General features: G+C 45.5%; 1 protein-coding gene across 3 annotated transcripts; it reads left to right on the forward strand.

Annotated features, from left to right (window-relative positions):
• The first annotated feature begins 3,887 nt into the window (after positions 1–3,887).
• tp63 (tumor protein p63) lies at positions 3,888–91,759 on the forward strand. 3 transcript variants are annotated; one of them, XM_041182697.1, is made up of 13 exons: positions 3,888–4,042; positions 21,952–22,059; positions 30,577–30,828; positions 65,937–66,123; positions 67,053–67,168; positions 67,705–67,814; positions 68,552–68,688; positions 69,554–69,639; positions 70,583–70,707; positions 83,792–83,940; positions 84,923–85,064; positions 87,946–88,039; positions 89,183–91,759. In XM_041182697.1, exons 1-13 carry the CDS (start codon positions 4,001–4,003, stop codon positions 89,477–89,479), a joined length of 1,845 nt encoding a protein of 614 aa, XP_041038631.1. In that variant the 5' UTR covers positions 3,888–4,000; the 3' UTR covers positions 89,480–91,759. The 3 variants fall into 3 exon arrangements, with proteins under 3 accessions (XP_041038631.1, XP_041038633.1, XP_041038632.1); XM_041182699.1 differs by having other exon boundaries at positions 84,923–85,071; positions 89,183–89,322; XM_041182698.1 differs by lacking the exon at positions 21,952–22,059 and having other exon boundaries at positions 3,892–4,042.
• Positions 91,760–144,179: the final 52,420 nt, after the last annotated feature.

Below are 144,179 nucleotides of genomic sequence, written 5' to 3' on the forward strand. Positions count from 1 at the left end.
AGGATCTGACCAAGTGTTATGTTTTCAGTCACTCAGAGTCCAATGGATAAAATGCTGCCAAGGTACATACAGGAGCAGCTCAGTGGAAAAAAACCTGGACATTACTAAGAACTTTAAATCAAACTGTACTGTTGCATTTGTGACAATTTAAGTAAATATTGGCACCCCTGTTATTGCATTGGATAAAAGATCCCGTCAGACACACATTATGGTTTCTTAACTTTCAGCAAAAGAGCACTAATAATAGAATGTGCAAATGGTCAACTCGGACCACTGGAAAGCTGGGAATAGTAGCATTTCATCCTGACTGAGAAAACTGGAGTCTGGTACACTGTCATTCACTGGGTTAGGCGATGAGACTCTGGTATACTTTAATACTCTGGGTTTGGTGGCTGAGAGTCTGATGCACTGTCCCTCACTGGGTTAGTTGGGTGTGAGTCCAGGACACAGCCCCTGACTGGATTAGGCGGGTAAGAGTCCAGTACATTGTTCTTCACTGGGTTAGGTGGATATGAGTCCTGTGCACTATCCCTCACTGGGTTAGGTGGGTAACAGCCCAGTACACTGTCCCACACTGGGTTAGGTGGGTAAGTGTCCAGTACACTGTTCCTCACTGGGTTAGGTGGGTATGAGTCCGGTACACTGTCTCACACTGGGCTAGGCGGGTAAGGGTCTGGTGCACAGCTTCACACTGGGTTCAGTGGATAAGTTTTCTGTACACTGTCCCTTACTGGGTTAGGTGGGTAGAAATCTAGTGCACTGTCCGTCACTGGATTAGGCAGATGAGGGTCTGGTACACTGTCACTCACTGGGTTAGGCAGCACCTTCTAAACCCACAACCGTGACCATCTAAAAGTACAAGGGCTGTAGGCACATGGGAACACCACCACCAAGTCACTCATCATCCTGACTTGGAAATGTATCGCTGTTCCTTCACTGTCACTGGGTCAAAATCCTGGAACTCCCTCCCTTACAGCATTGTGGGTGTACCTACACCACATGGACTGCAGCGGTTCAAGAAGGCAGCTCACCACCACCTTCTCAAGAGCAACTAGGGATGGGCAATAAATGCTGGCCCAGCCAGCGAAGCCCACATCCTGTAAATGAATAAAAGAGAGTCCAGTTCACTGTCCCTCACTGGGTTAGGTAGGTAAAAATCTGGTGTTCCTTACTGATTGGATGTGAGCCCAGGACCCTGGCCTCTGAATTAATATACCTCATAGAGGGCTAGATGAGGTAGAGAGGCGCTGGGTTTGATTTCTTGTCTGTGCTGAGTTGGCTGATCAGATGTAGAATACTAGTAGTGCTGACTTCACTACCCTTGAGCTAGGGTGGGGTGATTCACCATTCTATTACCTTCAATTAAACTCCTTTAATTGAAGGGAATCTTGCACAAGCTTTGCCAGTGGCTTAGTCCATGAGCGTTTGGTCCAGTATGATACTGGAACTATACAGGTCAGAAGGATCCAGCTTCCATAGTGGGCTTTGCTAACATTGCATATCCTGATCTTTGTCTAGGCAACTGCTAGCAAATGCAGGGTACCTGAGCATTCAGTCTATCAGGAGAGAATGGTTATGTCACAAATTTTTGCACACCTGGAACAATACACATTTTGCTTTCCATATCTAAGGATTGACATACCTGCCTTGGAGGCGATACAGTGAAGATTCAGTATATAGAGGGGATGAGAGGCAAAGTAAATAGGGCCTGTACTGTCTGGAGTTTAGCAGAATATGAGGTGATCTCATTGAAACATGAGAGATTCTGAAGCAGTTTGGCAGGGTAGACACTGAAAGGTTGTTACCCCTGGCTAGGGAATCTAGAACACGGGGGCACAGTCTCAGGGTAGGAGGACATCGTTTAGGACTGAGATGAGGAAAAAATTCTTCACTCAAAAGATAATGAACCTTTGGTATTTTCTGTCCCAGAGGATTGTGGAAGCTCCATCTTTGAGTATATTTAAGGCTGAGATTGACACGTTTTTGATCTCTCAGGGAATCAAGGGATATGGGGGAGTGGAAAGGAAAATAGAGTTAAGGCAGATGATCAGCCATGATTGTACTGAATGGGGCAGTGTCGTCTCAGCAGACTATGTGACCTACTCCTGTTCCTATATCTTGTGTTCCCATGTAAACAAATGGGGCAAGAGGTTCCAGCACCAGCTTTAAGCTACAGGGCTGCATAAAGCAGCTCCTAGCAATTAACCCTCTTTATACTGTGTATGCTGTTTGCTGCCCCCCTCCCAACTCAGTTTTGTTAAGACTACAGCTGAACTGGATTGTTTCCAAGTGGATCAAATGGAATATAGATTTCTATTTGTACCAGAGAGTAACTGATTCTGGGATCTTGCTGTGTGTAAAGTTAACTACCAAGTTTGCCTGCCTTACAGTTACATCTTAATTAATTGTTTTAGAACCTCTGAGATGTTTCTGTGACACAAGGTAGGATGTTATTAAAGACGGGCCTGTATTTATCTCAACCTTTTATCATTGGACTTCGCTGAGTAAGTTGGAAATTGTAACCCACTTGTCTTTACCCTTCACTCACATTTCCAGTTGGCTTTAACCAACCTTACAGATGGCTTCCTGTCTTCAGAAGCAGATTTGAATAACTTAGCCTTTACCCTGCTTCCCTTTTCCCTCCATTCCATTCTGTTTGCCTGCACGCCAATATCATAACTGAGTTAAAAGATTTACCAGTTGAGTCGGAGGGGTGGGGGGGGGGGTGTGGAGAGAGGTTCACCCTCCACCCTCGTCCTCCTTACTCCATCGTTCAGCCCTCCATTGACCTCTGCACCATATTATATTGTGTCCTGTACAATCTAGCTCCTGTTTTTGATTTTGGAATCAGTGTTGCTGCCAGATCCACACATGAGTAGTGAATGGATTTGAATTCGAGCTGGGAAAGGACCACAGTTAGGGTGTAATTATGTAAGCTGCAGAGCTGGGGCCTGATTCTCAAACTCTGGACGTTTGCAGTGCCTGAAGATGAGAACCGTTTATCATGCTAATTGTGCATAGGAAGCCAGTGCAATTCAATAAAAATGAATTGACAGGGGGGATAGTGGTGAAATATAAAGAAATCCTTCCCAAGATATTAATATGTTAAACATTTTAGAAAAAGATGATGCAGGGAAGGGGTTAATCTATGCATATAGATGAATTTCAGTTGAGGGGATTGTTGGTTTAAGTGACCTCACATTGTTGCAGGTCTTTTCCTTTTTTTACCTGGCTGCGTAGCAATAGCTATACACGTATATTGCTCCTTAATTGTGCCCCTGTCTACTTTACAGCTCTAACAAGGTTTACAATAAGGATCTTGAGTGCAAGCTTTGGTAAATGTACGAAGTGTCTGGAGTAGGATAGGGAGCAAAGGTCAGTGTGCTGTTATTGTTGTGTCAATTAGCTAGTCGATTGTATAGAGGCGGGAGGCGAGACGGGAAGGCACACTGCTACAAAGTGGGCAGCTGTGATTTTGCAAATTCGCAACTTGCTCTGATCTTCTCTATTTATTTTCTAATCTCTCTTCTCCCATTGACCCCCCCGCCCCCCCCACCCCTGCTGCCCCAGTTAAAGTAATAGAAAGACAGTGAAATATCCTAAAACCAACTTGAGACTAAGTGAGAGGCAAGTTTCCAGGTATGTTCTGAGCTACAGATTGCTTCATATTCATGAAGAGAAAGAGAAAGTTTGGGAAAGGTAGGAAGTAAGAAATATAATTGTAGGGGAGAGGCTGACATGTAGATTAGCTGCGAGAGGATTCAATTGGTGTTGAGTTTAAAAGTTTCAGGTGGAACTTTGGGAAAGATTGGCTGGCAGCTGGTGTGGAGATCCCACCCCTTTGCACTTACCTGTTCAGCAAGGTCTGGATATAAGAGAATCTGCTTTTAAAAAAACAGACACACACACACTCAATCTGAGGTAAAACTCCCACCAAAAACATAGCATAAACCTGGAGCCAGGAGACGGGACAGCAGTGCTCATCAACATTGCTGCAAACATGCTGTACTTAGAGAATGCAGCACAGTCACAGTACAGTGAGGTAAGTGAATCAGAAACTCTGCGAAGCTCACACCCACTTCTATAGGTTCTGTTCAAATTGGATCCCAATATGATTTGTTCAGTCGTTCAGACATACAGTTTCCAAATGTAATCATATTAATTAAATTTCCAAACTTTTAAACGATTATGTAGTAATATTTGTATAACTCAATTTGGTTAAGGGCTACTTTTCTGTATTAAATCTCAGCTGACACTGTCATTTGTGACATCTTGAAAATCACATCCAAGTTCAAAATAAGCTTTTGTTAAGGATGGCAACTTTACAAAATGTTATTAAATCATTTATTGAATTATCTCTATCAAACCGCTGAGATAGCTGACAGAATTTGCTGAAGTTTTGAAATGTTGTGATTGTAATGGGGGGGTTGACATTAAAAATCTTAAACTTTAGAGATTCTATCTAGCCTTTGGATATTGGGCTGTGAAAAACTTGACCTTCCTATTTATGTTGGAAACTATCAATTTCTGGGAGCTATTATTGTCTTGAAGAGAGTTTTGTTTAAGTACCTTTTTATTTTGTGATGGCAAGTGATGAGGGACAGTGGATAAGAATCAGTGTGCTCTCCAATATGTCATAGTTTTCCAAACTGCACTGTCAGTAACTCTGACTGTACAAACTGATATAGACAAAGTATGGATTGGGTCTTGCAAACTCCTTGAGGTTGATTGAAAGCATTCACTAAGTTTGGTCATAAGTGTGACAAGACAGACGAGCTAGAAGTCTCCTATTTAGAGGGTAAAGAAACTTTTTAAGAGTGTGGGTTAACCTTTTTTAATGCAGGACTCACCTTAGGTAAAAATTCTGCTCTTTTGAAAGAGTGTTGCTCAGTAATAAGTTCTGCTCTTTGACTGAAACAAAAAAAAATGCCAAATCCCAAGCCTAGGATGTGAGTTCAGCTGCCAACAGATCGGAGTCTCAGTATGACAAATTCAGGTCCTTGAACGTGACTTCAAACTCAGACACTTCTTATTTTACCTAGTTTTTTTGGCAAGGTGGGAGCTGATCAAAAGGAGTAGGCAAGGGCACAAACCTTCAGAACTGGAATTCTCAATATAAATCTGCACCATCCATTTCTGCAAACTTTCAGTCCCATAACCTGCTTTTGTCAAGTTCTGCCCGTCTTTCTCATTCTCTTCAAATGCTCAAACTTTGGATTTGGATTGTCAAATCTGTACAAGGCTTTTAAAAGAATGATCTAAATTTTTCTATGGCTATTTACCAGAACTCTCAAATGTAGCTGTTTGCTCAATGGAAGATAACTGCCTGAAACATATGATGTTTAAAGGTGACAGAATGAACACTTGTTGAGGTTAACAGGAACATCTCTACAATGCACACACATCACAAATTTTCTAAAACGAATGAAGAATCCTTGAGTTAAGCAGTGATTTGTGTATCCCTATATTTTCCTAATTTCCTAATCCCACCTTGTAACATACAAAGCTTGCGAATATAGTCTACTGACAATTCAATGTTGTTAACATGCTTACTGAATTACTAATTATCATATAATTTAAATTAAGTGATGTAAATAACACAGCAAAATGGGAATCTGATGCTAAAAAACTCATGGATTTTTTTTAGATATAACTGTTTATGTAATAAAAATAATGCAGAACCCCTATATTACTAAAAGCGTTACTGTGCAAGGAAAACTTTCTAACAGGATCTCATGTATCCCTATAACTAACCTTAACAGCGCCTAAGATGTAAAGTAGTTTTTTCCAAATACCATAAATCATCTGAAGCTTGGGAAAGATTTCTCAGCTAAACTTAAGCTAGCAATGTGATCTGACAAGAAAATGTCAAATCAGCAAACATTAATTTACAAAATACTATCACAAGAATTGACAGGCAGCTGTTTGACGTAGGAGCACATTTTGAAAGGGTCCTCCAGCATTGCAGAGATTCAGCGTCTGAATGGCATTTTGCTGTGGTTGAGACCCAGATCTTATTTTTACTCCATTTTGCATAAAATCAGATTTATCATTTAGGTTATCTTTTCATAACAATCTGAAAATGTAAATGAGTTAATGATTTACTCATCCTTGATGGGACGCAGATTGTTTAGTATTTTATGAATACATTGCTCCAGTCTGTGTGAACTAAGTGAGACAAGCAAGAAATCTCTACAAACTGGAACACTTTGGAGAAACCGCTTCAATCAGTTTAAATAGCAGTTGTGCTGCATCATTAGATGTAAAGCCTAGTTCTGAAACTTGCAGACAGCAGTAAAGGCAACATATAATCACCCGCTGGTGGAATGTCAGCGAACACTACTTCACCAGTGATTCCCCCAAACTATTGCGCGTTTTGCGGGGAGTCGTCTACTGCATGGATTGAGTCTTCCATCAAACCAGAACCTGGGTGCTCTGGTGTACCCTGAATTTTCACCACATCAGCAGCTACAAACTATTTTGATCACCAACTGAGCGAGGTTTTGAGTATTTTACATAATTGCAGTGTTCAATCAGGCTAAAGAGAACAAAGTTAAAACCTTCACTGTTGTTGCATGTTGCTGTCCTTTAATGTTGATCAAAGAACTGTCATAGCCAAGAGAAGTAATTTATGGGGGTTTAAAAATTCCTCATCTGTCCACTGTCTCTTGACAGTTCTCCCGGGAATGTAATGGAAAACTTGTCAGTCCTATTGACATTTCTGATTTCAGAACTGGGTAAAACTAGGCCCTTCTACATACTTCACTTGTCAATCTAGTTATAGTGAGTGAGCCTGCATTATTAATAAAAAAAACAGTAAATGCTGGAAATGCTCAGCAGATCTGGCAGCAAAAATGAAGAGAGGAACAGAGCTAAATGGTGGAATTTAATGTTCTGCCTTGTGGCAAGTTCGGAGGGGGGGGGGGGCATTTAATTGGACGGCAGGGTCGCAGGTAGGAACCCTGTTGCCTCCCTGCTGTGAATAGGTTAAGCTTGTGAGGGCAAGGCCTGTGAACGATCTACCTGTCCTGCTGCCAATTGAGGCTCTATGTGGGCAATTAATGCCTGCTTAAAGGCCTCATTCTGCCACCATTGCTATTCAGTCAGCAGTGGTCAATGCAGTTGCCATGCAGAGAACCCAAAAAACAAATACTGGCAGTGATGCTTGCTGGCTTCTCAATGGGATGGGGGCTGTGGGAGAGGTCCCACATTCAAAGGCACTCTGCCTGATCGAGGAATCTGACATTGGGAAAGGGATCCCAGCTTGGGGCCACTTCCCTGTCCTTGCTACAAACCCCCATCCTGTGCCTTAGTTCACCTATGAACTGAGTCCCTCGGTAATCCTGGGCCTCTGGTGGTTACATTGCCAGCAGCCATCACCAATCCCCAATGACACTGCCTGCAATTTACAGCTGCCGGCCTCTGGTTGTGCCAGCAGCTCTCGGTTGGTTGGGGAAGGGGGCGGGGGGGAGGAGTTCCTCCCCTGGGGTTCATGATCGTGGGGAAAGCCCACCACTGGCTACTTAAGGGCCTGAGAGGCACTTCATTAAACAGACCTTCCCAAAAGGTGGCGCCTTGGGTCTCCCACCCCATGACCCATGTCAACCCAATTAAAAACCATCAAAGATTTCAGGTCAGTGACCTGTGTTATTGATGGCTGAGTTACATAAAGTTAGTCATTTTTAAATTTGCTTTTAATATTGATGGTATTAAGGGGAGATGGCGGCACAGTTTTTATTCATTCACGGGATGTGGGTGTCGCTGGCTGGCCCAGCATTTATTGCCCATCCCTAGTTGCCTTTGAGAAGGTACTGGTGAGATGCCTTCTTGAACTGCTGCATGTGCTGTAGGTACACCCACAGTGCTGTTAGAGAGGAAGTTCCAGGATTTTGACCCAGTGACAGTGAAGGAACGGCGATATGTTTCCAAGAGAAGATGGTGAGTGACTTGGAGGGGAAATTCCAGGTGGTGGTGTTCCCATCTATCTGCTGCCCTTGTCCTTCTGGATGGTAGTGGTCATGGGAATCACATGTAGGCCAGACCAGCTGGACAAGTAATCCAGAGGCCCAGGTGATTGCTCTAGGGACATGAATTCAATTTTTTTTTTTTAGGAACTTCCTAACAGCACCTTGGGTGTACCTACACCACGTGGACTGCAGCGGTTCAAGAAGGCAGCTCACTACCACCTTCTCAAGGGTGATTAGGGATGGGCAATAAATGCTGGCCTAGCCAGCAACGCCCATATCTCATGAATGAATAAAAGCAAATCCCTCCATGACAGCTGGTGGAATTTAAATTCAATTACTAAATCTAGAATTGAAAGCTGGTCTCAGTAATGGTGACCATGACAACTACTATGAATTGTTGCAAAAACCTATATGGTTCATTAATGTCCTTTAGGGAAGGAAATCTACTGCTCTTACCTGGCCTGGCCTATATGTGACTCCACAGAAATGTGATTGCCTCTTAACTACCCTCTGAAATGGCCGAAAACCACTCAGTTCAAGGGCAATTAGGGATGGGCAACGAATGCTGGTCTTGCCGGTACTGTCCCCATCCCATGAAAGAATGAAGAAATTGGGGGATAGTGGTGGCGGGGGCGGGGTATGTTATTTCGTGGCTGGATGAGCTATGGAAAGAGGGCAGGTTGATCCACATTACTCTGGTGCATTTCCCAGTGGCCCATTTGGGGGGCTATTGGGTGAGGCTTAAAGCAGATGGCCTGTCTATGTTCTTTTTGATCAAGGGCTCAGAGCAGCTGGAGAGAGCTAACACTTTATAAATAAGGATAGCTTTTTAATCTTTCGTGAGATCACTTGATTCTCAGGAACACTTTTGTTTGAGGGGTGTGGCTCCTAAACTCACTTGGATCTTGTAGAGTGTACGTAAAAACTATTACAGGTGATTTTAATTAAGTTATTGGACAAGACTTTGTGTATGACCTTTTTAAATTGTAAAATAATTAAATATATGGTGTAAATTGGAAATTATTGTTGCTGTGCTTTACATTCCAAAGCCCTGATCATAAAGAAGATCTGTTGCTTCGAAAGTTGCTTCGGCCATTGAGGTTTTAATGCTTTTGTCAGGCTAAAATTTTTAAAACAATTTTCTGACACTGATCTAACCCTGGGTCTATATCTGCTTCCTCTGGCTCCAAATAAGCAGGCTCCAAAGTTTGGATACCCCACTGCATGATGCACAAAATCTTTAGTACAAAACAAGACAAGATCTATTAACATCAGAGCCTAGGACTCCTTGTCTAGTTTTGAAATAATTTCTGCTGTTTTTAATTGGCTTTCACTGTACCCACCTGAATGGTTTTCTTCAATCTTATAAAAATTTAGCTTTGACATTTTTCTTTGAAAAGTTGTTCTCTTGGTGAAGCAATGTTTCCATTTGTGGTGATAGTTTTTCCTGTTTAGTGCTGTGGCATCCCATTATCAGACTGTATGCTGAAGCATTCATGGCGAGCGAAGTTGGCTAGTCAGTTAATGCCACCCTGTTGTGAATGTGAAACAGCCAACAGGTTAACATTTCCAGTTGGCCTTGCACAATCTGCTCAGACCTGCGCTTTTTGACTTCACACCCCTGACTCAATATTCCCATTTTTAATGAGCCATACCACGTAGAATCTTTCTGTGGAAAAGGACAGTATTCACTCTGAGGTCATTGCAAAATGGTTCATCTTGAATGTTTCATTCGGGGATCTGCTCTCTGTTTGAGAGAGAGCTGGCTGATGTTGATAAATGCCTTGATCTTCCTTGTTGCTAGAATTCATTTTTCTAAGTAATTAGTTGGTGTTCCGATCTCAATTTCCTCCCTGACCCCACCCCATGCCCCAACCACCACCACCTGAAAAAAAAACATGGATATTGACCAATTGATTTACAGAAATTATTTAATGGTCTGAAAGACTTGTTCCCCATTAACTCGTTTGATCTGTAGTTTTAATTGGGCTGCACGTTTTGTGACTTTTGTTGGTGCTCAAAATACAACGTAACTCGCTGTGGTGTTAAATTTGCTAGAAAGTTTTGGCGTCCCTGCGGCATAAGAACCAGGCTCTGTTTTATAACTAATTATGCTGATTTTATGCTGAAACATTGCAAGCACAAATTTCCTTGATTGTTCCCTCTGCTGCTGACTTTTGGTCTGGAAGACTCCACTTGGCTTATTAAAGGAGCTTGGCCCCCGAAATATTAGAGAACCTGCATTTACTCCAGTTCTAAATGGTTAAAAATTCTCATGCAGCATTTTGGGTACAGCAGGACCTGAAGCAACATTTACCGGTATTTTATATCAAATTTTAAAATGTTTTGGGGAAAAAAAATCCTTACTAAGACCAGTAGTGTGTCTTCTCTCTCAGACTTTATTTTATGTCGCCAGAATTTCTTTACATTAAAATGGGAAAAGTTCCTACAGTTACATTTTCATCAGCCTGGTTTGATGGCTTCAAATTTTAAGATGAGGAAAAATGTTAGGAAGGTGGTATGTGCCCTCTCAGCTTTACCTGGGCCCCAATCTTGATGGACCACATAAAACACCATCAGGTCCTGTTCTTGGCTGCTCAAATTACTCCCCATTCCATGATCATCTTGGAAAGCAAAGATGACCCCAGTTTCTTTTCTCAAACCTTCTTAAGCCCCTTTCCACTCTCACCTCCAAAAGCAAGTATGAAGAATTCATAGGCTTCATTGTCACAAAGATTGTTTAGTTACATCTGCCATTAACCTACCTTCCTCTCGCCTACTGGACCAGACTTCCTTTAAGGTTCTTGCGTATGCTAACACTGAATTTGCATAACTTAATTCCAAACCCCACTCTTTGGACTCATCTTGTCTATGAGATCTGCCTTCTGCTCCCTCGACCCTAGTCCCATTAAACTACTGACCATGCACCCAACTTCCCTTCCTGCTCCCATGTTAACTGCTGCATATTGTTAATAGTTCTCTCTCTTCAGAGTGACATTGTGTGACACATTCCAAATCAATGCATATCTTTCCTGGAACTCCATGTTTGAATCCCTCTAATCAGGTTTCTGTCCCCACCACAGTACTGAAACAAATGACATCCTATGTGAGTGTAACAATGGTAAACTATCCCTCCTACTCCTTCTCAACCTGTCTGCAGCCACACCATCCTCTTCCATCATTGCTCCACTGTTTTTCAGCTAGGTGGGAATGCACTCTCCTGGTTTCATCCTTATCTAGCCAGTCATGACTAGAGAACCAATGCAGTGGCTTCTCCTCTTGCTCTTACATCTGGTGTCCTCCCTGGAGCTATTCTTGACCCCCCCCCCCCCTTATTTCTTATCTACATGCTGTGCCACTGGGAACATTATCTGAAGATACAGTATCAGTTTCCACTGACATTCAATGATGACACCCAAGTCTACCTCACCACCAGATTTTTTGACCCATTCACTGCTTGTCTGATGTTGAGTACTTAATGAGCAGAAATTCGCTCCAACTAAATGTTGGCCGGAATTTTCCAGCCCCTCTTGCGGAATCTTCCGGTCCTGCCGATGTGATTGGAGGTTTCAGTGGATCGCTGGCCCCACCAGGGGGAACCCACCACAGAGGTGCTGGGAAATTCCAGCCGTTGAACCATAGAATGGTTACAGCAGAGAAGGAGCTCCCATCATGTCCATGTTGGCTCTCTGCAAGAGCAGGTTAGCTAGTCCCACTCCCCCTTCCTTTCTCCTTGGCCCTGCAAATCTTTTCTTTTCAGATAATTATCCAATTCCCATTTGAAACTAATGCTTGAATCTGCCTCCACCACACTCGCAGGCGGTGCATTCCAAATCCTAACCACTTGCTGCATAAAAAAGTTTTTCCTCATGTTGCCTTTGGTTCTTTTGCTAATCACCTTAAATCGTCGTCCTCTCATTTAAGACCACCAATGTCAACAGTTCCTCCCTATCTACTCTGCCCAGACCGCTCATGATTTTGAACACCTGCATCAAATCTCCTCCCAACCTTCTCTGCTCTAAGGAGAACAACCCAGTTTCTTGAATCTTTCCACATAACTGAAGCCCCTCATCCCTGGAACCATTTTCATGATTTTTTTCTGTACCCTCTCTAGCACCTTGACATTCTTCCTAAAATTTGGTGCCAAGAATTGGACATAATACTACAGTTGAGGCTGGATGAGTGTTTTTTATAGGTTTATCATAACTTCCTTATTTTTGTACTCTCTGCCTTTGTTTAAAAACCCAAAATACCATATGCTTTATTAACTGCTTTCTCAACTGGCCCTGTCACCTTCAATGATTTGTGCACATGTACCCAGGTCCTTCTGCTCCTGCACCCCCTTTAGAATTGTACCCTTATATTTTATATTGCCTCTATGTACCCTTCCTTCCAAAATGAATCACATTACTTTCTCTGTATTAAATTTAATCAACCACATGCCTGCTCATTCCCTCAGACTTTCTATGTTGTCTTGAAGCTAATCACTATCTTCCTCACGGTTCACGCTACTTCCAAGCTGTGTGTCGTTTGCAATTTTTTAAATGGTGCCCTGCAATGCCAAGTCCAGGTTATTAAAAAAAAAGTCAAGAAAGGCAATGATACTGCACTGCTGACCCCCAGTGTATACCTTCCTCCAGTCCGCAAAACAACAGTTCATGACTACTGTTATCTGTCATTCAGCCAACTTGGTATCCATGCTGCCATTGCCCCTTTTATTCCATGGACTTTAATTTCATTAATAAGCCTGTTATATGGCACTTTATCAAATGTCTTTTGAAAGTCAGCATACGCCACATCGACTGCATTACCCTCATAACCCTCTTTGTTACTTAATTAAAAAACTGAAGCAAGTTAGTTGAAAGTGATTTGCCTTGAACAAATCTGTGCAGACTTACCTTACTTCATCCAAATTGCTCCATGTAAGTGTTAGTTTTATTCCGGATTATCATTTTTAAAAGCTTCCCCACCACTGAGGTTAAACTGTAGTTGCTGGGCTTATCCTTACAGCCTTTTTTGAAGAAGGTGTTTAACATTTGCAATTCTCCACTCCTCTGGCATCAATCGTGCACCTAAGGACGATTGGAAGATTATGGCCAACGCTTTTGCAGTTTCCACTCTTACTTCCCTCAATATTTTCTGCTGCCCTGGTGACTTAACAGCTTTAAGTTCAGCCAACCTTTCTAATGCATTCTTTTTAGCAATTCTTAACCTACCCAATGCCTCAACTACCTCCGTTTTCTCTATGACTTTGGCAGCATTGCCTTCTTTGATAAAGGCAGATGCAATGTACTTAGTACCTGAGCAATGCCTTCTGCCTCCATGTAAATGCCTTTTTTGATCTCTAATTGGCCCCCCCTCTTTTTACAATTTATATGATTGTTGTGGACTTTTAGATTCTCTTTAACTGTCAGTCTTTCCTCAGACTCTCTCTTTGCTTCTCTTATTTTCTTTCTCACTCCTGAACTTTCTACATTCAGCTAGTTCTCATTTGTATTATCAACTTGACATCTGTCTTTTTTGGCTTCATCTTACACTCCATCTCTTTTATCATCCTGGTAGCTCTGACTTATTTTGTCCTATCTTTCCATCTTGTGAGAATGAAGCTTGACTGTACCCGAACCGCCACCACCTTTTTAAAGGCATACATTTCATTACACTTTTTGCCTGCCAATCCTTGATTCCATTTACCTGGGACATTACATAATTATCCCACTGAAGATTGAAGTAAGGTATTTTTATTCTAGATTACTCCTTTTTCTTTTCCAAAAACTTATACTATGATCACTGTCTCTTAAATGTCCCCCTACTGTCATTTGATCCACCTGACCCACCCCACTCCCAAGAACCAGATCCAGCGATTCCACCTTCGTTGTTAGACTAGAAACATACTAATCGAGACAATTCTCCTGTACACAGTTCAAAAACTCTGTTCCCTCTCTGTCCTTTACACTATTACTATGCTTGTATTCCCATTTTCTACTCTACATAACTTGAGGTCACTCAAAATGCTACTGCCCACATCCTAACTTGCACTAAGTCCCATTCACCCATCATTCCTGTACCTGCAGGCCAACATTGGCTCCCAGTTATGTAACAACTCGATTTTAAAATTCTCATCTTTGTTTTCAAATCCCTCCATGCCTTCGTCCCTCTCCAGCTGCATAATCTCTTCCAACACTACAACCTGCTGAGATAGCTGCAGTCCCCCAATGCTGGCCTCTTGAACAACCCCAATTTTAATTGCTTTATCGTTGATGGCCATGTTTTCAGCTATGAAAACCCTGAACTCTGCATTCCCATCCTAAGTCTATCTGCCTCTGTGCCTCTTTTTAGACGCATCTTAAAACCTTCCTCTTTGACCAAGCCTTACGTCTTCTAATGTCGTTCAGTGTCAAATTCTGTTTGATAATGCTCCAGTGAAGCGCCTTGTCACATTGAAGTGCTATAAAAATATAAGTTGTTCTATGTTGATTTCCACTGTTTTTACACACACACCATTTTTACTTTCTGGAAATTTTAGCATAAGTTGCCACCAGGCATATTCAGCATGAATATCAGTGTAATTTCAATGTAATTACAATCCAGGAAATTCTGAGCCAATCCATTACACTCTAGAGACTCATTCAGTTTGCTATTTATATCAAGAGGCCTCTATAGACATGCTCTAATGAGATGCTCACCATGCTATGGATCACAGGATTTTTAATCATACCGAGTTCTAAATTGACATTCCTCCAAAAATATAAATCTGCAGTTGTTATGATCCAGTCGTTCTATGTAAATTCTCAAAGTGAATACACAACTCCTAATAGTTTCTATGTAATTAAAAGTAAATTGTAGGAACTGAAAGACCCCCTGTTAAGTCTGCACTGTGTTATTGTGTAAATTCTGCATGCGTGTAGGCTAATGAGATGATAAACTTTTAACTCACTGCAAGGGTATGGAGCAATTCTGTTAACGGACAGCCCTCACCTTCACAATTTTGCAACTGGATTACTAATATCTGTCCTCTGGATATTACCCCTTGGATACCTGGCAGCAGAATGTGTGGTATGAGCACTGATCATTTTCTAACCATACACCTTAAGTGGTTCTGATCTGTGGTGGTTAATGGCTGCTGTTATTTGATGTTTGCTGTTAACTGGATCTAACAAACCTGGATTTTAAAAAAAAAAGGTAAAGCTGAAAATGTTGGAAAGGTACACTGTGGGCCAATTGGAAACCCAGAAGCAAAGAGGGGTTCACGTTTGAGGTGGAATTCTTCATTGATAAGCTTTTGAAAATCAAAGATGTTTGATGATTACAAACCCCACATGTGATACCAGTTTATACAAGACATGATGTCAACACTGAAATATACTTTGTATATTACTGAGATGATATCATGACTGAGGAGGGACTGTGAATTGCAGGAGGAAGGAGCGGGAAATGTTGAAGGAACTTCACTAGTTTGTTCAGCAACCTGTGCATCAGGTTAGTTTCCCTTAAATTTACATTCAGTATCATTATTTTAATTATCTAATGTGTGGTATGAATAAAAGACTTGATGAGGTGTGGGCTGTGTCCCACCTATGGCATTAACTACGACACTTGACGTCTGAGTAACTAGTCTGTTGGTGGCCTCTTAAGTCATCACCCGCAGCTTTGCATCACATATCAATAGTCACTTTCTGATGCTATGACTGTAGCTGGGTGGTTTAGGTGACAGATTCTGTGGTAGAATATTTTTGTAAACCATGCTTCTACACATGTAAGTGTATCCTCTATCTGATATGTCCTGGAACAATGTACATCCCTCAACCAACATCACTTAAGAGAAAACATTGTTCATTTGTATCATTTCTGTTCTTGAGACCTTGCTGTGTGAAAATTGGCTGTTACAGTTTCCTATATTATAGCAGTGACTACACTTCAAAAGTACTGCATTGGCTGTAAAGCGTTTTAGGCCATCTGAGTTTGTAAGTGGTGTTCTATAAATGCAGATTCTTTTTTCTAGATAATTGGTTTGCTTTTACTCTCAGCCACCTTCTATCTTCCTCTTTGTTCTTGAAAATTGTGTCTTAGGCAGTATGAGCTGCAGGATTGAGTAAGAAAGTTCTTAGCACCATGAAATGTTCTAAGAACTTGAGCCTCCATTTTCTTTCAGTAAATATAATGGATCCCATATATATATAAATAATTGTGCTTTTCTAACTTTTCAAATGTTCAGAAATGCTCTGTACAATCTCAGCTTGACCTTTAGGAGTTATTTTGTTTTTGTAATCCTGGGTGTAAAGGTGTAGAATGATTCATAGGGCAGGTGGTTCAGCAGAAAAATGATCGTTATTCAGCCTGAGGCCACCTTGTTCGATACGTTGACTAAGTCTGTTTTATAGGCTGAAATGACTCTAGATGTTCCATTTTATTTCACGCTGTGTTAATACTTTTTTTTGGCATTTTACCCAGGAGTGTGCATTTCATAGTACACCAGTGATTGGTGGGATTTGTGTTTCTGACTGCTACTGTTGTAGTTGTGATGGAAGTGGTACAGGATATGCCAGAGTGATAACTGTTTGTGAGCTGATAAAGCCCTAGAATTGTTTTTGGAAAATACAAGACAGGTTATTTCAGCAGTGAACTTTAAACACAGCCCAGACAGTGGAACTTGGATTCTGGAAAGAAGAACAAGGGGCATCCAAGTGATTAGTCACTGCCAGCCATCGAGAAAAAGTTGAAAATGATCACTCACATCCCAGAGCTCAGGTTAGGAGAATTAATGGTGCAATGTCATGTTTATTATTGGGTTCACAATTCCAACTAAAGGACTCAAGTGCCCATAAAAAGCCTCACTAACATGGATTGGAGATATTTCAGCCCAATTTCTAATGAATGTTGATCTTTTAGACTCACCTACTTTGGCATTTCATGGGGTTAAAGGAACTCGTTACATGTGTAAAAATAATTACAAGGAATCAAAGCCAATGAGCCACACACCATTTTCATTATGATGACATGCAACACATGTGAAAGATTCCCATACCATTTGTGTCAATGCATCTTTTGTTTTTGAGATTTGGCAACGTTTTTTGTTATATTGGGTCTCAAATCAAGGTAATTTTGCTCCCTGTCTGGTCTATGCTGTATCTGGAAGTTAATGAAGTAAGCATTAGATGCTCAATTCTGCGCACTCAAACCCTTAAAAAACACAAATCCTGTCGCCAAGATAATGACTATAATCAGTGTAAAGCAAAAGTGCTTTTATATATAATTTTTAAAAATTCACCATAATACTAATTTGATTAAGCTTGTTAGGCATTGTGGTAATCTACTCAGATTACCTGAAATTCTGCTGAAGTATCTAATTGCAACCCACAAAGAGTTAAATTAATGAATATGGCCATTTTCATTTATATTTAAGACAGTGTCCAGTTAGACTGTGAACCTTGCCTCTGATCAAAAAGCACATACTAGAATCATAGACTATTACACAAAGGGGCCAATTGGGTCATCAACTCTTTGCAGGTGTTATTCTCCATCTGAGCCATTTAGTCTATCCGAGTCACCAGTTAGCTCTTCTTGGCTCTCAATATACCTAGTGCGTGTTGGACCTCCAGTAAAGTACTTCAGGTTGGATTCCTTGACAAGCTCATTTTTATTTAAACAGGCTTTACCTGTTCCTCTAGCCATGAAATGGATTAGAATATAAGAACAGAATCTTGTTTCTTGTTGGGATGGTCAGGTTAGCACTGAATTGAGAATTCTGATTTTACTTGAGTTAATATCCAGTTGAGTCCAATATTGACTGTGATTGTTCAAGGTAAGAATGCACATTTAGGATATCACTTGTCTCACTACAGCTACCACTCCAGATGGATTTGAGGGCACCTCGCATCCATCCACCTCATCCAAATGGTTAGTTCATGTGTGAATCCAGACAAATAGATGTTCATCCGTTGGCAGTACCAAGGCCAAGTTTGCTCCTGTCCTCCTTCAATCTAAATAAATGTGCACTTAGCGGAGATAGCAATCAGGAGCAAGAGCCCCAGCTGCTGATTTCACACCCACCTCACCCAAACCCCCAAACATACAACTCCTGGGGCAGGATTTTGCCCTTGGTGGGGGCGGGCAGGGACTGTCAGGCTGCCAACTGCTATCAGCTCCACACCGTGATTTCATGCGGGTAGGCCAATTATGGCCCACCCTGCATGGATCGCGAGCGCAGTGCTGAGCACTGCCTGTGAATCAAGGGGAGGAGAGAGAGCCGGGCCTAGCACACAGTTCCTGCATGCGTGCGAAAGAGCACGGAGCTGCCTCAGGGAGGTCAAAACGCTTTTATAAAAAATTAATCAAGACAGTAAAAAAAATTTAATAAAACGCCTTCTCATGTGAATCTCTCATGAGGTGGGACATTTTTAATTCCAAAATAAAGTTTTTATTTAATGTTTATTTGCTTCAGGAAACCTCACCCCACTTGTGGATGAGGTTTCCTAAAGGATGTAAAGGCCGCTCGGTCTTTTCACCTGCCCGCCAACCGTAAGGTTGGATGGGCAGTGTAGAATTGAATTTAATTAATTTGTTAATGGCTTTAATAGGCACGCGCCCACCGAATGAAATATTGCACAATGACGGCAGGACGCACGCCCAACATCACCACGTGTCATTTTACACTCGGGCATGTTGGGCACGCGTCCGCACGCCAAGCGTCAAATTCTGCCCCTGGTTTCAGAATACATACATTGGGCATGTTCTCACTGAAAAAGAGAGCTTCGAGATTACACGATTGTTTTTAGGGCACGATAAAGACTAGATAATGTTGACCTATTTCACTCTTTCAACCTGTCCAGAGTAATAGAACCAGAGGACAAAGCCTGTGTTTCAATGGGGTAAATTCAAAATTAATCTTTCAGTGAGTGAGTGGTCAAACTATGGTACAAATTCCCTTGGAAAGAATGGGAATAAATAGCATTGATTTACTCAAAGGCAATGTAGATAGCTTTATTTCAGAAAATATTTTGAAATCAAGTGTATGAATAATGGGAGACACGGCATATGGTGAGCATATCATGTTTGGAGGAACAGGTTTCTTTGGACCTCTGGTCCTAAAGCTCTTCACTGCTGGACCAGTTGTAGACACATTGTTATGATTTGTCAAAAACTTCATGAATGCTTTCATGCAATTATCAGGATGAGTAGAAGGTTTAGAGGAAATTAACATAGAGAGGAGATATTAGCGGGTTTAGTGACCTTAAAAGTGGATAAATCCGCAGGCCCAGATGAGATGTATCCCAGGCTGTTGAGGGAGGCAAGGGGCCCTGGCAGTAATTTTCAAATCCTTTATGGCCACAGGTGAGGTGCCAGAGGACTGGAGGATTGCTAACGTTGTCCCATTATTAAAAAATGGAGGAAGGGATAGACCAGGATATTACTGGCCAGCCAGTCTAACATTGGTGGTGGGGAAGTTGCTAGAAAAAATTCTGAAGCACTGAACATATCTACACTTGGAGAAACACGGATTAATCAGGGATAGTCATCGTGGATTTGTTAAGGGAAAGCCGTGTTTGACAAATGTTTTGAGGTGGTAAACAGGAGTGTTGATAAGGGTAATGCATTTGATGTGGTCTACATGAACTTTAGCAAGGCTTTTGATAAGGTCCCTCATGACAGACTGGTCAAGAAAATAAGAACCCATGGGATCCAAGGCAAAGTGGTGCATTGGATCCAAAATTGGCTGAGAGGTAGGAAGCAGAGGGTGATGGTAGAGGGATGTTTCTGTGACTGGAAGTCTGTTTCCAGTAGGGTTCTGTAGGGCTCGGTGCTGGGGCCCTTGCTGTTTGTGGTGTACATAAATGGTTTGGACTTAAACGTAGGGGGTATGATCAAGAAGTTCACAGATGACACGAAAATTGGTCGGGTGGCAAATAGGGGGGATAGCTGTAAACTGCAGGAGGGTATCACTGGTCATGTGGGCAGAGCAGTGGCAAATGGAATTCAACCCTGAAAATTGTGAGGTAATGCACTTGGGGAGGGCTAACAAGGCAAGGAATTCCTCTATGAATGGTAGGACCCTGGAAAGCACTGAAGATCAGAGGGACCTTGGTGTGCATATCCACAGATTCCTGAAGGTAGCAGGGCAGGTAGATAAGGTGGTAAAGAAGGCATATGGAATACTTGCCTTTATTAGCCAAGGTATAGAGTACAAGAGCAGAGAGGTTATGCTGGAACTGTATAAAATGCTGGTTAGGCCACAGCTGGAGTACTGTGAGCAGTTCTGGTCACCGCATTATAGGAAGGATTTGATTGCACTGGAGAGGATGCAGAGGAGATTTACCTCAACTCCCCTTGGTGCCTGGGCTGGAAGGTCTGAGCTGAGAGGCTGGGGTTATTTTCCTTGGGCCAGCGAAGGTTGAGAGGGGATCTGATAGAGGTGTATAAGATTATGAGGGACATAGATAGGGTGGATAGGGAGGCACTTTTACCATTAGTAGAGGGGTCAATAACCAGGGGCATAGATTTAAGGAAAGAGGTAGAAGGCTAAGAGGGGAGTTGAGGAGAAATTATTTCACCCAGAGGGTGGTGGTAGTCAGGAACTCACTGCCTGAAAGGGTGGTTGAGTCAGAAAGTCTCATAACATTTAAGAGGTATTTAGATATTCACGTGCATTGCCATAACCTCCAGGGCCTATGGGCCAAGCGCTGGAAAATGGGATTAGTGTAGCCAGATCTTTGTTGACCGGAGTGGCTATGATGGGCTGAATGGCCTCCTTCTGTGCTGTAAATGTCTGAGTCTATAAGGTGAGCTTACTGGTCCTTCTCTCATCCAGCAATCCCTACGTTCCTAAATTATTAACACTAATTGTGTTCCCACTGTGATGAGTTAACTTCTCACAGGGTATCAAGCTTGTGACCTTCCTACCCTGTATAGCTCAATGCCACACCATTTTAAGTTGCCCTTTCAGGTTTTGACAATGATTCTAGCATCAGCCAGTCCCTACACACTGACAGCTTCCTGACTTTTGTGCTGCTTTATAATTTGTTACAGGCAGTGCACATCTCCAGGTTGGTTTTAATCACTGCAGCTGCTACTGTCCCAAGGTAGGGCACTTCTCCCCATGGGACTTTTTGTCTATTAGCTGTAGACTGGCAGGAGTCACTTACTGGCTGCAGATAGCTCCAGGTGACCACAGAGCCTTAGGGATTAGAGCTTTGACCTAGCCTTTGAATTCTCTTATAACCATGATGTTGAGATCACTTTCTTATACCAAGTACAATATAATTTGGTTGATGGGTGTGAGAAATTTTAAGATTTGAATCTATTCAGTAATGCATGACACAATGCAGTTGCATTTAGTACATGAGGAGGAAGGTGTGTCACACTATTTAATCACTAAAGTAGTTTTAAAATTGCTGACATGCACATTACGCGTGCCTTTGGAGTTGGTGCAAATCAAGTCTTCTTTCAAAAAATAGGGCGTTAGTTCAGTGGTGGCTTTCTCTATGGGACCACCAACTGATCATTTAAAGCCCCACCTGTGGGTGACACTAGCATAGCAATACTGTTAGGCCTATAGACGATCTGTTCATGGCTCAATCTCCCTTGTCATGGAACATTATGAAACTTTGCTTGAATTACTCAATAAAAATATTAGTCTGCTTCTGAAGAAAAGTTGTTATTTGTTACTTCAGTTGTGGTCTTTATTTGCATTCAGGAAATCCTGACTTTGATTTCCATGTTTCAAGGAATTGCAATATAAAAGAATGAGTAAACCTCACTACGTAAAGGAGATCTGGCATGGAGATATCTGGAAAAGATGAGCCCTTGCCCTCTCCATGTTATTCAGCAAACTATTCATTCATTGCAAAAATTAGAAGAAGAATGTTGCATTTACAGAGCATGAATGATTCAAGTCCTGAATGTCCCAAAGCACTTCACAGCCTTGTCTCAAAGATATTAAGGAAAACTGATAGAACTGATGGAGAGAAACTATCTATTTCCTTTTTGCTAGTTGGGGAGTCCAGGACATAGGGAACCAGACCTTTCAGGAGGAATCACTTCAACGCACAAAGGATGGCAAAAGTTTGGAACGCCCTTCTGTAAATGGCAGTTCATGAAGGTCAGTTGCTAATTTTAAAACTGAGATTGTTAGACTTTTGATGGCCAAATTTGGCCAGGGATTTGGGCAAAGGTGAATGTTTGGAATTAGCCATGATCTCATTGAATGGCGGAAGAGGCTCAAGGGACCAAATGGCCTTTTCCTGTTGCTTTGTTCCTAAGTGGCAGTTAATTAATTTCATTCCACCTGAACGGATTGCTGATTAGAATTGAATGTGAACTGAGGGAATTTCTCTGGCTTGTGCCAAAGGGTGAATAGCGCTTGAGCACCAACCATAGAATAAATTCTAAGGGATATTTAGTGACAGGGATAATCTGCAAAAACCATATATAAATGCTTCATTACAAAGCTGTTCTTACAAATGAATCCAGTCATTAACAGAACTTGTGGTTGCAATCATTGTGAGGTCTGTTCTTTGGATCTCAACCCTTAGCAAATGATTCAAAAAGTACTCTTGACTTTTGAGCATGAGGTTCAGGAGGCTTTTGGTTCACAGTTTTTAAGTGGTCATTTTTCTGTTTTAGCTTTGTATTTGTAATTCTAGTTTCTTTGTCTGGACTGATGCCTGCAGCCAAATGTTGGGGCACGTTGCTGGCTCCCATTTCACCACCAATACTCCATGGGCCAGTTGCCAGCATTCCCCTCGTAAAGGATATTTCAGCATCAGCTCCGGTGAAGTAGCCACAAAGTAGTATTCAAACTGTCAGTCACTGTCTCAAAAAATGACGGTTTTCTGAATGAGAGATTTTTTTTTCTCCAAATTTAGTAAGAGATTTGGTTTAGGATCATGCTAGAAGCCTGGGTACATCTTCCATTTATGTTTGAGAGATTTGATCCTCAAACACTGGTTCCATGCCTCCTCCCTCCCCACTAAACAATTAATTGATTTTTAAATATTGTGTCCGTGGACAGCAAGGGGGAATGTAATCTTATCCTTCTCAAAAGATTTAATAGAATTCCTTGTAGCACCTGCAGTATATTCCATTAATTGTTTAGCTGTCAGATAACACGTGGCTCTGAAAGCGATAGCTGAGTTTTAATTAAGGATATGTGCAGCGCCCCCTCCCTTTCTAAAACTGACCCTTAACTTTGAAGAGCCACAACCCATTTAGTACCTCACTGCTGACTCTTCTTGGTAGATGGTACTTTCAAGGCACATTATCATCTTTAGGGTTGTTACGTTACCTGAAAGTTCACCACCTGCTGAGGTAATGCATAGGCGACAGCTGCACAGACACTTAAAGTTACGATGGCTGTAGACAGATTAATAGCTGTTTGGAGAGTGACTGGAGACAGCAGTCATCTGAGGAATGTGTGCATTGGAATGAACATGATGGTATTAAATGTTTACAGTATCTTGTTGAGATTTATTATGATTTTATTGGGGATTGGCCTAAGGAGTAACTTCATGGAAAACTGCGTAATAACTGTCTCAAGTTCAGCTACAGATTCTAGGGATAAAGTAAGTGAGGGTGGTGGAGATGGTGTTTGTAAGGAGTACATCCATGAAGGAAATGGATTTGGTATTGTAGCTTTTTGAAATACATCTACTTCCTGTTCTGAGGCGGAAATCATCACCTTCATTCTGCTAGCTATTTAAAGTCCACATAAGAGGTGCCCCTAACATTATTCTTTCTCCTTCCTTAAGCCACTCTATAAAACATTCCTGTTTGACCAAGCTTTTGGCCACCCATCCTATTAATCTCTTCATGTGTCTGTCACCGTGCCAAATATCTTTGATGTTTCTGTGAAGCACCCTTGAAAGTTTTACACTCAAGGCATTATTTAAATGCAAGTTATTGTTGTTTTATCTCATAACCGATGGAAATTTTAGGTAACCTCGGCTTCTCTCTCTGTTTACTGTGTATCCTTACTGTGCAGCTGCAGTGTCAATAATAAACCCATCACTCTTTTGTAGAAATTTGCATGTTTCACTGACACTTCAGGATATGGTCATAATCTACCCCCACAGTATTGACCGCAGAGCTTGTCACAGTGAAAATGTTCTAGTGTCAGCGCGCATTTATGGTTTGCAGGGTTGCATTAATCAGGCAACATTAACTGTGTTTAGGACTGCAGTAACCACTCAGTGACAATTTGTATTGGTATTGCTGTAAATGTTGCTAAATGATTTATACATTTTCCCTGCTCTGTTCTGCATTCAATGTCATGAACCTACAGCAGATTCATTCACTTACTGCGTTAGAAGCGGTCTGTGCATGAATTCTGTGCAGGGCATGCAGACCCTGTAGTTTAACAGGTGGAGCACAACCCTGTTCCTTTAAAAGTTTTGAATTGTAGTTAAAAATTGAGCTGGATTTATCTCTATCAGCTTTCAAACCTAAACTCAGAATTTTAGGTATTAATATTGTATCTTAGTCATATTGAAGCACCTCAATGTTTTGCATTACCTTTAGCAGCGCACTGACTGTTACAATGGCTGCAAAGTAGCCATCACTCAGTCTACACTGTTCATAGTAAAGAATCATGAGTGCGTCTCGCATAAATACAAAATGTGAACTAAAAAATGATGCTGTTTCAGGAACTTCAGAACAAAGTCTATGTTGACACTTATAGTGCAGTATTGAGGAAGTGCTGCACTATCAGAGGGTACTGCCTTTTGCCTGAAACATTAAACAGAGGTCCCTGCTCTCAGGTGGTCTTGAACGGTCACATGGCACTAATTTGAAGTAGAGCAGGGGAGTCGTTCCCAAAGTCCCGACCAATATTTATTCCTCAACCAACATCACTAAAACAGATTATCTGACTGTTATTGCATTGCTGTTTGTGGGAGCTTGCTGTGTGTAATTTGACTGCAGTAATTTCTGCATTACAACAGTAACTATCCCTCAAAAATACTTCATTGGCTGTAATACACTTAGGAGTATCTGGAGGTTGTGAAAGGTGCTATATAAATGTAAGCCTTTCATTCAACCATTAACCCTTTTAAATGAGTTAATCACTGTTCAAATAATAAAGGATAATTCCTCATCTTGTATATCTTTCTCACACCTTGGAGTACACTATAAGCCCCCACTATCAGCATCCTGAGGGTTATCAGTGACCAGAAACGGAACTGAACTGGCAATATAAATACTGTGGCTACAAGAGAAGGGCAGAGGCCAGGAATCCTGTGGTGAGTAGCTCACTCCCTGGCTCCCCAAAACAAGCCCACAAATCAGGAGTATGATGGAATACTCCCCACTTGCCTGGATGAGTGCAGCTTCATCAACACTCAAGAAGCTTGACACCATCCAGGATAAAGCAGCCCACTTGATTGGCACCCCTTCCACAAAAAATTCATTTTCACCACCACTGGCATACATTGGCAGCAGTGTGTACCATCTACAAGATGCACTGCAGCAACTCACCAAGTCTCCTTGGGTAGCACCTTCCAAACCCACGACTACAACCATCCAGAAGGACAAGGGCAGCAGATACATGGGAACACCACCACCTGCAAGAACCCATCCAAGCCACTCACCATCCTGACTTGGAAATATATTGCTGTTCCTTCACTGTTGCTGGGTCAGAATCCTGGAACTCCCTCCCTAACAGCACTGTGGATGTACCTACACCACATGGACTGCAGCGGTTCAAGTAGGCAGCTCACCACCACCTTCTCAAGGGCAATTAGGGATGGACAATAAATGCTGGGCTAGTCAGCGACACCCACATCCAATAAATAATTTTTTTAAAACTCATTCTATGACGATGTATGTATATAATTCAACTTAGCGTTGTTTATTTTTAATGAACTAAGCACAAAGGCGCTGACCATGTCCTTTACTTTATAGTGTCCATATTCTCCCTCACCAACTCTCTTTTAGCAACTTCACAGCTGTCTGCAGAGTAATTATCCCAAGCGTTGAGAGTTGATAAAGAAGTAGAACTAGAAACTAATGGAGTCCTGATTCTCACTCGTTTCCATGCAAGTAGGACTTTGTATAGAATATATTGTAGGCCAACTAGATGCAGCCAACAAATCTTTGTGACCATCTTGCAGGACAATGATACCAGCAGGAATTATTTTAACTTACATTTATTATAGTTTTAGAACTATATAACCTAAGAGTAATGCTAAAAATGAGACAAAAAAAAATTTTATAATCAAGCTTGCAAATTTCTAAAAGTAAACGTGTATTTCTGGAGAGCCTTTCAGGACCTCCCAAAGAACCTCACAGCCAGTAAACTGTTGTCACTGTTGTAATGTAGGAAACACTGGCCAATTTGCACACAGCCAGCTCCCACAGACAGTATTGTGATAATGAGAAGATGTTGGTTGAAGAAATAATATTGGTCAGGGCACTGGGGGAACCTTCCCTGCTGTGTTTCAAAAAAATCAGTGGGATCTTTTAATGGGGCCTCAGGTCATGTAACGTCTCATCTGAAAGTTCACGCCTCTGACAGTGAAGAACTCTCTCAGTATCGCACTGGAGTGTCTAAATTATGTTTGTGGAGTAGAATTTGTTCTACAACCGTGCCATGGACTTTAACCGATCCACTGCTCTAGATGCAGATTTTAAACTGAAAATCTTTTGCAATTTTTTGTGCATCCAATGTAGGCAAGTTAAATAATTATAAATTGGTTCAGATTTATGTGGTGAGCAATTAGTGAGTTGCTTCACACTAACTGCAATGTGCCACTGGCTTATTCTTCCAACTGCCAGTAAACTCCTGGATAGAATCAGCAATCTGCCTGGATGTACTTCTTTGTTTAGTCATTTCTTTAACACTTAGTGCATCAGTCAGCGTTTCTTGTCTCCAGAACTTGCTTGACTACACCAATAGTGTGCTGAACCTATGACGCAAACAGAAAGTCAGGGGACAGCACCTTCCAACAAACCTGCAACCTCTACCACCTAGAAGCACAAGGGCAGCAGATAAATGGGAACACCACCACCTGCAAGTTCCCTTCTCAAGTCACACGCTATCTTGACTTGGAAATATATCGCCGTTCCTTCACTGTCAGTGGGTCAAAATTTTGAAACTCCCTTTCTAACGGCTCTGTTGGTGTACCAACTACACATAGACTGCAGCGGTTCAAGGAGGCAGCTCATCACCCCCTTAAGGGCAGTTAGGGATGGGTAATAAATGCTGGCCTAGCCAGCGACACCCACATCTCGTGAGCGAAAAGTGTTTAACAGTTTTCATTTATGTTGCACCTTTAATGTAGGAACACCTTCCAAGGTGCTTCACAAAGGGGCAATCAGACTCAGTTGGACACTGAGCCAAAGGAAGAGATGTGGAGGAATGACTAAAAGCATGGCCAAAGAAATGGGTTTTAAGGAGGGTCTTAAAGATAGATCGAGGGAGAGAAATTTATGGAGGGAATTCCAGAGTGTTGGGTCCAGATAGCTAAAGGTATAGCCACCAATGGTGGGGCAAAGAGGTATGCAAGAAGCTAGAATTGGAGGAATGCAGGGTTCAGTCGGACGTTGGAGGGCTTGGGGAGGTTACAGGGTTAGGGAGGAACAAGGCCATGGTGGAATTTAAAAGTGAGATGAGTATTCTTATTTTGTGGGATCGAAAGCCAATGTAAGTCAGTAAGGGGAGGGGTGATGGATGAGTGGAAACTGGTAAGAAATAGGCTACAGACAGGAGAGTTTTGGATGAGCTAAAGTTTACAGAGGAGATTGTTGGACTAGTCAAAAAGTTAAATCTGGGGGTGGCAACGGTATGAATGAAGGTTTCAGCAGCAAATAAGTTTAAGGTAGGATGGAGGCGGGTAATATGGATATGGAACTGGGCGATCTGTGTAACAGAGTGGATACGGTATAATAATCTCAGCTCAGGATTTTGAGAATGCTGGACAGCCTGACTCAGCCTGAGACAGTGGCAGAGAGGTAGATGCAATTGGTGCTAACCAAAATTTCAGTCCTCTTTATGCTATAGTTATATTTTCACAAAAGAATTCAGTCTACACGCTGCAAAAAAAAAATGATTGCATCAAGTTAGGAATTCTTTGTTTAGATTCTCTTATCTGTAATTAATTTGCACCAAAGCCACTGATAGAGGGTGGAATTACAGTATGTGCTTAACTTGCACAAAATCTCTCAAAAGGCCGACTAGTCTTAAATATTATTGAGAAGCATTGTAAAAGCCAGGATATGTATGCATTCCTGGGAACGCTATAGTTGCACTGAAATAAACCAGTTTATTGGACAGGAATGTGTTCAATGTATATCAACAGTTAGAAAATTTGCAATATTGTAGTTCGATCGAGTTGTGAGCTGAAGAAGAAAGCAGCTGTTGCCAGACGGATTTCAACACTGCTGGAGCTTTCATTATCTGACTGACAAATTATCAGGGAAAATGAATTATATCACGGGCTACATAGTGAAGTAGCCTATCTCTGTAATTTAATCCTGTAGCACAGGATCATTGGGGTTAGTTAAACTGATTTACTGCAGCCTCTGAGATTGCTGTTAGGGGCAGCGCGGGTGCCATGAGGGTGGGAGGGGGCGACGCGGATGCTGCTGGGAGGGGAGGGGAGGGGGCGACGCAGTGGGGGCGGCACGTGGGGGTTGGAGGAGCGTTGTGGGGGGGGCAACACGGTTGTGGGTGGTGGCGGGTGAGGGGCAGGTGGGTGAGGGAGGCGAATGGCAGGGGTCGGGCGAGTGGTGGGGGGGGGCGGGTGAGCAGCGGTGGGGGGGCGGGGGTGAGCGGCGGTGGGGGGGTGAGCCGTGGTGCAGTGGCTGTTGGCCTTTGTAATAAGTTATAGTAATGAAACATATTAAGTATCAAATATAAGAATAATTGCAGAGTGTATATCAAATGTTCAGCTGCAGTGGGATTAAGCTTCAGTCTCCCTGTTTACACTGGCTTGGTTTGCTGTTTGTCAAGCTCTCTGTGCTTTGGCTTTTGGGGTGAGCGTGTTCTGCATGCTTCAATATAAAGGCTTAACATTCTTTCTACCTAAAGTGTGTGACCTGAGCGTGCTGTCCCTTTGCAGATTCTGCTGAGTGACTCTGCTGTTTGGCCCAGATGTGTTGTGTAGAAACCTGGCTGTCGAAAGTGCAAATATAGCAGAAGCTGCTCCTGTTATTATGCCTAACTCCATTGTACATCAATGGTGTTGTGTAATGTTATTGGACCAGTTATCCAAAGCATGAAATCATTATCCAAAGCATGAAATCATAATCCAGAGGACAGAGCTCAAATCCTCACAGCAGAAGTTTAAGAATTTGAAGTTTAGGTAAAAAGTTACTATGAAGTTTTTGACTGTTGTTAAAAACCCAACTGATGTTCCATTTAGGTAAAGAAACTTGCCCCCTTACCCATTCTGGGCCTATATGTGACTCCAATCGCACACTAAAGTGATTGAATCTTAACTTCCCTCTGAAGTGGTCTAGCAAAGCACTCAGCTGCATCAATCCAGCCAGTGAGACTGAGGATCAATCAAGGCACTCATTCTTTTGGAAGCAATACCGTCAATAAGAAAGCCAGCCATCAGTTATTGAATGGCATTGTGTCTCCGGTGGTGTGGGGACTGGGCGGGGGGGCAGGTGGTCAGGGATGGGGGTGCTGTCTCTCCTCCTCGGGGCTTGGGTGTGGTATGGTGTTGCAGGAGCAGTGCCCCTCCACTGGGAGAGGGAGGAGACAGCATCTCCTGCTAGGCTTGGGGCATGGGGGAAAGGACGGGAAGCTGGTGGGTTGGGGGTGGGGTGGGGGGGGGCGGCCTTTGCATTTACTGCTGCAGGTGAGAACATGAACTGTCTCCCCCTCTGGGCTGGGGAAAGTGGAGGAGTAAAAACAAGCTCTCTTGCTGGGAGGGGGAGGTAAAAGGGATTCAGGATGCAGTGTGTCAGGTTGGGGGGCGGCAGGAAGCAGATAGACTGAACCTTGTTTCTCCTGCTGGGGGGTGGGTGGAAGGGGATGGGGTAACAGCGTGTCTGCGTGAGGTGGGGAGAGCGAGGAAATGTAATGAACACATCCTGATTCAGCATCAGTAAGCTGAGTGTTTATGATCTGAGTAAATGTTGGATTCTGGGCAACATAGAAAATGGATTTGTTTCCTGTATGGTGAAGGAAATATCTTTGGTGAGCATTATAACAAGGAACGTTAGCAGTAGGTATATATCATTTGATCCTTTAAGAGTGCTTAGCCCTTCAATTAGATCATGGCTGATCTGGACCAGCAAGCACATAATTAAATATTTTTGGAATTGACACCTATAGGAGTGAAGTTATGATCAGTGCAATTCTTGGGACAGTTGTTTAACACAGTCATCTGTGCAATGCAATGATAAACAGTTCCGTGTAATTTCAAATACACAATTGTCTCAAGTTGGTCAGTCAATTCCATAAGTAAAAATTGAAGCCCTTTTATTGCTCGGTGATTTAGCAGTGACACATTAAGGTGATTAATTTTAAACATTGCAAAAATCTTTCAGCTTTAGTAAAGTAGCATATTGTACATAACTGGGGCAGTTGTTCAGCCCAAGCAATGTTTGAATTTTGCTGTTGTCAATGTTGCTAATTTTATTTTCATTTCTCTCCCCCTCTCCCCTTCAGCCTCAGTACACTAACCTGGGGCTCCTTAACAGTATGGAGCAGCAGATACAGAATGGATCTTCCTCCACCAGCCCCTATAACAACGATCACACCCCCAACGTTACAGCACCTTCACCATATGCTCAGCCCAGCTCCACTTTTGAAACCCTCTCTCCATCGCCAGCCATCCCCTCAAACACAGATTACCCGGGTCCACATGGCTTTGACGTTTCGTTCCAACAGTCCAGCACAGCAAAGTCTGCTACATGGACAGTAAGTTACCTCAACCAACATTGTCCTTAAAATGCACACTGCTTTCAATGATTATTGAAGAATGTGTTACTGCTGTTGTAGAACAAGCCCAGCTGTTCACTTAGTTCCAGTTAACGTGCTAGGCTTTGCCTAAAGAAAACTGTGCAATTCACTTAAAATATAAACAAAGAAGGAAGGGGCAGGGTGTGAGATGGGAAAGAGTGGGAAGACAGAGAGGGCTGGGTTGGGGTGGATCAGAGTGCGAAAGGAGAGAGAGGATGGGGCAGAGCGTAAGGGTGTGGGGTGGAGAGTAAGGGGTGAGGTTTGTGGGCAGAAAGCAAGGGAACTGGGTGGACAGAGTGAGGAGAAAGAGAACGGGGAGGTGGTGGTTTGGGATAGAGAGCAAGGGTGAGGAGGGTCAGGGAGCAAGGAGCGAGAGGGTGGGGATGGAGAGCAAGGGGGGAGAGGGACGGAGTAACTGAAGGGGTTAGGCACAGTGGAAAGCGAGGGGTGTATAGAAGGTGGAGATGGGGAGTTCTTCCTTTCCTTCCTTTGCCTCGAGAGTAGAGGTGTATCTATTCAATCTTGGAAGATTCATCAGCATTCAGATTTACAAAGCAGTGAGATTTGCCATAATTAGCAGAATAGGCAAACAGAACAGATTCAATTCAATATGGGAAAGTGTGAAACATTACATTTTTACAGAATAGGGATAATGACTCAATAGGAAAAGGATTGTGGAGGAACAGAAACCTAGAGGTTCAAATACATATTCTCAAAGTGAGAGTGCTGGAAGGTAAAGCCATAAAGAAAACAAATTTTGGGCTTGTAATTAGCAGTCTAGAAATCACGATAAAGAAAGAATGATTAATTGTACAAAACTAAAGCAAAATTATGCAGATGCTGAAAATCTGAAATAAAAGCAGAAAATGCTGGCAATACTTAGCAGGTCTGGCAGCATCTATGGAGAGAGAAACAAGAGTTAATATTTCTGGTTGATGATGGACTCTGATCAATTTGTATAAAACTGGGTTAAGCAATAATTTGAGGACTGTGTACATTTTTGAGTCCCATTATATAAAAAGCATTAAAACCATAGAGGCCTGACAAGTGTAGATTCACCAGGGTGATGCCAGGAATGGGAAACTATAGTTATGAGGAGAGACTTGACATGCTGGCACTATTCCCACTGGAGCAGAGATGGAAAAGGAGATTTAAGAGGTTTTTTGAAATAATGGAGTGTTTTGATGGTGAATAGGGGAAGATTTTCTTGTGGTTGGGAATCAGTGATGTGGGGGTCAGGGTTAAATATTTGAAAGTACAAAGCCTTAATATAAATGTGAGTACTGAAACCTTGTTTTGGGAAAAACTGTTGAATTGAATCACCCTTTCTGCCTTTACTTTGCTTCTTCACTTTATCCATATGATTTCATCCATAGTTGACTCGTCATGTCAAAGAGAATATTTTTTCTTTCTGTGCAGAATCAGTGCTTTTTTTAAATTCATTCATGGGATGTGGGCATCGCTGGCTAGGCTATCCCTAATTGCCCAGATTAGTTATGAAAAAAAACTTGAAAAATTGGGGCTTTTTTCATTAGAACTAAGAAAGTTAAGGGGAATCTTAAATGTAATTTTGAAAGGCTAATCATTGCTTCCATTAGATAGTGAATAGTTAACAAGGGAACACAGACTGAGATTCTTACTAGAAGAATGAAGTTGGAAGGACTATTTTCACGGAACATTGTTATACTATAGAATGCGTTATCACAAGAGGCTATTGGGCTGATACTGTTAACATCATTTGAAAGGGAATTGGGTGAGGATTGGAAATGGGTGAGGATTTGAGATGGACGACTATAAAAGGGTATAGGAAAAGACAGGGAAATGAGATAGGGTCGATTGTTCCAGTTGAAGAGCTAGCAGCAACACATGAACAATGGGTTGAGTGATCTATATTTGTGCTGTGATTTTATAAAATACACAGATTGAATTATTCTGATTAATGGGACTGAATGGCACCTTTTATGTATTTTGATTGTTGCTCAGTGGAGAGATTTCCTTTCCTGTGGTTTTTCTGTGTCAGCAGATGATACCTGATAGCTCTTATATTTTCTTACAAGTACTAAAGTTAGAGGACTATGTGATAGATCTATTGATTAGAATGCCTGGTAACACAGCCAAAGATAATTGATTGTGTCAGAACCTGTATGTAGTGTAACAGTGAACAGGAATGCTCTAAAGGAATAGTGTACTCTTTGTATCACAAGTGCATTAGTGCAGGATTTCATTTATTATATGTGGTCAATGTGACTTTGTGGTTAGGGCAGATTAGATGTTATATTTTAATAGGGTAAGGAGGCGTTCTGCTCACTTTTGTTGCCAGTTTTATGGAATCGAGATTGCTCATGGTGTGGAGTTGGATTACGCAAGAGTCAACACCAATAAACTTGCTTCCCACAGGGACCTCTCTTCAAGAGCAGTAATTGAAAAGTCATAAACATGGATTTTTGTTTCCTGGTCATTGCGCAGACCAGCATCTGCCTCTGGCAGCCTGTACTTAAACCACATGGCAGCAGGTGGCATAATGTTGACACCATTCATCCTGCTTGCTTGCTGCCGCAGTAATCTGGAATCTTGCTGCTGACAGCTCCAAGGCCAGGATTTTCCGGCCCCGACATGGGCAGGACCTGCCACGGGCGAGGTGGCGCCCCAACCAGCAGCCCATTGACTTGCAGTGGGAACGGAAGATCCCGGCGGTGGGTGGGTGCGGAAAATCCCGCTGTATAAGTAAATGCAGCACAGGTTGGCTAAGTCTGATGAACCGATGCTTGTAATGTGCTTTGACCATTAGCAGAGAGATGGGGCGCAGAGAAATGGGGCACAGCGAGGGCAAAATTAAAGTAGCTGATGACCTCCATTTTCCCCCTTTCATCTGCTGCTTTGTTCTGGTCTCCTTTGGACACCAGTTAATTAAGCAAGGTCTGTAAACACAACGCTATGCCAGAGTCATGTCGAGGGTCTAGGCTTAAGGGGGTTGGGTGCTGAGCCCATGCTCAGCGTGGATCCATGCATCATTGATGGTAAACCAGCTTTCATGGCCCAGGCAGCTGACTGGTTTGTCTGATTGAGTTTTGTTGCTGTTGCCTTGATGGTGGATTAAACAGAACATAGAGATCTGTTCATATCTGTGCCTCGAAAGATACCGGACTGTGATATTAAATTTCTTGCACGGGCCCTGAAGCTCACAGTTGCACCTTTGCTGTCTCAAAGGCAAATAGTTTGGACACGCATTGCACTACCTGACTTTAAGCAGCGACAGTGAGTTACCCCAAGAAAGTTTTAAATCTGTTGTATTATTGTGCTATGCTGGGTATCATTGGCTGTCCCGCTCCCCTCAGGAAGCCATGAGATCCTAGACTTTTACAGTTTTCATTCAAATATTTGATCAGGGAGCAAGATGTAGCATGCAGGAAACATCTGCTACCAGCCCATTCAACATGTGATGAGGCACAAACTTGTTTATGTCCAAAGACCTGTTGTGGCTTGTTTTCCAGATCAAATGGTTTTAAACATGAACCACAAAAGCTGTGATTCTATGGATTGCTCAGTATACTGGAATGTGCTGCATTTTTTTTTAAAAAAGCTCTTAAATGGAAATCAGAGCTGGAAATAAATTAAATATATATGACATGAAAAATATAAGTATATTTGTAGAGACAATGCAGGATACATACAGCTGGCTTGTGTGAACTTGGAAAAAGAAAATATATGAACATTTTGAGTGGAGACCTTTGTCAGCATTTGCGGTTTTCCTTTTTGGATCTGAACAAGGTTTGATTTAACTGGGTGAATTCCCATAATTCTTGCTTCTGCTTTCTCCAGTGTCCTTTTTAACACGCCATTTGGAAAAACGAACCCAGAAAATAATTAAACCTTAAATTGTTTTTCCAAATAACATCATTTGGGACTCATAACAGAATCAGTTCAGTTGACCTTAGTTAATTGTACAAGTGGAGGTGTGAAAGAAATCCCAGTTTGTGCTACTAACCAGAGACCAAAACTGTACACACTACTCCAGATTACTCTCACCAAGGCCCTGCAGCTGCAGTAAAACTTGCAGTTCTAAAGAACAGTCTTAATGGACTCAAAACATTAATTCCATTTCTCTCTCCACAGATCCTGCCAGACCTGCTGAGTTTTTCCAGCAGTTTGTTTTTATTTCAGATTTCCAGCATCTGTAGTATTTTGCTTTTATATCGATGAAGCATAGCTTCCCTTTTGAATTCCATTCCCCTTGCAATAAACGGCAATGTTCCATTTGCCTTCAGAAACACTGGCTGTACCTCCTCACTCATGCACCTAGCATCTAGAAACAGCAGTGCCTGTAACACTTTGTTGGGTCAAATGGAAATGGCCTTCTCACTGAGCCTTTTTCACATAAAAAGAAGCCTACATGGGTGAGGAAGTACAGCCAGTGTTTCTGAAGGCAAATGGAATGTTGCCGTTTATTGCAAGGGGAATGGAATTCAAAAGGGAAGCTTTGCTACATCGATATAAAAGCAAAATACTACAGATGCTAGAAATCTAAAATAAAAACAAAGTGCTGGAGATACTCAGCAGGTCTGGCAGGATCTGTGGAGAGAGAAATGGAATTAACGTTTTGAGTCCACTAAGACTATTCTTTAGAACTGCAAGTTTTACTACAGCTGCAGGGCCTTGGTGAGAGTAATCTGGAGTACTGTGTACAGTTTTAGTCTACTTGCTTGAAAACAAGATATAAGCAAAATACTGCAGATGCTGGAAACCTGAAACAAAAACAAAAATTGCTGGAAAAGCTCAGCAGGTCTGACAGCACCTGTGGAAAGGAAGACAGAGTTAACGTTTCGAGTCCGTATGACTCTTCATCTGAAAAAAGATATAATTGCTTTCGAAGCAGTTCAGAGAAGGCTCACTCGACTCATTCCTGGGATGAAGAGCTTACCCTATGCAAAAAGGTTGAACCGGTTGGGCCTGTACCCATTGGAGTTTAGAAGAATGAGAGGTGATCTTATAGAAATACATAAGATCCTGAGAGGACTTGATAGAATGGAGGGAGACTAAAATGGGGGGAACGCTGTTTAAGAATAAGAGGCCGCCATTTTAAAATGACGATTAGGAGAAATTTTTTCTCAGGGTTGTTTGGCTATGGAATTTCCTTCCCCAGAAAGCATTGGAGACTGGGTCATTGAATTTATTCGCAGAGTTAAACGGATTTTTGATGGTCAAGGGAATCAAGGGTTATGGGGAGCAGTCAGGAGAGTGAAGCTGAGACCACAATCAAATCAGTCATGATCTTTTCAAATGGTAGGGCAGGCTCAAAGGGTTGAATAGCCTACTGCTGCTCCTAAGGCTGATGTCCTGATGTTCCTAAGAAAGTAATGAAGAATCACAGGAGTTTGAGACTATTGGAGGTAGGTGGTGGCAAATTAACTTGAACTGCTTGGTTTAAAAAAAACTGCAAAATCATTTGCACATTATAAAAGCGTTTCTGATCTTACTGCATCTAGCACACAGGACAACGTCCATTGATGGAAAATCAGAATGCACAGGTGGGTCTTCTGCCTCTCATGTAAATATAGTCTGCATCAGCTGCAGCCTCGCTCACTTCGCGTTCCACTAGCTGTCACAGACTCAGACATTTATGGCCCCCAGTTGCACAGAAAATACTAAGATACTCGATAGCCTGCTGGCTGGAGCAGGGTGTAGTCGGCCTTGCTCTTTGAAAGCCTTACCTGGCATCAGTGACTGACTTCCTTATAGTGAAACAAGCTCATTACAGAAAATATTGTTTTAAAACTGGAAAATTGAACCTACACTTTGCTGTGTAGGCTGTGATTGAAGAATATGACGCATGTTCCAAAAAACACTGCACAGTGCAATGAAACATAGTCATCCTCCTTGCTGATGTCTAGAACATTCGATTGTAGCCCTTAACCTTGCCAAAACGAGATGCACTAGACCTTAGCCTAATATTGCTGAAGCCTGGTGCACCAGGTAAAAGGTAGTAATCTTTCATTTTAAGCTGTATCATTTTGAAGAATGCTACAGAAGGAGTTCATTCATCTGTTTGAGCCTGAACCAGACCCAACTACTCCACTAAAACTAGTTATTCTCATCCCACCTTCCTGATCTTGCTCCGCACTCTTCTAATATTTTCCTTTAAGAGCCCATCTAACAGTTTGGATGGGGCTTGCAAGGAGCATATCTTGGGAAATTCGGACTATCTAGCCTGTAGTTCTCTAGCTATATAGTTTCACTGGGCATCAGTAACTGCATAAGGTTTCCCCTTTGATCACCGCTCCCCTTTCACAGTGCTGGTTCATGGACGGACCCCTCGAATTGCCTTTTTAACAGTATAATGGTACATTCCATACCCTGAAACCTCACTGCCTTGGCAGAATTTTCTTAAAGTTTACAGTTTGTCACCTCCGGCATGCAGTACAGTGTCCCAATTTAAGAAATTAACTGTCTGGCATTGTACTGAGCGCACTGTCTTTCAGTGAAACTGGCCTTGATTCGAAGCGCTCAGAGGAAAATTTCCAGCTACAAGCCCTTCCATTTGAAAAGCAATCAGTGAAAAGGGTCTGTTATATCCAGCTTCAATTCCTTTAAAATATCTGAAGCAAATAGATGGCCTTTTCTTTTTGTTTTTGAAACACGTTCTCCTTGATTTTTTTTTCTACAATCAGCAGAATGTTGTCGTTCTGCAAGGTTAAAAGATGTGTAAATACTGCTTCAGTCAAAGTGATAATTTTTACTTTTTCCCCTTACCTATGCAAAATGGTGCTGTTTTTTCAGACATCAGGCAGGTGTGTGTTTTTTATAGAATGAAAGAAAGGCTCTTTCTACCTGACAGATGAAACAGATTTCAGAATTTGCAGGGGCATGACACTACTTGTAAGCTATGCAAGAGAGGCAAGACCAGAGGCGCCGAAGAGCCTGTTAACGCGTCCATTTGTGTTGCAACTTGCCTGTGTCTATCGCCCACAGCGTGAGTCTGGGTGAGGGAAGCCACCCCTGTTCCAAAAATCTACTTGATCAGACCTGCCCTGGCTGAGAAACTTTGAAGTAAACAGGAAAATTACTCACCGCAGTCATGTGGTTTACTGGAAGATTGTAGCTTTGATAATCCCGTAAACTTTCCAAGAGAAAACATATCTTTGCCCCGAGTGACATTTTCCTATGATTATGAATTGTGCAGCCAAACTGGGGTTGTCTTCCACAGGTGGGATTAAATGGGTTTCTTCGGGTGTGTTTGTTGGCGAGAGGGTGTGGGATCTGATCACTGGACATTACTGCCTTTACAAGATTTCTGTAAACCGTGCCCTTCAAGTTTTGGGAAGCACTCCCATGTTTGGAAGTCCTGAAGAATAAAAATTTTCTTTTGAACCTAGAAGGTTCTCATATTTCTGGTTTGACCAAGGATTAATATCTGGCATTATGCGGTTCAGCTGCAGTGCGGCAATATTCAAATGAGGCTGAGGAACCAGAAATACTGGAGCTACCATTGGCTATTATATGGCTGTTTTCGCTTTAGTGCACCTAAGTTGTTATTTTAAGTATTTAATTAGCCTCTACTTTTCCCATGTCATGTTCTATTTGCCACCCAAGTGGGCAAATGAATCTGTTCCCACGACCTAGCTAAATTCTGCTTTTGTAGTCAGTCAATGTGTTAGGCACTGAGGCAGCCTTTTTTAACCTTTGCTTTATCTCCCAAGCCTGGAACTTAATTGGTGCCTCCCCAAATAAAATGTCACAGGACCAACACACCAGGTCACATGAACCTGGAAGTGTACAGTATTGTTCAGGTGTCAGCCATGGCTCAGTGCAGCACACTCACTTCTGAATCAGAAGGCTGTGGGTTCAAACCCCACCCCAGAGACTTGAGCCCATATTCCAAGGCATGGATTCATAATCCACACCCAGTGCAGTGTTGAGTGAGTACTGCACCATTCTCTTAACCACCTCCAGCCCTACAATCTTCCCAACTATCTGTGCTCCTTCAATTCTGATTTCTTGCACGTCATCAGTTTTACATTGTTGCACCATTGGTGGCTCTACTTCCAGTCACTGAGGCCCCAGGATCTGGAATTCCCTCCCTAAACCTCTCCACTTCTCCCTCCACCATTTAGAAGTTCCTTAAAACCTATCTGTTTGAATAAACTTTGGTTACCTATCCTAATAACTCAATATCACCTTGTGTAGCTCAGTGTCAATTTTTGTTCACTAATACATCTGTGAAGTGCCTTGGGATGTTAAAGGTACTGTATAAATGCAAGTTGTTGTCGTACTGAGGAAGTGCTGCATTGTTAAAGGTGCCTTTTCCAGATGAGACATTAAACAGAGGCCTTTCTCAGGTGGATATAAAAAAAATCCAATGTATTATTCAAAGAGCAGAGGAGTTCTCCCCAGTCTCCTGGCCAATATTTATCCCTCAATCAACGCCTAAAACAGAATATCTGGTCATTATCACATTGTTGTTTGTGGGAGCTGCCTGTGTGCTGTTTCCTACATTATAACACTTCAATTACACTTTATTGACTGTAAAGCACTTTGGGACATCTCAGGGTCTGGAAAGCCTTGTTTGTCCCTGTATTGAAACCCCTGATTTATTTCCATTGGGGGTTTCTGTAACAAAGACCAAATTGGCAATGGTAGCTTACCGGTGAGTGGCAAGTTGAAAATCTACCCCATGTCTCCAGAAGAGGTGTAAATGAAATAATTCTTTCTTTTATATGGCACCTCATCATACCATTCAAAAACCTCACATTTTAATGATGGTCTAAGTACAATGATGTATATTGCATCAGCGAACCCAGCAGCTATTCTCCACCATTTGCATCCCACCAGTAGAAGTGAAATGAATAAATAAGCAGTTAATCTATTTTACTGGTGCTGGTTGAGGGAGAAATGTTGGCCAGGACACTGGGAGAGCTTCCCTGTACTACAGATTGAGGATCTTTGATTAGCATCTTGACAGGAGGATGGCACCTCCCGACAGTGCAGTGCTCCCTCGGCCCTGCTTCTCCAACAGCGCAGTGTTGTCTCGGTACTACGCTGCTGACAATGCGTGCTTCCTCGTTACTGCACAGAGATGTCAGCCTGGATATTTACCTGGGCCTTGCATGGGGCTTGAACCCACAACTTCCTGACTTTGAAGTAAGAGTGCTACCAATGTACAAAGTTGACATTTTCTCAACCATCATCATCAGAAGCAGATTATTTGGTTATTCATTGTTGAGGGTCATGTTATGAGCGCATTGCCTGTCACGTTAGCAGTGACTGCATCGTGGTGTGTCACTGTGTGCCAGAGGTTAGTGCATTCTGCGTTTTTTCCTTTATTGAGGTTAACTGCTGCAAATATCAGAAGAAATTTACAGCAAATAACAGGACTGTGCAGATAGATCGAGTGTGTGGAACCATTCTATTTCTATACTATTGAGGCAGCGAGTTTGCAAGATCTAGCTGCTAGTCACCCAGCGAGTAACCTACTTCTAAAACAACATGTGCAACCATTTGTGCATGTTCAGGATCGGACTCAGTTCAGACTCATCCATCAGTGCAGCTGGAGACTCAGTGATCACTGTAGAGAATTGCAGTGGAAGTACTTGTGTGTCTGTTGAGCCATGGAGCACGAGATAGTTTCAGCACTTCCATTAGGATGCTTTTTGACGTTTAGAAACCAACGTGTCAGGCCAAGGCCCACTGAAGTGTTAGTCTTGATTTTTGTGCTCAAGCCCTGGAAACAAAGGGTAATGGTCGATGGATGCCCTTGCGAGTGGAAAGTTGTCTCAAGTGGTGTTCCACAGGACTCGGTGTTGGGACCCTTGCTGTTTGTGTTATATATTAACGATTTGGATGTGAATGTGGAGGGGCAGGACGTGAATGTGGGGGGGCACGATTGGGAAATTTGCAGATGACACAAAGATTGGCCGAGTAGTGGATAGTGTAGAGGATAGCCATAATCTCCAAAGCGATATAGATGGGTTGGTGGAGTGGGCGGTAAAGTGGCAGATGGATTTTAACATAAAGAAGTGTGAGGTCATACATTTAGAGAGGTCAAACAGCTACAGGGATTACACAATAAATGGGAATATACTAAGAGGGGTAGATGAAGTGAGAGATCTTGGTGTACAAGTACACAAGTCCCTGAAGGCAGCAGTTCAAGTAGATAAGGTTGTAAAGAAGACATATGGAATGCTGTCCTTCATTGGCAGAGGTATAGAATATAAAAGTAAGGATATAATGTTGGAATTGTATAAAACACTGGTGAGGCCATAACTGGAGTTTTGTGTACAGCTTTGGTCACCACATTACAGGAAGGATGTAATAGCTCTGGAGAGAGTGCAGAGGAGGTTTACAAGAATGTTGATAGGGTTAGAAAAGTGTAGCTACGCGGAGAGATTGGATAGGTTGGCATTATTTTCCTTAGAACAAAGAAGGCTGAGAGGTGACTTGATGTGTACAAAATTATGAGGGGAATAGATAGAGTGGACAGGATAAAATTGTTTCCCTTGGTGGAGAATTCTAGAACCGGGGACATAGATTCAAGATAAGTGGCAGAAGGTGTAGAGTGGACATGAGGAAGAGCTTTTTTACAGAGTGGGTAGTGGGTGTCTGGAATTTGCTGCCCAAGTTGGTGGTAGAGGCAGAAATTCTAAACTTTTTTAAAAGGTACCTGGATCTGCACCTTAAGTGCTGTAAACTGCAGAGCTATGGGCCGGGTGCAGAAAGGTGGGATTAGAAAGGCCACCTGGGTGTCTTCGGGCTGGCATGGACAAGATGGCCGAATAGCCTCCTTCTGTGCTGTAACTTTTCTATGGTTCTATGGGAGAGCAACACTGGTATCAGGAAGGGGGCGATGAGAAAGTGAGCACAAAGTTTACAGGTAGCAACTTTAATGTGTTGAAAAAGATTAGGCAACTTCATTGATTTAAAAACTGGCTCCAAAAGCTGATTCTTAGCCAATGAAATGGGCCTCATTGTGAAGGATGATCTCATTGTGTCTGTGTTATGATTAATTCAGTGCTTGACATGTTTCTCTGTTGTCTGGCTGTCAACCATTAGGCATTCTCACCGACAGCTTCAGATAATTCACCTAGCCACATTGCTGATTGAAAGAAAGAATTTGCATTTATATTCTGCTTTTTATGTCATCTGGGTACCCCAAGGGGATTTACAGCCAATTATTCAGTATAGCCGCTGTTATCTCAGCAGACATGGCGTCCAATTTGCACACAGCAAGATCCCACAAACAACGAGATAAAGTACCAAAAATAAATCAGAAATTTCACAAGACTCAGCAGTTTATGTTAGCAACTATAGAGAGAGAAACAGAGTTAAGATTTCAGGTCTGTGACTGTTCATAAATGACCAATTGATTTGTTTTTAGTGATGTTGGCCAGGACACTGAGAGAACCACCCCATTCTTAGAATGTAGAGTGGGATCTTTCACATCATACAAACAGGCATAGTTTGTTTAATATCTCTTTTGAAAGATGAAACAGCAAAATTGTTGTTCCTCAATGCCTTTGGTGAGTATTAGAGTCAAACAGATCTGCATGTTTGATCTCTGGTTTGTGCTGAATTAACTCTTCTCAGCTATGTAGTAATAGTGATGCTACTAATGGCACTGTCTCAGGCTAGAGGGGGAAATGATCAGCTCAGATTCCTCTTCCAGCTCAGTATCCAGTGACAGCTACTGTTTGGGATTCAAGTGAGGACAGGAGTAGGCTCAACTGTGACTTGACCCACTGTCAAGAACCTTGAGGAAACAATATCAAGGTTCCCAAATGTATAATGGTTGCAGATGAGATACCAAGCATTGGAATTCAAACTCCAGGAAGAGCCAAGATGCTCCCAGAATGGGTACAGCACGGAATGAGTCTATTCGGCCCACCGAGTCTCTGTTGACTCTTTGTAAAACCCATTTAGCTCGTCCCACTTCCCTGCCCTATTGCCATAGGTCTGCCAATTCTTTTCTCTTCCATTATTTATTCAATCCCCCATTTGAAGGCCTCAAGTAAATTTGCCTCCACCACACACTCAGGCAGTACTTTCCAGATCCTAACCATTAGCTGCGTAAAAAAAGGTTTTCCTCTTGTCACCTTTTTGTCAATCAGCTTTAATCAGTGTTCTCTGCTTCTCAATCCTTCTGCCAATGGGAACAGTGGGCAGGATTTCCCAGCCCCACCTGCCTCAGGAATTGTCAATTGTCATGGGCGGGACAGAAAATTTGACGTACCAGCAAAAGGTCCATTGACTTGGGGCAGGAAATCTGCACACTCCATCTACTTTGTCCAGTTCCATGATTTTAAACACTTCTATCAAATCTCCTCTCAACCATCTCTCCTAGAAGCAGAACAACTCCAGCTTCTCCAATCTAGTTACATAACTGAACTCGCTGGAATCATTCTCATAAATCTTTTCTGCGCCGCCTTTAAAGTCTTTACATTCCTCCTGACGTTCACTATCCATTTGGGTTGAAGGCAAACTAGTGTTTTATAACTCAGGAGGAAATGGACAAAGCAAAGTCTAAGCAGCTGTTGCTGCTATTCAGCTCCTACAATGGAGCTGGAGTCCATAAACAAACTAACTCTTTGAATCATGGCATTTCAATCGTCAGTTGCTGTTGGTAAATTGGTCCACAGTCAGCTGGTGAATTTTTCTTGTATTCCTGTTGGAGTTGGGAGAGAATTCATACTCATTCCCTGACACCACCTCATGGACAGTGTCTGCACTACATTATTACAGACAGGTGTTTTCCTAGTGGATTGAAAACATATATATATATACATACAATTTCGAAGTTAAATATTGATATAAAAGTGTGAACAACATTATGATAACTAAAAGTGTGCCAGCAACAGGCTTTTGATAGTACAAGCAAGTGATAAATGATCTCTTGTGTGGTGAGCATAGGGACTGGAAGCCAATGTAGTCTTCAGGTTTAATGAAGTTACAGGGTGAGGTATTGACCTAGGGATGTGCACATTATTAAGCTCCTATTTTAAAAGTCATATCTTTATTTTAATATATTTCTGTTATAAATTCTTCCAATCATGTTTATAATGGAAAATGCCAATGTAAATTTATCACACTGCAATTACACTCCCATTCCAGTAGAGGTGCCACAGGCCTTTTACTTTCATAAGGCACCTTATGTACCATATCAGGCTCAGCTGATTTATGCATTGCTATTTTGCTGCTCCAATTGCCTATTTTCTTTGACACTTATAAACATGACCTACTAGTTAACCCAAATCATTTTTTTTACTGCCCCATCTATACCTGTAACGTAGTTTACTGACTTCTTGTGAAAACTTTTCAAAACTAACTTTTGTTTCCTTAACTTCTCCACTTAAGAAACTGCACTGCCTCTTTCCATAATGAGATCACTTTTTACTTTTTTCACTTCACATTTTAAAATCTAACTTTCATTGTTACATTAGACATTAATGTGTTTACCCAGGTAGTGAATTTTATTATCACCTATATCACCAGGCCTCCTCCTGTCTGGTCCTGCTTACAAAGTAAAGCATTGACATGCTTCATAATGAATCAAGGATTAACCTGAAACCAACGCTTTCAGATATCTGACTAAATGCTTAACTAGTCCTTTATGTGTAAACTTGTTGGCTTGAGACCCATTCTGTGACAGAAGTGGTCATCTCAAACATTTAAGAAACCTTTAATATTGGCAAATATAACTTTGCACCCTAACTAATTTTAAGGATAGTGTGCAGATTAAAGAAAAAAATTCACGTTAGAAGTTTTTTTTAGAAAAACAGAGTTAAATTTTTCCACATGGAACATCCTGCAGATACTTCCAGTTTCAACTGATAGCCATTCATTTCTAGAATAACCAGGCAAGCCTGTGAATGAAAGCTTGGCAATTGTCAAATTCCAATCTGCTTTTCTCCGTCAGTTTGGTCCAGATTCTACTATTTTAGTATCGGTGAGAAGTGAAACCCCTTGTCACTAACTGCAGGAGCAATGCAAGTGCAGTCTTTAAGATTCCTACAGGATCTGATAAAACCATATGATGACTTTTCACAATGACTTTTCATGTTTGCGGTATTCAGAGATTCTGTATAAAGAGTAGTGAACCCAGGGTTGTTAGTAAATCCAAGAGTTCGATCTGGCTGTAATGCTCAGCATTGTCACCATCTGTTTAGGCTGGACTGAAATGTGTTCGTTTTGAAAAATAGTATCAGGCTTTGTAATTATGAAATTCACGTATTGCTGGGAAAGTTCACCTTCTCACAGTTTTGGTTCCGAGCAGTGCCTGCATAAATGGGAATTTCCAGAGTTTTGATGAGCATTGCAAATTAAACTCCAGATAAAATCTGAAATCGAAGCGGGAGTGGCAATGTTATGGGTGGGTGGATCTGTTCATCAAATGCTGGCAGGCAGGCCAATTATTTCCAGAATTTAAAATCTTGGCAGGTAACCATGGTTATGTTGACTAAATTTGGTTAGTGATGAAGAAGGCAGCAGCCATTTGGTTCACGGACTTTACGGTTTCTATAAATTTCCACGTTTATAGCTGTAAATGGGAGCAGAAATTCTCCTCATTACTTAACCTAGCTGCCTAGAAATTCCTATCAATTTTATTGCTATCAAGCTTACCTGTTAAAAGGGCAGAGTTGTAGGGACAGGTCGGAGAAACCCAGACATCTCAGCCTTAATAGGTGCTGACTGACAGAACTGACTACAGGTATATAAGATAGTACATGGAATGGGAAAGGATAATCTGGACCACAACTTCAAAATAAACCAAGTAGACACGGTCAAAGTGGGAAAAGGAATTCAGGACAGATGTCTGCAAGTTCTTTACACAGAGTGATTAACATGGGAGAATGGAGGGAAAACACTGGAACACTGAAGAAACAGCTGGATGTTGCAAAGCGGGGGGATTGTCAGACCTGTCTAGATAGATGAAACTAGGGATAGCCAGATAGTCTTCCTTATCTGTGTTTAACTAGTGATGAGGAGCTTTTTTTTAAACAGAGCCCTTTTTCACCAACATAAAAAAGATCAGTGTTCCAGCATTTCATCAGAACAAGTGCTTAAACTATTCTCAGGATAGAATGGTGATGACTAATTCTTTGGAGGTACTGACACCTATTTTGCTCTGTGCCCCTACTATGTCAGCCAAATTATTTCACTTGGGAAGATGAGGTGCTGTTCCTCCAGTTTGCGTTGAGTTTCACTGGAAACATTGCAGCAGGCCAAGCTCAACGCAAACTGGAGGAACAGCACCTCATCTTCCGATTAGGCACTTTGCAGCCTTCTGGACAACATTGAATTCAACAACTTCAGATCATGAACTCTCTCCTCCATCCCCACCCCCTTTCCGATCCCCCTTTTCCCAATAATTTATATATTTTTTATATATTTTTCTTTTCCCACCTATTTCTATTATTTTTAAATGTATTTCCATTCATTGTTTTAACTCCACCTTTTAGCCCATTTCGATCCCTTCCCCCTACCCGTCCCCCACTAGGACTATCTGTCACTTGCTCGTCCTGTTTTCTACCCTTAATGTCACCATTAGCACATTCCACAGCTAATATCACCACCATCAACACCCCTTTGTCTTTTTGTCTGACATCTTTGGCAATCTCTTCTTTGCCTCCACCTATCACTGGCCCTCTATCCAGCTCTACCTGTCCCACCCCTTCAACCAGCTTATATTTCACCTCATTTCTATTTTTCCTTAGTTCTGATGAAGGGTCATACGGACTCGAAACGTTAACTGTGTTCCTCTCTGCAGATGCTGTCAGACCTGCTGAGTTTTTCCAGCTTTTTTTTTGTTTCAGATTTCCAGCATCTGCAGTATTTTGCTTTTATTTCACTTGGGATCTGGTTGTTAGTGTTTACATTCCCAAACTAATCCAAAGAATCTGAATTCTCCATGGCAGTTTGAGAATTTGAATTCTGCATACTGTAGATTGCAGTGTCTTTGAAATCTTCAAAGGTTTCCCAAAAATGGGGGTCAACTTATACACCGGATATAAAATATGAACCATCAGTGTGGGTGGTCACCATTTTGAAATGTGAAAGAAAACATAACACTGGTCATTCGTATTAAATTAATGGAGATAGTCATTTCGTAGTACAGAACTTGAGTATTGCTGGAAAAGATTTTTTTTGTCGAAGCTTTTCGTCTTGCTGAGCGCAGGGCAATTCGCGAGAATACCAAATGTAAAGAGAACAACAATTTATACTGCATGAGAAGAAAGTGCTGATTGATTGGCAAATGAACTCTGATTATTAAAGGCGTTGCCATGGAGAATGTACCAGTTGATGGTAACTGACAATTAACTGCCTAGTATTGTTAGGGCATTTAGGAATGGGCATTAAATGCTGGCCAAGCCAGCGCTGCCCATGTCCCATGAATGGATTAAAAAAAAACAGACAGCTTGACTCTGGTCAAGACGTTGCCCTGAGGAATGAGCCAGCAAATGGCTGTCACCTACTTTTGTTTAGCTGAAACAGGCGCAATGTGTGTCCATGTTCTTTCTGTCTGCAAAGATCAGGGCTCTGTGTATTAATATATGTGGCTTCCATTACACACATGCACCACATTGCAAGCCTGACAGTCTTAAATTAGTTGTCAACGTAATTCTTAGCACACTGAGGATTGTTTAGCAAATGTTGTCCTATGATGGAATAACACATCTAATGTTGGACCATGCTTTTTGAGTTTTGCAAGTACAGACTGGTTGGGTACAGACTGTACCCTGCCCATTGTGAACAGCGGAAGGGATGTGCCATTTGATACTATCCGCTGGCTTTTGTGATGTATGGCCTACATAGTTAGCATCACACTGGCACTGAAATTCATCTGCCACGTTATTCATTTGTGTGAAAGGCAGAACCTCTTTTTGGCTTGATGGCAGAATCCTATTAGTGGCTATTGCTACTACATAGTAGCAGCTTGCTTCACCTGTTGTTCAAATTTTTGAGATGCCTTACCCTTCCAGAGTAATCTAAGGTAGACTGGCATTTTTCAGAGCCGAACAATGCTTGGCAGTTAACTGTCAGTCACCATCAACTGGTGTATTCTCCATGGCAATGCCTCTACCAGTCTGAGTCCACTTGCTAACCAATCAGCACTCTCTTCTAATACAGTTTAAATTGTTGTTCCCTGAACATTTTGTACTCTTGTGAATTGTCCTGATGGATGCAAGACGAAAAGCTTCGACAAAAATAAGTCCCTCTTTTCAACAATACTCAAGTTAATGTAGCATGGTTTATTGAATGAACTAATTGTACAAAGATGCCTTTAACCACAAAGTTTTTTTAAAACCATCAAGTTCATTGTCTTTGGCATTTGCCACAAAATTTATCAAATTCATTCGAAGTTACTTTGGCTGTGGCATCATTGTAAGGATCCTACTCTGGATCAGATTTGGCATTTTCACTTGAGTCATTCCTCCAAAATAAATCATCTTCCACTCCATCCACTGAATTGGGTATTCCACATTTTTGAATGATCTGATGACACTTTGTGCACCAATAGCATCCCACAATTTAATAATGAAAGCGCACAAGCAGGTACATTTCCACTCTGAAGATTTTTCTCCATCAACTATCCACCTATTGCATTTGGCACATGTATGATCCTTGAATGGCCTGTTGAGACACACATCCAAAGGGTGAACTACATACATGAGATGCCCTGATGTAACTGCAGTGTGGGTTTTATTTCTTTGTTTGCACCTCTTGATCTCATCAGCTTTATGGGATCTGAGCATGTCCCACACTAATCAGCTGCATTCTTTACGTAGGCCACCGGAGATGCCCATTCCACACATTATCGATGCATAGGTTCATTCCATCCTCGTCCACCCAACTGTTGTAATGAATGCGCACAAAAACTCCAGGAAACTTGATGTCGGGCATGGTTTTGCTTTTGAAAATTACCTTCGGCTTTAATTTTGTTCCGTCGGCCATGCAGGCTATTACCACCATGTGTCTTGTCTCCTCATGTCCTGTAGTTTCCACTAGCACTGTTTTTGAACCTTTTGACTACGCAAAAGGCTGCTGGGCATATTGAAATTCTTGGGCTCTTCATCTGTGTTGCTGACGTGATATAATGGGTACTCATGCTTTTGCTGCTATCTGATGATGAATCACTGGAACCTGCCGGTTCTCTTGGTAGTCTCTGAGCAATTCTGGTCTCCTGACGCAACACTACACTTATCATTCCATAAGGCAGCTCTTGATAAGGTCGCACAGGAGATTAGTAAACAAAATTGGAGCACGTGGAATTGGCAGTAATATACTGGAATGGATTGAGAATTGGTCAACAGACAGAAAACAGAGTAGGAGTAAATGGGTCATTTTCAGGATAGCAGGCTGTGACTAGTGGAGTATTGCAAGGATCAGTGCTTGGGCCACAGCTGTTCACAATCTATATCAATGATTTGGGTCTGGGGACCAAATGTAATATTTCCAAATTTGTGGATGACATAAAACTAGATGGGAATGTGAGTTGAGAAGGATGCAAGGCAGTTTCAAGGGGACTGACAATCCCGTTGTTGGTGGGATTGGCTTTTGAGGAGAGATTGGATAGCCTAAGTGAGTGAGGTTGGATAGGCCAAGTGAGTGAGGTTGGACAATTGAAATGGAATATAATGTGAATAAGTGTGAAGTTATCCAGTTTAGTAGAAAAAAGCAAGAATGCAGACTATTTCTTTCATGGTGAGAGGTTGGGAAATGTTGATTTCCAAAGGGACGTGGGTGTTCTTGTTCATAAGTCATGAAAGCTAACATGCAGGTGCAGCAAGCAATTAGGAAGGTAGATGGTATGTTGGTCTTCATCGCAAGAGGATTTGAGTACAGGAGTAAAGACGTCTTGCTGCAATCATGTAGAAACGTGGTGAGACCACATCTGGGCACTGTGTATAGTTTTGGTCTCCTTACCTAAGGAAGGATACACTTGCCAGAGTGCTAGGGAGGTTCACCAGACTTGTTCCAGAGATGGTGGGACTGTCTTTTGAAGAGAGATTTGGGAAACTAGGCCTGTATTCTCTAGAGTTTCGAAGAACGAGAGGTGATTTCATTGAAACCTACAAAATACTTACAGGGCATGACATATGACTTTGAGCTAGAAAGCAGCTTTGTACATCATTCTTTTTGCTGGAGGACCCTTTTCTGTTCATCCCTCACCAGGCCATGCATGGTCTTTGTGGGCATGTCTTAAACCTCTGCATTTCATCTTCATAATACAGCTCTTATCGCCTGCTTAATGACATATCGACTTACAGTATAATGTAAGTAAAACATGGATTTCTGGGGTAGAAAAATTGAGACCAACTGCTAACGTGGGTATAGCATTTCATAGCTGAAAAGATGGGGGAGGTCAACTTAAACATGGAGGATATGCAAAAGCATGATTTTTGGTGGTTGAAATATGGGATCAACTTATACGCTGGATTACCACGATCCATGGTAAATAAATATGAAATTAAAAAGCTGTTGGATTTTTCTAAAATCCCAGCTGGTGCAGTAATGTCCTTTAAGGAGGGAAACTTGCTGTCCTTACCTGCTCTGGCCTATAAGTAACTCCATTCCCACATCAATATATACTCTTAACTGACCCCTGAAGTGACCACTCAAAGCCAGGAACAGAAGATTCAAGAAGGAAGCCCAGCACCACTTCCTCAGGGTAACTAGGGTGGGCAATCATGTTTTTTTTTGGTCAGATGAGATGTTAGTTGTGCATAAATTAAACCCCTTCAGGAAGGCTGTGTCTCTACAGTATGCACTCTGCAAAAGTACAAAGGTCACCAGCTCAGTTATATCTGTCGATCTCTTTATCACCCCCTTGCCCTCTCACCAGACCCACCCTCTCTTCCTCTGACTGTGATTTTGCCACCAACCCCATCTAGCTGTCTCCTGTATCTCAGCCTGAATCTGTTTCTCTGCCCCCCTACCTCTCTGCTCACAGCTCTGTTTCTCTGCTCCTCTGCCCTACCCAGTCTCTATGAATCCCACCACCCCACCATCACCGGCCTCTCTGTCCCCCCATCTCTCTGCTGCAACCCACCCTGCTGTCTTGCTGCCCCCCCCTTACTGTTTCGCTGACACTCCCTCTCCCCAGTTGTCTTGCTGCCCCTCTCCGGATCCCCATCTCTCTCTTTCCTTTCGGATCTCCCTCTCTGGATCTTCTCTCTTTCTTTTCTCTCTGTCTCTTTTTTTCTCTCTTTTTTCTCTCCTCTTTTCTCTCTCTCACTGTTTCACTCTGTCCTTCTCGCTCTCCTTTCTCTCACTTTCCTTCTCGCGCTCTCTCTTTCCTTCTCGCGCTCTCTCTTTCCTTCTCGCGCTCTCTCTTTCCTTCTCGCTCTCTCTCTTTCCTTCTCGCTCTCTCTCTTTCCTTCTCGCTCTCTCTCTTTCCTTCTTACTCTCTCTTTTTCCTTCCCGCTCTCTCTTTCCTTCTCGTTCTCTCTCTTTCCTTCTCATTCTCTCTCTTTCCTTCTCGTTCTCTCTCTTTCCTTCTCGCTCTCTCTCTTTCCTTCTCGCTCTCTCTCTTTCCTTCTCGCTCTTTCTCTTTCCTTCTCGCTCTCTCTCTTTCCTTCTCGCTCTCTCTCTTTCCTTCTCGCTCTCTCTCTTTCCCTCTCTCCCTCTCTCTCTTTCCCTCTCTCCCTCTCTCTCTTTCCTTTTCTCACTCGCTCTCTTTCCTTTTCTCGCTCGCTCTCTTTCCTTTTCTCGCTCTCTCTCTTTCCTTCTCTCGCTCTCTCTTTCCTTCTCTCGCTCTCTTTCTTTCCTTCTCTCTCTCTCTCTCTTTCCTTCTCGCTCTCTCTCTTTCCTTCTCTCGCTCTCTCTCTCTTTCCTTCTCTCGCTCTTTCCTTCTCTCGTTTTCTCTCTTTCCTTCTCTTGTTCTCTCCCATTCCTTCCCTCGCTCTCTCTCTTTCCTTCCCTCGCTCTCTCTCTTTCCTTCCCTCGCTCTCTCTCTTTCCTTCCCTCGCTCTCTCTCTTTCCTTCTCTCGCTCTCCCTCTTTCCTTCTCTCGCTCTCCCTCTTTCCTTCTCTCGCTCTCTCTCTTTCCTTCTCTCGCTCTCTCTCTTTCCTTTTCTCGCTCTCTCTCTTTCCTTTTCTCGCGCTCTCTTTCCTCTTCTCGCTCTCTCTCTTTCCTCTTCTCGCTCTCTCTCTTTCCTCTTCTCGCTCTCTCTCTTTCCTCTTCTCGCTCTCTCTCTTTCCTTCTCTCGGTCTCTCTCTCTTTCCTTCTCTCGGTCTCTCTCTCTTTCCTTCTCTCGGTCTCTCTCTCTTTCCTTCTCTCGCTCTCTCTCTTTCCTTCTCTCGCTCTCTCTCTTTCCTTCTCTCGCTCTCTCTTTCCTTCTCTCGCTCTCTCCTTCTCTCGCTCTCTCTTTCCTTCTCTCGCTCTCTTTCTTTCCTTCTCGCTCTCTCTCTTTCCTTCTCGCTCTCTTTCCTTCTCTCGCTCTCTCTCTTTCCTTCTCTCGCTCTCTCTCTCTTTCCTTCTCTCATTTTCTCTCTTTCCTTCTCTTGTTCTCTCCCATTCCTTCCCTCGCTCTCTCTTTCCTTCTCTCGCTCTCTCTCTTTCCTTCTCTCACTCTCCCTCTTTCCTTCTCTCGCTCTCTCTCTTTCCTTCTCTCACTCTCCCTCTTTCCTTCTCTCGCTCTCTCTCTTTCCTTTTCTCGCTCTCTCTCTTTCCTTTTCTCGCTCTCTCTCTTTCCTTCTCGCTCTCTCTCTTTCCTTCTCGCTCTCTCTCTTTCCTTCTCTCGCTCTCTCTCTTTCCTTCTCTCGCTCTCTCTCTTTCCTTCTCGCTCTCTCCTTTTCTCGCTCTCTTTCCTTTTCTCGCTCTCTTTCCTTTTCTCGCTCGCTCTCTTTCCTTTTCTCGCTCTCTCTCTTTCCTTCTCTCTCTCTCTCTTTCCTTCTCTCTCTCTCTTTCCTTCTCGCTCTCTCTCTTTCCTTCTCGCTCTCTCTTTCCTTCTCTCGCTCTCTCTCTTTCCTTCTCTCGCTCTCTCTCTTTCTCTCGCTCTCTCTCTCTTTCCTTCTCTCGTTTTCTCTCTTTCCTTCCCTCGCTCTCTCTCTTTCCTTCCCTCGCTCTCTCCCATTCCTTCTCTCGCTCTCTCCCATTCCTTCTCTCGCTCTCTCTCTTTCCTTCTCTCGCTCTCTCTCTTTCCTTCTCTCGCTCTCTCTCTTTCCTTCTCTCGCTCTCTCTTTCCTTCTCTCGCTCTCCCTCTTTCCTTTTCTCGCTCCCTCTCTTTCCTTCTCTCGCTCTCTCTCTTTCCTCTTCTCACTCTCTCTCTTTCCTTCTCTCGCTCTCTCTCTTTCCTTCTCTCGCTCTCCCTCTTTCCTTTTCTCGCTCTCTCTCTTTCCTTCTCGCTCTCTCTTTCCTTCTCTCGCTCTCTCTCTCTTTCTTTCCTTCTTTCGCTCTCTCTCTTTCCTCCTCTCGCTCTCTCTCTTTCCTCCTCTCGCTCTCTCTCTTTTTCCTTCTCTCTCTCTCCCTCTCTCTCTCTCGTTCTCTCTCTTTCTTTCTCTCTCTCTTAGCCTCCCCCCTCCCCCACCCCTATTCCTCTCCATCTAAACTAAATTACTTGCATTTTGCTGTAGGAAGCGTTTGGGTGGCTTCAGCATTCCTCAGTAAGTTTAGGAGCGTGGCTGGAACGTGGCCAAAACCTCAGGGTGAGGCATTGCCTGAAGCATGAGGTTTGTAGTGGCTGATGTGCAGTTCTGAACATCCCAGGCGGAGAGAGAAAAGTGTTAACCCTTTGTTACACTGAGTTCCTTTGCTGCATGACAGTGTCTCACGCAAATAAAATTTTATTTGAAAGGACTGACGAGCCCCTTTAAAGTTTTGAAGTTTTTAAAATTTTCTGGAACTATAAGCTTCCCCCCCGCCGCCTTACTCAGACACCTCCCCTGCCATCGGCAGCCCCCCCACCCCCCCGCCACCCCAATCCCGAGATTTAGCTCAAATAGCTCAGAGAGTGCAAGTCAGGAGGGGGAGAAGGAGTCAGCAGCTGCATTGGTGCTGTGAACCCTGTAATTGGGTGTATTTGAAACCCACCAGTTCTCTCTTCACTCTCTTCTCACAGTGACTTGATGATGTGAGGAGTTTTGTGGGATGGACCATGGATTGCGGTCCCACACCTGGCACAAATTCCCTGCACCGAATGGAACAGTGCGATCCCGCATCCCTGCACCCAATGGAACAGTGCAATCCCGCATCCCTGCACCCAATGGAACAGTGCGATCCCGCATCCAATGACACAGTGCGATCCAGCATCCCTGCACCCAATGGAACAGTGCGATCCCGCATCCAATGACACAGTGCGATCCCGCATCCCTGCACCCAATGGAACAGTACGATCCCGCATCCCTGCACCCAATGGAACGGTACGATCCTGCACCCAATGACACGGTACGATCCTGCACCCAATGACACGGTACGATTCTGCACCCAATGACACGGTGCGATCCTGCACCCAATGACACGGTACGATCCTGCACCCAATGACACGGTGCGATCCTGCACCCAATGACACGGTGCGATCCTGCACCCAATGACACGGTGCGATCCTGCACCCAATGACACGGTGCGATCCTGCACCCAATGACACGGTGCGATCCTGCACCCAATGACACGGTGCGATCCTGCACCCAATGACACGGTGCGATCCTGCACCCAATGACACGGTGCGATCCTGCACCCAATGACACGGTGCGATCCTGCACCCAATGACACGGTGCGATCCTGCACCCAATGACACGGTGCGATCCTGCACCCAATGACACGGTGCGATCCTGCACCCAATGACACGGTGCGATCCTGCACCCAATGACACGGTGCGATCCTGCACCCAATGACACGGTGCGATCCTGCACCCAATGACACGGTGCGATCGTGCACCCAATGACACGGTGCGATCCTGCACCCAATGACACGGTGCGATCCTGCACCCAATGACACGGTGCGATCCTGCACCCAATGACACGGTGCGATCCTGCACCCAATGACACGGTGCGATCCTGCACCCAATGGAACAATGCGATCCCTGCACCCAATGACACGGTGCGATCCTGCACCCAATGACACGGTGCGATCCTGCACCCAATGGAACAATGCGATCCTGCACCCAATGGAACAATGCGATCCCTGCACCCAATGACACGGTGCGATCCTGCACCCAATGACACGGTGCGATCCCGCATCCCTGCACCCAATGACACGGTGCGATCCTGCACCCAATGGAACAATGCGATCCCGCATCCCTGCACCCAATGGAACAATGCGATCCCGCATCCCTGCACCCAATGACACGGTGCGATCCTGCACCCAATGGAACAATGCGATCCCGCATCCCTGCACCCAATGGAACAGTGCGATCCTGCACCCAATGGAACAGTGCGATCCCGCATCCTTGCACCCAATGGAACAATGCGATCCCGCATCCCTGCACCCAATGGAACAGTGCGATCCCGCATGCTTGCACCCAATGACACGGTGCGATCCTGCACCCAATGACATGGTGCGATCCCGCATCCCTGCACCCATTGACACAGTGCGATCCTGCACCCAATAACATGATGCGATCCCGCATCCCTGCACCCAATGACACAGTGCGATCCTGCACCCAATGACATGATGCGATCCCGCATCCCTGCACCCAATGACATGGTGCGATGCTGCACCGAATGACACAGTGCGATCCTGCATCCCTGCACCCAATGACACGGTGCGATGCTGCACCCAATGACACAGTGCGATCCTGCATCTCTGCACCCAGTGGAACAGTGCGATCCCGCATCTCTCCATCCAACATAGAAACGTACATACAAGCATACGATTTAGGAGCAGAAATAGGCCACTCAGCCCCTCGAGCCTGCTCCACCATTCAATAAGTTCATGGCTGATCTGGTTGTGACCTCAACTCCACGTTCTTGTTTACTCCCAATAACCTTTCACCCCCTTGCTAATCAAGAAAATATCTAGCTCTGCCTTAAAAATATTCAAAGACTCTCCTTCCACCAGCTTTGAGGAAGAGTTCCAAAGACTCATGGCCCTCTGAGAGAGACAATTTTACCTCATCTCTGTCTTAAATGGGCGACCCCTTATTTTTAAACAGTGACCCCCTAGTTCTAGATTCTTCCGCAAGAGGAAACATCCTCTCCACATCTGCTCTGTCAAGACCCCTCAGGGTCTTATGTTTCAATCAAGTTGCCTCTTACTCTTCTAAACTCCAGTAGATATAAGTCTAACCTGTCCAACCTTTCCTCACAAGACAACCCGCCCATTCCTGCTACTCATCAGCAAACCTCTTAACTGCTTCCGACACATTTATATCCTTAAATAAGGAGACCAGTACTGAACACAATACTCCAGATGTGGTCTCACCAGTGCCCTGTATAACTGAAGTATAACCTCCCTACTTTTGTATTCATTTCTCCTCACAATAAACAATAACATTCTATTAGCTTTCCTAATTACCTACTGTACTTGCAGACATGCACTAGGACACCCAGATCCTTCTGCATCTCAGAGCTCTGCAATCCCCCAAAAGTTAGATAATATGCTTTTTCACTCTTCCTACCAGAATGGACGATTTCACATTATACTCCATTTGCCAGGCCTTTAGCCACTCACTTAACCTATCCATATCCCTTTGTAGCTTTCCTATGTCATCTTTGCAACTTACTTTCCTATCTATCTTTGTTCCATCAGTAAATTTATCAACCACACCTTCGGTCCCTTCATCCAATTCATTTATATACATTGTAAAAAGTTGAGGCCCCAGCTCTGATCCCTGTGGCACACCACTTGTTACATCTTGCCAACCAGAAAATTACCATTTATGGCTTTGCACTGTTTCCTGCTGCCTAACCAATCTTCTATCCATGCCAATGTGTTAACCCCTGTACCATGAGCTTTTATTTTATGCAATGATCTTTGATGTGGTACCTTATCAAATGCTTCGGCAAACCTAAATACAGTACATCCATCAGTTCCCCTTTATCCACAGCACATGTCACTTCTTCAAAGAAGTTGGTTAAATACAATTTCCCTTTCACTAAACCATGTTGACTCAGCCTGATCTCACTGAATTTTTCCAAGTGCCCTGATATAACAAATTTAATAATAGCTTTTAGCATTTTCCCTATGGCAGATGTTAACCTAATTGGCCTGTAATTTCCTGCTTTCTGTGTCCCTATTGAATAAGAGTTACATTTGCTATTTTCCAATCTAATGGAGCCTTCCCTGAATCTAGAGAATTTCGGAAAATTAAAACCAACTATCTCACTAGCCACTTCTTTTAAGACCCTAGGATGAGGTCCATCAGGACCTAGGGACTTTTCAGCCCACAGCTCCAACAATTTACTCAGTACCACTTCTCTGGTGATTGTAATTGACCGAAGTTCTTCCTTCCCTTCTGTTTCCTGATTTACGGATATTTCTGGGATGTTACTTGTATCCTCTATAGTGAAGACCGATGTAAAATATCTGTTCAATTCAGCTGCCATCTCCTTATTTTCCATTGTTAATTTCCCAGACTCACTTTCTATAGGACTAATGCTCACTTTGTTAACATTTTTCTTATTTAAATACCTATAGAAACTTACTATTTGCCTTTACCTTTCTAGCTAGTGTTCTCTCGTACTCTAATTCTTCCCTCTTCATTAATCTTTTAGTCGTTCTTTGCTGTTTTTATATTTTGTCCAATCTTCTGACGCCGCCCATTTTTGTAAAATTATACGCTTTTTCTTTAAGTTTGATACTATCTTTAACTATTTTAGTGAACCACAGATGGTGGATCCTACCTTTAGAAGTTTTAGTTCTCATTGGAATGTATCTATTCTGTGTATTCTGAAATATTCCCTTAAATGTCTGCTACTGCATCTCTACTGACCTATCCATACGTCTAATTTGCCAGTTCACTTTAGCTAGGCCTGCTTTCATGCCCTCATAATTGCCCTTACTTAAGTTTAAAATACTAGTCTTGGACGCACTCTTCTCTCCCTCAGACTAAATGTAAAATTCAGTCATATTGTGATCGCTGCTGCCTGGGGTTGCCTTCACTATGAGATCTTTCATTAATCCCATCAGGCCCAGTATAGCCTGATCTCTGCTTGGTGCCAGAATGTGCTGTTCTAAGAAACTACACTGAAAACATTATGAATGCCTCATCTAGGCTACTTTTGCCCATCTGATTTTTTCAGCCTATATGTAGATTAAAATCCCCATGATTATAACCATACCTTTCTGACAAACTCCGATAATTTGTTACTTTATTCCCTTTTACACCCAATGGCACAGTGTAATCCTGTATTCTTGCACCCAGTGGCACAGTGCAATCCTCCATCCAACTGTGCAGTGCAATCCCACATTTCTGCAGCCAATGGAGCAGCGTGACTCTTGACAACATGAGGAAGAAATGTTTTTATGCAGCGAAGGATTATGACTGGATATGTACTTCCTAAGAGTATGGTGGAGGCTAATTCAATTGAGGCATTCAAAAGGAAATTGGATCATCATCTGAAAAGGAAATGTGCAGGGTTATGGTGGGGGGGAAAAGGCACTGGGTGAATTTCTTCTGCAGAGAACCAGCACATATTCAATAGCAGAATGGCCTTCTCCTGTGCTGCTCCTATTGTATTATTATTCTATTATCCCTGCACCCAATGGCACATTGCGATCCTACATCCCTGCATCCAATGGCACATTGCGATCCTACGTCCCTACATCTAATGGCACATTGCGATCCTACGTCCCTGCATCCAATGGCACATTGCGATCCTGCGTCCCTGCATCCAATGGCAAATTGCGATCCTACGTCCCTACATCTAATGGCACATTGCGATCCTGCGTCCCTACATCTAATGGCACATTGCGATCCTACGTCCCTACATCTAATGGCACATTGCGATCCTATGTCCCTGCATCCAATGGCACATTGCGATCCTACGTCCCTACATCCAATGGCACATTGCGATCCTACGTCCCTACATCCAATGGCACATTGCGATCCTACGTCCCTACATCCAAAGGCACATTGCGATCCTACGTCCCTGCATCCAATGGCACATTGCGATCCTACGTCCCTACATCTAATGGCACATTGCGATGCTGCGTCCCTACATCCAAAGGCACATTGCGATCCTACGTCCCTACATCTAATGGCACGTTGCGATCCTGCGTCCCTACATCCAAAGGCACATTGCGATCCTACATCCCTGCATCCAATGGCACATTGCGATCCTACGTCCCTACATCTAATGGCACATTGCAATCCTGCGTCCCTACATCCAATGGCACATTGCGATCCTACTTCCCTACATCTAATGGCACATTGCGATCCTGCGTCCCTACATCCAAAGGCACATTGCGATCCTACGTCCCTACATCCAATGGCACATTGCGATCCTACGTCCCTACCTCTAATGGCACATTGCGATCCTACGTCCCTACATCCAATGGCACATTGCGATCCTATGTCCCTACATCCAATGGCACATTGCGATCCTACGTCCCTACATCCAATGGCACAGTACAATCCCACATTCCTGCACCCAATGGCACATTGCGATCCTGCGTCCCTGCGCCCAATGGCACAGTACGATCCCACATTCCTGCACCCAATGACACAGTGCGATCCCACATTCCTGCACCCAATGGTACAGTGCAATGATGCCCCTGAACATTTCTTTGCTCAGTGTTTCGAATCCATTCTGAGACTTGCTGACACTGTCATAGCCATCAGTGCAGGGTAAAGCACTGATGATATCAAACCCATCTAGTTCACTAATGCCCTTTAGGGAAGGAAATCTGCCATCCTTGCCTGGTCTGGCCTACATGTGACTCCAGACCCACAGCAATGTGGTTGACTCTTATCTGCCCTCTGAAATGGCCTAGCAAGCCACTTGGTTCAAGGGCAATTAGAGATGGGTAGCAAATGCTGGCCTTGCCAGCAACGCCCTCATCCCCTGAAAGAATACATTAAAACTTATGATAAAAGCAAAATACTGCGGAAATCTGAAACAAAAACAAAAATAGCTGGAAAAACTCAGCAGGTCTGACAACATCTGCGGGGAGGAACACAGTTGACGTTTCGAGTCCGTATGACTCTTCATCAGAACTAAGGAAATAGAGAAATGAGGTGAAATATAAGCTGGTAGAGGGGGGTGGGACAGGTAGAGCTAGATAGAGGGCCAGTGATAGGTGGAAGCAAAGAAGAGATTGCCAAAGATGTCATAGACAAAAGGACAAAGGGGTGTTGACGGTGGTGATATTAGCTAAGGAATGTGCCAATGGGGACATTAAGGGTAGCAAGTGGCAGATGGCCCTAGTGGGGTGGGGTGGGGGGGAAGGGCTCGAAATGGGCTAAAAGGTGGAGATAAAACAATAGATCGAAATAAATTTAAAAATAGGTGGGAAAAGAAAAATTTTTTTTTAAATTATAAATTATTGGAAAAAGGGGGATCGGAAAGGGGGTGGGGATGGAGGAAAGAGTTCATTAACTGAAGTTGTTGAACTCAATATTCAGTCCGGAAGGCTGTAAAGTGCCTAGTCGGAAGATGAGGTGCAGTTTCTCCAGTTTGCGTTGAGCTTCACTGGAACATTGCAGCAGGCCAAGGAAACCTATGACTTGTGTTTAAAAATGGGAATGTATTTTTGAAAATATTGAATTTGAGTAACATATTCAAATGCACAGAAGTTAATCCCACCCCCCCCATGGTAGAAGATTTTTCTCCAGAGGGTCCAGGCACCACCATGAACCCCCCCCTGCCCCGGGTTAATAAATAATCTGAAAACCGTTCATGCATCTGAGAATATGAAGTCTAGTTGTGCTCCAGCTCATAATTTTTAATGTTTTGCATTGCTGCAGCCACAGTAAAGAAAATGAGCACATGCTGTTTATGTTTCAATGTGTTTCTGGCTCTTCAAGCAGGACAAAATCTTTTCACAGATTGATTTACTCCTGAACCTAGATTCTAGCATAAAGTAGACATCATCCTGACCCCTGCAGTCTGCTTTCGTCAGTGATCAAACCCATTTGAAAATTTCTGCTGTCTGACTTAATTATTGTTTCCAATCAGGGATGATGGATTCTGAAAAATTGGGGTTGAAAGTATTAGCAGTTTGATGTGATCCAGATAGATTCACAAGGATGAACCTGAAGTGAATCCTATTCTGATTGATTCTGTGTATCATGGCACGACTAAACATTGGATCATTTACCTTTGGCAAGTGTTTCAAAAACCTGAATCCTGGGTTAGCTCTATCCTGGGCTAGTAAAAGGGGTAAAGTGAGACCTTCTAATCTGATTAGCAGCCTCTGTAACTTTGTTTTCCTTGCTGCAGACTATGTGTAAGTGGGATCGTTTTGCTGTGTGCAGCTGTCTGGGAGTGCAGTATTACCAGTGTTTAACAATTCTTGCCCTGCGGGTTTAGAGAATTACTGTGGCATCTGCATTAATTCTTTTGTGGTTGGTTTAATGGACATATCCTGTCGCGTGGATACTGACAAGTTAGCCGTGTCCAAGACCCACCTGTCTGATGTCAGCACCTGGGAGTGTCAGAGTGTTGCAGCTTTGAAGTAATTTATCGAGAGACTGACAGCTGGCAGCAGCTGGGAGTTCAGTGGAAAGGAGCTAAATGCTCTGAGGGCGTCTGATCCAACATCAGCACAATTGTCCAGGATTTTTTGTGAGAGAGACACACCTTGACTGGCGGCATATTGCGAAAGAAGGCAGGTGTTAGCTGACAGGAGTTGGCACACATACACATGCGCACAGGGAGAACTTGGAAGGAAATGCATTTTCCAAAGTCAAGAACGATTTTGGGGGTAGGCAGTGAAAGTGTGGAGGACTAAATTTGAAATGAATGTTTGAAAATTTAATGAGAAAAAAAAAAGGTGTGAGCACAGAGAAATAAAATGAATAGCTTTAGATAAATGTGAATAAGGAAAGAAGAGACTTGGATTTTTTTATATAGTGCCTTTCACAACCTCAGCTTGTCCCAAACTGCATTACAGTCAATGAAGTAATTTGTGTGTTATAATCACTGTTGTAATATAAGAAATGTTGCAACCACTTTGTGGCACAGCAAGGTCAGAATGACCAGATAATCTGCTTTACGATATTTATTGCAGGATAAATATTGGTCAGGACACTGAGAATAAATCCTCTGTTCTTCTTTGAAATAGTGTATTGTGATCTTTTGTGTCCACCGTAAGAAGCAAAACAGGGAATCGGTTTAACATCTCACCCAAAAGCCAGCACCTCTGACAGTACATCGCTCACGCAGTACTGCACTGGAGAAGTGTCAGCCTAGAATTTGTGCACAAGTCTTTAGAGTTGGGCTTGAACGCACTCATTCAGAAGCAAGAATGCTCACCATTGACCCACAGCTGACAGAGAATTCACCAAACGTGAATCTCCTGCTGGGGTGCAGGTCATTCTAGGGTCAGGAGGTTTTGCTGAGCCCTCAGGCTGGTTCAGTGTTGTACCATCCTGCTGTTCACAATGGAGCCAGATAGGAACAAGCAGAAGAATTTCCACTAATAACCAGCCTCACAGCCCAGAGAGAGGCTCTGCGTTTCAGGGGCTTCATACCGCTAATAAAAATCAGTGACTTTTTTTTAAAAATTCAGTTAATGCCATTAATTTCTCCTCGAAAGCACTGGTGTATTTTTAAAAAATGCTTAAACAAGACTAATCCTGGAGACTTCCCTTCATTTCCCACTTATCTTGAAATAAAGAGTAGAGGTATGTAACAGTTTATTTTAAGCTTTGACTAAGCAGGATCATTTCCTGGTTATACTAAAGGAACCCCAAACTCCACATACTGTGCTGGTTACAACGCAGGAGGAGGAAATTTGGCCCAAAATGTCGGTGCTGGCTCACTGAAGGGGCAGTTCATCTAGTGCCACTCTCCTGCCATGTCCCTTTAGCTCTGCACATTCTTCCCTTTCAAATAATAATCCAATTCCCTCTTGAATGCCTCGATTGAACCTCCCTCCACTACACTCTCAGTGCATTCCAGATCCCAACCACTTCCTGTGTGAAAAAGTTTCTCCTTGTGTCGCCATTGCTTCTTTTGCCAGTTACCGTAAATCTGTGCCCTCTGGTTCCCAATCCTTTACCACTGGGAACAGTTTCTCCCTATCTGCCCTGTCCAGTTACCGTAAATCTGTGCCCTCTGGTTCCCGATCTTTTACCACTGGGAACAGTTTCTCCCTATCTGCCCTGTCCAGTTACCGTAAATCTGTGCCCTCTGGTTCCCGATCTTTTACCACTGGGAACAGTTTCTCCCTATGTGCCCTGTCCAGTTACCGTAAATCTGTGCCCTCTGGTTCCCGATCCTTTACCACTGGGAACAGTTTCTCCCTATCTGCCCTGTCCAGTTACCGTAAATCTGTGCCCTCTGGTTCCCGATCCTTTACCACTGGGAACAGTTTCTCCCTATCTACCCTGTCCAGACCCCTCATAGCTTTGAATGCTTCTATCAGATCTCATCTCAGCCTTCTCTTCTCCAAGGAGAACAGCCCCAACTTCTCCAATCTATCCAAGTTACTGAAGCTCCTCATCCTTGGAACAATTTTCGTGAATGTTTTCTGCACTCTATCTAATACCTGCACACTCTTCTCAAAGTGTGGCATCCAGAACTAGACCCAGTACTTCAGCTGAGGCCAAACCAGTGTTTAATACAGGCTTTATATAACATCCTAGCTTTTGTACACTATGCCCCTATTTATAAAGCCTAGGATTCTGGTTGCTTTATTAACCACGCTCTCAACCTGAACTGCCACCTCCAGTGATTTATGCACATATACACCCAGGTCCCTCTATTCCTGCAACCTCTTTAGAATTGTCCCCTTGATTTTATATTGTCTCTCCGCATTCTTTCTACCAATCCCAACCACTTTGCATCCAACCATGAGTTGGCAGTGACCAGGGCTGTGTGCTTTGCCCTGCCCTGCCCAGTAGGGTACATGGAGGGCTGCAAGTTCTGAATCCATAGCAAGCCATTCATGACACAACCTATGAGAATGTAACCCTGTTAAACCTTGGTGAAGCCTCACCTGTTTATTTCTGTAACCCGCTTAAAGTGCGAGCTTAGATTAAAAGACTGAAGTTGTGCAGACCCTGTGCGTGCGTAATGACACTGGAGGCTGTTCCACTTAATGCTACTTTGTAAGAACTTTTGTCAACTGAACACCACCTAAAGGCATGGGCTGATTGCATGATATTGCTCACCTGTTTGTTGAGGTAAAGGCAGATTTACTGTGACAGGGGTCATGCTCTCTTCTGCGTTTATCACTGACTCTCATCTTGCCTTTTAATGCATATTGTATTCTTAACAGTGGGAGACATACTTCTTCCAACTGCGCGCACACTTTGTTTTAATAAATGTTCTCTACTTTCCTGAGGTGCTGACTTGTAGAATACTTCATCTCACCCTAAGTGGCCATTGTTCTGGTACAAGTGTGTCATTGTGTCTGGGCCTATGGGCCAGAACTGAGAAGGTGAATTGTAGCTGCTCCAAATTCTGTTCCTGCCTAATCCCCAAACACACCAACAGTCTAGCAGGGCTCTGAGTAAGTGGCAATCAGGAGTGCAAACCCGGGCTAGAGCACTTTTGGTACCTCAACAGCCTGAAATGGAACCTGGCATTGTCTTACTCTGTATGAAGCAACAGCTGGTGTTTAAAGCCTTCCAGTCATCAGCATTCACCAAAACCCTCGACTGTCACTAGAAATTCAACTCTTGGACGAAATATTTGTGACCATGACCTATTTTGGCAGAGATTATTAATTATTGTTCTCTTTTTAAATTTATTAAACTTCACCCTGGATATGCATTTCGTTAGAATTAGCCAATAATTTTCATTTTAATGTTTATTATTGTTCATGTTAGCCTAAAGCCTTGGAGATCCTTCCCTCAAGCAAGAACCAATGACTGGCTTTATTTGTTAGGTGAAAGTTCCCTCTGCTGGCCCAGGTGGGTCCTGTGCAATACATCAGCATCTCGCTGTACAAGTGAAACATTCCCAGTGAACAGGATTACACCCATATGCTCAGAGAAGGTGAAAGCTTAGAAACAAGCAAAACTTAGAGGTAAAATTGAAGAATAGGAATGCAGGCACAGGTGTTGAATCAAGATACCTTAATGGGTTTCAAGGAGTAGTTAGGAAGGTTCTTGTCAACATGTGGCTTATTAGAAATGCACCCTGAGACTCTGTGGATAGGAGTACTTAATGGGCCCAAGGCTTCCTGCCTGAAATTTACTATCTTACCCAGAATCAGTGTTATGTTGAGCTTAGTACAGTGAGGTGTTGCCTTGCAATATCTGTATTTATTAATAAATATTATAGGGGTGATTTGAGATGATTATATTTACAAATTCAGGATGATTTTGTCCTAAAATTGAGTGCCTCCATGTTTCACGCCTCAAGAATGCAATCAGGATGAAGGGCAGATGACCGCCTTAATGAAAATGGTTCTGAATTAAAACCTTGTGTGTTGTCTTGAACTCTCAGGCCAGGATTTTCTACCTGTATACCTATCAGTCCTGCAAATTCCACCCTCCACCACTCTGCGCTCCCCCCTCCACTTAATTTGTTTCAGTGGACTTGAAAAATCGGGCCCAGTCAGTGCATAATTGGAAAACCATAACTGGGCTTGTTTGTGTTTCATAAAGAGTCGTACAGGTTCCAATGAGGCCGTTAGTCCATTTGATCTCATGTCTTCATAATAACAATCCTACTATCCTTGCAACTTACCCTGGTACTGTATGATGTGAGCTTTCACCTAAATGCACCAGAAAAATGCAATGACCCAAATATGTCAGCACAGCATCATAAACTTCCATCCAAATCACAGCTGCAGGAATTGGTTGTTAGTTTCATGTGCGTTTGTCAAGATTCAGTTCAAGCGCATTTAAGTATTTACATAAACTTGTGATCTTTTTTAATGTGACTTGCTAATCCATACTAAGATTTTTCACACTTGGTGCCAAATTAAGACTATTTGCTCAAACAAATATAATGATGAGAGAATTGAGAGCTGCTGATATGTTACAGTGAAACTCAGTACTCTGTTTCTGTTGTCTCCACCAGTATTCTCCAGAGCTGAAGAAATTGTACTGTCAGATTGCCAAGACTTGTCCCATCCAGATCAAAGTAATGACACAACCGCCGCAGGGAGCTGTGATTCGGGCCATGCCTGTGTACAAGAAGGCAGAGCATGTCACTGAAGTGGTGAAACGATGCCCAAACCATGAGCTCAGTCGAGAGTTCAATGATGGTAAAGCTAACCTTCTTTAAGTATCAGCTTCTTAAAGGGGCAGGGCATTTGGTGGGGGAGTTGATGTTGAGTGGGCTAACATTCCGCACTTACCTGGATGTTCTTGGGCTGCAACATTACATGACTTGAGTCATGTGTTGACTGAATGATGCAAGGCTCTTCAAATCAGTGTCCAAAACACACGATCACAAAGATCATGCCTTGTTAATGCTGAAATGATTTAGATTTACATATACCGTTTCAGACATATTTTAGAATAAGGTACCTGCATTCTCTTGTGTAAATACTTGTATTGCCTGCTTTTAATCCGTAGAATCCCCTACCAAGTGATATTCAGTCATTGGTCTTGCCCAGAGAGCAACAGCTGGTTAATCACAAAAGTTTCCCACTCTAAGGCTTGGTTAATAGCACTATAAGGCTCAATAGCTCAACAGAATGCTGCCTCAAAATTGAGATAACCAAAAAAATGCCTTATGATTTCTCATTAATTTTAACTAATCTTCAAAATGATAGGTTTTGGTGTCATTAAAGTATTAAACTGTAGTATTGCTGAAAAAAGCCAAATATTGTCAAAGCTTTTCATCTTGCCCCCCTCAAGACAATTCGCAAGAATGCCAAATGCCAAGGGAACAATGTTGTAACACTAGCCTAACACCAGTGCTATTTATGTATGCGTAATATATAAGCGCAAGATACACATAGGGTTGCAGGTCGTCACACTGCTCTGCCAGATGCTGTTACATGGCACACTGCTTTAATAGAAAAAAAAGTTTAATTTGCAGCATATTCCTCTCTAATGAGTCTCTCACTATCATGTACATCATGTCTAATTTACTGACATAGCAGCTAAGGAATGGAGAAAATGTGATTGTCATTGATGTTGTAAATGGATATATCATTCCCTTTTAACTGGAATGTTGTTCCTGTAGGTCAGGTGGCCCCACCCAGCCATCTAATCCGAGTGGAGGGAAGCAGCCATGCACAGTATGTTGAGGACCCGATCACTGGGAGGCAGAGTGTCATGGTGCCCTATGAACCACCTCAGGTAAGATATACCTTTGATCCCTATGTTGCTGGTCAAATTTGAAATGAAGAAATATGCATGTGATCAAAAAATAGTCAGTTGCTGCTCAGAGGCTCTTTATTTCACTGTTGGATTGTGCTACTCACATGGTTACACACAATGGGGGTGATTGTTAACATTTAAAGCTGGGCAAATCAAGGGTCTGTTTTAAACTCTGTCCAATAGATAATTCAGCCCCTTTTACTTTCTGCCCAGTGGTAACTCAGCCTGATTTACCCACTGCCCAGATGATCTTTAGTGGAAAGAAAATCAATGAGGTATGAATCAGCAGCTTATTCACTATCACCCATTTCTGACCTGCTGATAAAAGTTAGAATTGTTGCAAACAAGTGTTCAAAGTCACCCTAACAAGTCACTTGTCCTAAATTATGTGGTACCCAGTGAAGCTGCAAATTACGTGAAATGGCCTCAGTATCAGCAGATTCTTGATGTGATGCATCTTTGTCCATAGGAAGGTCAGTTTAACGTCTCCTTCTATTCACCATTGTTTAAACCAGGTTGGCACCGAATTCACCACGATCCTGTATAACTTCATGTGTAACAGCAGCTGTGTTGGGGGAATGAACCGACGGCCCATCCTCATCATCGTTACTCTGGAAAACAGGGAGTAAGTCGCACAGGCTCCTTATAGATTGGGATTTGGATTTGTAGACACAGACTTTACCAGCTGGGTTTCCTAACCTGCTGTGACATCCATTGTTTGCTCTGAAGCAGGTGTTTCTCCCACTCAGCTGCATTCTCAGCCCTAGCGACTGAACGCTGGTCTCTATTTTGATATCAGACTACAGCTACAGACTGTTTGTTTGGAATGAGAGAACTGTGGTGAAAGAGGGCACCACCCTGTTGCTGCCAGCCAGTTTGATTAACATTGGCAGAGTTGCAGGAATTGTTCACTTGTCCCCCAGGTTACAGGGTGTGACTGGTACAGTTGGGGCCAACACAGAGGAGGCCTGACTGGCTTCACTAAAATAAAGGCAGTGAGAAAGTTCATACAAGTTGTTTATATAATTGTCCTCTGGTTCCGTTAACAGCAAAAGTTTGTATTTGTATAGCACCTTTCTCTCTCGCTATTTAGTGTCATGGGTGGATTGAACTCATGCTGTTGGCGTTTTTCTGCACCACGTGCGATGTAACCAACTGAGCTAACTGACCCCAAAGCACCTTTAAAGTAGTAAAACATGCCATGCCACTTTGCAGGAGCATATCAGACACAAATAAGTCACAAGTATATATAATGAAGGTCATTCCAACATCTTGGTTTATCTATGCAACAATTGAATCGTACATTACTAACAGTGTTTTGTTTTAATGGAATATGTTAACGTCCCATTCTCTCATGTCCAGCGGGCAGGTTCTAGGACGTCGTTGCTTTGAAGCTCGTATTTGTGCTTGTCCTGGCCGTGATCGTAAGGCAGATGAAGACAGCATACGCAAACAGCAAGTGACCGAAGGGACGAAGGGTGTTGACACCAGCAAACGGCGTAAGTTGCCACTAGGCTCCTTGTAAAGTTGGACTTTCCAGTTTGATTTGTACTGGTAGTTTCCATCACTATTTGTAAGAGATGGTTGGGCCAATGCAGCAGACGGGTTCCAGAGTCCCATTACTCATTGTTCTGAGGATGTTGCAGAATCCCCACATACTGTATGGACCCAGTATATCCAAGTCACATCAGCCCTCACCAGCTCCACAGAGACCTGTCCACCTTGGTTTATTCTGCATGGCATAGCTTTGTGCTGCTTCTCTGCACATTTCCCCTTCTGCACGTCTAGGAGCTGTGACCTGTTATCACACCAGGCAAGACAGGGAAACATGTGAAAGGCCTCTTCTTAAAATGATGGGGTTGGAATGTTATTGTAATTACATGATCTCCACTTAGCAGCTGCCCACAATAGCCAGGCGACATTTATGGTATTCAGACCCTCACACCATGCTTTGCAGTTTTTCGTACTGCGCTCCTAAGGACAGTGCTGTCCCATGAAAAATTTGTGAAAAGCCACCAGCCACAGAAGAGACGACCTCATATTGTGCACAATTCCTCCTTTGCTAGCACTGTTTCTCTAGGGTTCTACCACCCTACCCCATGTGAAAACTATGACCAGGAGTTTCATTGGAGCTGCTCTGCTTGCCATCTTGTAACCTCGGAGGGCAACAAGATCCCATTTACGTGATTGAAGAGGGTTTCTGCTACGCCTCCATCACAGTAATGGTAGGCGAACAGGAGAAGCTCAGAGGGTGATTTTACCACCAGTGCCATCCCAACTGGTGTAAGCAAATGATACTGATGCTGATATTCACGTGTTAGCTCTCAGGTTGTTAATGGAGTTCCTTTGAATGTTTTCCTGCAGTCCGTCATGTGAACCAGGGGATCCAGGTAGCATCGATCACTAGCAAAAAACGACGGCCGGGTGATGAGGAGCTGTTTTATTTACCAGTAGGTTTTCCGATTTTTAATCTAATTTCCCCTATAGAATTTCTGTCCAACTGATCAATATCGTCTGTATTTCCAGCTTAAGGAAAAAGTACTTTTCAGCCAAATATTTTAAACAATTTCCTGTGAATCTGTATTTATTAATATTCTGAAGTGTTAGTAGTCGCATTGCAAAGTTTTTTTTCCTGGGCCTGGTGTTGGGTTTCTGTGTCTACTATGTCCAACACATTGTGGTACTTTTCATTTTTGGTGCTCACTGAAGTTTCAGTATCATGCAGCATGTTTTATTTCTCTCTCTCAAGCACACATACACGCTCCAATTATTTTTATATTGTCCATGTCTCTTTCTTACAAGGAGAACTGAAAAATATAGGCACATGTCATGGTGCACAGGTCATGAATTTCACCGGGTAGGGAATTTGAGGAAGAGGGAGAGATGAGAGGCCCACAATTTTACATCCATTCTTTTCACCACGAAATTCTCCTGTTGCGATCCTGGTGCATGAAAGTTTCCACAATATACCACAAGAATGCAGTCCATCATCCTTGACATTGAAAATCTGCCACCAACCTGCCCCTTAACACATCTGTTCAATGGTGTCAGTCCTTCCTACCACAGAATTGTTCTGAAACTCTGCTTTCCAACATGTATGCTCAGACTCTTCCAAATCTTCCCACCCCACTCTTGCTAAATCACCTGTGGTGGAACCTTTACTCTCATACTCACATGTTGTAGAACATTCTCCCTAAACTTCTGCACCTTGTTGCCTCCATCCTCCTTCAATAACCTGCTTAAATCTGAATCAACTGATCAATCCATCAGTCACCGAACCGCACTCAATTTTCCCCCTGAGCCTTTGGTATTTTCACAGTGATAAGTGCTACATAAACGCAACTACGGATTGTACCTCCCCTGTACCTGACTTTCACGTTTCTTGATTTTCAGATAAGAGGACGAGAGACTTATGAAGTGTTGCTGAAAATTAAAGAGTCACTGGAGCTGATGCAGTTATTACCGCAGCACACGATTGAGAGCTACAGGCAGCAGCAACAGCATCTGCTGCAAAAACAGTGAGTTAACACATCATCAGAACCTCCTCACAGCTATGTAGAGGATAACATCTGACAGCAGGTTACATAGCAGTGAACCATTCGAAACATTCAGCTGCTGTCCAGCCAAAGCTGCAGTCGTATGCCAATCAGTTGAACACCCCAAATCATTAACTGCCTTGAACTCTCTGCCAGTTTTCAATGTTTGTTTTTATTCTTTCATGGGATGTGGATGTTGTTGGCAAGGCCAGCAATTATTGCCCATCCCTAATTGCTCTTGAGCCCACCGCCTTGAACCGCTGCAATCCCTATGGTGTAGGTGCACTCACAATACTGTTAGGGAGGGAGTTCCAGGATTTTGACCCAGCGACAGTGAAGGAACGACGATATAGTTCCAAGTCAGGATGGTGAGTGACTTGGAAAGGAGCTTGCACAATGTGTACACTCATTCTATTTTCCCCCCTCAGCAAGTATGGTGCAAGACCCCATGGAATGGGGAGTAACTAATTAGTCATGACCCCACATAGTGGGGAGTAACTAGTCAGGACCCGATAGAAAAAGGAATAATGAATCAGTACAAATTTTTCCTTAATAACCCAGGTTAGGTCCTTGCATTACATCACTCTGATCTAAGCTTCAGCTTGATCAGACTATACCATGTCAACCTGAAATCCAGTTGATTCCAATCTTGATGTATAGGACATAATAGAAGAACTGCCCACAGTGACCACACTTCACACTACTAGCTAATGGAGACTAGTTTGATGAAAGTGCCTGGAAGCCTCCTTAAGCCAAATCTAGCTGGAAATAGTTTACACTGCACACTTTTGTTTGAACAAAAATGAACGGAGTGACCATTCCTCCTTATTCTTTTTAGAGGGAAGGGAATGTAATTGCATTATGAAATAGACTGTAAAAGGGGGAAGGAATATGAAATGGAGATGTTGGCTTTCTTAATGCTCAGAAATGTCCCCAGCAATAGCAGATTCTCAGCTCCCAAACGCCAAGGGATCCTTCACTTTGTAATAGGTGCTGATTTGGGGAACAACATACAAGGAGAAAGAAGTAATGTCCAATGTGTATGAAAATATTAGTTTGGCCAGTCAGATTACAATAAGCATTTTGGGGTGCCTTATTATAAAAAAGGATATTAAAGCCATTGAGCGGACATTGCAGATTCACCTGAATGATACACAGAGCCAGTCGAAAAATCCAGCACCTCATTCACTTACATTCGCCCTCTTTACCTTTCACCTTTTTCCCATCACATCTTTTGTCAAAAAGCTCTCGAGTTATACTCTTTTCCTGCAGTATGTTCCACAAGTTCAGCACCCTCTACATGAAGTAGTAAAATCTGAGCTGTTAGTTTACTCTTCTAAGCTTGAGCCTGTGCCTTGGTTACTGAGTTTGTGGTAGAATGAAGTAATTTAAAAAGATTGGGTTTAATTTTTTAGAATCTTGTAATTGCATTTGACAAATTCGCATTTATAATATGAAGAAATCCTAAAATGCATTGATGTGCAGCACCATATCTGCAGCCTCAAATACCTATTTCCTTTCGTTTGCTGGTTTAAGTTGTTATTCTCGATGGGTGTTTCTTTGCTTCTTTTGTGCTTTTGTCACTTTTCTTTTGATCTCACCTTCATGATCATGACATTTGATTAGCCTGTCCTTATTCCTTTTAAGTTGCTGTCTGTGACTGGCTCATCTGCTTCCATTGCTTTAATTTGGAAACCTAGTAGAGCTGTTCTTCTCATTTCACTTTCTTTTTGTTGTGGTGGGTGGGTTGGGGGTCTTTGGTGGTCTATTGCCCAGCATCCTGACCGAGCAGCAAGCTCAGCTATGTGAATGATAAGCAAGCAAGAGTTTCATTTCCTGAGGATATATGAGTAACCAGATTCGCATAGACCGGTCACTAAATGTGACAGAAAAGCAGAAAATGCTCCAAGTACAAGGCAGGTTGGCCAGCATCTGAAATACACGTTGCTACCTAAACTCATCAGTTAACTCACCAGCCTGCCATGTGTTTCCTATTTGCAGTTTATTCCTCCATAAGACTAACCTTGCTCTCAAAGTGCAAACAGTATCATTCTGTGAGGGAAAGATTGGGCACTGAGAGCAGAGCCTCCAGTGCACAGGGCTTCCTCTTGGTATTCACTGTACCAATGTAGCTGTACACAGGCTGGGATCGTTCACTGCTAGTTGCTGAAGAGAGCAGGATGGGGAGTGCCAGAAACACTAGAGATCAAAAAAATAGGTTGTATTTTTAAAAACAACTTGTAGTCACTATTGTTGTGACTTCAATTGAGTTGTTTAGTAGATGTTGAGTTGATCCTATGTGGTTTAATGGCAGCCCCTTCCTCCTTACCCTTCCAGAATACCAGCCATACTGTACCATTTTCCCATTATACCATCTGAGTTCAGTAAACTAGACTCAACCACCTGTCCTTTCATTTTAGTCAACATTGCCTATCACGTCGAACAATCCATCACTTAGAAACATAGAAAATAGGAGCAGGAGTCGGCCCTTCAAGCCTGCTCCGCCATTCATTATGATCATGGCTGATCATCCAACTCAATAGCCTGCTCCCACTTTCTCCCCATATCCTTTGATCTCTTTCGCCCCATGAACTATATCTAATTCCTTGAAAACATACAATGTTTTGGCCTCAACTACTTTCTGTGGTAGTGAATTCCACAGGCTCACCACTCTCTAGGGGAAGAAATTTCTCCTCATCTCAGTCCCAAATGGTCTACCCCATATCCTCAGACTGTGACCCCTGGTTCTGGACTCTCCCACCATCGGGGACATCCTTCCTGCATCCTACCCTGTCTAGTCCTTTTAGAATTTTATAGGTTTTTATGAGATCCCCCCCTCATTCTCCTGAACTCCAGCGAATATAATCTTAATCAACTCAATTTCTCCTCATATGTCAGTCCCACCATCCCAGGAATCAGTCTGGTAAACTTTCGCTGCACTCCCTCTGTAGCAACAACATCCTTCCTCAGATAAGGAGACCAAAACTGCACACACAATTCCAGGTGTGGTCTCACTAAGGCCCTGTATAATTGCAGCAAGACACCCTGCTCCTGTACTTGAATCCTCTGGCTATGAAGACCAACAAACCAATTGCCTTCTTTACCGCCTGCTGCACCTGCATGCTTACCTTCAGCGTCTGGTGTACAAGGACACCCAGGTCTCATTGCACATTCCCCTCTCTCAATTTATAGCCATTCAGATAATAATCTGCCTTCCTGTTTTTTGCTACCAAAGTGGATAACCTCACATTTATCCACATTATACTGCATCTGCCATGCATTTGCCCATTCACTCAGCTTGTCCAAATCACACTGAAGCATCTCTGCATCCTCCTCACAGCTCACCCTTCTATCCAGCTTTGTGTCACTTGGTGCAGTGATCTGGTTTGTTATCACAGCAATAAATTCAATTTTACAAATAGGTGCCACTATGTGCAGGCATTTAACAGGGATACATTTAATAGAAACTGTTCAACATTCTTTAAAAATTTGTTCTGGTGATGTGCCATGGCCATATCCACATACTTAGCTATTTGAGGTTCCCATCACTTTGGCCCATTTGAAATATTGTGTTATACGAACATACAAATTAGGAGCAGGAGTAGGCCACTCGGCCCCTCAAGCCTGCTCCACCATTCAATAAGATCATGGCTGATCTGATTGTAAACTCAACTCCACATTCCTGCCCACCCTGATAACCTTTTGACCCCTTGTTAATCAAGAATCTATCTGCCTCTGCCTTACAGATATTCAAAGACTCTGCTTCCACCACCTTTTGAGGAAGAGAGTACCAAGGACTCACGACCCTCTGAGAGAAAAAATTTCTCCTCATCTCTGACTTATGAGGATCCCTTACTTTGAAATAGTGACCCCTAGTTCTAAATTCTCCCACAAGAGGAATCATCCTCTCCACATCCACCCTGTCAAGACCCCTTGGATCTTAAAGCAGAACTTACTGATACTTGCTGTTGCAACAATCAGTATCCAGAGGTTTCGGCTGATGATGGGGCCAGTGTCCCATGATCAGTTTGGAGTGCAAATTAGTTGCCACATTGGCTGCTGAGAAACTTATTGCCAATGATGTGAGCTGTGCTGCACTGGCCAGGTGCTAGTACAATTTTCGAGACTCTGTCTTAACTGGTTTTTAAAACAAAATGTTTCCAAACTCTCAGATTTGTGGTAAGTGATAATGAGTGGCACATGGATATCTCTGGATGTCTGAAGGCACAGCAAATAATGTGTGTGTGTGTGCCATGTTACCAAGATAACAGGTCCCTCTATTTCAGGGACTGCGTGCAGGATTTAGGTAAACTGTCACAATCGCATTCTTGGCATGCTTAGAATTTTTTGAGGATGTTTCTATTCTTGGGAAATGGTAATGAGGAGGCCATTCAGCCCCTCGAGCCTGTTCTACCATTCAGCCAGATCATGGCTGATCTGTAGTTCAGCTCCATTTATGTGCCTTTGTTCCATGTTCTTTATTACCCTTACTCAACAGTGATGCACATATCAATATTAGTTTACAGTGACAGCATTTTTAAAATCTTTATCTTCTATACATTTAAAAGTATTAAATAAAGGGACATTTCCTTATGGATAATGCAATAGAATCTGCACCCAACAACAGCGACTAGGAATTTTATTGCCTTGTTTTAGTGCCATTGCCCTTAAAGTGTTCAGAACCTGAAATCGAATGGTGTGTCCTTTTTAAAAATCTGCATTCAAGCCCTTTGGTTGTCAGGCTTGCAGTTATAAGGCATATACAAATTAAACCAATACCTGGTGCCCCAATCCCAGAGCCTTTACTGGTAACCATAGTGTAATGATCTTGGCACTTGGGTATTGTCCAAGTGATTCAGTTAACTGCATTTCGTGGGCACTGAACAAGGTGAAACCAGGAATTTGCATGGAGTGATGTCAGTAGTTGAACCAGGTCTCTGAAGCTTAAATCCCCTTCAGTTCCTGCAGTGGTTTCATCTTCTGTTGTGGAGTAGTTTGACAACACCCTTAAAATATGAGCCCAGCTGAAGCGAGTCTATCCAAATTAATCTGTTCAAAACCACAATCTCTTCCACAGGAAATTGTCATGATCATGAAGATGGGCAAGTCTAAGACTTGGGGTTAAGTCTCTCAATCCTTATTGGTTGTTTTCTTTTCTCTTTCTCTCTCTTTCTCCGGTCCCCCCTCTCCAGTCTGCTCAAGGCCTGCTTTCAAAACGAACACTTGGAGTCAAACAGTGGCAAAAGGCTGTTGATGAAGGAGAAAACGTCCGAATGTGTACAGACTGAGAACACCTTACATAACCTGGGAAAAGGGGGGTGGAGCGAAGAGAGCACAGCTCAAACCTTCCATTATTTATAAAAGGGAATTACCTATGGACTGAGTTGAAGTGGTTTAAAAGGGAAACATATTCCACTTCAAGTGACACAAGAACCTAGTGTTCATTGGATTGTGAAGAGGCCTACAGTTCCCAAATGCTGCAAGAGGAAATCTTCTGGCATTTACTGGTGTCCTTCAGTTAGCACTTGTTACCGATTTTAGTATTTCACATCTGTTTGTTGCAGGCAGTTTGTAAGCAGTTATTTCTGTTGCACTCCTTCTGATGTGACATTAAGTTCCATTCCAGTGAGTGCACCACACACAGTGACTACTTCCCTAGTACAACATGTATGTTGTAAGTGGTTATGGTTCTGGATTAGCAAGCCAGAGGTCAAACTCAATCTGGTAATTTCTGGATTGGCACTGGACCTGCCCACACCCCAACTATCAATTTAATGCTCTTGTGGAACTAGGGCTGGACAATGAATACTACTTTGCCCACAGTAGTTCTGAACCAGTAGTTCAGAAACACAAAACATGGTTACTTCATGTAACATCTCGAGGTGAAAATATTTCGCACTTTAACAAATTGAAATTGTCTGAAACGTGCTTATGACTTTGTGACCATCGCCCATTATGTTTCATTGTGAGGAGGACTATCCACTCGACAGGAGAAACGAACTATTTCAGAAGAACTAATTTAAAATATAACCCCATCACTATATTAACAATTTTACATCTACATGTGCTTCCTGTGAACTTTTTCCAAAACTTCCTGACCTTGTTTCTGGTAGAGCTGCTGCACTGGTAGAAGGATGGGATTGCTGCATGACAAGTTTGACATAGACTGTTTAATTATAAATGTGGACATGGGAATTTATGATATAAATATAAAAGTAAGGGCAGAAACTGGTCTGTTCCAGTTTTCAATATACTCCAACCCTGTTTCACCTGAAGACACATCTAGGTCTTGAATCCCTGTGTGCAACTCCACAGCAGGCTGACTAATTTTCCTTTACAACCCTATACCTATAACACTCATTTTTGAAATTAAATTGTTTCATAACCAATTCCTAAAAAGAACTTCTTCAAAATCTGAATATAATATAATAATGCAGTACAAAGAATATGCGAACTTTGCTTTGTGACATTTAATACTCATTGAAAATGGTAATTGTGTCAAGTATCTTCGGCTAACAGGGCACTTCCCCTTCTGTTCAAACATTGCCATTTAGGTGGCATAAGATTGAGAATGGAAAACTTTCAAACAGCTTTAGTAGTTTCCTGTCTGTAAACAAAAACCAAAAGTTGCCTTGTGCAGAAGCACCAACTAAGTAACAGGCCTTCCCCCACACTTTAATTCAGCATCCAGAACAGTTTTACAGGGACAATGGAAAGTGGATGATTAAATCCCAAAGCCCGCAAGCCTAATTCTTGAGACTTTCTGAACTCGTCAAGAACCACCTTTGGAATTTAGAAGAAGTGAAACCAGTCCCTTAAACTGCTCTTTCCCTGTGATCAGCGAGGTTTCCATATCTTGCTGCAAAATGTGCTGCAGCATCCCAAGTGGAACTTGCAGAAATCTTTGTGGAAGATTTGGCGATGGGCTGGGGCGGTTGAAATGGTTCCCAGTTGCTGATCTGCAGGTGTAATTTGCACCTGTTTAATTTGGGGTTAAGCTTCAGGAGTCACTTTCTGCATTCCAGAGCTCTAAGAGCCGCGGGCCCTGAGCATCTGCAGAATATCATCATTGCAGCTATTGCAACGTTTGGGCTTTTAGTATTGTTCCCCGCCAGTTTTTTAAATCCTTAATTTATGCTCACATCCCATCACTGGGATTTATTCAAGTATGAAAAGGGGGTTGTCCTGCTGTAAGAGCACAGCCTCATTTAAGATCCGAATCTTGCTCGTGTGGCCAAAATGTGAAGTATTGATTTATTAACATCTCTCTGCTAATGCGACTGCAGAGATTAAGAGTAGCAAGAGTTTCCTGTTTGTAATCTGATATATAGTAGCACATTGAATGGTTTTATTGTACGGGACATGGTTTCATCGTGATACAAGGCAGGGGTAGACAATTTGCCCATAAGCACCTACTGTTTTACAAAAGAAGGGATAAAGGTAATTCTTGGTATCTCTGACCAGCTCTTAGTTCTTCATTGTAGTCATTGTGTTTCTGATCCAAATTCCTATTTTCTCACACCCTAGTTATTTTACCTGTTCAGTGATGTGAAAGTTAAATAAAGCATATATTTCTGAAAAATGCAAGTTAGTTATCTAGTTTGATCAGGAGGAGGGCTCTCCCCAGATTGGCTCACTGTAGCAGCCACTAAGTCAATGTTTCTCATGTATCCCAGCATTAAATTATATTAAGGGATAGGGAAGATGTCTAAGGCATGTTGTGGAAGGAAGATGTTGCAGGAAAACAAGATCACAATGTGTGCACAGTTGGATTTATGAGCAACTGTGAGGAATCGGTTGGTGCCCATCTTCTGGACAGGAAGGTTTTAAAAGTGGAAGAGAAAACTGCACTCCCAGGTTATTCATTCTTCCCCTGTGTAGCAGCCTGCTCTGGTAAAATGGTACCCTGCACTAAACATTCCCAAATGTGAGCTAGAGTGGGAATTTGAAATCAAGGAATATAAGCAGTAACAATTGATAGGTATGAAGTCCAGTGTGTATGAGGGAGTGCCATTTTGGCAAGATCTTTGTTTCATCTCTACTGATTACAGCATCCCTGGTTTAGTATGATGGCCTATATTAATAATGTAACTCTACTCATAGCATCACACACTGGCTATAGTACAGAAGGAGACCATTCAGCCCATGTTTGTGCTGGCCCTCTGAAGGAGCAATTCACTTAGTCCCATTCCCCTACCTTCTTCCCATAGCTCTGCACAGTGTTCCTTTTCTGATAATTCAATTCCCTCTTGGATGCCTCAATTGACCCTTTCTCCACCATACACTCTGTGCATTCCAGATCCCAATCACTCAGTTGAAAAAGTTTCTCTTCATGTCGCCATTGCTTCTTTTGCCAATTACCTTAAATCTGTGTCCACTGACTCTCAATCCTTCCACCAATGGGAACAGTTTCTGCCTATCTGCTCTATCCCAACCCCTCATGATTTTGAATACCTCCATCAAATCTCCTCTCCTGTGGAAAGAAAAAGAATGTGTAATGTTTTGCTGTCTGAAGCTGCCAGTCTTGTTTGGAATTGATTTCCTCAGGGGAGAATAATAAATGTGGCTTGAAAAGTCAAGCCTGACATGCGGGACTGGTGTAGGGCAGGCCAGGTAAGGATGGCAGGCACTGCTCCCTGAAGGACGTGAGTGATTCTGTTCAATTTCTCATGGTCATTGTTTTTTCCCCTCCTGTTGCCAATCCAAAAATGACCAAATTTGCTGGCTGAGGGTTGAACAGTCAATCTCCTGATCACTAATCCAGTACCATGACCATGACACATTGCACCTCGTCTGTAGTTAAAGCTGACAGAGGAACTAAGTAAATAAACTAGGTCAAAAAAGAAGTGCTCCCTTTCATGAGAAGAGTCTGGAATGATGCCTGCAGTAGAACCTAGACAAATTATAGGGTTCTTGCTCTGTTTTCAGACCTGTTTAGTTATTTAAAATGCAGACAGAAGAGAAAAACCAACACTTGAAGAATATAGTATTTTGACGTGTATATTGGATTTTTGTCCAAGAATTAAAGAGCATGTTAATATGAAGTGACACAGACAAAGAACACCCAAGTGAACCCCATCAACCTTGTGCTTTATAATTCTTCAACAATCTGCTTTTTCTTTGCACAAATTGGTGAGAAATGAATGCTTTTGAACCAAAAGTAGCTGATATTTGCACACTGTTTATAGACAACAGGAGAGAATATTTCAGGAAATTATTTTATGAACTAAGCATGTATTTTAATGTTTTACCCAGTATTGAAGTATGGGTAGTGTACTGCAGCTATATAACTCAGTCAGATCAAGGACAGATGTATTGTGGTCTTGTTTCGGAGTCTTTTCGGGTAAATTCCTAAGTAATCCTCTATTCTATTGCAGTAAGCTTTGAAATCCTGACTATTGGAGTAACCTTCCAATTGTATTGCCATGTTTTAAGTTGGTGATCCCATTCTATTGATATCATGATGCTGAATTTCAGCAATCCTTCTAGAAATATCTAGAATAGAATCCATGTTATCATTGAATGGATTGCAGTTTGGACCCACAGCATTATTGAACCCATGATATCACCGAGGGGACCAGCTCTGTTTAAACAAAAGAGGGAAACAATAAATGTAGGTTGATTCCTCTGAATTTGGGAAGAAACCAGCTAATGGGTAAATGCACAGTATGATACTGAGTTATACTGACCCGCATAGACTCGGGTGTATAGTATGATACTGAGTTATACTGACCCACACACACTCAGGTGTAAAGTATGATACTGAGTTATACTGACCCGCATAGACTCGGGTGTATAGTAAGGTACTGAGTTATACTGACCCACGTGTATAGTATGATCCAGAGTTATACTGACCCGCACACACCCGGGTGTACATAGTATGGTACTGAGTTATACTGACCCACACAGACTCGGACATACACCGGGTCATACTCAGTATGAGCCATACTGAATCATACTTGCACCATCCAACCTCATGTGAAGAATGGTCACTCGAATGGGCACCAGTGGAACTGTATCCTAATCTGAGTCATTGGTCTCAGGAAAACGGGAGAGGGGTATGATTGGGGAGTTGGGTTTAGGGAAAGTTTGCAGTTAGATTCATGATTTATTTTAAATATGATAACAGTCTAAGAAATTACTGTGTTCTCTGATGATTTCTTAGCATTATCATTTTTCATTCAACCCAGCTAAAGGCACCAATGGTGAGAGATCCAAATGTTGAGAACTCCAGTGCTGGAATCTGGGACCATATGCAGTGAACTGAGCCACTTGGGCTCAGTCGTGGTTTTTGCCCAATACCTTAGGCAGAGCGGCCAAGTAGTGAGCTACAGAATAGGAAAGATTGTGGTTCCACTTCACGCCAGTTCCACACTGACAGATCCTGTCCTGTTATCTGAGACACATTGTGTGATGGGTGACTATAATCTATGTCATCATGTGTGATGTGAGGAGACATAAGCTGGCCTTGTGTCAGAGATTCCAATTCTATTGTACATATTTTTTGATTTTATTGCACATTATGCATGAACTGAGACATATGTTACAAAATAATGTTAGTGATGACATCAAGCAGTTGGCTGCACTTTTTATTAGTTTTTAATTTCTCTTTATTTTCCCCTCCCTGATCTAGTCTCGAATCTTCCTCTAAAATATACCATTCAGTAACATTTTTCCCATGTTATTGGGAAATCCGCCCATTTTTAATATAAATCTGGCCCTCTGGCTGTGACCCTGCATAGCTCCTTTCTTCAGCCAGTATTGAGCATTAAGGAATCTTTAGACTGGAACCTCTGGTTTCTCAAAGCTTTAGGGAAGACAGCGGGAGTCTGACATATTTAGTTTGATGTCCGGTTCAGACTGGATCTACCAGGAGAGTAATAATTCCATGATCCAGATCTTTTAGTTTCCCCCTACTTGTTGATGTATTACTAGGTACTTCTGCACACTCTACATTTTCTGCAGCTGTTATCCCCTGGATAGTTAATGCTGCTTTTCTGAAGATGGAACAGTGTTCTCGGGAGGGTCTTGATATTTTCAAGGGGTCCCCCACAGAGAGGTTTGACTCGCACCAATTTAGAGGTGAGCCCATGAAGACTGCACCAAACGGTGTCTAGTCTTACCCCTTCAGCATTTCAAAAGCACCATGTACAGTGGCTCTTGAGCAGGTTCTGGCCCTGTCCCAGCTGTCACTCTCAGCTGTCTGTGCAGCTCCCCCATATGGAGTGAAGGCAAATGGAGAATTGTCCTGGGCAGGGTCACACTCCTACTCCCATTGACAGGGCTATAGGACCGGAAGTAAAAATAAAGGGTGTTCAACCACAATTAAAAAGAATGAACCTAATAAATCTTGCAGTCATCTACATGCCTTGTTTCTGAAGTTTCCCATCACCAAAGGCGTGGTACAAATGTATGCAGTAACTGTTTGCAGAATCTCAGTCATTGCACTGGAAGTCAAGTTGTCCCAGAGACTATTTACCTGAACCTCTACATTTGTTATGTGCAATCTTTTTCCTTCCCTTGGCTGACACAACTATAGAATCAAACCTCTGGAATGTTGTGTCGCCTGGTTGCTGCTGGCCAGATGAGTTCCTCTGTGAAGGTGTTCTGTGTTTTTTTTTAAGCTGGTCTTTTTGACTGTTTTTCAGTATGGGGTAATTGTGTACCTGCTGGATTGATGCTGAAACCTGTACTTGATCTTTTAAATAAATCCGGCAACTGGAGCCCGTGTGAAGTGTTTCTTGGTTGCATTGTTGTAGAGAAGCAGCTCCACAGCCCTCAGTAGCAAATCATTAAATCATTTTATGAGAAGCACAGGATGGGGAACAAGGATTTATCTGAAAAGGAAGCCACTGAGCAGTGTCTAGAGTGCTTATGTACAAATTTCAGCAGCACAGTTGTGAGATTGGGCATACCAGAGAGGTTGTTAATAAATTTAGTAAAAGCTGAAATGAAAAAAAACACATTGTGCGTTTATATGCATCTTTCAACCCTCCTATTGCTGCTGAAGATGTTGACTCATTACTAGAATGCAATTTCCCAGGCAGTTCAATAGCCACCTGACCATCTGTGACTGTGGCTTGTGGGCAGGGAAATTACAGCAGAACCTCGTCCTCTCTTCACCAAGAGTCTGCAAGCAACAGGAGTTGCTGGATGCCATTCAGAACTAGAAACCCCAGCAGAACTTCTGACTAAGTAAGAAATTTGTGGGTTTGCACCCCTTTCCATGACTTGCATTCAGCATTTCGAGAGGGAGTGCTGCAATGCTGGAGGTGTCGTCTTTATTGAGAAGTTATACTGGGGATCCTGCACTTTGCCCATGCTCTTCCTCATTCTGCCCAGTGTCCTGAGGCAATATTCATGCCTAACCAACATTACTAAAACCAATTAATTTGTCTTTCATCTTAGTCCTGAGGGTTGGCAAAATGGTTGTGACATTTGTTGACATCTCAGTAATTTAATGGTAGGTACCCGTGCCTGAAACATTAATAAAATGGAAGGCTTCTTTAAATATTTGCAAGCTCAACTTCAACTGTAGCAACTGCTATAAACAAGTAGAGCAGGTGTATTCCAATTCCCATGGGAAAGATGACCTTGGGCTTTGCATTGTCTACACAACAGTGGGTCAGTCAGGAGCTGCATTGAGCAGTGAATCAGTAGACAGAGGCACAACTCAGAATTAGTGCTGGAAGCCTGAAGGGAAGATTGAAGGAATGGTTTTATTGCAAAGGGCTGTAGAGTGTGGAATCTGTTTTTAAAAGAGCCTGTTGAAGTCAAGTCAGTCCTCGTATTCAAGGGGGAACTGTACGAATGTGAGGTCAAATTTTGAAGGATATGAGGCAAAGCAGTGAAATGGGATTATAGTCAATAGCTCCAAAGAGAGCCAGCACCCACACAGACACAAAGGGCTGAGTGACACCTCACAATGCTGTGATTTCTCCAATAATGTAACTGGATTTACTGGTATCTTGGTGAATTTGTGTATTAATAACACTTTGTGGAAGTGGTGGGTGTTATTTTAAAATAAGGTCTGCATTTGAACTATTTTGCCATTTCTCTTTTTCAGGCCATCGATGCAATCACAGCAATCCTTTGGGCCCTCTCCACCACCAATGAATAAAATGGCCACCATGGGGAACAAATTACCATCGGTCAGCCAGCTCATCAGCCCACAGCGCAATGCACTCGCACAGGCCCCCATGCCAGGAAGTATGGGTAAGAACCTAGGAGACACTTAGGAAACATGACTTCATCCAATACTTCACTACTCTCTTACCTGGAGAGACTATTCTACATTTTGGGCTTATGCTTATGTGATGGGTGATCCTTCATCTAATCTCTTGCAACCTTTCTTCTTTCTTTCCTCATTCGCAGTACTCCAATCATTGTTTCTTCTAAGCTGAAAATCCTGCACATCCTCACAGCCCTGAAATCAAGACTTAATGTACCATTTCCTACTCTTAAAACAGTGGAACTTCTTCTCACTCCTAGTCTTTGCTCCTCACCATAATCGACTGTAAACTAAAGCCCAGGCTGGGTGTAGCCCGAACATCTCCTTTACCCTCCAACCTTAATGCCATAGCCGGTGACCCAGGGATCTTGATAACAAAAGCTAGGGCCAGAGACCTGGTTCCTATTTGATTTTCCCCAGGACCAGTTTCTGTCACTGTCACTAATTGTACGAAGAGGAAGTGGGGTAGAGGAGAGATTGGGTAATTGTACCCAGAGGGCTTTATCTAAAAACTGCTTGTCTCATGCACCTGTCTGGAAGAACTGAGAAATAATTGGATAAGATGGAGAATCAAAGTAACCCCAGCAAATAAGTCAGCACTCTTATCTGTCAGCTATCTTCGTTTTAATATGGTGACTTAGCTAATGTATAATATAAAAAGCTGCAGGAGGTGTGCTGCGCCCCACTTTCTACAAACTGTGCAACATGTGTTAACAAGGTAGCTCATGAGTATCAGCCAAGTATCATGAGTGCACTTCCCTCTCATAATGCTCCTGCATTCAGTTATCTCCTGGTGGAAAGGAAACTAATTAAAGTTGCCCATATCCAGTCCAGGTCACATTTGTTGTATGAGTGCACAGTGTGATGCAGAGGCTGTGATGGGCTGGGTGGGTGGATTATCTTGAACATAAAGCTGCTTGGAAGTGGGATGAAGGATGATTCTGATCAATTCTTTTGTTTCCTCAGTCCCTCAGATGATGAATGTCCCGATGCAGATGAATGGAGACATGAACGGGTTGAGTCCCACGCAAGGATTGCCTTCACCAATGGCATCGACTTCGCACTGCACGCCTCCTCCACCTTACCCGTCTGACAACAGTATCTCCAGGTCAGAGGTGGTGATTAGATTACTTTCTTTTTAGAACTAGTTTACATAGAGTGGATCTTTGTGGAGCCACAAAGCAATCCTTGCTTGTGATATTCCAAACCATCAATTTGTTTCCCAATTGGATTAATCTCACGGTGAAATCTGAATATGGATTTACTTTTTAACGTGATGAGCTCTAGTTCATCTCCTGAACCGTGAACATCACAAAAACTATGTCTTGGGTTTTCACTGGTCTCAAGCAGCCTTGTAATTACAGTTACAAGAAGCCCATGTTCTGATCTTTCAGGGTATTCAAACTGGAGACCGTACACCAATGCGATCCCTGAGCCCTGATAAACCAGCCCTATTTGCACCCACATTCTTGCCAGCTGCATAACCCTGCTTGAATTTTGTGGGACCTGATGTGTTGGAATTGCTGTTCTCAGAATTGTTGCTTTACTGGCAAATGAATCACAAATCAACACCCCAAGATATGTTTTCTAACTGGAACTATTTGCGAATTAGTGTATAAACAAAGTATTAATGTACAAAATAATCTCTTCTAACCAGAGTCTGCATAGATCACTTCCAACCCACAAAGGCACAAATTTCACCCCCCGCCCCCCCAACCACCACCCACTGCACCCCAGAAGTAAATCTAATCTATGTAATAATTTTTTGATTAATTGCTTTTTATCTATTTTATTGTCACTTTGTTCCTGTGCCTTTTAAGTTGCAGCCTATTCATAAGAACATAAGAGATAGGAGCAGGAGTAGGCCATTCAGCCCCTCAAGCCTACTCCACTATTCAATACGATCATGGCTGATCTGCCCCAGGCCTCAACTCCTCTTTCGTTCCAGCTCCTCATAGCCCTCAACTCCCCGATATTTCAAAAATCTATCTACCTCCTCTTTAAATACTTCCAGTGATCTAGCGTTTACAACTCTCTGGAGTAGAGAATTCCAGTCATTTAATACTCTGAGAGAAGAAGTTCCTTCACACCTCAGTTTTAAATGAGTGCCCCTTATTCTGTAACTATTTCCCCTAGTTTGAGATTCCCCCACTAGTGAAAGCATCTTCTCAATATCTGCCCTGTCAAGCCCCCTCAGAATATTGTATGTTCTCATTCTTCTAAACTCTAATGAATGAAGGCCTAACCTGTTTAGCCATTCTTGATAAGTCAACCCCTTCGCCCCAGGAATCAGCCTAGTGAATCTCTTTCGAACTGCCTGCAATGCCAGTATATCCTTTCTTAAATACAGGGACCAAAATTGACAATAGTACTCCAGGAGCGGCCTCACCAACACCCTATACAGTTGTAACAAGACTTCCCTATTTTTAAACTCCAACCCCCTAGCAATACAGGCCAAAATTCCATTTGCCACCTTAATTACTTGCTGCACCTGCATGCTAACTTTTTGTGTTTCATGCACAAGAACACCCAGATCCCTCTGCACTGCACTTTTTTGAAGTCTCTCTCTCCATTTAAATAATTGTCTGCCTTTTGAATTTTCCTACCAAAGTGCATGACCTCACACTTTCCTACATTAAACTCCATCTGCCAAGTTCTTGCACACTCACTCAACCTGTCTCTATATCCCCTTGCAGATTCCTTATGTCCACATCACAAATTGCCCTCCCACTTATTTTTGTATTGTCAGCGAATTTGGATACATTACACTCTGTTCCCTCCTCCAAGCCATTAATATAGATAGTAAATAATTGAGGCCCTAGGACTGATCCCTTGTGGCAATCTGCTAGTTACGTCTTTCCAACCTGAAAAAGTCCCATTAATCCCGTCTCTGCCTTCTGTGTGTTAACCAATCCTCAGTCCATGCTAATACATTACCCCCAATGTCATGAGCTCCTATCTTGTGCAATAACCTTTTATGTGGTACCTTATCGAATGCCTCCTGGAAATCCAAATATTCGTGACTGTAACTCTTAAATATATGAATCTGGACTGAAGAGACCAGCTTCACTGTAAATTAATCCTCTTCAAATTATTCATGTTATGAAAAACTGCTGAGCACTTAAAGGGATGTTGTAAATTTCAATGCTATTTCTTTGTGGCAACGTTTCGAGGGAAGGGTGCAGAACTGATCTACACAGACCAGGAGGTTGCAGAATCCCTGGGCTATGCAGAGTTAACTGATCTTAGCTAAGGCAATGGTAGGAGTGCTGTAACTGGCCCAATTATTCCTGGACTGTGAGAGGGAAGAATTAACCTGGGGCCCAGCTCCCCATTGCCAAACTGGAACCCCTGCTGAAAATGAGAGTCAGGATCAACTGAAATTCTCCCTGCAGTTGAATAGCCTGCTGCTCTCTCACCTTTGAGTCAGAAGGTCGTGGGTTCAAGCCCCACTCCAGATGCTTGAGCACATAATCCATGTTGGCACGCCCAGTGCAGTTCTGAAGGAGTGCTGCATTGTCAGAAGGGTTGTCTTTCAGATGAGATGTTAAACCAGAGCCTTGTCTGCACCCTGATGTAAATGTGCCAAATCTCAGGGCACTAATTTGGAAATGAGTAGCGGATTTCTTCCTAGGGCCAATATTTATCCCTCAATCGACATCACAAAAACAGATTATCTGGTCATTATCACAGAGCTGTTTGTGGGAGCTCACTGTACAGAAATTGGCTGCTGCGTTCTCCACATTACAACAGTGACTACACCTCAAAAGCCATTGATATGTTGTACAGCTATTTGGGACGCACTGAGTTTGTCAGAGGCAGTGTTTAAATGCCAGTCCTCTTAGACACATGTGTATAAGAACTTTACATCTTTTGTGTTTTCTTGCCTTGATAATTCATACTGTCAGTGTATATCTCTTAGTTGCCCGAAAGAGTTGTGATCCTGAGCAGAGTTCAGTGCTGACCATTGCCCCCACCTCTACTTGCAGCTTTCTGACGAGGGCCGGCTGTGCGTCGTGTTTGGAGTATTTCACCACCCAGGGGTTGATGAATATTTACCAGATCGAGCATTTTACCATGGATGTAAGTAGTTTCCCCTCCCAGTTCATGTTTCTGATCTCTCCAGCACTCATCATATCTTCATTGAAACCACCACACTGGTGGAAATACCAAACCAATCCACATGTGGGTCTGTACAAAGTCCTCAATGCCGTGGACTTTGAGTGGAAAAGATAGTAACAAATATTTAAGTCAGCTTTAAAAATCTTCAGGCATTTATTTCCCTATTTCTGCAACTATTGGATCCCAGTGAAAGGTGAACATCAGGCTAGAAGCAGCATACGGCTTCTAGGGAGCTCCACCCACCCACCCATCTATCCTTTGTTTAAACGAATGGACAGTAACCAGGGGTTGCTGCCTCCCTTCCTTCCCCCACCCCTCTCTAAGCTGACCCAACAGTGTTTGGAGCAGGAAAATCTGCCCCTGGTAATTTTAGTTTCCTTGGACAAGGTAGAGAATGGTCGATGTTTTTCTTTTGATTTGTTTGATGGTTGAGAGAGTCTCAACCCACCAGCTGTGTGTTTGAGGGGATGTAAGCAGAAAATGCTGGAAATACTTACTATATATTAGAAGGATTAGATATGCAAAAAAGTGGTCAGTGAAATGCTGCATACTGGGGCAGAGTTTCCTAACTCCTTGAGTTAAACTCTAGGTGTATGGCAGGTAATGCAGTAGTTATTGTAATGAAGAGGTCTGTATTCAAATCTTATCATCAAAAATTGTGAAATTGGATTTAATAAATTGGGCCAGTTGTGGTGTTAGTAAAGGTGAGATGAAGCTGTCAGATTGTCATGAAAGCTCAACTGATTCATTAATATCTCTTTAAGGAAGGGAGGATAGTCCCAGCCTGTGGTTGTGATCAGGGTATCTAGGGCTGAGCCATAAATAGCAAAACTCATGATTAAATTTATTAAAAGAATTGGTCATAATTGTTTTTTTTTCCTCTATTTCATAGTTGAAGCTTTGCAAAGTTTTCTAAGGGATAGCTAAACAAGTTTGTGCTCCCAATGGAGAGTAATAGCTGGAAAATCTCAGGCGCACTTAGCTGAATTTCCAGCCTGCACTCTCACCACAAAAAGTTCCATTTCAGGAGTGTGAACTTGTACAATGATTGCTGATTCACTGTCTCCAAGTAACTAAAACCCTCCCTTTTTATATTGTCATTAGGATCTGATCAGCCTTAAGATCCCTGAGCAGTACCGACACGCCATCTGGAAAGGAATATTGGACCATAGGCAGACCCTTGACTTCACAAACCCCCCGCAGCTTTTGCGGAACACAAGCAGTGCCTCCACCGCCAGCATGGGCTCCCAGAATGAGACGCGCGGTGAGCGGGTAATTGACGCCGTCCGTTTCACCCTGCGCCAGACCATCTCCTTCCCCCCCCGCGATGATTGGAACGATTTTGGGTTTGACGTGGATGGACGCCGCAGCAAACAGCGGATCAAGGAGGAGGGCGAGTGAGGTGGGCTGGAGGCATGACCACATCAAACCACAAAAGACAATGTTCCAAAAATATCTACTGATGACAACAATACGAGGGGACACTGTCAGAACAAAGCATCTATACTTTGAGTATTTCACTCGTGTTCAAATTGGTTGCACTTACTCAACTTTGTTTTGTGTCTTTATTTTACTATTTTTGTTGTCTTAAGCCCAACTGCCCATATATGGTAGCTGTATCAAAGCTTATAGGGTGCTTGAGGGGCTATATGGGATTTGTAACTGCCATATTTATGCATCTCTTCCTGTTTAGAGAGGATCATTCTAATCCATGGTATTTTTTTTGCATTGGATCTGCAATTGCAGAAGGATGTGTGAGAGCGTGAGGAAGTACAGAGCGAGTGAGGAAGGTGAATTGACATGTACCTTTTTGGTGTTGTTATACCTCCTTCCTCACTCTATCCCTAGTTATCTTGCACTTCAGAAACGGCACTTGGTATTCCACAGCCTGGGCTGATGTCAGGAGTGGTGAGATGGCACTAGCAGTCACTATGACAGTAGCAACCAGCCTCTGTGAGGGAGGACAGTAATTAGTGCCATTGTTTTCTGTTATTAATGGTGGTGACCATGCTAAGCATTAAGTTACCACCACCCAGCCTGGCATATGATTTCAGCTCATGGAAGTGGGTCTTTGGACCCTTAATTAATTTAGATTCAGTAAATAGTTTGTCTTTTAAAACATTTGCTACCAAAACTGCCATTTTGTTCCTGGCCACTGGTCACTTATGAGTCCAGGCTGCCGAACTGTGCCTCTGTTCCAAAGAGTGACCCCAGGAAGCACTTGATTTTGACTGAACTTGTATAAGCTCAGTGATCAGGCCAGACAGGGCAATTTGAGTTGACAATGAGACGACCCGACGCCAGCTTATCCTGGATCATTGAAAACACTCACCACTGCTGAATGAATGCAGTTCTCAGTTAGTTCAAGTTGGGGTGTCAACCCTTTCGCTTACAAAGCTGTGATGTATAAGCTCACGAATACAGCCCTGACTGACAATTGTGTTGTGAGGTTAGCTTCAAATTTAAAAGGGGGAAAAAATGCTTCATGTCAATCGCTGATAACAAATTTTATAATTTTTCAGAATTTTATATTGAGATCCATCTCAACTTTGTGCATTTCATTTGCAGATGTTGCATGTGTGAAATTGTACTGATCCTAGTGGGGCTGGCCACAGTCTGAAGGAACGCTAGATTGGTGTTAGGTTTCAACTACTTCACTGGGGAGCATAGACCACTCCTTCAATTGCATGTGACATTAGCTGGAATCTGGGCCTGAAGCCATTCAAAAGGTTTCCCCCTAATCATGTCCACAATTGTAAAAGAATTCCATTCTCCTTGGACTTTCCTGTTTTCACTCATGACAATTTTATCCTTGTAAGGAAATTCAAAACTTTACGTGACAAATTGTACACTGGCTCTGTGATTCAGGTGAGGTGTTTAGGATCTTCATGCTGTGCATCACTTTCACTGCCTCACTGAGGATGCCTGTATAGAGTTCATATCATGCAGAATACGTAAATGGAGGGAAAAGTTCAATCTGGATGGTTAGAAGTTACACTGCTAAATTAAGTGGTCAATAGCTACTCAGTAAACTGCACTAGGTAGTGGCAGCATCATAATTGAGCTTTCTGAGGGCACTGGTAGCCAGACACCCAGTTGGAAGAGCTACAAGTGACTGCCAGTTTTGTACCATTGTCACCCAGTGCTGCTCTCATTTGGTGGAAGGGGTGGGGGTGGGAGAAGTTAGATTCGACTGAAGCCACCACTTGTATCATGACTGCTTGCACACTGCAGCATTCTGCTTCTCCACTTGAACCTGGTTCTGGGGTAGCCTGTGTGTTACTGTATGTAAATCCGTTTCACGTATGAGTCCTAGATTTCAACATTTTATTTTATATTCATCTCTTGGTATTTTGCTACAGCGACTGAGGCTGTCCTGCAGGTGAACTCCAAAGAGCTTGGTGCTATTGGCTGAGGAGGTTCAGGTTATTGAAATTCCTCTCAAACTGTGAATTAGGGTTTAGCAGCCACAATCAGACAAACAGAGACACTTTTGCTTCTTTTTATCCCTCTTTTTGCTGCCTTCAATTTTATTGCACTTCAAAAGAGTTCTAAGATCTCATAAAATTTTGGCATAATCCGTGTGGAGCGGTTCCTGTTCAGAAACCAATATCTGGTGACTCCTTGAACAAAAACAAAAATACCTGGAAAAACTCAGCAGGTCTAACAGCGTCTACGGAGAGGGATACAGTTGACAATTCGAGTCCGTATGACCCTTCATCAGAACTAAGACATATAGAAATGAGATGAAATATAAGCTAGTAGAAGGGGGTGGGACAGGAGAGCTCGATAGGGGGCCAGTGATAGGTGGAGGCCAAGAAGAGACTGCCAAAGATGTCATAGACAAAAGGACAAAGGGGTGTTGACGGTGGTGATGTTATCGGAAGGATGTGCTAATGGGGACATTAAGGGAAGCAAGCAGGGCAAGCTAGTGGCAGATGGCCCTAGTGCAGGTGGCCGTCTGCCACTAGCTTACTTCCCTTAATGTCCCCATTTGCACATCTTTTAGCTAATATCACCACCATCAACACCCTTTTGTCCTTTTGTCTATGACATCTTTGGCAGTCTCTTCTTGGCCTCCATCTATCACTGGCCCCCTATCGAGCTCTCCTGTCCCACCCCCTTCTACCAGCTTATATTTCATCTCATTTCTATATGTCTTAGTTCTGATGAAGGGTCATGCGGACTCGAATTGTCAACTGTATCCCTCTCTGCAGACGCTGTCAGACCTGCTGAACTTTTCCAGGTATTTTTGTTTTTGTTCCAGATTTCCAGCATCCGCAGTATTTTGCTTTTATCTGGTGACTCCTTGCTCAGTTCTGATTTCCTCTGCTCCCCCCACCCACTGTGGTCAAACAACCTACCAGTGCTCATACTCTGGGCTCACTCCTGCAGACTGGGCAAGATGTCACAGACCAGTCTGGCTGCTGGAACTGTATGAAATTTGGGAGGAAGTCAGAAAATTAACGAAAGGGAAGGAGAATAGGAAATAATATTTCACACAGGGCAGGGTGTGCAAGTACCTTAGCGTCCCTCAACACTGCCCCACTATGGACTTGGCTGCTCCCTGTCCGATATGATTGCAGAAATAAAGCACTATCGGAAGCACCTGTAGGTTTTCCCATGAATGTATCTGAAATGTATTCTGTGCAATCAGAGAGAAAAAGAACAAAAGTCTCTTCTAAGAACATATTTTTGTGGCTTTGATAGATTTCAACGTTGTGCAGATATTAAAATGGGTTGTATTAAAATTTTAACTGGGAGTTTGTCTGTAATGGGATGAGAGAGTAATAAAATAGCCGGTCAGTCTTCATTTCACATTGCTGTATATAAGTCATTGGAGCATTTTGTGAATCTTTTTTAGAAATAAATATACATAATGTTTAAGGTGGCATAAATCATTACTGTAACTTAGTCAAACTGTGTGTGCACCAACACTGGCAGAGCACTGTCACTCAATGATTACAATCTCTGGAGATTGGGCCAAGGCAAAATAAATGCAAGTTTTCATTGTTCAGTGACACATCAGCACTGTCTGGGACAGCAAAGTATGCTTGCAGACAGGTAACCTCTAGGCCTGGTGTAAGATGGATGTTGACTTTATTTGGAGTGTTTCACAAGATAAACTGTGTTCACAACAGCAGTAATCTGAGAGAAGGGGGCAGCAGACCAGGGCGCTGGCAGATTTGTACTATTTGGAATCAGCACCTATATTTCAATTCAGTGTAAATCTGCTGTCACATGTTGGATTTGATGCACTTTAGAGTTCCTTCTGTATAAATTACCACCACAGCTCCTTTTTCTTGCAGTATTAAGCATCCAATTAAAAATTTCTCAAGAGTTCTGGTTCCCACGAGTGTCATTTGAATTTTCACCTCATTAAACCTTGTCCTCCACCTGAAACTCACCCATCCTCAACCATAGATGTGGAAAACATTGCAAAATTACCTCCCCAATTGTTTTGACAAGGTAGAGAGTTTAAAAGCTTTGCATTTCCTGGCCTTGGGCTGCTTGGATTTGACACTGGGTACAAAACATGGGGTCTCCTAATTCACAGTTTAGAGAGAACTCCTCTGCCAATCAACATGAGTATATGTGAAATAGAGAGCTTAGTTTAGACTGGCAGAGGTGCCATTCTTCAGATGAGATTTTAACTCCACTGGGACAGACTGACCTGGTTTTAAAAAGTCCACCACAACATTTGCAAAAAATGCCTTTCCCAACACGTCAGTGAGTCATGGTAATGGTTATTTTTCAGACTGGTAGACAGTGGCATTCCCCAATGGTCAATGTTGGGCCCACTGCACTTTTTGCTATATATATACATGACTTGGATCTTAGAATACAGAGTGAAATTTCAAAATAATGTGTTGCTGCTGCAGCATGTGGAACCTGCTGGACACCAAGATGATCCAGAGCAAACACATCTGTAGTAAGTGTTTACAGCTCGAGGAACTTCGGATCCGAGTTAAGGAGCTGGAGCCCGAGCTGCAAACATTGCACCACATCTGCGAGGGGGAAAGTTACCTGGACACTTTTCTTCAAGTGACGGTCACACCCCTCAGATTAGGTAATTCCAATTTGTCCTGAGGAAGGTGTGACTGCAGGTGAAGCAGGTATGGGGACCCAGTGGGTAGCATTCAAGGAGCCTCAGCCCCTGCAACTGTCCAACATTTACGAGGTTCTTGCAAGCCGTGTGGACGAGAACAGGGACTGCAGGGAGGATGAGCAAACTGACCACAGCACCATGGTACAGGGAGCCATTCAAGTGGGTGGAGGAAATAGGAACGTAGTAGCAGTGGGGGACAATATAGGGGGATAGATACTACTCTCTGCAGCCGTGAATGAGAATCCCGAAGGCTGTGCGGCCTGCCCAGTGCCAGGGTTAAGGACACCTCCTCAGGGCTAGAGAGGAACTTGGAGTGGGAGGGGAGGGGAGGGATCCAGTCGTCCATGTTGGTACCAACGACATTGATAGGACTAGAAAGGCGATTCTGCTGAAAGAATTTGCACAGTTAGGAGCTAAACTAAAAAGCAGAACCTCCAAGGTAATAATCTCAGAATTACTGCCTGAGCCATGGGCAAACTGGCATTGGTTAAATAAAATCAAGGAGTTAGCTGCGTGGCTCGAAGATTGGTGTGGGAGGAATGGGTTTCAGTTCATGGGGGGGCACTGGCACCAATATTGGGGTAGGAGGGAGCTGTTCCGCTGGGATGAGCTTCACTTGAACTGTGCTAGGACCAGTGTCCTGGTGAATCGAATAACTACGGCTGTAGGGAGGGTTTAAACTAAATAGAGATGGGGGAGGGTTCTGGAGAGGGGATACCTTGGCTTACAAAGCAAAAGGATATGGCAGCCTTGCAGGGCAGCTATTTAGATGATGATACCCAGAGTGTACTAACATAAAAAAGTATCAAATAGGGTCAAAAGGGGAAAAAATGGAAAAAGGCAAAATGAATGGCTCTTTATTTGAATGCATGTAGTATTCAGAAGGAATTAATAGCACAAATAGAGGTTCAGGGGTATGTGACTTTTCGAAAGGATAGGCAGGAAGGAAAGGGTGGTGGGGTAGCTTTGTTGGTACGAGATGGAATCAGTACGATAGCAAGAAATGATCTTGGATCGGAAGATGTAGAATCCATATGGGTGGAGGTAAGAAATAACAAGGGGAAGAAGACACTGGCGTTAGTAGTCTATATGCCCCTAACAGTAGTTATACTGTAGGACAGACAATACATTAAGATATAATGAGGGCATGTAAAAAAAAGGCAGTAGATTAATCATGGGTGACTTTAATGCAGATTGGAAATATCAAATTGGCAGAGGTAGCCACGAGCAAGAATTCATAGTGTATTCGTGACAGTTTTCTAGAACAATATGTTATGGATCCAACCAGGGATCAGGCTATTTTGGATCTGGTAATGTGTATTGAGGCAGCTTTAATAAATGATCTCAGAATAAAAGATCCCCTAGGAAATATTGACCATAACTTGGTAGAATTTAGCATTCAGTTTGAGAATGAGAAACTCGGGTCGGAAACAACTGTGCTGCACTTAAATAAGGGTCATTACAAAGGAATGAGGGCAAGTTGGCCGGAGTGGACTGGAAAAGGAGTTTAGCAGAAAAGGTGGTTGATGAACAATGGCAGATGTTTAAGAAAATAGTTCAAGACTCAAAAATGATATATCCAAGTGAGGAAGGAGGATTCTAGGAAGAGGATATTCCACCCATGGTTAACCAAGGAAGTTAAGGATAATATCAAATTGAAAGAAAAAACATAAAATGTGGCAAAGATTAGTGGTAAGCCAGAGGATTGGGAAAGTTTTAAAAACCAACAAAGGATGACCAGAAATATAATAAAGGGGGAGAAAATAAACTTTGAGAATAAACTAGCAAGTAATGTTAAAACGGACAGTAAGAGCTTCTTTAAATATATAAAAAGGAAGAGAGACACCAAAGTGAACATAGGCTCTTTAGAGAATGAGGATGGGGAAATAATAATGGGGAACCAGGAAATGGCAGAGGAGTTGAATAAATACTTTGCATCAGTCTTCAGTAGAAGACACTAAGAGCATACCAAAAATATTAAATAATCATGGGCAAAAGGAAGGGGGACGAAATAAATACAATAACTATCAGTAGAGAAAAAATACTAGGGAAACTAATGGGGCTAAAAGCTGATAAGTCACCTGGACCTGATGGGTTGCATCCTAGGATATTAAAGGAAGTAGCTACACAAATAATGGATGCACTGGTAGTAATCTTCCAAGAATCCTTAGATTCTGCAAAAGTCCCAGAGGATTGGAAAACTGCCGATGTAACAATACCCGTATTCACAAAGAGAGGAAAACAAAAACAGGTAACTACAGGCCAATTAGCTTAACATCCATCATTGGGAAAATGTTAGAGCCCGTTATAAAAGATGTAATAACAGAGCATTTAGCAATGCATAATCTAATCAAGCAGAGTCCGTATGGCTTCATGAAGGGGAAATCATGCCTGACAAATTTATTAGAATTCTTTGAGAAGGTAACAAGCAGGATAGATAAAGGGGAACCAGTAGATGTAATATATTTGGATTTCCAAAAGGCGTTCGTTAAGGTACCGTACATAAGGCTACTTAAGAACCCATGGTGTTGGGTTAGTTTCTTAGCATGGATAGAGGATTGGCTGGCTAACAGAAGACAGAGTTGGGATAAGGGGGGCATTTTCAGGATGGCAACCTGTTACTTGTGGAATGCCACAGGGATCAGTGCCGGGGCCACAATTATTTACCACATATATTCATGACTTGGACGAGGGAAGTGAATGTACTATTGCCAAGTTTGCAGATGACACAAAAATAGGTGGGAAGGCAAGTGGTGAGGATGATACAGTCTACAGAGCGATATAGACAAGTTAAGTGAGTGGAGAAAAACTTGGCAGATGGAATATAATGTGGGAAAATGTGAGGCTATGCACTTTGGCAGGAAGAATAGAGGAGCTGAATATTATTTAAAAGGGAAACTGCAGAAAGCTACAGCACAGATTTGGGAGTCCTCATGCATGAATCACAGAAAGCTAGCATACAAGTTCAGCAGATAAGAGTGAAGGCAAATGTTGGCCTTTATTTCAAATGGAATGGAGTATAAAAATGGGGAAGCCTTGCTAAAATGATACAAAGCACTAGTTAGTCCACACCTAGAATACTGTGAACAGTTTTGGTCTTCTTATCTAAGGAAAGAAAAAGATATACTGGCATTGGATGCAGTCCAGAGAAGATTCACTCAGTTGATTCCGGGTATGGAGGGATTTTCTTATGAGGAGAGGTTGAGTAGGTTGGGCCTGTGCTTATTGCAGTTTAGAAGAATGAGAGGCCTTATTGAAACATATAAGATTCTGAGGGGGCTTGACAGGGTAGATGCTGAGAGGTTGTTTCCTCTTGTGGGAGAGTCTTGGACCAGAGGCCATAATCTCAGAGTAAGGGGTCGCCCATTTAAAACATAGATGAGGAGGAATTTCTTCTCCAAGGGTAGTGAATCTATGGAATTCTTTACCACAGAGGGCTGTAGAGGCTGGGTCGTTAACCATATTCAAGGCTAAGATAGATAGATTTTTAATCAATAAGGGAATCGAGGGTTATGGGATAAAGGCAGGAAAGTGGAGTTAAGGGTTATCAGATCAGTCATGATCTCATTGGCAAAGCAGACTTGATGGGCTGAATGGCCTACTTCTCCTGCGTCTTATGGTCTCAAATTCGCTGATGATACCAAACTTGGAGGAGTGGCAAACAGTATGAATCACATGCAACATAACACAGATAGGCTAGGAGAATGGACAGACAAGTGGAAAATAGAGAATGTAGAGAAGTGTGAGGTGATGCATTTTGGTAGAAGAGATGAGAGGCAATACAGACTTAATGGCACGGTTCTAAAGAGTGTGCAGAGGCAGAGGGACTGGAGGTTTGGTGTGTTGATCTTTAAAGGCAGTAGGACATATTTAGTGAGTAGTTTGCAAAGCATATGATATGTGATTTTAGCTACAAGGTTATGTTGGAGAAGCTGGTGTTGCCCTTGGAGCAAAGGAGATTGAGAGAAAATTTGATAGAGTTGTAAAAGATTTTCACAGGTTTAGTAAGGTAGACAAAGAAAGCTGTCCCATTGGCTGATAGTCGAAGGACTAGGGGACACGGATTTACGGTTTTAGGCAAGAGCTGCAGGGGGATGTGAGAAAGAACTTTTCCCAGCAAATGATAATGAGCTGGATCTTGTTGCCTATAAGGGTGGTGGAAGCAGAAATGATCAATAATTTTAAAAGGAAATTAGATGAGCACTTGAAGAAAATAAAGCTGCAGAGTTACAACGACTGAGCGGGAGAATGGGACCGACTGGATTACTCCAAGGAAATCCAGCATGGACTCTGGGCTGAATGGCTGCCTGTGCTGAAAATTACTGTTTATTATTATTTTAATATATGTTGTATGTACATTTAAAATATATTTCACATAGTTGGTTGTTGGACCTTTACACAGATTAGCTGTGAATTGAATTGGGGTGACAATGAAAGAAGTGCAACATAAATGTGTCGCTTTAATGTAGGAAAGCTGTCCAAAGCACTTCAAAGATGCCGAGTCAAAAGAACATGGAAGCTGGAATAAACTTGGAATGCAGGGCTAGTTTCTTATAAGAAACAGTAAACTTTATTTACAGACTCCTGACGAGGGTACAAGCTTGTTCCAAGACCAAAGCTAAATATCTCCGCCCCTAAGATTCCCCACACTGAGGGCTGATTGGTCTGTACAGTCACGTGATCCCCATAACAGTAAGAAATGGTTTAAGTTACAATTACTACATTCCTCCCCCTTTAATTTTGTTTTACCTTCTTATTTACAAAATATCTTAACCCATATTATATACAATTACATACAGTTCATGCCATTATAAATTTAGTCTTTGAGGAGGTTTTCGGACTCGGGTAGAGAGTCGCAACTCTACAAATGGATGTTCTTCCATTGGATCAACTTGCACAGGAACTGCAGCTTCAGGGACATCCCTAGACACTGGCAGTTCAGAACTATTTACTTCAACAGAGACATCAGGTATGTCTATTCTTCGTTGATCTGGCACCTTGTGTTGAAGTTTTGACTTTGATTTCAGGCGGAATAACTGGTTGTTGGAAGGTTTCTCAACTTCTGAGATGATCCACGTGTTTCCCTAACAATCCTGTTTTCCACTTTGATCTGATAAAGGTCCTGTTTCAGAGTCAATTGTACCAAGGACCCATCTCGGTCCAGTTACAAAATTTCATACAAAAACTCTCTCCCCCACAGTAAACTCAACCTTTACTGTGAACATCAAGATTCACTTTCTGACTACTCTGCTTTCTCTCCACCTTCTCCTTTAAATTAGGGAATACTCGACTCAATCCCGTACAAAGTTGGTGCTTCATTAACAATTCTGAAGGTGTTAAGCCCAGTGGCCGCATGAGGAGTTGTGCGATAGCTGAACAGGAATCTTGAGATTTGTGTTTCCAACATTCCCTCTGTCAGCTCATGCGTGTTTTAAAGGTTTGTACGGCTCTTTCTGATAACCCATTGGACGAGGGATGATACGGTGCTGTTTAGATGTGTTTAATCCCATTTAGGTTCACGGATCTTTGGAATTCAGTGCTAGTGAAAGCCGTCCCATTGTCTGATACAATAACTTCAGGTAAACCATGAACACTGAAACTCTGGCGCAGTTTTTCAATGGTTGCAGACAATGTAGGTGATCTCACTTCAAACACATTCATCCGTTTGGAAAATGTATCGATAATGACCAGAAACATGATACCTAGAAATGGACCTACATAGTCTATTTGTAGTCCAACTCAGGGTCAACCAGGACACTCCCACAGATGCAGTGGAGCTGAAACGGGCAACTTCTGCTGTTGCTGGCACTGGAGACTGTTTCACCATTTTTTCCATATCACTGTCTATACCTGGCCACCAGATATAACTTTGTGCAAGCATCTTCATTTTCGAAATACCAGGATGTGCACTATGAAATTCTTCCAATAATGGTTAGAGAATCCCTTGCATAGGGATAATGACTCTTGCTCCCCATAGCAAGATGCCAACTTGACAACTCAGTTCAGATCTATGTGCAAAGAATTGTTTTAATTCTTCAGAGACTTGTGCATTTGACCATCCTTGTAATACTTGTTCATGGACTCTTGCTGAAATTAGATCCCACTTTGTACACTTCTTTATCTGTCTCATGCAGACTGGTGAGGAGTCCAGGAAATTTAACACTAATACTACCTCTTGAGGTACTGGAACGTGTGTACTACTGTTAGGAAATGGAGGTAGTTTAAGTAAGTTACATTGGTATTTGTGAGTGCTGGGAATGTGTTTTAGCCTTAATGTTTAAGTTTGATTTGCATTTCTGTATCTGTATGTTAAGAAAGGTCAAACTGAGGTTTAGTTTCACTTTAAAAGGTGCCGGCATTTCTCATGAGTTTTATGACTCCTAAAGAGAAATTAAACAAACTCAACAGTAGAAAACTGGCTTTTGCCTAGCAACAGGGGTCCAGCGAGGCAGGTCACTCGCACAGCCAAACGCAAAAAAACTGAAGAAACAGCAGTTTAAAGTTCAGTTTAAAGCCAAGACCCCAGAGAGACTGGACACTGGGGGAGAGAGCTGCAAATTTCCCAAAAGAACCAAACGATCCCAAAGCCAAAAGAGTGAGACAGAAACTGGGGTAAGTCCCAAGCAGACATTTTAATCAAAGGAAGGACAGGAACCTGGAAAAGATCCTAACTTTTATTTGTTTGTTTAGATACATGGAGAGTAGCTACTGAACAGAGTCACAGGAGTCAACTGATGAACTTCTGACAAAAGAGTAATGATAATGAACTATATTACAATACTCCTTCACCCACAACTATATCTTTTACAGATATATACAGATTTTGTGAGGATAACACAAGTTACAAAAGCTATCTGGAAAAGGTCCTGTTAATGAAGTTAAGAGTGAAAGGCAGAGGGAAAGGCTTCAAGCTTCAGATTTAAGAGAAAATTGCTGCAGAAAGCAGATTTAAAACGAGAAAAGCTTGCAAGAGGCAAGAAGATCCAAAGAGACAACCGATGGTGTGTAACTCTTTGCTATGGGCATGTGAAGCAGTGGTGTACTGTTGGCAGCTGAATTGGTGAGAGACAGTGTGCGGAAGACAACTTGAATTCATGTGGTGACCCAGGGAAGAGGAACATCGGAAGGAGAACTCAAAACCCTGGAGGGAAACATTTGTGGAAGGTGTCTGAGAGAAAGCATCAGATTGGGAGAAGATTCCAAAATGAGTTCTTCGAGTGTGGAGATTGGAAACCCTCGTATGAAAGACAGAGTGCAGTGAAACCAATTGGCTCACAGTATGACAAGTGACTGGGGGGAGTTGAGGAGAGATCCATAGCATCTGGTTCAGGTGACATCTGTCACTTGGTTTCAGAGTGTGGCATGTCTGACCATAGTGCCTATTGGTACATGGACTGTGTACTTACCATGAACATTAGAGTACAAGATAGCTTTTGTAACTTGTGTTATCCTTACAAAATCTGTATATATCTGTAAAAGATATAGTTGTGAGTGAAGGAGTATTGTAATATAGTTCATTACTCTTTTGTCAGAAGTTCATCAGCTGACTCCTGTGACTCTGTTCAGTAGCTACTCACCATGTATCTAAACAAACAAATAAAAGTTAGGATCTATCAGCTGGGTTCCACTCTGGGATCAGGTCTGTCCAGTGGTAACTTCAGCTGGAGATCATAACAATACTGCCTGGCAAAGGGGGACAACTGAGGGCATCTGCATTTGCCAAATGCACAGCTGGATGTTGGTAAAAGTATACTCGTATGCCCATCTTTGTGTTCTAGCCGAGGCTGTCAGTTCTTCACTAAACAATCCTAACTGTGGTTTGTGATCTGGCCCTATGGTGAAATGTCAACCGTGCAAATATTGATGGAACTTTTTTAACCCAAATACGACAGATAATCCCTCTTTTTTTCAATTTGCTAGTGTCCTTTCTCAGCTGCAGAAAGGGTTCTGGATACATATCCTGTCAGACTTTCAGATCCATCCCCCATCTTGTGTGTCAATACCGCTCCCACTCCGAAGGGAGATACATCACAGTGAGTTTCAATTCCTTCGACAGGTCATAGTGCACTAGCAGACACGACAAGTGGAAAAGCTTCTTGACTCTTGTGAAGGCTTTCTCTTGCTATGTCTTCTAGGACCATATGTGGTTCTTCTTCAATTATAAATGTAAAGGGGCTAACGCTGTCGAAAGATTTGGCAAGAAGCGACCATAATAATTTACCATGCCCAAAAAAGACTTGAGCTTGTTAGGAGAGGGCACTTCCTTGACTGCCCTGACTTCCTCCTCTAGTGGGTGGATGCAGCCCTTCGGCATCCACTTAATGACTCAGACGTGTAACTTCCTTTGCTTGGAAAGAGCAGTTCTTTTTTTAAACAAACACCAGCCTCCAAAATCTCCAGAACCTCTCCCAGGTTTGCTGCATGTTCTGCCTCTGTGGACCCTGTGACCAGAACATCATCCAGGTACACTATAACTCGGGGAAGTCCTCGTAGTAAGCCTTCCATGGTTCTCTGGAAAATCGCACAGCCTGAAGGCACATCAAAGGGTGGGTGTGTATATTGATTCAGGCCCTTGTGTGTGTTATGGTGACATAACTTCTTGATGCGTCCAACTCGAGCTGTTGATACACATGACTCATGTCCTGTTAAGTGTAGGATCTTCCACCTGTGAGTTTAGCCTACAGATCTTCAATCTTTGGTATTGGGCATTTGTCTCATTTTGCAGCCTTGTTTACTGTTAATTTATAATCCCCGCAGATGTGAATGGTTTGGTCTGGTTTTAGCACGGGGATAATGGGTGCTGCCTATTCTGTAAGTTGGACTGGCTGTATTATTCCTAACTTCTCCAGACAACATAATTTCACATCTATCTTTTCCTTTGGGGTGTAAGGCACAGGTCTTGCCTTTAAAAACTGGGCTGTTGCCTCAGGGTCCATGTATATTTCAGCTTGTAGATCTTTGATTTTCCCCAACTCATCTCGGAATTCTCTGTCATACTTTTCCAGCAACTCTGGAATTCCTCCAGTCCTGATCTGAAAAATTTCTGACTAGTTTAGTTCGATTTCTTTCAACCAATCACGGCCCAGAAGTCTAGGTCTTAATCCTGTTACAGCAACCACTGGCAGCTGAGCTGTCTGCTGTCTGTATGATACAGGGACAGAGGTGATCCTTTCACCTGTACTGCTTCTCCAGTATATGTTTTTAACTGAGCAGCGGTTTTCTCCAAACTCAATGGCCGGATACCTTCTCTAAGGTGTTTAAAGTTGTGTTCTTCCACCACTGTGGTCAATGCTCCTGTGTCCATCCCCATGATCTGAGGCTTTCCAATTATTTGAAGGGTAACAGTATTTGGTTCAGTTTTCCTGGCCTTCAGATTGTGTAGGGAATAAACATCAGCCTTAGTAATTTCTGGCTCTTCTATATTCTATACACTTCATTTAACTTGACCTGATGTCTAAATGGCTGCCTTGATCGAGTTCTGCACTGTTTTGATGACATGCCCTTTTTTGTGGCTCTAGTGGCAATTTGCCTCTTTAAATCTGCCTCTTTAAATCTGCAGATTTTGGGTGCAGGGTTTCCCCTTCAACGCTAACACTTTAACTTGTGGGTTATTGCCAAGCTGCTTCTGGCAGTTCTTCTTGTTTTTCTAGTGGTCTACACCATGTCCCGCTTCACTGCCGCCTCCCTGATCTTCGCGCCACACCCAGCATCAGGTTCCCACACCCAGCGCTAGGTTCCCACACCCAGCGTCAGGTTCCCACACCCAGCGTCAGGTTCCCACACCCAACGCCAGGTTCCCACACCCAGTGGCAGGTTCCCACACCCAGCATCAGGTTCCCACACCCAGCGCCAGGTTCCCACCCCCAGCGCCAGGTTCCCACCCCCAGCGCCAGGTTCACACACCCAGCGGCAGGTTCTCACCCCCCAGCGGCAGGTTCTCACCCCCCCAGCGCCAGGTTCCCACACCCAGTGTCAGGTTCACACCCCCCAGCGGCAGGTTCACACACCCAGCGGCAGGTTCTCACCCCCCAGCGTCAGGTTCCCACACCCAGTGTCAGGTTCCCACACCCAGCGCCAGGTTCCCACACCCAGCGTCAGGTTCACTCACCCAGCGCCAGGTTCCCACACCCAGTGTCAGGTTCCCACACCCAGCGCCAGGTTCCCACATCCAGCGTCAGGTTCCCACACCCAGTGTCAGGTTCTCACCCCCCAGCGTCAGGTTCCCACACCCAGTGTCAGGTTCTCACCCCCCAGCGGCAGGTTCTCAGCCCCCAGCAGCAGGTTCTCACCCCCCAGTGTCAGGTTCCCACACCCAGCGTCAGGTTCCCACACCCAGCGTCAGGTTCCCACACCCAACGTCAGGTTCCCACACCCAGTGTCAGGTTCTCACCCCCCAGTGTCAGGTTCCCACACCCAGTGTCAGGTTCCCACACCCAGCGTCAGGTTCCCACACCAGCGTCAGGTTCCCACACCCAGTGTCAGGTTCACACCCAGCGTCAGGTTCCCACACCCAGCGGCAGGTTCCAGCACTAGCTGCACAACGGAGCCATGTTGCACACTCTGCAAAGCTTGCGAATCCCTCTCACGCTCTCCATTGCTAACGCTATCTCCATGGTGCGCTTCAGGTCTATCTCAACTTCTGCAAGCAAATGGCACTGAATGGCATCGTCGTTTATGCTGCAAACCAAATGATCTCACAACATCTTGTTTAAAGTATCACTGAGATCGCAGTGCTCCGTTAACTGATTCAACTTTGTGCTAAATGTTGCAATTGACTCACTGGGGCCCTTACTGGAGAGTTAAACTTAAATCTTTGCATGGTCATTGAGGGTTTAGGCTGAAAATGTCCCTTCATGAGGTCAATTAGCCCAGTGCAGGATCTGGAATTTGGCACGTTCAGAGTTGTCGAGCTGTGGATTAGGTTATAGGTTTTGCTCCTACAGACACTCAGGAGAATTACCTAACTTTATTTACAGACTCCAGATGAAGCTATATGTTTGCTCGAAGGCCAAGGCTAAAAAACTCTGCCCGTAGGATTCCCTGCGCTTAGGGCTGATTCGTCTGTTCAGTCACATGATCCCCATAACATTAAGAAATGATTTAACTTACAATTCCTACAGAAGCTGACTGAAATTAGAAGTGTTTTTTTTAAGGGTTTTAAAATAAAAAGGTAGAGAGTTAGAAACTGTTCAAAATGTTGCGCTGAACGTGCAACCATTATAGGGAGAAAGAGAAGGGAGCAACACCACAGGGCAGAATTCTCAGAGTTGTCAGCCTGGAAAGGGTTAACATAGTTAGGGGCAAGACCAGGAAATGATTTAAATACCAAGATGAGATGTTTAAATTTGAGGCACAGGGAGCCTGCAATGTAGCCAGTGAGCTCAGGGCACATTAGGTGAATGGAACTGGTTGCAAGTTGGGAAATGGGCAGCAGAGATTTGGATGATCTGAAGTTTATGGAGGGTCCTGAGTGGGAAGCAGGCATTGAGAACATTGTTACCTGAGGATGTGATTATTCCAAAAGCATGGGTAAGCCTTTCAGTTGCAGATGGGCTGAGGTAAGTTAATTATGGGTGATAATTATGCAGGTAAATGTAGGCAGACTTGCTGATGCGGAGGTTAGAACCTTGGCAGCTCAGCTCAGGATCAAAGAGGAGGCTAAGGTCATGAGCTGTCAGGGATTTAAGTGGAGATGCTTCTGGCTGCTCTCAGTTCTGATAACGCTGACTTGCTGCTGAACAGACTCGTTTTTGAGAGTCCCATAAATCCATTCTTGAGCGTTCCCTTCCAGCTCAACAACCCATTTCTACCCACGATGCTGTGACTCTTGCCCTTTCAGATGTTGACTGTTTTAGTCCAGATAAAGGCAAAATACTGCGGATGCTGGAAACCTGAAACAAAAACAAAAAAATGCCGGAAAAACTCAGCAGCTCCGACAGCCTCTGTGGAGAGAAAGACGGAGTTAATGTTTCAAATCCATGCGACGCTTCTCAAGAGCCTTGATTTAGCCTGTCTGTTTACATCATTCCCGGCTTTATTTAAACATATGTTGCTAACCCCCCCCCTGCCCCCCCACCCACCCCCCCACCACCAACCACCCACCAGGTGAGGTTCCCCAAAGTTGTTGAACCAGGCGAGACCCCTCAATTTGTCACCATCTGGCTGAAACACCCCCAACTTGTTATTGCCCCGGGTGAGGAGGGATAAACCAGCTCCCTGTCTTCATTCAGCAGCGCCGCCCAACCCCCCCTGCAGCCCCCCCGCCTCCCCACACCTCCACTACCCACTGTGTTGGTTGCAGCAAGATTTAATCTTAAAAGAGATAAAATGATCCCTTTCTCTGATACCTTTTTCCCAGACCCAGACATCCTGGTTTGAAAGGAGCCAATATGATTAGACTTTCTTGAGTTAAAGGTAAGAGTAAGTTATTAACTACTAAAGGCAAGAAAGGATAAAACACGTGCATATACCGTCAAACAGGTTAAAAGTAAGAACTTAGCTTGAATGGAAAAGGGTATATGGGACAGTCCTTGACTTATGGGGAGTAGGTGATTGAGCTTTGTGGCTGCTGTCTTTCCAGGTTCCAGTAGTGTTGACTTTGGCAGCGAGAGGGAGAGATCCGGAAACCTGTCAAAGGGTGTTTTGCAGGGGTACCGTGTATGGCTGTTACTTCTGAGTCAACCTTCCAGCACTTTCTCACTCAGAACACCCACCTACAGACAGACACCAGGGCAGCTTTTCGGTTCACATCTAACCCCTTCTTAGTATATTCCAAGTGCGAAGTGAGTTCACAAACCTGCCTGGGCCTGGCTCACAGGATTTCTTGATGAGATTTTTTTTTCATTCACGGGATGTGAGCGTTGGTGGCTGGGCCAGCATTTACTGCCCATCCCTAATTGCCCTTGAGAAGGTGGGGGTGAGCTGCCTTCTTGAACCGCTGCAGTCCATGTGGTGTAGGTACATCCACAGTGCTGTTAGGGAGGGAGTTCCAGGATTTTGTCCCAGCGACAGTGAAGGAACGGCGATATATTTCCAAGTCAGGATGGTGAGTGACTTGGAGGGGAACTTCCAGGCGGTGGTGTTCCCATCTATCTGCAGCCCTTGTCCTTCTAGATGGTAGTGGTCGTGGGTTTGGAAGGTGCTGTCGAAGGAGCCTTGGTGAATTCCTGCAGTGCATCTTGTAGATGGTACACACACTGCAGCTACTGTGTGTCGGGTGGTGGAGGGAGTGAATGTTTGGGGATGGGGTGCCAATGAGATCATACTCATCTCCCACTATGTCCCATTGTCTCTACCGGAGGGAGCAATTACCTCTGGATGTCTTTAGAAGCATCCTGCATGGTAAGAGGATGGGGTCCCATTATCTCTTAGGGAGTCACCCAGCCGCGTTCCAGTCAGTGGCTTGTGTGCATTTTAGAAACTCAGGTCTTATTTTTCAAGTCCAATGCTTCCGGATGCAATTTGATGTTTTTTCCTTCATTATCACGATGCCTACCTGATGTTGTGTTAGTTTGCAGGGGTGAGTTATAAAGCTAGTCACCTACAGCTGTGTACTCTTAATACACACACAGGAACCATGCTCACTGCTCTCCAGTGCTAATGTTATTGAAAGTTGTTTCAATTAAGTTTGGGAATCTGGAACTCGGGGACATAGTTACAGAATAAGGCGACACTCATTTAAAACTGAGATGCGAAGGAATTTCTTCTTTCAGAGGGTAGTGAATGTCTGGAATTGTCTGCCCCAGAGAGTTGTGGAGGCTAATTTGCTGAAAGTATTTAAAGAGGAGTTAGATAGATGTTTGAAACACTGGGGAGTTGAGGGCTATGAGGAGCTGGCACGAAAGAGGAGTTGAGGCCTGAGGCAGATCAGCCATGATCTTATTGAATGGCGGGGCAGGCTTGAGGGACAGAATGGCCTACTGCTGCTCCTGTTTCTTACCTCACATTCTAAGTAGCAGTTTAATAACAGAAAGAAACTGAGCAAGGAGTCAGCTTTTTGTTCATGTATAAGAAGTCAAATGGTTTAAAATGTTCACAGACAGTGCAGTAGTTTGGCTGGTGCTTTTATATAATCAGTCTTGCCTCAGTTAGGAACTCTATTGCCTTTGAGTCAGAGGTTTTCAGTGTTCAAATCCCATCCTCGCATCCTGACATTACAGCATAGGACTGAGTACACTCCCATTAATGTGAAGGACAGAGTACACTCCCCTTACAGTGCAGGACTGAGTACACCCCCCTCGCATCCTGACATTACAGCGCAGGACTGAGTACACTCCCCTCGCTTCCTGATGTTACAGCACAGGACTGAGTTAAATCTCCTCGCATCCTGACATTACAGTGCAGGACAGAGTTAACTCTCCTCGCATCAAGACATTACAGCGCAGGACTGAGTACACTCCCCTCGCTTCCTGATGTTACAGCACAGGACTGAGTTAAATCTCCTCGCATCCTGACATTACAGTGCAGGACTGAGTTAAATCTCCACGCATCCTGACATTACAGTGCAGGACAGAGTTAACTCTCCTAGCATCAGGACATTACAGCGCAGGACTGAGTGCACACCCCTCGCACCCTGACATTACAGCGCAGGACAGAGTACATTCCCCTTACAGCGCAGGACTGAGTACACTCCCCTCGCATCCTGATATTACAGCGCAGGACAGAGTACACTCCCCTTACAGTACCTCACATTCTAAGTAGCAGTTTAATAACAGAAAGAAACTGAGCAAGGAGTCAGCTTTTTGTTCATGTTTAAGAAGTCAAATGGTTTAAAATGTTCACAGACAGTGCAGTAGTTTGGCTGGTGCTTTTATATAATCAGTCTTGCCTCAGTTAGGAACTCTATTGCCTTTGAGTCAGAGGTTTTCAGTGTTCAAATCCCATCCTCGCATCCTGACATTACAGCATAGGACTGAGTACACTCCCATTAATGTGAAGGACAGAGTACACTCCCCTTACAGTGCAGGACTGAGTACACCCCCTCGCATCCTGACATTACAGCGCAGGACTGAGTACACTCCCCTCGCTTCCTGATGTTACAGCACAGGACTGAGTTAAATCTCCTCGCATCCTGACATTACAGTGCAGGACAGAGTTAACTCTCCTCGCATCAGGACATTACAGCGTAGGACTGAGTACACTCCCCTCGCTTCCTGATGTTACAGCACAGGACTGAGTTAAATCTCCTCGCATCCTGACATTACAGTGCAGGACTGAGTTAAATCTCCACGCATCCTGACATTACAGTACAGGACAGAGTTAACTCTCCTCGCATCAGGACATTACAGCGCAGGACTGAGTGCACACCCCTCGCACCCTGACATTACAGCGCAGGACAGAGTACATTCCCCTTACAGCGCAGGACTGAGTACACTCCCCTCGCATCCTGACATTACAGCGCAGGACTGAGTACACTCCCCTCGCTTCCTGATGTTACAGTGCAGGACTGAGTACACCACCCTCACATCCTGATGTTACAGTGCAGGACTGAGTATACTCCGCTCACATCCTGATGTTACAGTGCAGGACTGAGTACACCCCTCTTGCATCCTGATGTTACAGTGCATGACTGAGTACACCCCTCTTGCATTCTGATGTTACAGTGCAGGACTGAGTATACTCCACTCACGTCCTGATGTTACAGCACAGGACTGAGTACACCCCGCTCACTTCCTGATGTTACAGTGCAGGACTGAGTACACTCCCCCCGCATCCTGATGTTACAGCGCAGGACTGAGTACACCCCCCTTGCATCCTGATGTTATAGCGCAAGACTGAGTACACTCCCCTCACATCCTGATGTTACAGCGCAGGACTGAGTACACTCCCCTCGCATCCTGATATTATAGCGCAGGACTGAGTACACTCCCCTCACAACCTGACATTACAGCGCAGGACTGAATACACCCCCCTCGCATCCTGATGTTATAGCGCAGGACTGAGTACACGCCCCTCACATCCTGACATTACAGCGCAGGACTGAATACACCCCCCTCGCATTCTGACATTACAGCGCAGGACTGAGTACACCCCCCTCACATCCTGATGTTACAGTGCAGGACTGAGTACACCCCCCTCACATCCTGATGTTATAGAGCAGGACTGAGTACACTCCCCTCGCATCCTGATGTTACAGTGCAGGACTGAGTACACTCCCCTCGCATCCTGACATTACAGCACAGGACTGAGTACACACCCCTTGCATCCTGACATTACAGCACAGGACTGAGTACACCCCCCTCACATCCTGATGCTACAGAGCAGGACTGAGTACACCCCCCTCGCATCCGGACATTACAGCACAGGACTGAATACACTCCCCTTGCATCCTGATGCTACAGACCAGGACTGAGCAGACTCCCCTCGCACCCTGACATTACAGCGCCGGACAGAGTACATTCCCCTTACAGTGCAGGACTGAGTACACCCGCCTCGCATCCTGACATTACAGCGCAGCACTCAGTACACTCCCCTCGCTTCCTGATGTTACAGTGCAGGACTGAGTACACCCCCCTCACATCCTGAGGTTACAGCGCAGGACTGAGTACACTCGCCTCGCTTCCTGATGTTACAGTGCAGGACTGAGTACACCCCCCTCACATCCTGAGGTTACAGCGCAGGACTGAGTACACTCACCTCGCTTCCTGATGTTACAGCACAGGACTGAGTACACTCACCTCACATCCTGATGTTACAGCGCAGGACTGAGTACACTCCCCTCACATCCTGATGTTACAGCGCAGGACTGAGTACACTTCCCTCGCATCCTGATGTTACAGCACAGGACTGAGTACACTCCCCTCGCATCCTGATGTTACAGCGCAGGACTGAGTACACCCCCCTCATATCCTGACATTACAGTGCAGGACTGAGTACCCCCCCCTCACATCCTGATGTTACAGCACAGGACTGAGTACACGCCCCTCGCATCCTGATGTTACAGTGCAGGACTGAGTACACCCCCCTCACATCCTGATGTTACAGTGCAGGACTGAGTACACTCCCCTCGCATCCTGATGTTACAGCACAGGACTGAGTACACTCCCCTCGCATCCTGATGTTACAGCACAGGACTGAGTACACCCCCCTCACATCCTGATGTTACAGTGCAGGACTGAGTACACTCCCCTCGCATCCTGATGTTACAGCACAGGACTGAGTACACACCCCTCGCATCCTGATGTTACAGCACAGGACTGAGTACACTCCCCTCGCAACCTGATGTTACAGCGCAGGACTGAGTACACCCCCCTCGCATCCTGATGTTACAGCGCAGGACTGAGTACACCCCCCTCGCATCCTGATGTTACAGCGCAGGACTGAGTACACTCCCCTCGCATCCTGACATTACAGCGCAGGACTGAGTACACCCCCCTCACATCCTGATGTTACAGTGCAGGACTGTGTACACCCCCCTGGCATCCTGATGTTACAGTGCAGGACTGTGTACACCCCCCAGGCATCCTGATGTAACAGCGCAGGACTGAGTACACTCCCCTCACATCCTGATGTTACAGCGCAGGACTGAGTACACTCCCCTCGCATCCTGATGTTACAGTGCAGGACTGAGTACAACCCCCTCGCATCCTGATGTTACAACGCAGGATTAATTCCCCCCCTTCATAGCCTGACATTACAGCGCAGGACTGAGTACACCCCCCTCACAACCGGATGTTACAAAGCAGGTCTGCGTACACTCCCCTCGCATCCTGACATTACAGCACAGGACTGAGTATACTCCCGTTGCATCCTGATGTTACAGTGCAGGACTGAGTACACTCCCGTTGCATCCTGATGCTACAGAGCAGGACTGAGTACACTCCCCTCGCACCCTGACATTACAGCGCACGACAGAGTACACTCCCCTTACAGTGCAGGACTGAGTACACACCCCTCGCATCCTGACATTACAGCGCAGCACTCAGTACACTCCCCTCGCTTCCTGATGTTACAGTGCAGGACTGAGTACACCCCCCTCACATCCTGAGGTTACAGCGCAGGGCTGAGTACACTCCCCTCGCATCCTGATGTTACAGCGCAGGAATGAGTACACCCCTCGCATCCTGATGTTACAGCGCAAGACTGAGTACACTCCCCTCGCATCCTGACATTACAGCACAGGACTGAGAACACTCCCCTTGCATCCTGATGTTACAGTGCAGGACTGAGTACACTCCCCTTGCATCCTGACATTACAACACAGGACTGAGTACACTCCCCTCACATCCTTACATTACAGCGCAGGACTGAATACATCCCCCTCGCATTCTTACATTGCAGTGCAGGACTGAGTACACTCCCCTCACATCCTGATGTCACAAAACAGGACTGAGTACAATCCCCTCGCATCCTGATGTTACAACGCAGGACAGAGCACACTCCCCTCGCATCCTGACATTACAGCACAGGACTGAGTACACTCCCCTCGCATCCTGATGTTACATTGCAGGACTGAGTACAATCCCCTCGCATCCTGATGTTATAGCGCAGGACTGAGTACACCCCCCTCGCATCGTGATGTTACAGCGCAGGACTGAGTACACTCCCCTCACATCCTCACATTACAGCACAGGACTGACTACCCTCCCCTCGCATCCTGATGTTACAGTGCAGGACAGAGTACACTCCCCTCGCATCCTGATGTTATAGCGCAGGACTGAGTACACTCCCCTCACATCCTGATGTTACAGCGCAGGACTGAGTACACTCCCCTCGCATCCTGATATTTTAGCGCAGGACTGAGTACACTCCCCTCACATCCTGACATTACAGCGCAGGACTGAATACACTCCCCTCGCATTCTGACATTACAGCGCAGGACTGAGTACACCCCCCTCGCATCCTGATGTTATAGCGCAGGACTGAGTACACCCCCCTCACATCCTGACATTACAGCGCAGGACTGAGTACACCCCCCTCGCATTCTGACATTACAGCGCAGGACTGAGTACACTCCCCTCACATCCTGATGTTACAGTGCAGGACTGAGTACACCCCCCTCACATCCTGATGTAATAGAGCAGGACTGAGTACACCCCCCTCGCTTTCTGACATTACAGCGCAGGACTGAGAACACTCCCCTCGCATCCTGATGTTACAGTGCAGGACTGAGTACACCCCCCTCGCATCCTGACATTACAGTGCAGGACTGAGTACACCCCTCTTGCATCCTGATGTTACAGTGCAGGACTGATTACACCCCCCTCACATCCTGATGTTAACAGTGCAGGACTGAGTACACTCCCCTCGCATCCTGACATTACAGCACAGGATTGAGTACACTCCCCTTGCATCCTGATGTTACAGTGCAGGACTGAGTACACTCCCCATGCATCCTGATGCTACAGAGCAGGACTGAGTACACTCCCCTCGCACCCTGACATTACAGCGCAGGACAGAGTACATTCCCCTTACAGTGCAGTACTGAGTACACCCCCCTCGCATCCTGACATTACAGCACAGCACTCAGTACACTCCCCTCGCTTCCTGATGTTACAGTGCAGAACTGAGTACACTCCCCTCACATCCTGACATTACAGTGCAGGACTGAGTACACTCCCCATGCATCCTGATGCTACAGAGCAGGACTGAGTACACTCCCCTCGCACCCTGACATTACAGCGCAGGACAGAGTACATTCCCCTTACAGTGCAGTACTGAGTACACCCCCCTCGCATCCTGACATTACAGCGCAGCACTCAGTACACTCCCCTCGCTTCCTGATGTTACAGTGCAGGACTGAGTACACCCCCCTCACATCCTGAGGTTACAGAGCAGGACTGAGTACACTTCCCTAGCATCCTAATGTTACAGCGCAGGAATGAGTACACCCCCCTCGCATCCTGATGTTACAGTGCAGGACTGAGTACACCCCCCTCACATCCTGATGTTACAGCGCAGGACTGAGTACACTCCCCTCGCATCCTGATATTTTAGCGCAGGACTGAGTACACTCCCCTCACATCCTTACATTACAGCGCAGGACTGAGTATACTCCCGTTGCATCCTGATGTTACAGTGCAGGACTGAGTACACTCCCGTTGCATCCTGATGCTACAGAGCAGGACTGAGTACACTCCCCTCGCACCCTGACATTACAGCGCACGACAGAGTACACTCCCCTTACAGTGCAGGACTGAGTACACACCCCTCGCATCCTGACATTACAGCGCAGCACTCAGTACACTCCCCTCGCTTCCTGATGTTACAGTGCAGGACTGAGTACACCCCCCTCACATCCTGAGGTTACAGCGCAGGGCTGAGTACACTCCCCTCGCATCCTGATGTTACAGCGCAGGAATGAGTACACCCCTCGCATCCTGATGTTACAGCGCAAGACTGAGTACACTCCCCTCGCAACCTGACATTACAGCACAGGACTGAGAACACTCCCCTTGCATCCTGATGTTACAGTGCAGGACTGAGTACACTCCCCTTGCATCCTGACATTACAACACAGGACTGAGTACACTCCCCTCACATCCTTACATTACAGCGCAGGACTGAATACATCCCCCTCGCATTCTTACATTGCAGTGCAGGACTGAGTACACTCCCCTCACATCCTGATGTCACAAAACAGGACTGAGTACAATCCCCTCGCATCCTGATGTTACAACGCAGGACAGAGCACACTCCCCTCGCATCCTGACATTACAGCACAGGACTGAGTACACTCCCCTCGCATCCTGATGTTACATTGCAGGACTGAGTACAATCCCCTCGCATCCTGATGTTATAGCGCAGGACTGAGTACACCCCCCTCGCATCGTGATGTTACAGCGCAGGACTGAGTACACTCCCCTCACATCCTCACATTACAGCACAGGACTGACTACCCTCCCCTCGCATCCTGATGTTACAGTGCAGGACAGAGTACACTCCCCTCGCATCCTGATGTTATAGCGCAGGACTGAGTACACTCCCCTCACATCCTGATGTTACAGCGCAGGACTGAGTACACTCCCCTCGCATCCTGATATTTTAGCGCAGGACTGAGTACACTCCCCTCACATCCTGACATTACAGCGCAGGACTGAATACACTCCCCTCGCATTCTGACATTACAGCGCAGGACTGAGTACACCCCCCTCGCATCCTGACATTACAGCGCAGGACTGAGTACACCCACCTCGCATTCTGACATTACAGCGCAGGACTGAGTACACTCCCCTCACATCCTGATGTTACAGTGCAGGACTGAGTACACCCCCCTCACATCCTGATGTAATAGAGCAGGACTGAGTACACCCCCCTCGCTTTCTGACATTACAGCGCAGGACTGAGAACACTCCCCTCGCATCCTGATGTTACAGTGCAGGACTGAGTACACCCCCCTCGCATCCTGACATTACAGCACAGGACTGAGTACACCCCTCTTGCATCCTGATGTTACAGTGCAGGACTGAGTACACTCCCCTCGCATCCTGATGTTACAGCACAGGACTGAGTACACTCCCCTCGCATCCTGATGTTACAGCACAGGACTGAGTACACCCCCCTCACATCCTGATGTTACAGTGCAGGACTGAGTACACTCCCCTCGCATCCTGATGTTACAGCACAGGACTGAGTACACACCCCTCGCATCCTGATGTTACAGCACAGGACTGAGTACACTCCCCTCGCAACCTGATGTTACAGCGCAGGACTGAGTACACCCCCCTCGCATCCTGATGTTACAGCGCAGGACTGAGTACACCCCCCTCGCATCCTGATGTTACAGCGCAGGACTGAGTACACTCCCCTCGCATCCTGACATTACAGCGCAGGACTGAGTACACCCCCCTCACATCCTGATGTTACAGTGCAGGACTGTGTACACCCCCCTGGCATCCTGATGTTACAGTGCAGGACTGTGTACACCCCCCAGGCATCCTGATGTAACAGCGCAGGACTGAGTACACTCCCCTCACATCCTGATGTTACAGCGCAGGACTGAGTACACTCCCCTCGCATCCTGATGTTACAGTGCAGGACTGAGTACAACCCCCTCGCATCCTGATGTTACAACGCAGGATTAATTCCCCCCCTTCATAGCCTGACATTACAGCGCAGGACTGAGTACACCCCCCTCACAACCGGATGTTACAAAGCAGGTCTGCGTACACTCCCCTCGCATCCTGACATTACAGCACAGGACTGAGTATACTCCCGTTGCATCCTGATGTTACAGTGCAGGACTGAGTACACTCCCGTTGCATCCTGATGCTACAGAGCAGGACTGAGTACACTCCCCTCGCACCCTGACATTACAGCGCACGACAGAGTACACTCCCCTTACAGTGCAGGACTGAGTACACACCCCTCGCATCCTGACATTACAGCGCAGCACTCAGTACACTCCCCTCGCTTCCTGATGTTACAGTGCAGGACTGAGTACACCCCCCTCACATCCTGAGGTTACAGCGCAGGGCTGAGTACACTCCCCTCGCATCCTGATGTTACAGCGCAGGAATGAGTACACCCCTCGCATCCTGATGTTACAGCGCAAGACTGAGTACACTCCCCTCGCATCCTGACATTACAGCACAGGACTGAGAACACTCCCCTTGCATCCTGATGTTACAGTGCAGGACTGAGTACACTCCCCTTGCATCCTGACATTACAACACAGGACTGAGTACACTCCCCTCACATCCTTACATTACAGCGCAGGACTGAATACATCCCCCTCGCATTCTTACATTGCAGTGCAGGACTGAGTACACTCCCCTCACATCCTGATGTCACAAAACAGGACTGAGTACAATCCCCTCGCATCCTGATGTTACAACGCAGGACAGAGCACACTCCCCTCGCATCCTGACATTACAGCACAGGACTGAGTACACTCCCCTCGCATCCTGATGTTACATTGCAGGACTGAGTACAATCCCCTCGCATCCTGATGTTATAGCGCAGGACTGAGTACACCCCCCTCGCATCGTGATGTTACAGCGCAGGACTGAGTACACTCCCCTCACATCCTCACATTACAGCACAGGACTGACTACCCTCCCCTCGCATCCTGATGTTACAGTGCAGGACAGAGTACACTCCCCTCGCATCCTGATGTTATAGCGCAGGACTGAGTACACTCCCCTCACATCCTGATGTTACAGCGCAGGACTGAGTACACTCCCCTCGCATCCTGATATTTTAGCGCAGGACTGAGTACACTCCCCTCACATCCTGACATTACAGCGCAGGACTGAATACACTCCCCTCGCATTCTGACATTACAGCGCAGGACTGAGTACACCCCCCTCGCATCCTGATGTTATAGCGCAGGACTGAGTACACCCCCCTCACATCCTGACATTACAGCGCAGGACTGAGTACACCCCCCTCGCATTCTGACATTACAGCGCAGGACTGAGTACACTCCCCTCACATCCTGATGTTACAGTGCAGGACTGAGTACACCCCCCTCACATCCTGATGTAATAGAGCAGGACTGAGTACACCCCCCTCGCTTTCTGACATTACAGCGCAGGACTGAGAACACTCCCCTCGCATCCTGATGTTACAGTGCAGGACTGAGTACACCCCCCTCGCATCCTGACATTACAGTGCAGGACTGAGTACACCCCTCTTGCATCCTGATGTTACAGTGCAGGACTGATTACACCCCCCTCACATCCTGATGTTAACAGTGCAGGACTGAGTACACTCCCCTCGCATCCTGACATTACAGCACAGGATTGAGTACACTCCCCTTGCATCCTGATGTTACAGTGCAGGACTGAGTACACTCCCCATGCATCCTGATGCTACAGAGCAGGACTGAGTACACTCCCCTCGCACCCTGACATTACAGCGCAGGACAGAGTACATTCCCCTTACAGTGCAGTACTGAGTACACCCCCCTCGCATCCTGACATTACAGCACAGCACTCAGTACACTCCCCTCGCTTCCTGATGTTACAGTGCAGAACTGAGTACACTCCCCTCACATCCTGACATTACAGTGCAGGACTGAGTACACTCCCCATGCATCCTGATGCTACAGAGCAGGACTGAGTACACTCCCCTCGCACCCTGACATTACAGCGCAGGACAGAGTACATTCCCCTTACAGTGCAGTACTGAGTACACCCCCCTCGCATCCTGACATTACAGCGCAGCACTCAGTACACTCCCCTCGCTTCCTGATGTTACAGTGCAGGACTGAGTACACCCCCCTCACATCCTGAGGTTACAGAGCAGGACTGAGTACACTTCCCTAGCATCCTAATGTTACAGCGCAGGAATGAGTACACCCCCCTCGCATCCTGATGTTACAGTGCAGGACTGAGTACACCCCCCTCACATCCTGATGTTACAGCGCAGGACTGAGTACACTCCCCTCGCATCCTGATATTTTAGCGCAGGACTGAGTACACTCCCCTCACATCCTTACATTACAGCGCAGGACTGAATACATCCCCCTCGCATTCTTACATTACAGTGCAGGACTGAGTACACTCCCCTCACATCCTGATGTCACAGCAAAGGACTGAGTACAATCCCCTCGCATCCTGATGTTACAACGCAGGACAGAGTACACTCCCCTCGCATCCTGACATTACAGCACAGGACTGAGTACACTCCCCTCGCATCCTGATGTTACATTGCAGGACTGAGTACAATCCCCTCGCATCCTGATGTTATAGCGCAGGACTGAGTACACCCCCCTCGCATCGTGATGTTACAGCGCAGGACTGAGTACACTCCCCTCACATCCTCACATTACAGCACAGGACTGACTACACTCCCCTCGCATCCTGATGTTACAGTGCAGGACTGAGTACACTCCCCTCGCATCCTGATGTTATAGCGCAGGACTGAGTACACTCCCCTCACATCCTGATGTTACAGTGCAGTACTGAGTACACCCCCCTCGCATCCTGACATTACAGCACAGCACTCAGTACACTCCCCTCGCTTCCTGATGTTACAGTGCAGAACTGAGTACACTCCCCTCACATCCTGACATTACAGTGCAGGACTGAGTACACTCCCCATGCATCCTGATGCTACAGAGCAGGACTGAGTACACTCCCCTCGCACCCTGACATTACAGCGCAGGACAGAGTACATTCCCCTTACAGTGCAGTACTGAGTACACCCCCCTCGCATCCTGACATTACAGCGCAGCACTCAGTACACTCCCCTCGCTTCCTGATGTTACAGTGCAGGACTGAGTACACCCCCCTCACATCCTGAGGTTACAGAGCAGGACTGAGTACACTTCCCTAGCATCCTAATGTTACAGCGCAGGACTGAGTACACCCCCCTCGCATCCTGATGTTACAGTGCAGGACTGATTACACCCCCCTCACATCCTGATGTTACAGCGCAGGACTGAGTACACTCCCCTCGCATCCTGATATTTTAGCGCAGGACTGAGTACACTCCCCTCACATCCTTACATTACAGCGCAGGACTGAATACATCCCCCTCGCATTCTTACATTACAGTGCAGGACTGAGTACACTCCCCTCACATCCTGATGTCACAGCAAAGGACTGAGTACAATCCCCTCGCATCCTGATGTTACAACGCAGGACAGAGTACACTCCCCTCGCATCCTGACATTACAGCACAGGACTGAGTACACTCCCCTCGCATCCTGATGTTACATTGCAGGACTGAGTACAATCCCCTCGCATCCTGATGTTATAGCGCAGGACTGAGTACACCCCCCTCGCATCGTGATGTTACAGCGCAGGACTGAGTACACTCCCCTCACATCCTCACATTACAGCACAGGACTGACTACACTCCCCTCGCATCCTGATGTTACAGTGCAGGACTGAGTACACTCCCCTCGCATCCTGATGTTATAGCGCAGGACTGAGTACACTCCCCTCACATCCTGATGTTACAGCGCAGGACTGAGTACACTCCCCTCGCATCCTGATATTTTAGCGCAGGACTGAGTACACTCCCCTCACATCCTGACATTACAGCGCAGGACTGAATACACTCCCCTCGCATTCTGACATTACAGCGCAGGACTGAGTACACACCCCTCGCATCCTGATGTTATAGCGCAGGACTGAGTACACCCCCCTCACATCCTGACATTACAGCGCAGGACTGAATACACCCCCCTCGCATTCTGACATTACAGCGCAGGACTGAGTACACTCCCCTCACATCCTGATGTTACAGTGCAGGACTGAGTACACCCCCCTCACATCCTGATGTAATAGAGCAGGACTGAGTACACCCCCCTCGCTTTCTGACATTACAGCTCAGGACTGAGTACACTCCCCTCGCATCCTGATGTTACAGTGCAGGACTGAGTACACCCCCCTCGCATCCTGACATTACAGCACACGACTGAGTACACCCCCCTCGCATCCTGACATTACAGTGCAGGACTGAGTACACCCCTCTTGCATCCTGATGTTACAGTGCAGGACTGATTACACCCCCCTCACATCCTGATGTTAACAGTGCAGGACTGAGTACACTCCCCTCGCATCCTGACATTACAGCACAGGACTGAGTACACTCCCCTTGCATCCTGATGTTACAGTGCAGGACTGAGTACACTCCCCATGCATCCTGATGCTACAGAGCAGGACTGAGTACACCCCCCTCGCACCCTGACATTACAGCGCAGGACAGAGTACATTCCCCTTACAGTGCAGTACTGAGTACACCACCCTCGCATCCTGACATTACAGCGCAGCACTCAGTACACTCCCCTCGCTTCCTGATGTTACAGTGCAGGACTGAGTACACCCCCCTCACATCCTAATGTTACAGCGCAGGAATGAGTACACCCCCCTCGCATCCTGATATTACAGCACAGGACTGAGTACACTCCCTTCGCATCCTGATGTTACAGCACAGGACTGATTACACCCCCCTCACATCCTGATGTTACAGCGCAGGACTGAGTACACCGCCCTTGCATCCTGACATTACAGTGCAGGACTGAGTACACGCCCCTCGCATCCTGACGTTACAGCACAGGACTGAGTACACCCCCCTTGCATCCTGATGTTACAGCACAGGACTGAGTTCACCCCCCTTGCCTCCTGACATTACAGTGCAGGACTGAGTTCACCCCCCTCAAATTCTGATGTTACAGTGCAGGACTGAGTATACTCCACTCACATCCTGATGTTACAGCACAGGACTGAGTACACCCCCCTCACATCCTGATGTTACAGTGCAGGACTGAGTACACTCCCCTCGCATCCTGATGTTACAGCGCAGGACTGAGTACGCCCCCTGACAACCTGATGTTACAGCGCAGGACTGAGTACGCCCCCTGACATCCTGATGTTACAGTGCAGGACTGAGTACACTCCCCTCGCATCCTGACATTACAGCACAGGACTGAGTACACCCCCCTTGCATCCTGAAATTACAGTGCAGGACTGAGTACACCCCCCTCACATCCTGATGTTACAGCACAGGACTGAGTACACCCCCCTTGCATCCTGAAATTATAGCGCAGGACTGAGTACACTCCCCTCGCATCCTGACATTACAGCGCAGGACTGAATACACCCCCCTCGCATTCTGACATTACAGCGCAGGACTGAGTACACTCCCCTTACAGTGCAGTACTGAGTATACCCCCCTCGCATCCTGACATTACAGCGCAGCACTCAGTACACTCCCCTCGCTTCCTGATGTTACAGTGCAGGACTGAGTACACTCCCCTCACATCCTGACATTACAGTGCAGGACTGAGTACACTCCCCATGCATCCTGATGCTACAGAGCAGGACTGAGTACACTCCCCTCGCACCCTGACATTACAGCGCAGTACAGAGTACATTCCCCTTACAGTGCAGTACTGAGTACACCCCCCTCGGATCCTGACATTACAGCGCAGGACTGAGTACACCTCCCTCGCATCCTGACATTACAGTGCAGGACTGAGTACACTCCCCTTGCATCCTGACATTACAGCACAGGACTGAGTACACTCCCCTTGCATCCTGATGTTACAGCGCAGGACTGAGTACACTCCCCATGCATCCTGATGCTACAGAGCAGGACTGAGTACACTCCCCTCGCACCCTGACATTACAGTGCAGGAGAGAGTACATTCCCCTTACAGCACAGGACTGAGTACACTCCCCTCGCATCCTGATGTTACAGCACAGGACTGAGTACACCCCCCTCACATCCTGATGTTACAGTGCAGGACTGAGTACACTCCCCTCGCATCCTGATGTTACAGCACAGGACTGAGTACACACCCCTCGCATCCTGATGTTACAGCACAGGACTGAGTACACTCCCCTCGCAACCTGATGTTACAGCGCAGGACTGAGTACACCCCCCTCGCATCCTGATGTTACAGCGCAGGACTGAGTACACCCCCCTCGCATCCTGATGTTACAGCGCAGGACTGAGTACACTCCCCTCGCATCCTGACATTACAGCGCAGGACTGAGTACACCCCCCTCACATCCTGATGTTACAGTGCAGGACTGTGTACACCCCCCTGGCATCCTGATGTTACAGTGCAGGACTGTGTACACCCCCCAGGCATCCTGATGTAACAGCGCAGGACTGAGTACACTCCCCTCACATCCTGATGTTACAGCGCAGGACTGAGTACACTCCCCTCGCATCCTGATGTTACAGTGCAGGACTGAGTACAACCCCCTCGCATCCTGATGTTACAACGCAGGATTAATTCCCCCCCTTCATAGCCTGACATTACAGCGCAGGACTGAGTACACCCCCCTCACAACCGGATGTTACAAAGCAGGTCTGCGTACACTCCCCTCGCATCCTGACATTACAGCACAGGACTGAGTATACTCCCGTTGCATCCTGATGTTACAGTGCAGGACTGAGTACACTCCCGTTGCATCCTGATGCTACAGAGCAGGACTGAGTACACTCCCCTCGCACCCTGACATTACAGCGCACGACAGAGTACACTCCCCTTACAGTGCAGGACTGAGTACACACCCCTCGCATCCTGACATTACAGCGCAGCACTCAGTACACTCCCCTCGCTTCCTGATGTTACAGTGCAGGACTGAGTACACCCCCCTCACATCCTGAGGTTACAGCGCAGGGCTGAGTACACTCCCCTCGCATCCTGATGTTACAGCGCAGGAATGAGTACACCCCTCGCATCCTGATGTTACAGCGCAAGACTGAGTACACTCCCCTCGCATCCTGACATTACAGCACAGGACTGAGAACACTCCCCTTGCATCCTGATGTTACAGTGCAGGACTGAGTACACTCCCCTTGCATCCTGACATTACAACACAGGACTGAGTACACTCCCCTCACATCCTTACATTACAGCGCAGGACTGAATACATCCCCCTCGCATTCTTACATTGCAGTGCAGGACTGAGTACACTCCCCTCACATCCTGATGTCACAGCACAGGACTGAGTACAATCCCCTCGCATCCTGATGTTACAACGCAGGACAGAGCACACTCCCCTCGCATCCTGACATTACAGCACAGGACTGAGTACACTCCCCTCGCATCCTGATGTTACATTGCAGGACTGAGTACAATCCCCTCGCATCCTGATGTTATAGCGCAGGACTGAGTACACCCCCCTCGCATCGTGATGTTACAGCGCAGGACTGAGTACACTCCCCTCACATCCTCACATTACAGCACAGGACTGACTACCCTCCCCTCGCATCCTGATGTTACAGTGCAGGACTGAGTACACTCCCCTCGCATCCTGATGTTATAGCGCAGGACTGAGTACACTCCCCTCACATCCTGATGTTACAGCGCAGGACTGAGTACACTCCCCTCGCATCCTGATATTTTAGCGCAGGACTGAGTACACTCCCCTCACATCCTGACATTACAGCGCAGGACTGAATACACTCCCCTCGCATTCTGACATTACAGCGCAGGACTGAGTACACCCCCCTCGCATCCTGATATTTTAGCGCAGGACTGAGTACACCCCCCTCACATCCTGACATTACAGCGCAGGACTGAGTACACCCCCCTCGCATTCTGACATTACAGCGCAGGACTGAGTACACCCCCCTGGCATCCTGATGTAATAGAGCAGGACTGAGTACACCCCCCTCGCTTTCTGACATTACAGCGCAGGACTGAGAACACTCCCCTCGCATCCTGATGTTACAGTGCAGGACTGAGTACACCCCCCTCGCATCCTGACATTACAGCACAGGACTGAGTACACCCCCCTCGCATCCTGACATTACAGTGCAGGACTGAGTACACCCCTCTTGCATCCTGATGTTACAGTGCAGGACTGATTACACCCCCCTCACATCCTGATTTTAACAGTGCAGGACTGAGTACACTCCCCTCGCATCCTGACATTACAGCACAGGACTGAGTACACTCCCCTTGCATCCTGATGTTACAGTGCAGGACTGAGTACACTCCCCATGCATCCTGATGCTACAGAGCAGGACTGAGTACACTCCCCTCGCACCCTGACATTACAGCGCAGGACAGAGTACACTCCCCTTACAGTGCAGTACTGAGTACACCCCCCTCGCATCCTGACATTACAGCACAGCACTCAGTACACTCCCCTCGCTTCCTGATGTTACAGTGCAGGACTGAGTACACTCCCCTCACATCCTGACATTACAGTGCAGGACTGAGTACACTCCCCATGCATCCTGATGCTACAGAGCAGGACTGAGTACACTCCCCTCGCACCCTGACATTACAGCGCAGGACAGAGTACATTCCCCTTACAGTGCAGTACTGAGTACACCCCCCTCGCATCCTGACATTACAGCGCAGCACTCAGTACACTCCCCTCGCTTCCTGATGTTACAGTGCAGGACTGAGTACACCCCCCTCACATCCTGAGGTTACAGCGCAGGACTGAGTACACTCCCCTAGCATCCTAATGTTACAGCGCAGGAATGAGTACACCCCCCTCGCATCCTGATGTTACAGTGCAGGACTGAGTACACCCCCCTCACATCCTGATGTTACAGCGCAGGACTGAGTACACTCCCCTCGCATCCTGATATTTTAGCGCAGGACTGAGTACACTCCCCTCACATCCTTACATTACAGCGCAGGACTGAATACATCCCCCTCGCATTCTTACATTACAGTGCAGGACTGAGTACACTCCCCTCACATCCTGATGTTACAGCACAGGACTGAGTACAAACCCCTCGCATCCTGATGTTACAACGCAGGACAGAGTACACTCCCCTCGCATCCTGACATTACAGCAGAGGACTGAGTACACTCCCCTCGCATCCTGATGTTACATTGCAGGACTGAGTACAATCCCCTCGCATCCTGATGTTATAGCGCAGGACTGAGTACACCCCCCTCGCATCGTGATGTTACAGCGCAGGACTGAGTACACTCCCCTCACATCCTCACATTACAGCACAGGACTGACTACACTCCCCTCGCATCCTGATGTTACAGTGCAGGACTGAGTACACTCCCCTCGCATCCTGATGTTATAGCGCAGGACTGAGTACACTCCCCTCACATCCTGATGTTACAGCGCAGGACTGAGTACACTCCCCTCGCATCCTGATATTTTAGCGCAGGACTGAGTACACTCCCCTCACATCCTGACATTACAGCGCAGGACTGAATACACTCCCCTCGCATTCTGACATTACAGCGCAGGACTGATTACACACCCCTCGCATCCTGATGTTATAGCGCAGGACTGAGTACACCCCCCTCACATCCTGACATTACAGCGCAGGACTGAATACACCCCCCTCGCATTCTGACATTACAGCGCAGGACTGAGTACACTCCCCTCACATCCTGATGTTACAGTGCAGGACTGAGTACACCCCCCTCACATCCTGATGTAATAGAGCAGGACTGAGTACACCCCCCTCGCTTTCTGACATTACAGCTCAGGACTGAGTACACTCCCCTCGCATCCTGATGTTACAGTGCAGGACTGAGTACACCCCCCTCGCATCCTGACATTACAGCACAGGACTGAGTACACCCCCCTCGCATCCTGACATTACAGTGCAGGACTGAGTACACCCCTCTTGCATCCTGATGTTACAGTGCAGGACTGATTACACCCCCCTCACATCCTGATGTTAACAGTGCAGGACTGAGTACACTCCCCTCGCATCCTGACATTACAGCACAGGACTGAGTACACTCCCCTTGCATCCTGATGTTACAGTGCAGGACTGAGTACACTCCCCATGCATCCTGATGCTACAGAGCAGGACTGAGTACACCCCCCTCGCACCCTGACATTACAGCGCAGGACAGAGTACATTCCCCTTACAGTGCAGTACTGAGTACACCACCCTCGCATCCTGACATTACAGCGCAGCACTCAGTACACTCCCCTCGCTTCCTGATGTTACAGTGCAGGACTGAGTACACTCCCCTCACATCCTGACATTACAGTGCAGGACTGAGTACACTCCCCATGCATCCTGATGCTACAGAGCAGGACTGAGTACACTCCCCTCGCACCCTGACATTACAGCGCAGGACAGAGTACATTCCCCTTACAGTGCAGTACTGAGTACACCCCCCTCGGATCCTGACATTACAGCGCAGCACTCAGTACACTCCCCTCGCTTCCTGATGTTACAGTGCAGGACTGAGTACACCCCCCTCACATCCTAATGTTACAGCGCAGGAATGAGTACACCCCCCTCGCATCCTGATATTACAGCACAGGACTGAGTACACTCCCTTCGCATCCTGATGTTACAGCACAGGACTGATTACACCCCCCTCACATCCTGATGTTACAGCGCAGGACTGAGTACACCGCCCTTGCATCCTGACATTACAGCACAGGACTGAGTACACCCCCCTTGCATCCTGACATTACAGTGCAGGACTGAGTACACGCCCCTCGCATCCTGACGTTACAGCACAGGACTGAGTACACCCCCCTTGCATCCTGATGTTACAGCACAGGACTGAGTTCACCCCCCTTGCATCCTGACATTACAGTGCAGGACTGAGTTCACCCCCCTCAAATTCTGATGTTACAGTGCAGGACTGAGTATACTCCACTCACATCCTGATGTTACAGCACAGGACTGAGTACACCCCCCTCACATCCTGATGTTACAGTGCAGGACTGAGTACACTCCCCTCGCATCCTGATGTTACAGCGCAGGACTGAGTACGCCCCCTGACATCCTGATGTTACAGCGCAGGACTGAGTACGCCCCCTGACATCCTGATGTTACAGTGCAGGACTGAGTACACTCCCCTCGCATCCTGACATTACAGCACAGGACTGAGTACACCCCCCTTGCATCCTGAAATTACAGTGCAGGACTGAGTACACTCCCCTCGCATCCTGACATTACAGCGCAGGACTGAATACACCCCCCTCGCATTCTGACAATACAGCGCAGGACTGAGTACACTCCCCTCACATCCTGATGTTACACTGCAGGACTGAGTACATCCCCCTCGCATTCTGACATTACAGCGCAGGACTGAGTACACTCCCCTCGCATCCTGATGTTACAGTGCAGGACTGAGTACACCCCCCTCGCATCCTGACATTACAGCACAGGACTGAGTACACCCCCCTCGGATCCTGACATTACAGCGCAGGACTGAGTACACTTCCCTCGCATCCTGACATTACAGTGCAGGACTGAGTACACTCCCCTTGCATCCTGACATTACAGCACAGGACTGAGTACACTCCCCTTGCATCCTGATGTTACAGCGCAGGACTGAGTACACTCCCCATGCATCCTGATGCTACAGAGCAGGACTGAGTACACTCCCCTCGCACCCTGACATTACAGTGCAGGAGAGAGTACATTCCCCTTACAGTGCAGGACTGAGTACACTGCCCTCGCATCCTGATAATACAGCGCAGGACAGAGTACACTCCCCTTACAGTGCAGGACTGAGTACACCCCCCTCGCATACTGACATTACAGCGTAGCACTCAGTACACTCCCCTCGCTTCCTGATGTTACAGTGCAGGACTGAGTACACCCCCCACACATCCTGAGGTTACAGCGCAGGACTGAGTACACTCCCCTCACATCCTAATGTTACAGCGCAGGAATGAGTACACCACCCTCGCATCCTGATGTTACAGCGAAGGACTGAGTACACTTCCCTCGCATCCTGATGTTACAGCACAGGACTGAGTACACTCCCTTCGCATCCTGATGTTACAGCACAGGACTGATTACACCCCCATCGCATCCTGATGTTACAGCACAGGACTGAGTACACCCCCCTTGCATCCTGACATTACAGCGCAGGACTGAGTACACCCTCCTTGCATCCTGACATTACAGTGCAGGACTGAGTACACTCCCCTTGCATCCTGATGTTACAGCACAGGACTGAGTACACCCCCCTCACATCCTGATGTTACAGTGCAGGACTGAGTACACTCCCCTCGCATCCTGACATTACAGCGCTGGACTGAGTACACCCACATTGCATCCTGACATTACAGTACAGGACTGAGTACACTCCTCTGGCATCCTGATGTTACAGCGCAGGACTGAGTACACCCCACTCACATCCTGATGTTACAGCACATGATTGAGTACACTCCGCTCACATCCTGACATTACAGCGCAGGACTGAGTACACCCGCCTCGCATTCTGATGTTACAGTGCAGGACTGAGTACACCCCCCTCGCATCCTGATGTTACAACGCAGGACTGAGTACACCCCTCTCATATCCTGAAATTACAGCGCAGGACTGAGTACACCCCCCTCACATCGTGACATTACGGCGCAGGACTGAGTACACTCCCCTTTCATCCTGATATTACAGTGCAGGACTGAGTACACTCCCCTTGCATCCTGATGTTACAGAGCAGGACTGAGTACACTCCCCTCACATCCTGACATTACAGTGCAGGACTGAGTACACTCCCCTTGCATCATGATGTTACAGTGCAGGACTGAGTACACTCCCCTTGCATTCTGATGTTACAGTGCAGGACTTAGTACACTCCCCTCTCATCCTGATGTTACAGCACAGGACTGAGTGCACTCCCCTCGCTACCTGATGTTACAACACAGGACTGAGTACACTCCCCTCACATCCTGATGTTACAACGCAGGACTGAGTACACTCCCCTCACATCCTGATGTTACTGCACAGGACTGAATACACCCCTGTCACATTCTGACATTACAGCGCAGGACTGATTACACTCCCCTCGCATCCTGATGTTACAGTGCAGGACTGATTACACTCCCCTCGCACCCTGACATTACAGCGCAGGACTGAATACACTCCCCTCGCATTCTGACGTTACAGCGCAGGACTGAGTACACTCCCTTCACATCCTGATGTTACAGTGCAGGACTGAGTACACTCCCCTCGCATCCGGACATTACAGCGCAGGACTGAGTACACTCCTCTCGCATCCTGATGTTACAGCACAGGACTGAGTACACTCCCCTCGCATCCTGATATCACAGCACAGGACTGAGTACACCCCCCTCGCATCCTTATGTTACAGCACAGGACTGAGTACAATCCACTCACATCCTGACATTACAGTGCAGGACTGAGTACACTCCCCTTGCATTCTGATGTTAAAGTGCAGGTCTGAGTACACTCCCCTCACATCCTGATGTTACAATGCAGGACTGAGTACACTCCCCACTATCCTGATGTTACAGCACAGGAGTGATACACTCCCCTCGCAACCTGATGTTACAACACAGGACTGAGTACACTCCCCTCACATCCTGATGTTACAGCACTGGACTGAATACACCCCCGTCGCATTCTGACATTACAGCGCAGGACTGAGTACACCCCCCTCACTTCCTGATGTTACAGTACAGGACTGAGTACACTCCCCTCGTATCCTGATGTTACAGTGCAGTACTGAGTACACCCCCCTTGCATCCTGACATTACAGCGCAGGACTGAGTACACTCCCCTCGCATTCTGATGTTACAGCACAGGACTGAGTACACTCCCCTTGCATCCTGATGTTACAGTGCAGGACTGAGTACACTCCCCTTGCATCCTGATGTTACAGCGCAGGACTGAGTACACTCCCCTCACATCCTGACATTACAGTGCAGGACTGAGTACACACCCCTTGCATCCTGATGTTACAACGCAGGACTGAGTACACTCCCCTTGCATCCTGATGTTACAGAGCAGGACTGAGTACACTCCCCTCGCAACCTGATGTTACAGTGCAGGACGAAGTGCAATTCCCTCGCATCCTGACATTACAGCACAGGACTGAGTACACTCCCTTCGCATCCTGACATTACAGCGCAGGACTGAGTACACTTCCCTCGCATCCTGACATTACAGTGCAGGACTGAGTACACTCCCCTTGCATCCTGACATTACAGCACAGGACTGAGTACACTCCCCTTGCATCCTGATGTTACAGCGCAGGACTGAGTACACTCCCCATGCATCCTGATGCTACAGAGCAGGACTGAGTACACTCCCCTCGCACCCTGACATTACAGTGCAGGAGAGAGTACATTCCCCTTACAGTGCAGGACTGAGTACACTGCCCTCGCATCCTGATAATACAGCGCAGGACAGAGTACACTCCCCTTACAGTGCAGGACTGAGTACACCCCCCTCGCATACTGACATTACAGCGTAGCACTCAGTACACTCCCCTCGCTTCCTGATGTTACAGTGCAGGACTGAGTACACCCCCCACACATCCTGAGGTTACAGCGCAGGACTGAGTACACTCCCCTCACATCCTAATGTTACAGCGCAGGAATGAGTACACCACCCTCGCATCCTGATGTTACAGCGAAGGACTGAGTACACTTCCCTCGCATCCTGATGTTACAGCACAGGACTGAGTACACTCCCTTCGCATCCTGATGTTACATCACAGGACTGATTACACCCCCATCGCATCCTGATGTTACAGCACAGGACTGAGTACACCCCCCTTGCATCCTGACATTACAGCGCAGGACTGAGTACACCCCCCTTGCATCCTGACATTACAGTGCAGGACTGAGTACACTCCCCTTGCATCCTGATGTTACAGCACAGGACTGAGTACACCCCCCTCACATCCTGATGTTACAGTGCAGGACTGAGTACACTCCCCTCGCATCCTGACATTACAGCGCTGGACTGAGTACACCCACATTGCATCCTGACATTACAGTACAGGACTGAGTACACTCCTCTGGCATCCTGATGTTACAGCGCAGGACTGAGTACACCCCACTCACATCCTGATGTTACAGCACATGATTGAGTACACTCCGCTCACATCCTGACATTACAGCGCAGGACTGAGTACACCCGCCTCGCATTCTGATGTTACAGTGCAGGACTGAGTACACCCCCCTCGCATCCTGATGTTACAACGCAGGACTGAGTACACCCCTCTCATATCCTGAAATTACAGCGCAGGACTGAGTACACCCCCCTCACATCGTGACATTACGGCGCAGGACTGAGTACACTCCCCTTTCATCCTGATATTACAGTGCAGGACTGAGTACACTCCCCTTGCATCCTGATGTTACAGAGCAGGACTGAGTACACTCCCCTCACATCCTGACATTACAGTGCAGGACTGAGTACACTCCCCTTGCATCATGATGTTACAGTGCAGGACTGAGTACACTCCCCTTGCATTCTGATGTTACAGTGCAGGACTTAGTACACTCCCCTCACATCCTGATGTTACAACGCAGGATTGAGTACACTCCCCTCTCATCCTGATGTTACAGCACAGGACTGAGTGCACTCCCCTCGCTACCTGATGTTACAACACAGGACTGAGTACACTCCCCTCACATCCTGATGTTACAACGCAGGACTGAGTACACTCCCCTCACATCCTGATGTTACTGCACAGGACTGAATACACCCCCGTCACATTCTGACATTACAGCGCAGGACTGATTACACTCCCCTCGCATCCTGATGTTACAGTGCAGGACTGATTACACTCCCCTCGCACCCTGACATTACAGCGCAGGACTGAATACACTCCCCTCGCATTCTGACGTTACAGCGCAGGACTGAGTACACTCCCTTCACATCCTGATGTTACAGTGCAGGACTGAGTACACTCCCCTCGCATCCGGACATTACAGCGCAGGACTGAGTACACTCCTCTCGCATCCTGATGTTACAGCACAGGACTGAGTACACTCCCCTCGCATCCTGATATCACAGCACAGGACTGAGTACACCCCCCTCGCATCCTTATGTTACAGCACAGGACTGAGTACAATCCACTCACATCCTGACATTACAGTGCAGGACTGAGTACACTCCCCTTGCATTCTGATGTTAAAGTGCAGGTCTGAGTACACTCCCCTCACATCCTGATGTTACAATGCAGGACTGAGTACACTCCCCACTATCCTGATGTTACAGCACAGGAGTGATACACTCCCCTCGCAACCTGATGTTACAACACAGGACTGAGTACACTCCCCTCACATCCTGATGTTACAGCACTGGACTGAATACACCCCCGTCGCATTCTGACATTACAGCGCAGGACTGAGTACACCCCCCTCACTTCCTGATGTTACAGTACAGGACTGAGTACACTCCCCTCGTATCCTGATGTTACAGTGCAGTACTGAGTACACCCCCCTTGCATCCTGACATTACAGCGCAGGACTGAGTACACTCCCCTCGCATTCTGATGTTACAGCACAGGACTGAGTACACTCCCCTTGCATCCTGATGTTACAGTGCAGGACTGAGTACACTCCCCTTGCATCCTGATGTTACAGCGCAGGACTGAGTACACTCCCCTCACATCCTGACATTACAGTGCAGGACTGAGTACACACCCCTTGCATCCTGATGTTACAACGCAGGACTGAGTACACTCCCCTTGCATCCTGATGTTACAGAGCAGAACTGAGTACACTCCCCTCGCAACCTGATGTTACAGTGCAGGACGAAGTGCAATTCCCTCGCATCCTGACATTACAGCACAGGACTGAGTACACTCCCTTCGCATCCTGATGTTACAGCACAGGACTGAGTACACTCCCCTCGCATCCTGATGTTACAGCACAGGACTGAGTACACTCCCCTCGCATCCTGATGTTACAGCGCAGGACTGAGTACACCGCCTTTGCATCCTGACATTACAGCGCAGGACTGAGTACACCCCACTTGCATCCAGACATTACAGTGCAGGACTGAGTACACCGCCTTTGCATCCTGACATTACAGCGCAGGACTGAGTACACCCCACTTGCATCCTGACATTACAGTGCAGGACTGAGTTCACCCCCCTCACATCCTGATGTTACAGTGCAGGACTGAGTACACCCCCCTCACATCCTGACATTACAGTGCAGGACTGAGTACACCCCCCTCACATCCTGACATTACAGTGCAGGACTGAGTACACTCCCCTTGCATCCTGATGTTACAGCACTGGACTGAGTACACCCCCCTCACATCCTGAGGTTACAGCGCAGGACTGAGTTCACCCCCCTCACATCCTGATGTTACAGTGCAGGACTGAGTACACTCACCTCGCATCCTAACATTACAGCGCAGGACTGAGTACACTCCTCTCGCATCCTGATGTTACAGCACAGGACTGAGTACACTCCCCTTGCGTCCTGATGTTACAGTGCAGGACTGAGTACACTCCTCTCGCATCCTGATGTTACAGCACAGGATTGAGTACACTCCCCTTGCGTCCTGATGTTACAGTGCAGGACTGAGTACACTCCCCTTGCATCCTGACATTACAACACAGGACTGAGTACACTCCCCTCATATCCTTACATTACAGCGCAGGACTGAATACATCCCCCTGGCATTCTGACATTACAGTTCAGCACTGAGTACACTCCCCTCGCATCCTGATGTTACAGCGCAGGACTGAGTACACTCCCCTCACATCCTGATGTTACAGTGCAGGACTGAGTACACTCCCCAAGCATCCTGATATTTTAGCGCAGGACTGAGTACACTCCCCTCACATCCTGACATTACAGCGCAGGACTGAATACACACCCTTCGCATTCTGACGTTACAGCGCAGGAATGAGTACACCCCCCTCGCACCCTGATGTTATAGCGCAGGACTGAGTACACCCCGCTCACATCCTGACATTACAGCGCAGGACTGAATACACCCCCCTCGCATACTGACATTACAGCGCAGGACTGAGTACACTCCCCTCACATCCTGATGTTACAGTGCAGGACTGAGTACACCCCCCTCACATCCTGATGTCATAGAGCAGGACTGAGTACACTCCCCTCACATCCTGATGTTACAGTGCAGGACTGAGTACACCCCCCTCACAACCTGATGTTATAGAGCAGGACTGATTACACTCCCCTCGCATCCTGATGTTACAGTGCAGGACTGAGTACACTTCCCTCGCATCCTGACATTACAGCACAGGACTGAGTACACCCCCCTCACATCCTGACATTACAGCGCAGGACTGAATACACCCCCCTCGCATTCTGACATTACAGCGCAGGACTGAGTACACTCCCCTCACATCCTGATGTTACAGTGCAGGACTGAGTACACCCCCCTCACATCCTGATGTTATAGAGCAGGACTGAGTACACCCCCCTCACATCCTGATGTTAACAGTGCAGGACTGAGTACACTCCCCTCGCATCCTGACATTACAGCACAGGACTGAGTACACTCCCCTTGCATCCTGATGTTACAGTGCAGGACTGAGTACACTCCCCATGCATCCTGATGCTACAGAGCAGGACTGAGTACACTCCCCTCGCACCCTGACATTACAGCGCAGGACAGAGTACATTCCCCTTACAGTGCAGTACTGAGTACACCCCCCTTGCATCCTGACATTACAGCGCAGCACTCAGTACACTCCCCTCGCTTCCTGATGTTACAGTGCAGGACTGAGTACACCCCCCTCACATCCTGAGGTTACAGCGCAGGACTGAGTACACTCCCCTCGCATCCTAATGTTACAGCGCCGGAATGAGGACACCCCCCTCGCATCCTGATATTACAGCGCAGGACTGAGTACACTTCCCTCGCATCCTGATGTTACAGCACAGGACTGAGTACACTCCCTTCGCATTATGATGTTACAGCACAGGACTGATTACAGCCCCATCGCATCCTGATGTTGCAGCACAGGACTGAGTACACTCCCCTCGCATCCTGAAATTACAGCGCAGGACTGAGTACACCGCCCTTGCATCCTGACATTAAAGAGCAGGACTGAGTACAACCCTCTTGCATCCTGACATTACAGTGCAGGACTGAGTACACTCCCCTTGCATCCTGATGTTACAGCAGAGGACTGAGTACACTCCCCTCGCATCCTGATGTTACAGCGCAGGACTGAGTACACCCCCCTCTCATCCTGATATTACAGTGCAGGACTGAGTACACTCCCCTTGCATCCTGATGTTACAGCACAGGACTGAGTACACCCCCCTCACATCCTGATGTTACAGTGCAGGACTGAGTACACTCCCCTCGCATCCTGATGTTACAGCACAGGACTGAGTCCACTCCCCTCGCATCCTGACATAACAGCGCAGGACTGAGTACACCCCCCTTGCATCCTGACATTACAGTGCAGGACTGAGTACACTCCCCTCGCATCTTGACATTACAGCACAGGACTGAGTACACTCCCCTCGCACCCTGACATTACAGCACAGGACTGAGTACACTCCCCTCGCATCCTGATGTTACAGCGCAGGACTGATTACACCCCCCTCGCATCCTGACATTACAGTACAGGACTGAGTACACCACTCTTGCATCCTGATGTTACAGTGCAGGACTAAGTACACCCCCCTCACATCCTGATGTTACAGTGCAGGACCGAGTACACTCCCCTCTCATCCTGACATTACAGCACAGGACTGAGTACACTCCCCTTGCATCCTGATGTTACAGTGCAGGACTGAGTACACTCCCCATGCATCCTGATGCTACACAGCAGGACTGAGTACACTCCCCTCGCACCCTGACATTACAGCGCAGGACTGAGTACACTACCCTCTCATCCTGACATTACAGCACAGGACTGAGTACACTCCCCTTGCATCCTCATGTTACAGTGCAGGACTGAGTACACTCCTCTCGCATCCTGATGTTACAGCACAGGACTGAGTACACCCCCCTCGCATCCTGATGTTGCAGTGCAGGACTGAGTACACTCCCCTCGCATCCTGATGTTACAGTGCAGGACTGAGTACACTCCTCTCGCATCCTGATGTTGCAGTGCAGGACTGAGTACACTCCCCTCGCATCCTGATGTTACAGCGCATGACTGAGTGCACCCCCCTCGCATCCTGATGTTTCAGCGCAGGACCGAGTAGACCCCCCTCACATCCTGACGTTACAGTGCAGGACTGAGTACACTTCCCTCGCATCCTGATGTTACAGCGCAGGACTGAGTACACCCCCCTCGCATCCTGATGTTACAGTGCAGGACTGAGTACACTCCCCTCGCATCCTGATGTTACAGCACAGGACTGAGTACACTCCCCTCACATCCTCACATTACAGCACAGGACTGCGTACACTTTCCTCACATCCTCACATTACAGCACAGGTCTGAGTACACTCCCCATGCAACCTGATGTTACAGCGCAGGACTGAGTACACCCCCCTCGCATCCTCATGTTACAGTTCAGGACTGAGTACACCCCCATTGCATCCTGATGTTAAAGCGCAGGACTGAGTACTCTCCCCTCGCATCCTGACATTACAGCGCAGGACTGAGTACACCCCCCTCGCATACTGATGTTACAGCACAGGACTGAGTACAATCCACTCACATCCTGAAATTACAGCGCAGGACTGAGTACACCCCCCTCGCATCCTGATGTTACAGTGCAGGACTGTGTACACCCCCCTGGCATCCTGATGTAACAGCGCAGGACTGAGTACACTCCCCTCACATCCTGATGTTACAGCGCAGGACTGAGTACACTCCCCTCGCATCCTGATTTTACATCAGAGGACTGAGTACACCCCCCTCATATCCTGACATTACAGCGCAGGACTGAGTACACCCCCCTCACATCCTGATGTTACAGTGCAGGACTGAGTACACTACCCTTGCATTCTGATGTTACAGTGCAGGACTGAGTACACTCCCCTCACATCCTGATGTTACAGTGCAGGACTGAGTACAGTCCACTCACATCCTGACATTACAGCGCATGACTGAGTACACTCCCCTCACATCCTGATGTTACAGAGCAGGACTGAGTACATTCCACTCACATCCTGATGTTACAACGCAGGACTGAGTACACTCCCCTTGCATCCTGATGTTACAGTGCAGGACTGAGTACACTCCCCTTGCATCCTGATGTTACAGTGCAGGACTAAGTACACCCCCCTCACATCCTGATGTTACAGTGCAGGACCGAGTACACTCCCCTCTCATCCTGACATTACAGCACAGGACTGAGTACACTCCCCTTGCATCCTGATGTTACAGTGCAGGACTGAGTACACTCCCCATGCATCCTGATGCTACACAGCAGGACTGAGTACACTCCCCTCGCACCCTGACATTACAGCGCAGGACTGAGTACACTACCCTCTCATCCTGACATTACAGCACAGGACTGAGTACACTCCCCTTGCATCCTGATGTTACAGCGCAAGACTGAGTACACTCCCCTCGCATCCTGATGTTGCAGTGCAGGACTGAGTACACTCCCCTCACATTCTGATGTTACAGTGCAGGACTGAGTACACTCCTCTCGCATCCTGATGTTACAGCACAGGACTGAGTACACCCCCCTCGCATCCTGATGTTGCAGTGCAGGACTGAGTACACTCCCCTCGCATCCTGATGTTACAGTGCAGGACTGAGTACACTCCTCTCGCATCCTGATGTTGCAGTGCAGGACTGAGTACGCTCCCCTCGCATCCTGATGTTACAGCGCAGGACCGAATAGACCCCCCTCACATCCTGACCTTACAGTGCAGGACTGAGTACACTTCCCTCGCATCCTGATGTTACAGCGCAGGACTGAGTACACCCCCCTCGCATCCTGATGTTACAGTGCAGGACTGAGTACACTCCCCTCGCATCCTGATGTTACAGCACAGGACTGAGTACACTCCCCTCACATCCTCACATTACAGCACAGGACTGAGTACACTTTCCTCACATCCTCACATTACAGCACAGGTCTGAGTACACTCCCCACGCAACCTGATGTTACAGCGCAGGACTGAGTACACCCCCCTCGCATCCTCATGTTACAGCGCAGGACTGAGTACACCCCCATTGCATCCTGATGTTAAAGCGCAGGACTGAGTACTCTCCCCTCGCATCCTGACATTACAGCGCAGGACTGAGTACACCCCTCTCGCATACTGATGTTACAGCACAGGACTGAGTACAATCCACTCACATCCTGACATTACAGCGCAGGACTGAGTACACCCCCCTCGCATCCTGATGTTACAGTGCAGGACTGTGTACACCCCCCTGGCATCCTGATGTAACAGCGCAGGACTGAGTACACTCCCCTCACATCCTGATGTTACAGCGCAGGACTGAGTACACTCCCCTCGCATCCTGATTTTACATCAGAGGACTGAGTACACCACCCTCATATCCTGACATTACAGCGCAGGACTGAGTACACCCCCCTCACATCCTGATGTTACAGTGCAGGACTGAGTACACTACCCTTGCATTCTGATGTTACAGTGCAGGACTGAGTACACTCCCCTCACATCCTGATGTTACAGTGCAGGACTGAGTACAGTCCACTCACATCCTGACATTACAGCGCAGGACTGAGTACACTCCCCTCACATCCTGATGTTACAGAGCAGGACTGAGTACATTCCACTCACATCCTGATGTTACAACGCAGGACTGAGTACACTCCCCTTGCATCCTGATGTTACAGTGCAGGACTGAGTACACTCCCCTTGCATCCTGATGTTACAGTGCAGGACTGAGTACACTCCCCTTGCATCCTGATGTTACAGAGCAGGACTGAGTACACTCCCCTCACATCCTGACATTACAGCGCAGGACTGAGTACACCCCCCTCGCATTCTGACATTACAGCGCAGGACTGAGTACACCCCCCTCACATCCTGACATTACAGCGCAGGACTGAGTACACCCCCCTCACATCCTGATCTTACAGCGCAGGACTGAGTACACCCCCCTGGCATTCTGACATTACAGTTCAGGACTGAGTACACTCCCCTCACATCCTGATGTCACAGCAAAGGACTGAGTACACTCCCCTCGCATCCTGAAGTTACAACGCAGGACAGATTACACTCCCCTCGCTTCCTGACATTACAGCACAGGACTGAGTACACTCCCTTCGCATCCTGATGTTACATTGCAGTACTGAGTACACTCCCCTCGCATCCTGATGTTACAGCACAGGACTGAGTACACCCCCCTCGCATCCTGATGTTGCAGTGCAGTACTGAGTACACTCCCCTCGCATCCTGATGTTACAGTGCAGGACTGAGTACACTCCTCTCGCATCCTGATGTTGCAGTGCAGGACTGAGTACACTCCCCTCGCATCCTGATGTTACAGCGCATGACTGAGAGCACCCCCCTCGCATCCTGATGTTTCAGCACAGGACCGAGTACACCCCCCTCACATCCTGAAGTTACAGTGCAGGACTGAGTACAGTCCACTCACATCCTGATGTTACAGTGCAGGACTGAGTACACCCCCCTCATATCCTGACATTACAGCGCAGGACTGAGTACACCACCCTCACATCCTGATGTTACAGCGCAGGACTAAGTACATTCCACTCACATCCGGATGTTACAACGCAGGACTGAGTACACTCCCCTTGCATCCTGATGTTACAGTGCAGGACTGAGTACACTCCCCTTGCATCCTGATGTTACAGAGCAGGACTGAGTACACTCCCCTCACATCCTGACATTACAGTGCAGGACTGAGTACACTCCCCTTGCATCCTGATGTTACAGTGCAGGACTGAGTACACTCCCCTTGCATCCTGATGTTACGGAGCAGGACTGAGTAGACTCCCCTCACATCCTGACATTACAGTGCAGGACTGAGTACACTCGCCTTGCATCCTGATGTAACAGTGCAGGACTGAGTACACTCATCTCACATCCTGATGTTACAGTGCAGGACTGAGTACACTCCCCTCACATCCTGATGTTACAGCAGAGGACTGAATACACCCCCCTCGCATTCTGACATTACAGCGCAGGACTGAGTACACCCCCCTCACATCCTGACATTACAGCGCAGGACTGAGTACACCCCCCTCACATCCTGATCTTACAGCGCAGGACTGAGTACACCACCCTGGCATTCTGACATTACAGTTCAGGACTGAGTACACTCCCCTCACATCCTGATGTCACAGCAAAAGACTGAGTACACTCCCCTCGCATCCTGAAGTTACAACGCAGGACAGATTACACTCCCCTCGCTTCCTGACATTACAGCACAGGACTGAGTACACTCCCCTCGCATCCTGATGTTACAGCGCAGGACTGAGTACACTCCCCTCGCATCCTGATGTTACAGCGCAGGACTGAGTACACCCCCCTCGCATCCTGATGTTACAGGGCAGGACTGAGTACACTCCCCTCACATCCTGATGTTACAATGCAGGACTGAGTACACTCCCCACGCATCCTGATATTTTAGCGCAGGACTGAGTACACTCCCCTCACATCCTGACATTACAGCGCAGGACTGAATACACACCCTTCGCATTCTGACATTACAGCGCAGGAATGAGTACACCCCCCTCGCACCCTGATGTTATAGCGCAGGACTGAGTACACCCCGCTCACATCCTGACATTACAGCGCAGGACTGAATACACCACCCTCGCATTCTGACATTACAGCGCAGGACTGAGTAGACTCCCCTCACATCCTGATGTTACAGTGCAGGACTGAGTACACCCCCCTCACATCCTTATGTTATAGAGCAGGACTGAGTGCACTCCCCTCACATCCTGATGTTACAGTGCAGGACTGAGTACACTCCCCTCGCATCCTGATATTTTAGCGCAGGACTGAGTACACTCCCCTCACATCCTGACATTACAGCGCAGGACTGAATACACACCCTTCGCATTCTGACATTACAGCGCAGGAATGAGTACACCCCCCTCGCATCCTGATGTTATAGCGCAGGACTGAGTACACCCCCCTCAAATCCTAACATTACAGCGCAGGACTGAATAAATCCCCCTCGCATTCTGACATTACAGCGCAGGACTGAGTACACTCCCCTCACATCCTGATGTTACAGTGCAGGACTGAGTACACCCCCCTCACATCCTGATGTTATAGAGCAGGACTGAGTACACTCCTCTCGCATCCTGATGTTACAGTGCAGGACTGAGTACACTTCCCTCGCATCCTGACATTACAGCACAGGACTGAGTACACCCCCCTCACATCATAACATTACAGCGCAGGACTGAATACACCCCCCTCGCATTCTGACATTACAGCGCAGGACTGAGTACACTCCCCTCACATCCTGATGTTACAGTGCAGGACTGAGTACACCCCCCTCACATCCTGATGTTATAGAGCAGGACTGAGTACACCCCCCTCACATCCTGATGTTAACAGTGCAGGACTGAGTACACTCCCCTCGCATCCTGACATTACAGCACAGGACTGAGTATACTCCCCTTGCATCCTGATGTTACAGTGCAGGACTGAGTACACCCCCCTCACATCCTGACATTACAGTGCAGGACTGAGTACACCCCCCTCACATCCTGACATTACAGTGCAGGACTGAGTACACTCCCCTTGCATCCTCATGTTACAGCACTGGACTGAGTACACCCCCCTCACATCCTGAGGTTACAGCGCAGGACTGAGTTCACCCCCCTCACATCCTGATGTTACAGTGCAGGACTGAGTACACTCACCTCGCATCCTAACATTACAGCGCAGGACTGAGTACACTCCTCTCGCATCCTGATGTTACAGCACAGGACTGAGTACACTCCCCTTGCGTCCTGATGTTACAGTGCAGGACTGAGTACACTCCTCTCGCATCCTGATGTTACAGCACAGGATTGAGTACACTCCCCTTGCGTCCTGATGTTACAGTGCAGGACTGAGTACACTCCCCTTGCATCCTGACATTACAACACAGGACTGAGTACACTCCCCTCAGATCCTTACATTACAGCGCAGGACTGAATACATCCCCCTGGCATTCTGACATTACAGTTCAGGACTGAGTACACTCCCCTCACATCCTGACGTCAGAGCACAGGACTGAGTACACTCCCCTCGCATCCTGAAGTTACAACGCAGGACAGATTACACTCCCCTCGCTTCCTGACATTACAGCACAGGACTGAGTACACTCCCCTCGCATCCTGATGTTACAGCGCAGGACTGAGTACACTCCCCTCGCATCCTGATGTTACAGCGCGGGACTAAGTACACCCCCCTCGCATCCTGATGTTACAGCGCAGGACTGAGTACACTCCCCTCACATCCTGATGTTACAATGCAGGACTGAGTACACTCCCCACGCATCCTGATATTTTAGCGCAGGACTGAGTACACTCCCCTCACATCCTGATATTTTAGCGCAGGACTGAGTACACTCCCCTCACATCCTGACATTACAGCGCAGGACTGAATACACACCCTTCGCATTCTGACATTACAGCGCAGGAATGAGTACACCCCCCTCGCATCCTGATGTTATAGCGCAGGACTGAGTACACCCCCCTCAAATCCTAACATTACAGCGCAGGACTGAATAAATCCCCCTCGCATTCTGACATTACAGCGCAGGACTGAGTACACTCCCCTCACATCCTGATGTTACAGTGCAGGACTGAGTACACCCCCCTCACATCCTGATGTTATAGAGCAGGACTGAGTACACTCCTCTCGCATCCTGATGTTACAGTGCAGGACTGAGTACACTTCCCTCGCATCCTGACATTACAGCACAGGACTGAGTACACCCCCCTCACATCATAACATTACAGCGCAGGACTGAATACACCCCCCTCGCATTCTGACATTACAGCGCAGGACTGAGTACACTCCCCTCACATCCTGATGTTACAGTGCAGGACTGAGTACACCCCCCTCACATCCTGATGTTATAGAGCAGGACTGAGTACACCCCCCTCACATCCTGATGTTAACAGTGCAGGACTGAGTACACTCCCCTCGCATCCTGACATTACAGCACAGGACTGAGTATACTCCCCTTGCATCCTGATGTTACAGTGCAGGACTGAGTACACCCCCCTCACATCCTGACATTACAGTGCAGGACTGAGTACACCCCCCTCACATCCTGACATTACAGTGCAGGACTGAGTACACTCCCCTTGCATCCTCATGTTACAGCACTGGACTGAGTACACCCCCCTCACATCCTGAGGTTACAGCGCAGGACTGAGTTCACCCCCCTCACATCCTGATGTTACAGTGCAGGACTGAGTACACTCACCTCGCATCCTAACATTACAGCGCAGGACTGAGTACACTCCTCTCGCATCCTGATGTTACAGCACAGGACTGAGTACACTCCCCTTGCGTCCTGATGTTACAGTGCAGGACTGAGTACACTCCTCTCGCATCCTGATGTTACAGCACAGGATTGAGTACACTCCCCTTGCGTCCTGATGTTACAGTGCAGGACTGAGTACACTCCCCTTGCATCCTGACATTACAACACAGGACTGAGTACACTCCCCTCAGATCCTTACATTACAGCGCAGGACTGAATACATCCCCCTGGCATTCTGACATTACAGTTCAGGACTGAGTACACTCCCCTCACATCCTGACGTCAGAGCACAGGACTGAGTACACTCCCCTCGCATCCTGAAGTTACAACGCAGGACAGATTACACTCCCCTCGCTTCCTGACATTACAGCACAGGACTGAGTACACTCCCCTCGCATCCTGATGTTACAGCGCAGGACTGAGTACACTCCCCTCGCATCCTGATGTTACAGCGCGGGACTAAGTACACCCCCCTCGCATCCTGATGTTACAGCGCAGGACTGAGTACACTCCCCTCACATCCTGATGTTACAATGCAGGACTGAGTA

This window comes from Carcharodon carcharias, chromosome 2 (genome assembly GCF_017639515.1).
Source record: "Carcharodon carcharias isolate sCarCar2 chromosome 2, sCarCar2.pri, whole genome shotgun sequence".
In the NCBI taxonomy this organism is placed as follows: Eukaryota; Metazoa; Chordata; class Chondrichthyes; order Lamniformes; family Lamnidae; genus Carcharodon; species Carcharodon carcharias.

Coding starts and splice junctions, on each gene's coding strand:
- tp63 (XM_041182697.1), top strand. CDS start 4,001: ATGCTGTACTTAGAGAATGCAGCACAGTCACAGTACAGTGAG. Junction 66,124..67,052: donor CAGTCGAGAGTTCAATGATG/GTAAAGCTAACC, acceptor TTGTTCCTGTAG/GTCAGGTGGCCCCACCCAGC. Junction 83,941..84,922: donor CCCCATGCCAGGAAGTATGG/GTAAGAACCTAG, acceptor TTGTTTCCTCAG/TCCCTCAGATGATGAATGTC.